Source organism: Cucurbita pepo, chromosome 8, assembly GCF_057944985.1.
Source record: "Cucurbita pepo subsp. pepo isolate OVF chromosome 8, ASM5794498v1, whole genome shotgun sequence".
Classification (NCBI taxonomy): domain Eukaryota; kingdom Viridiplantae; phylum Streptophyta; class Magnoliopsida; order Cucurbitales; family Cucurbitaceae; genus Cucurbita; species Cucurbita pepo.
Window position 1 is genome coordinate 8,958,222 of NC_141805.1, and position 121,896 is coordinate 9,080,117.

Genomic DNA, 121,896 nt, shown 5'->3' on the forward strand with positions numbered 1-121,896 from the left:
TTAGGATCTGTGTAACTCAACTCAATTAGTTTGCTTTGCGGGCAATGAACGACTGGTGTCCTGAGTTGGACGCTATCACTAAGATCTAGACAAGAAAATAGGTTTTGCAGCGATGACTGATGTTTGGAGATGAGATGCTAGCTCAAGCATACTCTCACAATCAGGTAACGACAACATGGTGAGTGCTTGCCTACTTGTCATCCATGGGAGGTAGCTGGTGAACCCGATCTGGAAAAGGAAATGTACAACGAAATTAGTATATAAAATATACTCACTAAATAACTTACTTGTAACCTCTCATCGTATCTTTGACCTAGCAAGTGATCACAGGCTATCACTAAGATCTACGCATGTCGTTCTTGTTGTGCACAGTTTTAAGTATCTCGTTAGATTTCATAGCGATGACTAATGTCTAGAGATAAGGTGCTAGCGCAAGAACACTTTCATAATTAGGTGGGGACAACATGGTGAGTGCTTGTCTACTCGTCATGCATGAGAGATAGTTGGCGAACCCATCCCATAGGCCATGAAGTCACTGAAGGTCGGAGGCGTTACCCCTTGTACTTGCTAGCTTGCGAACTACCCACTTGATCAATGCCTCCCACAGGTTGGATCCTCCACATAGGGTAACCTAGCTAAAATCTCTCACTCAGGTTGCACAAACCCTAACTAGCCTCCCCCTGGCTCAAGGGTACCAAAATGAAGCGGAAATAGTTGTTAAAGCTTCTCGAATGTCGCACCATCTACTACCAGCCTACATAGTACCTTTATTTTACTCCGGGGTCACCAACCATACCCCCTCCAAATGGTAAGTGGGTGTCCATTGACTTTGACCCTTTTTTCAATTTTTTTTTTTTTTTTTTAAGGTCTCTCGAGGCATCCCGAGCATTTTTCTAGTTTGCACGAGTTAAACAATCACTCTCCAAGACCCCTAATAAATTCCTAGAAGCTCAGAATTTAAAAGTACGATTAAGGAACAATTACATACCTATTAAGCTCGGGTGTTACACCCTAATAGGTAATCTAATGTCATTATAATTTGAGAGGGAGTGACCATCGTGTCTGCCAAGCTAATGCACTCATGTGAACCCTTACCCCCACGGACAAGTTCACAACCAACAAATAGTTGAAGATCCCTTTATCATTCTCATATAAGTTTTGTTTGTGACACATAACTATTCTTAGGACACGAATCCTAGCTAATCCATTTTGTAATAAATTACTAAGATTAGATGTACACTCCATCACTATGAAAAGGTTCATTGATAAGAGCTATTGGTTCTTTTCAAGGCTAATTATACACGATTCCTTCACGATGTCTTCATTGGTTCTTTTCCATAAATCGACATACGTCTTTGATATTTCTCAACTGGACGGGCAATTAATTTGTCTTAACGAACCCTTAAACCTAACTGAGTTAATGCTCCAAGATGTTGTGTGCCCATAGTTCCATCAGCGCCATCGGCCCATGCAGATAGCTAGAATAAGTGCATGGATCATTTATTGCACCAATCTACATTAAAATATCAACTAGCTTTGCATTCTACTTCATTTCTAAAAACAATAGAAATTGCTCAAAATCTAACATCTATGTGAGAGTTATTACTTGGTCCTCACAGTTAGAGAGTCAAACGTTCGATATCGGTAGAATGGATTCGAACTTCTGACATTTTTATTAATGATATGTTTTTAAAGTTTTTATTCATAACGTAAATGGATGTCTAATTGTCGCAATAGTTGGATAAGTTATGAGTATTATATCAAATGTGGAAGAACAATTTGGTCGATAATCCACCCTATATAGGTTATATTCTTAATTAATGGTACATCTTTTATTCTTGTCCACATCTCCATGTTTGTTTATTCTTCATTTACCTTTCTTTTGAAGTTACACTTTTAAAAAATGCAAAAAAGAAATCATTTTCAACTTTTAAATTATATAATTGTATTATACGAACTCTAGACTTACCTAAATAGTCAAATTAAATAACTCCTAGAAAATAACTCATCAACCCACAACTAATAAATAGCTCATACTTCAACCAACAATCTCTATTAACTTTAGCTCGTCAAACCCAAATGATAGAAGCTTTTCCTTTCGTCGAGCTTCGAGCTTGTGGTCCTCTTTTTAGGTGGGTTCAATTGGATAAATTTGTCAAATTATGGCCAACGTACATAGCAGTAAAGATGATGCATCGCCTATTTTTCGTTCTTGCTTGGGAGGCAAAACGAGATTATCTAACGTTCTTACTTTCAAGTTAAATATTGTGGGTTTATTATGGCTCGAGCTCCCTATACCCCTTTCTTCTATGATACCCACGAAATAAAAAATGGATGAGTACCAATGAATTGTCACCATGACACTTATGCAACCAAACAAATGGAATCCTTTAGGCAGGATAGCACCTAGGTAGTTACTTTTCAATATAGGACTCGCTCCAAACGAGATAGGCTGGGAAGAACTTTACCTGTGGCATGAACAGGAACCGGATAAGGAATATATTCAAAAAAGTGTTGAATAGTGTTGAATAAATCCTTAAACTTTAATTTTGTGTCCAATGAATATTTCAAATCTTTTATTTTTTTTTCTTATAGGTCACTAACCCTTTCGATATTATACAATTCATAGACGTACTAGACACAAAAAAATCTCCAATACACATAAAATCCAATGTTATATATAGCACCGAGTTCATTTTTAAGTAGTTTGAATACATAAGCGACCTAATAAACATAAAATTAAAAGTTTCATAAATATATTGGACATTTTTACCCTTTGAAAACTTATTACACACAAAATCGACTTCTTTTTTAAAAATCAATGTCCAAATAAACACAAACCTAGACTGAACTTATAATTTGAATTAGAGAAATAAATAATGTCATATAATATCACGGTCGATAAAGTATGCTTTAATCGATTGAGTTACAATTACTTGACACGAGTCTTAAACCGTATAATTACTGAATTCAGGGGATAGAATATTTAATTTTGAGTTGGCATGATTGAGTCCATTATATCCTAATCCTCTCTTTCAAGTTATAAATCATTTGAAATGAAAATTGAGGAAGATGAAAAATTCCATTTTTAGACTAACAAAGCATTTGAAATTATATTCTAAATAACCCGTTTTAATAGTGTTTCTTCTTCATGTTTCCACCTCCACCTCACGTGAGGTTCGAATATTATTTCATTGGCCTTTGCCTCTTCCTTTTTAGAACAACAGGCTATTTCAGTCACTTCACCAACTAATAATTAAAAATTTGATCTTTCTCAATCATTTTCGACCCTATAAAAAACCCCTTTCCTCACTTCATTGATTGCCCCAAACAAACACCTTTTCAAAACTTTCTTCTAAAGCCATGAACAATAATGTCTTCTCTCAGTCACAGTCCAAACCAACTCTTCCAGATGCTTGGGACTACAAAGGCCGACCCGCCGACCGCTCCAAAACCGGTGGCTGGACCGCAGCTGCGATGATTCTCGGTCGGTCTCTTTCTCTTCTTGTTCATACTATTTTTTTTTTCGTTGTTGTAGTGGTTCTTATAAATTTGGTTGTTTTCAGGAGGGGAGGCTGTAGAGAGGCTAACAACACTAGGAATTGCAGTGAATTTGGTAACGTATATGACAGGAACCATGCATTTGGGGAATGCCACTTCGGCTAACACTGTCACCAATTTCCTTGGCACTTCCTTCATGCTTTGTCTCCTTGGCGGCTTCATTGCTGATACGTTTCTTGGCAGGTTCTATTTAAAAAAAAAAGCATACCTTTTTGGATTTTGATCTTACTTTTCTTTGTTTAAGGTTGTCTTTTTGTTCATGATTTTAGGTACCTCACAATCGTCATCTTTGCAGCCGTTCAAGCAACTGTAAAAAAAAAAAAAAAAAACTATTTTTCCCATTTCTAATTTCAATTTATACAATTTTTTTTTCATTTGGGTTTTTTGAAAATTGAATGAAAAATATGTTTTTTTTTTTTTTTTTTTTTGGTTAATAGGGTGTTATAATCTTAACAATTTCTACCATAATCCCTTCGCTCCGGCCGCCGAGATGCACGGCATCGTCGCCATTGAATTGCACTCCGGCGACCGAGTTTCAGCTGACATTCCTCTATATCGGTCTCTACACGATTGCCCTCGGCACCGGCGGCCTGAAATCCAGCGTCTCCGGGTTCGGTTCCGATCAATTTGATGAAACAAACAAGGAGGAGAGGTCTCAAATGACCAATTTCTTTAACTGGTTCTTCTTCTTCATAAGTATTGGCTCGCTCGCCGCCGTGACGGTTCTCGTCTACATTCAGGACAACTTGGGACGGCAATGGGGGTACGGCGTTTGTGCCTGCGCCATTGTCACTACTTTAATCGTGTTCGTCTCCGGTACTAGAAAATATCGCTTCAAGAAGCTGGTGGGTAGCCCGTTGACACAATTCGCTACCGTTTTCGTCGCTGCTTGGAGGAAACGACGTATCGATTTGCCATCGGACTCGTCGTTTCTATTCGACATTGATGAGGTTGGAGATGAAGGAGATGGGAAGATGAAGAAACAAAAGCTTCCCCATTCCAAACAATTCAGGTTAGCCATTTCAGCCCATCTCTACCTTATTGTGTTTATTAACTAATAAAAATACCAAACCAAACAAATTGTGAATCCAAATTATTTTCATATGAAACAAAAAGATCAAAGAACAAACCAATTGACGGGACACCGAACACTTCATGTCCATACAATATGTTATCGTCTACTTTTGAAGTGAATTATTTTCAAATATCTATCAATTATGAGAGATACTTTATTCTATACTTAAAAATTAAGATATTTTTTTAAATTTTAGGATTAAAGTGATTGGTCCAAGTCATTTTCTCTATAATATTTAAATATTTTGTTTTAATATTTAACTTATAATAATACCAAACACAATTAATTAATTTTTTTTTTTTTTAGCCCTCACAAAATATGGACCAATAATAGAAAGATATTTTAACACGTCATTTTAAATGAATTAATTTAGAGTGATAGTTAAGTAAAATTGAAGTTTTAGCATTAGAAGGATTGTGATGATAAAAGAATCAATCTATCAATAATAGAATATGAAAACTATTTCAAACCAAATTACTCAAATTTATGTTTAAATTTTCAATTCCAATTTATTTTGCTTTAACTTTTTGGAATAACAATAAATTAAGTCATTCCCTTTATTAATGAAATTCTCCTTTTTTTAAAAAAAAAAAAAAGACAATTTTTTTGCGTTTGTGATTAGGGTTTGAGTGTTTTTGTTGTACCCGAGCTTAGTTCTTTCTGGGTCAGATGTGTATTTTTAAGTCGTTAAACTATGCTCGAGCTCAATAAAAAACTAAATTTAAATCAACTGATGAAGTCTAGTTGATTTGAAAGTTTTCAATCGAGATTCAAACTTTTGGTACCCACTTGCACCTAATTTAAATTCTCCTTTTTAAAAAAAAAAAAAATACATTTTTTTTCCTCATTCCTTATCTATTTGATTTTGTGGTTAGGGTTTGAGTATTTTTGTGGTGCCCGAGCTTAATTCTTTCTGAAAGATTCATACCACTGATTTCAGGGTCAGACGTGTATTTTTAAGTCCTTAAACTATGCTCGAGCTTGGTAAAAAAAAACTAAATTTCTTTCCTTGTTTTGGTCTTTTACTCACCTGTAATAACTCAATTGATGAAGTCTAACTCATTTGAAAGTTTTCAATCGAGATTCAAACTTCTACACCCACTTGCACCTAATTTAAATTCTCTTTTTTAAAAAAAAAAAATTGACAATTTTTTTACTCCCTCCTTATCTATTTGATTTTATGGTTAGGGTTTGAGTATTTTTGTGGTGCCAAACTCATTTATTTATGAAAGATTCAATCTACTAATTTTAAGATCAAACGGGTACGTTTTAAGCCATTAAACTATGGTCGAGCTTGGTAAAAAACTAAATTTCTTTACTCACCCGTGTAATAACTCAACTGATGAAGTCTAACTGATTTGAAAGTTTTCAATCGAGATTCAAACCTCCCTAACCGATGTATCTTTCGCACGAGGAAAAACAAAAGAAAAAACACGAGAAGAAAAAAAAAAAGGACATAGAGATAGGTTTCAGCTTGATTTTGTAAGAACTAGTGGGAAAGAAATGGACAATAATTTCATGGAAGAAATCAAAAAGAGTCACGAGAACAATTGTTTAGGACAGACTGTCTTCAAAATCAGTGTACTCATGCTTCTTGTCTGTTTTTGCTGAGAAAATCCAAATTTCAACCTTCCCCAATTAACACCTTCTTCCAAATTATTTCAATTTCTTCTAAAGTTTTGATTTTTTTTACAGATTTTTGGACAAAGCAGCAATCAAAGAACCAGAAAAAGGAGGTGATATTACATTGATGAACAAATGGAACATATCAACCTTAACTGATGTTGAAGAAGTGAAAATGGTGATAAGAATGCTACCCATTTGGGCCACAAACATCATGTTTTGGACAGTCTATGCTCAAATGACAACCTTTTCTGTCTCACAAGCCACAACCATGGAACGCCGCCTTGGAAACTCATTCCAAATTCCGGCTGCCTCCCTCACTGTCTTCTTTGTAGGTAGCATTCTCATAACCATCCCTGTTTACGATCGACTCATCGCTCCGATCGCTCGAAAGTTACTAAAAAACCCTCAAGGTCTGACCCCATTACAACGAATTGGCATCGGTTTAGTCTTGTCGATTCTCGCAATGGTGGCTGCAGCTCTCATTGAGCTAAAGCGACTTGGCGTTGCGAGTTTACATGGTCTTATGAATTCGACAAGCGACGTACCATTGAGCGTGTTTTGGTTGATACCACAGTTCTTTTTGGTAGGGGCAGGTGAGGCATTTACTTACATTGGGCAGCTAGACTTCTTCTTAAGGGAGTGTCCAAAAGGGATGAAAACAATGAGCACAGGGCTGTTTCTAAGCACACTATCATTAGGGTTTTTCTTGAGCTCTTTCTTGGTGACAATTGTGCACAAAATAACAGGCAACAAGCCATGGTTGGCTGATAACCTCAACCAAGGGAAGCTTTACAATTTCTATTGGCTTTTGGGCATTTTGAGTGCTTTGAATTTTGGGGTTTATTTGGTTTGTGCCAAATGGTATGTGTACAAGGATAAGAGGCTGGCTGAAGAGGGAATTGTATTGGAGGAATCAGAAATGGTTTGCCATGCTTGAAAGGGAAGTGCTTTTAGAGCCCTTTTTAACTTTTTAGTATACATACTTGGCCAATGTCATATCTCCCTTTTCCCTTTTGGAAGAGCATAAAGTTTGTAATATCTCTATCATAGAATGAAAAGGGAATAGAAAAGGAGGAAATTTCAACTTTTGAGTGTGGTTTGACTCAATTGTCATGATTATGAATCAATCAATACAAGAAATAATAAGTACTTGATGATCGTATAAAATTATGTATATACGATGCTTTTGTTTGCGATATTTGTATAAAATAGTTTAGACTTAACTCCAAATAATTTAAACTACCTAAAAGGTAGTCATACTAATTTAAACGCTTCTAAAGAGTTGTTTAGATTAGTAGGAAAGAGTTCGAGCGTATTAGACCCAAGCTAGATCACCCAAAATGTTGGCTTAAAGCCGTCACAAAATGTATTCGAGCGTAGTTTAGACTTAACTCCAAATAATTTAAACTACCTAAAAGGTAGTCATACTAATTTAAACGCTTCTAAAGAGTTGTTTAGATTAGTAGGAAAGAGTTCGAGCATATTAGACTCAAGCTAGATCACCCAAAATGTTGGCTTAAAGCCGTCACAAAATGTATTCGAGCGTATTGACCCAAGCTAGATCACCCCAAAATGCTGGCCTAGAGCCGTTAGAAAACATATTCTCTGACTAGCTTCGAACCGTAAGAAAACATATTCTCTAACTAGCTTCAAACGGCTTTAAGTGAGATGAAAGGAAACAATGACCTCTTTTTTTTATAGTGGGGCCTAGCTCTCCACTTTTCAACCCAATTACGTGAAACCTAACTATTATTATCCAACTTTTAAAAAGTTTTATAACATATAATTCTCTTCGATAAAGAAAAATGACTCTTAAAATGTTACGGTATAAATTTCACTCATACATCACCAAAAAGTTACAAAAATTTCTCATACTGCTCATGCAAAAAAAAAAAAAAAAAATATATATATATATATATATATGACGAAAGTGTTTATTAAGCTGAACATTACATAATGGAATTGAGAGGAAAAATTACAAACTCCTCCCTCGCCGACCCCAACTCCCAATCCAAACCTCATAAAACTAAACAATAGCTAAAAAAGAAGTAAGGTAGAGAGAGAGAGGGATGACAATGAAGATAGGCATAAGATTTTGACCTAAGCCACCGTGTAATTGAACGAAGAATTCTCTACCTAAGCGCTCAAAGAACCACCAGTTCTTCTCAAACACCAGTTCTTATCAACCTTTGAGAAGAAGTATACTGAAAAGAATGGAGCTGAAGAAGAAAGGCAGCCTACTGGTATTCGTCGCTGTTTCTACAACGTTTTCGAGCTACTGCTGGCATTATCTGGCAAATTCCAAGACCATGGAAGGAAGAAGCAACCCATATTTTTGTAGATAATAGAGAAGATTTAGAATGAAAGAAATAGATCCATTAAAATTGGGAAATCCATCCAAACTGAGATAGAGAGCCTTATATTGACTTCTTTCACTTATGATGAATCTCAAATAATTTGATTCAACTAAGTTAACACGAGATTTACTACTTTCTAAACCAATGGATCATGTGGATATAAGTTGAAGATTATACAATAGAAAATAACACACAAAATAAGGTAGGATTTATACAAACTCATTGATAGACATATTTAAAAGTATATCTTCTGTATTAAATGATATTTGGAATATTGGCCATCTTAGGATATTCAGAAAGCAACTTTACAGTTGAAGGAAATTGAAGAAGACTTAAGGAGCAATATAATATGCACAAACTTAGATTGGTCTTTCATTGACAGGGCAAAATTCTATGGATATGCAAAGAAAATCGACGACTCACCTGACTAAAATCATGATCCCGATTCACCGACCAAGTTCTCGCTCAATTCGCCAAAAACATCTAGGCAACAATCCCACTTTCTTTCTTTTCGTGCTTCCCAGTAGCCACCCATGTATTTGTATGGCTCGTCTGTGTCTTCACCCTCTCTATGGAACCATCTGGGCTTCCAACCATTGTCTTGCAACTTCCTTGACTGTGTATACAGAAACAATGAATGATAGAAGAAATAAGGCAAAAGGAAAAAGAATCAAAATTATAACTAACCGTATCTGCATATGATCTATATCCAAAAGGGACGGGGCGCTGGCCTTCTAGAGGCTTATTGTAACGGCCCAAGTCCACCGCTAGCAGATACTATTCTCTTTGGGGTTTTTTTTAGGGATTCTCCTTAAGGTTTTTAAAACGCGTCTGCTAGAAAGAGGTCTCCACACCCTTATAAAGGGCGTTTCGTTCTCCTCCCCAACCGACGTGGGCTCTCACACTTATAAATCTAACCCATTAAGAATGCTACAATCTCATTTTACTTCATCGCTTCCTTTGGACTTGTTTTACGCATTGCAGTAAATGCAAAAGGATCCTACACTTATTTTATTAACTGAAAGCCTACAACTAAATGTAGCATCTTGAACATACAATTCGTTGCCGTCTCTCCAAGCGTTGTTTCTCTGCATTTGCCTTTTCGTATTCGCCGTTTTCTAAATGTCGCTGGTCTGGTCTAAGTCTTGAATCCGTGGGTGGAAGCCTTTCCTTAAACCGTGATCAAACACCAAGGAACAGATAAGATTAAGGGCATTGTAAATACACTTGACAAGAATGCAATATAGAGTTAATACATCATATGTACCTTCAGATCCGCTGTTAGTTCGTTAAGAGTGATGGCAAATGAAGTTAAATTGTAACGAGTGAGATTAGGAGGAGGTTTTTCGCTTTTCCACAGCATTGAGCCATCACTTGAACTGCTGCGATTCGGGTTTCCATTGCTTTCACCTGCGACGTAATACATACCTTCATCCCATTTGCCAAATAATGTGGCAACCTTCCGACCATTACCATCTTCAACAAATCCATGAACCTAGTGATTTCGTATAAAATGGAAAAGTAATAAGGTTAGTTTTATCCTCGTGATTATTCGAGCTAGATTGAGTGCACCTCGGTAATTCTCAGACACAACTATTTGGTCCTACTACATTTAGTTGTCAAGGTAACTCGTGAATATTAAATCCTACGTAGGTGGTCACCATGACCTGAACGCATTCCTCTAAGCTCTTTACTATTTACATCAACCCAAGGGGATTAAAGACATATACCATATATAGTGAAATTGAGAATTCAGTCAGGAAAAACATTGAAAAAGCTCAATATAACAGTTTGCAAACAAATTGAAGGTAATGACCAGTTTAAACAATCAAATTAACTAACCTGGTGAGGATTTCGATCAAGAATTGAAGGCTCTTTGAACTTAAGTGTGCAAGAATATTCTCTATTACCACGTATGTGCATCGTACCATGGTGGTCACAATATACTTTTCCAAGAATGAGATTATAAATATTTGTTGTCACCTGAAAATTATAAATGCACTTGAGAATACATAGAATAAAACCAGGAACAGAAAGCACTTCTTTTTCTCTGTTTTCATCAGAATACAAACCATCATCCATTCTCACCTTGCTCCACTGAAATCTTTCTCCATCATCAAACTCCAGGTTCAAAACTCCAACAGGGTCGAGCTGAATCGAACGACCCCAAAATTTTGACCGGAGGTTACTCTCCCCCCAGAATTTCCATCCTCTACCTACACAGTGGCACGCAATGACGGTTGGGTGGTGACTGACCTGAAGTTCAAACATCATTCATTGTAAAGAAGGTAGCCTTTTATTATGATTAATGAGTTTCCTATGTTTACGTAAAGCTAGAGCATCAACTAATTGGTAAGAGATGTACAGTCTTGTTACAACTCCAAATAATAAACATTTTACATCAGACCATAATCATAATTATACTACTTGTTCTACACATCCCTATATACCGACCTTCTCCGAAAAGAAGCGAATCCCTTTCTCTGGGAAGTCAGCTTCATAAGTTTCCCCTAGCAAAGGGTTGAATGGCTTACAATGTCGTCCTTCAGAAGAAGCATAACCAGAAACAGCAAATGCAGCAACCTTGAGGACTCGGAGGAGATTGTTCCCCTGCTAATAAATTTCAAAGATTAGGCACAAAAACAGTAGCATCTTGAAATAAACTGCATATTTTCTCACCTGTATTCCATGTTCATATGCTTGGTCTACAAGATGAGAATATTCCATATCCTCGCAACATTTCTGAAGGGATGATATGGGCTCATTGAAATAAACTGGGAGACAAACTCGTGCAAGATCCTTTCCAACATTGTCTTTTATCATAGACCAAAGACTGACTCGTTTCTCTTTCTCCACGGGATCTGGAAGCTTTTTTCTTCTCTGAACATTAGAATGAACAAAATTTTCAATCTGTTCGTCGTGCATCTTCTCTGCATTGTCCTGTCGACTATCACGAACCTTAAGCGTATCGGAGGAATCAGAAGCCCCTTTTACTGATCCACGGCCAAGAGTGACTTCTGTAAAAGATTCGTTTGTGTCATAAAAGAAACTTTCATCCACATCAGATCCATCGTCAAGATCTTGTTTCTCAACATCATCCGAAGACTCAGTAGTAGCACATTCTGTAAAATTAAAAAAACCAACAGTTTCTTAACAATAATGGTAAAGGTGGTAGAACGAGATTCACTTGATCATCATATTATCATTTCCCTTGTACCACTCACTGATTAATCGTTTAATGAGATATTCAATACCTAACCGATATAAAACATAAATTGAATCAGCAAAGTATTCAAAGCCATGGATGCCTAAAATAACTTTTCGATCGAATTAAAAGCTTGATCCAAGCAAATATTTTCTTGCATAGAAGATACATCTCAACTTTTCTTTTTAGACATAAGGGCAAAATGATTATCAGCAAAGAGTAAAACAATAAACCAGAATAGTTCATACAACAAGCTTACCACTGTATTTTCCACTGCATTCGGTGGAAAAATCATGTTTCATCAACTGGCACTCACCATTGTGAATTCCATTAGCTTCAATTTCTATATTAGCTGCCTGCCACCACGTTGAATTCAAATGCTTAAAATGAATATTAACCACCGGAGCCTAACATTAAAGAACTAAAAACAAAAATGTGAAATGACAATGGTCCCATAAAAAAAGTGAAATTTAGAGTATTTTTCAAGAATAGTTCACACAAAATGACACCCTAGCTCCTAAGGTTCTTCAATTTTTACAGAGATCGCAATTGATCAATGAACAAATAACTAAGAAGTTACCTCAAATTCCCTCAAGGTATCAATTAAAGAAGATCTTTGTTCCAAAAGTACTTTCAGCTGTCCCTGCATTTCTGAGAACTCGGAGAGGATGATTTGTTCGCAGTCCTTAACAACTGCATCACTGATTCCCTCTTCAAGTAAACGCTTCTCGAGTTTCTGAGTGGAAACGGATAAATCATTTGGTACAAAGGGAAGGTTATCATTCAAAATTCTCAACGGAAATAAGCTTCTGGAAGAGGCTAAAGCTTGAATCCAAATCACCCTGTCTTTCTTTGATTCAGTTCTCAGATGAAGTGTCTTTGTTGAAGTGAATATATAAAACCGTCGGTCATCTGATTTGCTTTCTCGGAACGATGAGACCTGCGCATAGGATACGCAACATCAATTACCTGAAGGATGGATCTTGGCATCCCAAAATGTCTTTCGACCAAACTTTTAATGTTTTTGACACCCATTTGGGCATAATTCAATACGCTAAAATATTAAAATTTTGACACAAATTGAACTAAAAGGAAAGAGCCACCAAGAACAGTCAGAGATGGATAAAACATCAAAAAAGCTTACCCAAAGAAGAACCCAATTAAATGAATCAAAGTGGAAAACACCCTTCAAATTCAAAAAAACCATACAAAAGGGGCTCAAGTTCTTTCCTTAAACAAACCAAAAACAGCTTCTTGAATGCTTCTCATGAAAATGCACACAATCAAAATCCGACTCCATTTCCTTAATCACTAGCAGAAGCCTAGGGAACATCCAAAATCAAGTAGCAAAATTCCAGATCTAACAAAGATAAACCTCTATTTTTCTCTGGCTATTTTTCTCTGGCTATTTTTCTCTCACTCTCTCTCTCTCTCTCTCTCCTACGCTTATAAAGTTCAGGAAGAAATCTTGTTTTAGAAATGGAGGATAGTGGTGTCCCACCAATGTTTCTTGTCCCCACCTGTTTTCGTTTGTTTCCTTTTTAAAGCTAAGCTCAAAATAACAGTAAAAATTGGGGGGCAGCAAATGCCATTGGAAGTGGAAGCTATAGAAGCCAAACAAAACCATCCAAAATAAAAGAATTTGTTTTCCAATGCAACTACGTCACCCTTTTCCTTAAATAATACTTAACCCACCATCAGATCTTTACGTTCATACGTTTCCTCAAACCCCAAAATAAATAAAAACCAAATTCATCTGACAGTATAAACTCAACCCCATCTCAGATTTCAAAACCAAAACCAAAACCTTAATTACAAGAAGAACAAAAATAATATTCAACACTGTTTACCGCTAATCACAATATTATGTAATTATGAGGAAGAACATTTGAAAAAGAAAAGAAAAAGAAACAGCAATGTCAATGGATCACTGTAATAGCCAGAAGATAAATGAGAAGAACGTGGTCAGAAATCAAAAGCGATTAGAGTTTTTCACAGAACAGTCTAAAAACACCTGCTGATGTGACTGACCCACTAAAAATCCCACAAACAATCAGTTAAAAGAAAACTGTAATAAAAAAACACCAGGCGAAATCAAAGATCACGAATCCCAACAACAAAACAGAATCAAATTTCAAATTGAGATCGAAACAAACAAATTCATCAATTCGTTACCAAAAACCCCCAAAATTCACAATCCAGAAACCATAATTTCACCTTCAAATGAACGATTCCCCCACTTTTCTGTCGCTTCCTTCTCGAAAGCCGATTCGTCGAAATCTTTCCGATCAATTGAACATCGTCATTAGGCTGCGATAGAAGGCTGATTTTGGAGTACGACAACACACCATCTCGCAACACAAACCATCTCGATCTCCATCCCTTACCGTAATTAGTCCATTTGTAAAGAACTCCAGCCACTCTATCAACAGATCTAGAAATCTGCTGAGTGTTAGCATTCGAAAATGCCGGAAAGCTCACCGGCAAGCTTCTACTCCGGGACAATGACGAGGCTTCCTCCGGCGACTGGTCGCCGATTCCGCCGCTGAAATTCTCCAGAGAGATACAGCAGAGAGGATGCATCTCCTTGACCCGCATTTGAGCTGTTTATTGTATTTCTTCAATTGTAGAACATTAATACAGTGTATCTATCGGCCCTGTTCGCCATTGAAACGCTGCATCATCATCATCAAAGAAAGAAAAAGAGAGGTTGTGAGCAATGAAACGAAAGAAGAGAAATGGATTTGAAAGTGAATGGTGATATAAAAGAGAGAGGAAATGAGGTTTTCACCATTGACGGAGCTACGCGGAGCTCTGAAACTGAGAGGAATCCGCCATGGGAGAGGGAAAGAGAGACGAAGAAATGAAGAACGAGTGAAAGTGTAGTATTTTGCTTAAGAAGGCAACGCATTATTTAAGATATTAGATTTTATTTAATTATTTATTTAATAAAATAAAATAAAGATCGTTGTAGTGGTGGTACTTGTTGAAGCAATTAAAGCTGGGGGCAGAAATGTAATTTCCACGTGACTTTTTTGTTTATTATTTCAATTATTTTCATATTCATTTTATAATTTATTATAAAATAATTATTTAAAAGTTTATGAAACGAATTGTTATAAAAAAAAAAAAAAAAAAAAATTGAATCAATCAAATTGTCATTAATTGATGTGAAATTTTGTGTATAATAAATATTAATTTATGGAATTCTTTTTATAATTTAGTAATTTATTATCGAAAAACAATCCAATCAAATGACAAAATCCACCAAATTTATTCATTTATAATTATTTTTTAATGGTTATTTGAACATAGCTAATTTGAGTTTATAAAATGTCCTAACCGACTCATAAACACTTCTAATGCTGAACAATATCGTGACATTAAAATCTATCATACATGCGGTAGCTTGGGGTTATAATTTAACATTGTCTATTGAAAACCGTTTCGGTATTATTATAAAAATCATTATTACATTTAATAACACTAAACCATTTAGGTATATACATATATGGGACGGATGATGCATTTTTCTCCAAGCATGACTATAAATGAATCTAAAATCTAGAGTTTTGGGACCAACGGTAACAACGGTTATTTTATACTTAACGCTACTGAAACAAGGATAAGTGCTGGTCGAGGACGTTGCATCTAAATATTGACCGAGCATTTTTTTAGCTACGAAAATGTTTGGATTTGGAGTATAAAAATTATATATTTTAGCCAAAAATAATAATAATAATAATAAGAGGTGTGATTATTATGAGATAAAAGAGGATAAAAATTGGCGCTAAAAAAAGTAAAAAGTAAAAAAAAAAAAAAAAAAAAAAAAGGTGGGGAATGCCAAGTGGGAGGAATGACAGTACGGTAAAATTGAAAGAAGGCAATGAGTGTGGGCGGTTAAATAAACTAACCTTTGCCCTTTTACTTTTTTGGTTTGAAATTTTAAATTTTTTGGTTGGAGAATGTGACCTTCATGAGTGCGAGGAGGTTGAGGTTAAAATACAAAAAGTTTTTATCTTTTTATCCTTTGACTTTTTTTTTTATTTTTTTCTCATCTTTAATTCAAAAATAATCAATACCCATATTAAAGTCTATCAATTATATAAAATGATTTTGATATGACTAAAGTTTCTATCAATTGAATTTCGGTCAATTTGCAGGTTGATATTCTTTTGGTTGGGTAACTTGGACGACTCAACCATATCCTACTCTTAAGATTATTGTGAAATTAATAATATTTAACATTTATAACTGATATTAGTGATATAGTCTGACTTGCGAATATTTAATATTTAAGTTTTATGAGATTTTAGTTATTAATATAATATGTACTACGAATAAATACGAATTTTTTAAAATAATTTTTTTTTTTAAAAAAAAAAAAAAAACAACCCAACAATCCAACCTAAGTTAAGTTGTGAACTCTATTTACGTTTGTTGTGGTTACCAACCCAACCAACACAAAATTTTGAGTTGGTTCAAAAGATTTCTCCAATCCAACCCAACCATCAATAATTCTTTCATCTCGATTAAGCATGAGTTTATCAAGTTAAAAGTAGAGCGTTAGAGCTAGGATGATTTCACGTTAACCTAGGTCAGAATATTTCTAGTAGGTTGAACACCCTAGGATCGTGAGTGGTGAACTCTAGTGCTCCCAGAAACTTAGATTAGTTTCAAGGAGCTTGTTTAGAGTGTCCTAGAAATGAGAGTTCAAGATTTAAACCACAAAGACGTACTAAGAACCTAGTAAACCTCCGTGACATCCAATAATGACTAAGAAAGTTTAATAGACCTATTAGCAATGAGAACAGTGACACTAGAGATTCCGCCTCCTATCTTTTTTTTGGTATGCCATTAGCAATATCGGCAACTAGTTCAAACCTTCTAGTGTCTTGCCATGCAATAGAAGTAGAGGACCAATACTATCGAGCTTGACTTATGCTAGATAGTATAACGTATTGAGGCGTCTAGGTGCCTTTATCCGGTAGAAATGACCAAAGATCTTTTGAGCAGTACACCCATCTAGATCACACATGTAACTTGATAACTGGTAAGCAAACTAGGCCGCTCTCCCAAGTGTGTCTTTATTGTCTTGTTAAAGGGTATGCTAGTTAATCTTTCACAAATGATATTTAAATAAGCAAACGTCATACTATCCTATCGTATTTTAAGAGGTAGTACCTGAACTTAGGATATTTTTCACTCATGGGAAATGCAAGTTGACTAATTCTAAAGAATAGAAAAATTAGTTCACCCCAAAGTTATGTTGTCATGTAGATTTAAGACGTTAGACTGTCATATTGTCTTATTATATTTTATGAGGTAGCACCTCAACCTAGGATATTTGTCATTCACAAAAATGCAAGCTGACTAATTCTGAAGAACATATCGCCCCAAAGTTCAAATATGTTGTCTTGTAGATCTAAGATGCTAGACTCTAGTGAACAACTTTCAGATCCCGATTGAGTTTGTGATTGACAAGAGAATTGCTTAATCAAGGCCTTCTCAAAAGCTTAGATAGATATAAAACACAGGACCAAACTTCCTAAAACTTAGATAAAATAGGTTGCTTACCGAGTATTTTTATACACATTCTAGTTGAGGTGGAAGAATATTCATGTAACGACCCTAAATTTTCTACTAAATCTAGTTCAATACGAAAAATACTTCATTTAAATTTTTTCATAAAACATAACTTCGTCTTAAAACACAACCATGGACTTACGTGTTTGAAAACATCTTTAAAACGACACAACAATAAACTAAATGAAATAAATAAACCTTTAATTTTAAAATATCCTATTCTAACCCGGGATGATAAAATAAATGCGACTAGCCTATGCATGTGTCATGGTCTCGAGTTGCGATGTAGTCGTCATCCATATAGGGAAGACTTGTCTTTACCTGAAATAGAAGTAGCACATGATTAAATATTTTAAGAAATAATTAGTAAGTGACCATATTATTGGGATTAAATGCAAACCCATATAATTTCATGAATGAGACCTATCATAACAATTTATTTTCGTACGGCGGCCATCCTAATGGACGATTGGGATGTGTACTTAATTTTCCTACACACGGTCCACACGTGCGAGTATGGACCCACCAGCTTTTTCACACACCTCCTGGTCCCCTTTTTGGTCCAGCGAGCATTCTCTAGTAGTTGTTGATGCCTGACATCCGTTAGGAATATCAATTGTCACGGCAGCATTATGATAACATAATAATCATTCTCCTGCTTCGTAGCGTATATGTTTGTACTATCGTGAAAGATAAGGGGTATTCCCCAATGCATGTGCACACAATCATGAATGAGGTCCCAAAATTTTTCAATTTTCATTATCAATTAATACAACCGCGCTAACGTCTTCCTCCATATCATATCATTTGTCATATCATTTATCATATCATTTGTTGTATCATTTATCATCTGTTTCATGCATATGTCGGGGTTGTATTTCATGCTAGTTCATCGTTTTGCATGCCAATCACATCATCTCAATCATATTACATACATAGGCCATATCATAGCATTTCATATACCCATACATAAAAATTCTCATCATATACATATCATACCATAACGTATCGTATCACAATATATCATAACATAAATATATCAATTTATCACATATATCGTACCATAATATATATCATATCATTTTCATATCGTATCACAATATATATATGTCATTCACATGTCATATAATAATCATATCATTTCGTAAACACTTCGTAGTCATATCGTTTCCCAAACATATCCTAACCATATCGTTTTACCAATCTATCATAAACATATTATTTTCTATATACATAATCTATCCATATCATTTTGTCAATCTATCATAACCATATCATTATATCAATCATATCTTAGTCATATCATTACATTACGTTCATCGCATCCTTCTCGTAGCCTATCTCACACATATCATTAAACACATCCCACGATACGTGGAGCAACTTTGAGAAAACAAAATCCAAACATATTCAAGTGCAGGAAGAACGTCAGCTAAGACCAACCAAATTTATAGTCTCAACCTTGTAGTTGAGTTTGGGCTATAGATTATTACAATATACTAATTTAAGTACCGTTTTAGAAAACATCACATTCAAAGAATTTGGTATTTTTCTTGAAAGCATCAAGGCTCAATTTGAGGCATGTAGAGCTAAAAAGCATGTGCCCTTCCCTCGAACTCGACATTTCGAATGGTGTTCATCTTTCGGATCTAAAGATTTTTTTTTCCTTGAACTAAGAAGATTAATGCCTCTTATTTATATGCTTTAGTTTTAGTTTAGCTCTTATCTTTACAAACTTGATCTTTGTTCTTGTCTATATTGTTAGTTATGAGAGTAGTAAAAGCCTAAATTGATAAGTTAAACTAAGTCATTGAAAATTAATAATAAGATATCTAATAAAGCTTCTATCAAAGTAGTGTAAATTTAACTCTTATAAATAACATAAGAATAACGATGTATGTCTAAGATTCGAAATTTGAATTCAGTACTTGATGGTTCTGACATTTTCTTGTATCATCTACAACATGGTCATATTACTTACTCTTACTTTTTATTAGCGAAGACTATCCGCACAGACGAATACGAGTTATTTCCATATGTTTTACTTCCACTCACATGTATCCTAAAAAAATTCGTTAAAGGTATAGAAAGATAAGTAAATTAAACAATGTGTTGTTCTTGGGTGTTGTATGAACAATTGAAAGTGACCAAACAATGGGATGAAAACACAAGTTCTTATGTGAAAAGGAACAACTTTGGGAATAGAAAAATGGAAAAAGGTTTAATTTTCTTGGAGAATTCGGAGAGAATTTTGTAAAATTGTTGGGGTGGCAAAACCTATGTTGGACACGTGCAGCTCCTAGTGTCAGTCCATTCAAATATATAAACACACTTTTTATTTACAAAAAAAATAAATAAATTCAATTCAATTTTCAATAAATGTGTTCAAACAAATCGTGGAGGTTGATGACCTCCCGAGACTTGAGATGAAATCACAATACGTGGACTGTTGTAACAGCCCAAACCCAGAAAACCAATAGATATTATCTGTTTTGACAGCCATTAATCTCACAGTTTTAAAAATGCGTCTATTAGAGAAAAGTTTTCACGCTCTTATAAAAAATTATCTGTTCCCCTTTCCAATAATATGGGATGTCACAACTATATTCCTGAGAATCACGATAACGAGATGAAATACGACATTGCATTTGAAAGATTTTACCTTAGAGTAGATGCAAGATTGAACTGAGTCATAAGCAAGTGAACATGTAAACATGAACGGTGTGTATGGCCAAACAAGCTTAGATCTTATAAATTTGAAAACGAAATGGGATTAGCAAAAGCTTTTAAGCTAAGAATTTAATGTGTCACTTTCTAAAAACTAAGCATTGCTTTATAAATGGCATTAATTTCTTCATTACAACCTCCAACTTACCAAAAGTATTGATAATTAAAAGTATTAAAGCTTCACCTAATACAAAACTCTATGGTTGCATCATCACAAATTTCATATACAATAATTTAAAGTGCAACCAATTAATGTTCACATACATGGTAGTGGGAGCTACATGAGTTGAAAAATATTGCAATACACCAAAAACAAATCATTTTAAACCATAATTATTGTCCATCCATTTGTGGTTAATCAATTAATATGTATAATTTGTTGTAATATGCGTTACATGTTCGATTATGTGTTGAAGATCAATTTTCATACGCTTGGATATAATCGAATAATCATAGAATTGGTACAACTCAGTCAAATGAGTTAATTGTCCATTTTGTCTAATGAAATGACATAACTAGACAATATTTATTTATGTTCTAAAGTTACACGTTACATGTTCTTATTGTGTGGATGTCTTTTTTGGCCCTTATTAGGGTTACCGAACATTTTTAATACTTAACTTTTTCCAAAAAAAAAAAAAAATTCAAGTAATGACAATGACATTGTGGAGTCATGGGGTTCGTGTCGACATCCTTATCCATTTGTTTTTAGGTTTAAATATTCTTAATTTTTTGAGGTTATATTTTAGATAATCTGTACTTTATAGTTCATAGTTCAAAAGATTTAAATTCAAAGTTGATAAGTTACGAACATCTATTATTCAAGATCGATGTGGATCAACTCGTTTACGTAAAGCAAGTAAATAGCAACTTGGGAGAAAATTTGATATACATTTGTAAGCTAAGCATCCAATTTTAGCACTTTATTAGCACAAAAATGCTGCCGACCCACCCTCTTGGCAGCCCTACCTGCCTCCTCTAACTGTGTTTTGCTATCATTTTCATTCTTTTAAGGCGACATTTTGCAACGTCGATAAAAAATATTTTTACTATTTATTTCTTTGATAAAAATGTATCAGAGATAGTATCTGATTTAATCTCCATACAATACAATATTTTAACGTTATGATAAGATAATATACGTGCTTTAAACGTATCGTTAAATAACTCGGACAATTTAGTTTAATTAAATTTATATTTATATTGTTTAAGTATATATTGTAATGATTAATATGTACAATAAAATATTTGAATTTATCCATTTGATCCGACACAATCTGCATTATAAATTAACATATTGATTATATTGATAGTTCATAATCTTTGTTTTTGTTTGATTAATTAGGTGTTTCAGTCAGTTCTTAGTTATAATCTCTTCCTTTTTCAATAATTTGGAATCAAAGATTTCTTCACTTATAATAAACATCAAACAATGTTGAACTTAAAGATCTTCTTGAGGAAAAGAATAGCAAATCAAAATTACCCACTAAACTAATACTTGAGTAACTATTAAATATTCGAGTTGATAGCGACCGTATAAGCAATATATCATTACTAAACACAAAGGCTAACATGCCACGTTATTATTCGAAACTACAATAAATTTTTAATCCCATATGTGATAAAAACATTTAGGGATTAAGTCTATTGATTCGTATGGATTCGTGAAGTTGTTAAAATTTTTAAATTTATGTCTAACCAATACTAACGTCATTAACATTTTTAAACTTAATTGATCTATTAGATATAAATTTAAATTTTACTTTTGAATAGAATCTCAAAATGTAACCTTTTAACTTTTTTTTTTTTTTTATAGAATTTATAAATTTAAAAGTTCAAGAATCAAATCGGCACAAACGTTTGGACTCACAAACACGAATTGTAACCGTCTAAGCCCACTGCTAGCAGATATTGCCAACTTTAACTTGTTAGTATCATCGTTTAATAGAATCCTAAAATTTTATTGGTAATTTTCTTTTATTGAATTTATAGATTTAAAAGTTCAAGAATCAATCCAACAAAAACTTTGAACTCACAAGCATGAACTCTAACTGCCCAACCCCATGGCTAGAAAATATTGTCCGTTTCAGTCCATTACATATCGTCGTTAGCTTCACGATTATAAAACGTGTCTGTTAGGGAGAGGTTTCCACACTTTTGTAAAGAATGTTTTGTTTCCCTCTCCAATCGATGTGGAATCTCACAATCCGCCCCCAAGGCATGTTACATATCATCCTCAGCCTCACGGTTTTCAAATGCGTCTATTAGGGAGATGTTTCCACAATCTTGTAAAGATTGTTTCATTTCTTTCTCCAACAGACGTGAGATCTCATAATCTACCCTCTTAGGGGCCAGAGACTTCGCTGGCACACCGCCCGGTGTTTGGGCAGGTACTTTTCGCTTTAACCCGTTATGTATCGCCGTTAGACTCACATTTTTAAAACACGTCTGTTAGGGAGACGTTTCCACACCCTTATAAGCAATGTTCCATTCTTCTCTCCCACCGATATGGGATCTCACACGAACGCTATACCAATCAATAGATTACGTATTAATGGGGGGTTAAAAGCAAAATGAAATAAAGAACACAAACCCTAAAGATAACGTTGTCATCACTTTGAGAGACCAAAGGTATATGGTGCAAAAGCATAATATTGATATCTCAATCTAAACCCATGTGTTTGTGTTTAAGTGTGTAGTACTAATTTTCTCACCCACAATTGCTTAAGTTTTAGCTAATCACATTCAGAAGTCTCTTCCAAGTGTCACTTAAAAGTTAAACAATATAATAAAATGTAGACTTCACAGCCACTAATTCAAAGTCAATATAAAGGCAATTGAATTAAAAAGAACAAATAATTCCACTTTTGTTTTGTTAAAATGTCTTTTTCTCCATCCTGTTTGAGAGGTGCCTGCATTAATTGGAATGCCCACAATGTTTGTTATAATACCATCTTTAAGATATTCTCTGGATTTGTAGAAAAAGATCTGTGGGGTTGTGATTTGGAGGGTCAGGATTCAATGCCATTTGTGATTCATTCTAAATTAGATAATATTGTAAGGTTTGGAAGTTTATACAATTATGTTTGAGGAACATCTAAATATTTTCTCTTTAGTATCTTATAAAAGAACATTCAACCTAGGATTTTGTTTAAAGTGTTGTCAAACTCTAAGAAAAACATTTTAGAGAATAAAATATATTAAAACATTCTGTTAGCGGTCGAGTTGGACCGTTACAATATCTGCTAGTGGTGGGTTTGGGCCGTTACATATGATATCAGAGTTAGATATCGGGTGATGTGTCAGCGAGGAGGTTGAACTCCGAAGGGGGGTGGACATGAGGCGATGTGCCAGCAAAGACGTTGGGCCACAAAGGGGGTGAATTTGGTGGGGGTCCTACATCGATTGAAAAAATGAACAGTGATAGGGAGAACGCTGACCCCAAAGGGGGTGGATTGTGAGATCCCACATCGGTTGGGGGAGGAGAGCGAAATACCCTTTATAAGTGTGTGGAAACCATTCCCTAACAGGTGTGTTTTAAAAACCTTAAGGGGAATCTCGAAATGGAAAGCCCGAAGAGGACAATATCTACTAGCGATGGGCTTGAGTTGTTACACTCACGATCGAAATATGCCGAAAAAAATATTTGAAGCAGAAAAAACAACTTGAGTGAAGAGTATACATCTAACGAGTAATTATAATGGAGAAAGCTCTAATTAGTTTCCTAAACTTTCTTCTCTAGTTAAAAGTCACTAACAAATCACTAAACTTGGTCCACAATTTAGTGTAAGCTTGACTTTGTTCGAGAAAACTTTCCACTTGTTACGGCCTTGGTGAGAATATTCGTACGATGATCTCTAGTGCATATGAACTCCACAACGATTTCTCTCTTCTCGACACACTCACGGATGAAGTGGAAGTGAGTTGTATCAATGTGTTTCCTGCCTCAGTGAGATATCAGATTCTTCATCAGTGCAATCGCAGATTTGTTGTCCACGTAGAGAGTTACATACTTTAGCTCCCTTTTGGTCACTTCGCTCAACAAATTTCTCAACCATAATGCTTGGCACGATGCCACAATTGTTGCCATGAACTCGGCCTCACAGGAAGATAGTGTCACGGTTCGTTACTTCTGAGATTGCCAAGAGATCAAATTTTCATTGAGATAAAACGTCGTTCTTGCGGTGCTTTGTCTAAGGTCTCTCCAGCTAAATCACTATTGATAGAACCAACTAGTTCTTCAAGACCTCGCCCTCTTTGATACTTCAACCCATAGCTTGTGGTTCCCTTCACATAGCGGAGAATGTGCTTAACACCTTGATGATGCATCGTAATAGGCTATTCCATGTACCTACTCACCATTCCAACAACATATGAAAGGTCCGAACGAGTATGAGTTAAATACCTCAACCTTTCGATGATGTGCCTATACTCAATGAAATTCACCACGCTTCCTTCAACGTCTTTCTCGAGTTGTAACTTTGTTTCCATGGGATACTTGGTAGGGTTGCACTTTGCCATATTAAATTGCTACAACGCCTTCTTAGTATAGATCAATTGCCGATGCAATCTTTCATTTGGTACACTTCAATACCGAGGTAGTATTTGAGTAACTCAAGATCAGTCATCTCAAATTCTTTCATAATCATATCATTCCATATGCATATCCTAGTCATATTGTTTCCTAAATTTTCATAATCTTATCGTTCTTATACATATTATAGTCATATCGTTTCAGGAACATATCTTAGTCATATCATTTCCCAAACGTATCCTAGCCATGTCGTTTCGTGAACATATCCTACTAATATCGTTTTATGAACGTAACCTAGCTATATCGTTGCATGAACGTATCCTAATCACATCACTTTATCAACCTATCATAATCATATCGTTCTCTATATCTAACTTAACCATATTGTCTCATGAACATATCTTAGTCATGTCGTTACATTATGTTTATCGCATCCTTCTCGTATCCTATCTCAAACATATCATCAAATCATCAAACCATATGAGTTATCATCCATTTACATATCATAACATATACATATCATATTATAATCATATCATTTCCTAAATAATTCACACATATCAAATGTATGACACAGGCAGAACCACGGGGCACATGTCAACACAAATCATTAAATTATAATCATGTCGATAGTAAGGTCACTTATCTGATTAGCTTAAACTATTGTCACTAATTTGTCCTTAATAATGAAAGTTCGATTTTATCCTTTGAAATCGAAGTCAACCAATTTGAGTCCATGAGATGAATTTTAAATTCAAACTTCTACAAAATTATTTTTCTAATTTATAATGGTTCATGTCATGCGAACAGCAAAGCCTTTATTTATATTCTTAATTTTTTTTTTTTCTTTTTCCAATTGGGCTCTCCATTTGTTTTCGCTAATTAAAATCTAAATAATTGGATAATGAAATTTAGAGTAACAAAACAAAATCTCTCCACCTAAGTGGGTAACTTGTGAATCTGCTATCTGTTCTTTTGGAGGTAGGGAGGGTTTGCAAAGATGGGTTGAGATATCACAATAGATGAGAACAATTTTCTCTCTTTTTTTTTATTAATTAATTAACCAACTTTGTTTTATTCGTCATTTTTATTAAATTTTTTTAGCCGTTGTTACAGATCATGCATGAGTGGTTCGTAATCATAGTCGGATCAAAGTTTATTTTCTCCTATAACTACACTTGATATCTTAGGTATCACTGATTCTAAAAAGAATAAGTTTTTAATGATTCATTCCTAAACTAAATCTCTCTTCTGTACCATTAAAGTGACAACCAAAAACTAAATTTTGCTCCCATCTCAAAAGGCTAATAAACAAAAAAAATTATTGAGAATTAAACGAAAAATAATGAAAGATATTTTGAAAAAGAGAGATATTTCCATTTCCTTCTCCCCATCTCTTTATTACATATTGTTCATAATCAAAGTTGGTATTAGAATTATTTAGACAACTCTAAGCTAAGTTACTTGGCCTTCAATTTTGAGAGTACTCAATAATAGATACCATTTATTGTGATCTTTGGATTGGGTATTATTTTGACCCCAATGTCCTCCCAAGAACACAAATAAACATATCAAGTAAAAAAAGAAATCCATCATTTCAACCACTTTTTGAGCTTATAAATAATTGATCCTTCACGCGTGCAATATGTTTCTCTCTTTCCAAAGGGATCTGAGTTGTAAAATGGCATTGTCCCATCTCTTGGTGTCCATATGCCTTGGCTAATATTTCATTAAACTATTACCATATGGTCACTTTTTGCATGGTGGGAGGCAGAGAATGTGAGAGAATCATAGCATATCCAAGTAATATATAGAACAATATCCCATTTCTAGCATTTTTTTTTTGTAACATCTTCTTTATACATTTCATATACAATGATGCTTGTAAGTGATGGAAAACGAAATAGTATATAGTAGATCTATTTGTGTTCGTGATGTTGTGATGAACTCGTTGATACCTATTGAATGAGTGACGTGATTTTGTATTGTATAATGCATCGATCGAACGGTTTCGAGGAAGTTGATACTCCAAGATGTAAAAAAAGTTTGAATTATCCAAGAAATGTTTTATTATAGTTCTTATATCTCTCAATATTGTTATGATCATTACTTGATCTAGTCCTTTTATTTAATTAGTTTGAATATAATAGAAAAAAAATTATGGGGTTTTGAAAATTAGGGTTTCTAAACATGTGGAACCATGAGAGCTCCTCCTTTCTACACAAACTTCTTGTTTCTATAATATTTTTATACCAAACTCTTTATATTAAAGATCTAATTTATAATATGTGAGATCTTACATCGGTTGGAGAGGGTGTGGAAATCTCTACTTAATATGTAACGGGTCGAAGCGGACAATATCTACTAGTAGTGGGTTGAACTGTTACAAATGGTATCAAAGCCAGACACTGGGCAGTGTGCTGTCACAACTTTGGGCCTCCAAAGGGAGTGGATTGTGAGATCCAACATCGGTTAGAGAGGGGAATGAAGCATTCCTTATAAGGGTGTGAAAACCTCTCCCACAGTGAGGCTGATGATAATATGTAACAAGTCAAAACGAACAATATCTACTAGGGGTGAGCTTGAGCGGTTACACAATATCTCACTCAAACGTTTCAACAAATTTAACCAAACTATATGAATTACGAAAACTCTTTAAATTATAATAATCGAGTTGAATCAAGCGCACGAAGGTTAGAATGGTAATTAAAAGCATACTCGTAGACAAAAAGAAATGTGAAAATGTTAAGACATTCATAGGGTAGGGCACCCTAATGGTAGGGTAACCCTCCCCCCTAAAGTCCTAACCTTTCAACTTTGATTATTGTAGCAATGATGGAAAGTTCTGAAACACTAAGGAGAGGAATAATTAAGCATTGTTGAAAGTGGGAAAGATAAGAACAATAGAGTATCAAATCCATGCTTCTAAAGTACTTAACAATGACCAAATTTTGGTCCATAAGAACATTGGTTAGTGGGGAGCTCATTTCTTTTTCAACCATTAATTCTACAAGTCCCCACCTCTCCATGGTCCTTAAATTCCTCCATATACATATCAATATCATATTCCATGTTCTCTTCACATGTTAACCACTGACACTCCAGCAATGGTAGGTTCATCTTAAAGCAAATCAAGTGTTGGAGTGTTTCTTTGTCCCCAACTTCCATTGTTTATTTTTAAATTGCTTCCCCACACTTTGAGGTACACAACTTTTTAGGAGATTTGATTATCAATATGAACTCTAGAAGGTACTACTATCAAATTCTAATCTCTTTCTTTCTTTCCTTAATTTGACTTTATATTCCATACCCCTTTTGATGTGTAGTTTTGTAATTGGTAAGAGTTCATGTTTGAGATAATATGTATTAAGATGAGACTTCAAATTAATTCACGTACTTACCTCAACAAATATAGGGGTTGAACGTCTTGATTATTAAGTCATACTCGAATTGATTAAAATTTTTTAAGCTATTCATACCGACTCTTTCAACATATTTTGTTCTTACTTACACAAGAGTACTGTTTGAGAGTAAAAAAAGCGAATGGCATAAAAAAAAAAAAAAGACACCGACTAAGATAAAAGCAGAGAAACAAAGTGATTGATGAATGAGGCCCACATGTTGTCTCTCTGTCAGTGGTTATCACATGATTTTTTTTAACTTCAAAATTTTGGGATAAAAACATTGAAAAAAAACAATAGTTAAACGATGAAAAATCTCTCCTTTTTTGAAGTTTCTCCCCAAATTTCATCTATTTCTTGTTGTTTGGCTTTTGAATCTATTCAATGATGACATGTTGTTGGTCTTGAGGACATGTAGGTGGTAATACCAGCAGTAGAAGATGATGAACAAAAATGAAGAATTTTCAATGTTCCTTAAAGGGTTTCAATATCTTCACAATTATAAGCATTCTATGCATAAATTGACTTAATAACTATATGTCATAATGTGAAGAAAAAAAACGCTTGAATCTACGAAGAAGCACGAACAACTTTATTTAGATGAATGGTAGTCTGGATTTAGCATCTATGTGCCCCGACATCCCCTTGCGACATGGTTACATTACCTCTTTCTCACTTTTAAGAGTGAAAACTATTCCCACACACTAACACATATTCTTTTGGCATGTTTTGTTTTTACTCCTCACGTGCTTTCAAAGAACATTTTAAGAAAGTCACCCAACTTAGAATTGCTCCAAATAAATCACACTTAATTTTGAAGTTTTTATGATGAAGTCACTGAAAAGAAAGGTGCATCTTGCCGATATATGTGAGATTCCACATTGGTTGGAGAGACGCGTTTTAAGGGTGTGGAAATTTCTCCCTAGTAAACGCGTTTTAAAACCTTGAGGCTGATGGTGATACATAATGAGCCAAAGCGGACATTATCTGCTGGTGGTGGGCTTGGACGGTTACAAATGATGTCAGAGCCAGACACTCGGTAGTTTGTGCAATCAAGGATGTTAGGCTCTCAAAGGTGGTGGACTGTGAGATCCAAAATTGGTTGGAGAGAGAAACGAAACATTCGTTATAAGAGTGTAGAAACTTCTCCCTAGTAGACGCGCGTGAAGTTGATGACGATACGTAACGGGCCAAAACGAACAATATCTACTAGCGGTGAGCTTGAGCTACTACAATATAGGTAATAACTTACCATTCTTTAAAACCTTTATTACTCATCCTATCTTCAAATCACTCTCATCCGGATGTGGTCTTGGTTCATTCAGATATCCTCCATAGTCCGAACACAATGCCTAATGCCTAAGAAGAAAGAGGAGCAAAATGCCTAAGAAGCTACAAAGAATGGCTTGGCATGACGAAGAAGAAATGAGGCAACAATGCAAAGCACAGTTATTACAAATTGTGTGTTCAAAAGAGTGTAAGTGCCATTCAATGTGTAAAGAACATAAAATATCACAAACAGCCAAAGCATGAGTGACCCATATCATGTTTGCTACACAAACACAATATGAAGGGGCCTCTTCTACCTCTCTTGTATACACAAGTAAACCCTTTTAGTACCCTTTATTGAAAGAAGGGGTAGCCATTTGGGCCAAAACAACAACTACCGTTACTCAGTCCTGTAGTTAAAAGAGGCAAGTTGCAAAATTCAGATGTCCTTGGCTGAGTTAAACTATACTGACTACTTGCTGAAGATTCCCTGCAGTCCAAAGAGGTAGCCTGCAACTTCAAATGTCCTTTGAACCTATGTTCTTTGATATCAATGGCTGTAGTTGTTGAATTCAATGACTATCTCAAAGTGTATAAATTCACTTAAACATTCGCCACCGATAAGAAAAAAGGGGTTACACTTTTTCTCTTTGTTATGACCTAATTTTTCGAGGCTTTGAATAATCAATTTTGATGTAGAGTGACAAACCGATAATAAAAAGTAATATAAATTTTGGGTGAATTTAAATTCGATACAACATTTAAAAGATGAAAAAAAGCATTTATTAAGTCAAAAGTGTTGGTCAAAAGTTTATTACAAAACTGGGGACCAAGGTACGGGATAAAAAAAGCAATCAACAACAAAAAGTACAAAAAGGACTAATCCCGCAAGACGATCTTCCTTTGTGACCGTACAGTTCCCGAATGCTTCCCATCTCGACCAGTAATTAAATAATCATTTGAAAAATAAATACTCAGTAACCTACGATTTAGAAAGGTTTGTTCTAAGTTTGCAAGCTATCTATAATTTTGGAAAGCAAGTTCTTGAACCAGTTCTCATGTACATCACAAGTCCAATCAGAAATTGGAAGTTGTTCACCCATTATGACGTCACACAATCTCTTGAACGACGTATTTGAGTTATGTGGTGAACCAACTTTTTTTTTTGTTCTCCTTTTCTAACTAGCTTACATTGTTAGGATACATAGTAACTTAAGTTTGTTGTCTTCTGATAGATTATAACTCCAACAAGAGAAGAGGGACTTACATCGGGTCTAGACCTAAGAGGGGTGAGAAGGATCGATGATGGAATTGCTATCTAAGTACTTGAGGCGAAGCATCGTCCACTCCAGGACGAGGCTAGAGAGTTGCCTCCTAACTCTAACAAGGACATGTCGCAAGCGTGAGCACCTAGTGAAGGAGGACCGTGACCCGAGATCCCCTAGGAGTAGCTCCACGGGCACCAGTACCAATAGAGGTACCACTAGCACCGCCACCAATCCCTAAAGTACTACCCGTAGAGTCGTTAGGGACCATTACCTTAGAGATTCTACAAATTTTCATGAAATCTACCCTTAAGACACACTCTAGTGGTCAACCAGTCGTTTGCAAGAAGCCTCCAACGTAACTAGAGTATGACAATTGAGTCCTGTTACCTACCGTAAAAACTAAAGATCAAATGAGTATCAAACAAGACCATAATTCCTACCCTGAAAAAAAATGATAAGAATTAACCGAAAGTTAGTTCATAAACAATATTTCGCCTCTAATTAATTTACGAATCTACAAGAAACTTCAACTAATCTCAATACAAAAATCACATGTCAATCACATAATAGATTAAAATTTGGTAAACCAACCAAATTTTCATAACCCAAAACAAAACAAATTGAAAACGTTGGAAAAACAAAAACATAGTTTACCGTTAAGACAATTTTTGTTTTTGTTTTTTTTTTTTTTTTCCTTTTCTTAAGGTAGTTGAGTACTGTGAATAACAATATTTTCAGAGGCATCAGACATTAAATAAGAATATAGCCTAAAGAAGAAGAAGAAGAGAAGAAGAAGAAGAAGAGAAGAAGAAAGCAATGGCAGTGGCAGTAGAGATAGATAAAGCACTTATAATACCTGCTAACAGAATGACTAAGAAAAGATGATGTTAAGGGACATAGCCAAAAGCAAAGGGGGGCCACAAACAAAGATAAAGGAAGCTGCAGCTGCGATCTTAAAAACCTGAAAAAGCTCCAACTGAATCATGTTTGTGTTACAGTATTTTGCAGTGTTTTTTGCAGAATGGAGAGGGCGCAGTACAACCCGTGTGCCATATAATTCAACTAAAACCAACCCCACTTTCTAACATGGCTTGCCCTATATTCTCCACTCACACACAAAAAAAAATAAAAATATCCAACACATAGGTTTCATACGCTCTAAACCAGGTGCACATGTTCATCGTCCTAGCATCACCTATTGCTTCTGCATAAATTAAGGAAGTTTTGGGCAATCTCAAGTCCTAGATCTCATCCTTAGAACCTGCAATGAAGTGGTCCATCTTTATCATCTCTGTACCGGCCAACTCTGATGCAAACGTTGCCAATCCATTGGACACTAAATCGTACTCCTTGATCGATCGTCTTCACAACCTATTTTGGTTCTGAAGGCTACCTAATTCTTGAGCCTGACTACTACTAGGTAGTACTTAATTAGATAGATACCTCGTCACTAATCCTACTTCAATGTCGAGTATCTTCAAGGTGCTCTTCCACTATAGTGTATCATGCCTCTCAACATGTACATGGCACAATCAACTACATATCATATATTTGAAAGACCTTCTCTATAATCTCTAACTACAGTTTTGTTGCGCCTTTGATCCCGTAACTTGATACCACGTGACCGAAGAAGGTCACTACCAGAAACCATACTCGTCATTTCAAGAATTTGGCGTACAATAGGTGTGCTCATAACACCATCACAACTCCCCTCCGGTGTTCCTTGTGAACTAACTCCATCTTGGTGTACATTGATATATAGTAAAAGACGACTATGTACACTTCGAGAATTTGACGTCCAAATGTGTCATAGACCCTTTAAAGGTCTAGAAGATGATCCCTGGGTTCTAGCATTGCAGATCTTCTGGATGACAAATCTCTATCTCAAGGTGAACCAACTTTTTGTTCTCATGCTTAATACGCGCCCCATCAATGAACATCACGTATCCTTGTTCGAGGCACGACCTCATCACATCTCATAGTGGCATTTCGGTTGAACACATCTATGTGAGGTTAACTGGTGACCCTTCCACGAGAAAAATCATACAACCAACATCTAGGGGAGCAACTCCGAGCGTCCATCTGCTACTCAGTTTACCCATGTGGTCCCCCACCCATCTTAAGGCAGTTCTATAGTACAACAAACCTGTTCAAGGGACCCTTGACTATTTCCACACACGATAGTAGCACCTAATTGCCTCGACAAGCTACACCATCCGACTTAAGCTTGACTTGACGATACCTATACTACTACTACTGGGTAGGGCATTGCTAGCACTAAGGGTGTACAGGAGGAGATAAGGAGGTAGAGTCTCTATAAATTCCATCATTACATTACTGGGTCTGTTAAGCTTTCTTATTGATCTTTGTCGTGGAAGTCCATTAGGTTCTTAGGGGCTTCTAAATAGCTTAATTCCGGTCTCAAATGAGGATGCTTAAGACTAACTTCTCAAGCTAATCCCTTCTCTGGGTGTACATGTACCGACCTAGGCCAACATGTAAACCACTCTCCCTATAACACCCTAATCTTAACTTGGTTCTGTAGTGCATGCTTGTTAGGGAGATATTCCTATCGATCACCTAAAGCACATAACACATAATTTAAACATCACTTTAATCATATTTGGGAGCAGAGGAGATCTATTGGATTCATAGGGTGGCTAGACGGCTTAACATGGACTTCTGGCTCTAGAGTACTTTGTTTTGACTCTTTTAGTCTTTCTTAGTCTGAGAGTATTAGGGTTTACACTCTTTGACCGTCGTTGATGATCCTAAGGTGCTCAATCTACTGGAGGCATCTTGACCTAGGTTATCGTCTAGTCAACCTAACTCGAACGCCTTAGCCCTATGCAAATAAACACACTCTATAGGGAGAACACACAATCAAACACTTGAGCTAAAATATACTAAATCATGTAGACATCAAGCAAACAAGCTCAATGGTGAGATAACATCCGTCAATCAATTGGAGTATAGGTCACAATAGTTCATCTTTCTTTCTTACACAATGGAAAACATATAAAACATTCATCACAAATCTCATCATAATCATAGGTTATTTTGGTAATTTCTTACATCTTACATAGTTTACCAACTCGTATTCTAGTCATGCATATTGTCTTTCTAGTTTTGCATAAAATATAAAACAATATGCTTCTCAGAAATCTCAACTTAAGGGCGATGATTATTCCACAGTACATATTCATCCAAAGACGTCCTTCCAAAATCTTTAACATACATTTTCTAACCACCTAAAGTAAGGAATGCTCGCATGCTAGCACCAAGTATAACTTGCCTAAAGTTCGTATGGCTACTTATTTGGATAATGCATGTCTTCCCTAACTAACTTTTCAGCATATAAAGAGCTCCAAAATTTCTAAATTTTTTCTAGTGGGTCATAATTCAAACTAAATTAGGGTTAATATCAAAATTAGAATGAAAAAAATAGTCTAACGGAGGTGAAACGAGTTGAAAAACACCTCTCACGCATGGTCACACGTCTACTCGCGCTAGATCCTGTTGCGTTTTTCCTCCCATTGATCGACACGTGTCTTCTCACAACAAGTCGTGTTCCTCGTCTCGTCCCTTTTAGAATATTCTTGTAGGGTTTCTACCAACATTAAAGTATTGAATATAGGATCGGTGTGTATGAAATTGATATTACTTACATATAAAATCAATGTGTATCTAAGGATGCTCACAAATTATGAAGTTGGTATGAGCCTTGTAGATTCTATGTACAAAGGTGGTACACATGGAATTATGTGTTTAAAATTGATACACATCTCAAGCATGAAATTATGAAATTGATGCACATCCCAAATATCTAAAAGAACTAGAATTCAAAGTCACGACTTTAAGTCCCACTATTAATGAAATGCATGTTTACATATCTATGCAGTCGGCTAGAGTCGCAGATAATTAAACATGCACGCATGAGTGACGTGTGTGGTTAAATAAGCTTAGATTTCACACGAGTTGTGTTCAGTTAGTGAAGGCGAATCTTGCCTAAGGTTTAAAGATGCCACAAAGTCGGGGAAAAAATGTGAATGAGGCTTAAGTTCCCCTTAAAGTATGTCATGAGTGTGTCGAGATCATAACTCCGCATAGTTGAAGATGTACAATTGTAACACATGACATACCATGTTGAGGTATTATGCATCACAAGACATAGAATTCACAATAAAAACGATAACACAACAACAAAAATATCTCATAGTATAACTTTGCAATATAACATATACATGTCAAATAATCATAAAATACACCACATAGAGGGCCACAGGGCACGTGTCGTTTATACTTCATTCAATTCATTCAACTAAGCCAATAATGAAGCCATTAAGCTGAGCTTGTGCACGTGTCTAGAGACGAATGGGTCTCGGGTTGTGCGAGGGTTGCTAGTGTATCATGGGCCTGTCCTCCATTGGGCCATGGAGGGCCTATGTCTGCAAGACCTATGCGCACGTTGGAAGCAAGTCTCTGCCCACGGGTTGGAGTGGACTGGGTCGTACATTGGGTTGGTTGTGGATTTGGGTTGGCTGCGTGTGGGTGCTAGACGCAGGCCTAAGATATGTATGGGTCATGGAAACTTTTTGACTCCAATTCTGCCATTTGGGCAACCCATCCGTCGAGGCTGAGGTTCGGATTCTGAACCTAATGTTTGGGTCCAAAGCTACTATAGATTTTTGGAAAAGGTAAGTTATAATCAGTTTTCTTTTTTTTTTTTTTTTTTTTTTTTTTTTTTTTTTTTTTTTTTTTTTACAGAATTTAAATCAAAACAAGTACCATATGTTTAGACTTATAGCTTGATTTAATAATTTCAACGGGCAATTGCATGAAGGACATTATCAAATATTGACACGGGATACATATGTTCTTTTCTAGTGTAACATCAGAGACAACCAATAGTGTTCAGTTAGATTTGTTGGTGACAACAGAGAAATTTAGTAGAATTCTTTAGGAGAAGAGAACTTTGTATAACTATGAAGGAATGATTAATTGATTTTCTACTATTTCTACCAATGTCAACATAAGTGTGTATATATATATATATATATATATAGGTAATTTGGGACATTCCACGATACTATTCATTATCCAAAACACATGTATCTATTCATAATTAGGAACTAATGAACCTACTTGTATTTATACATATACAAGTGATCCTTCAACACATGTATCTATCTATTCATACATGTATCTACTAATTCTGCCGAAATCAGTTTAGGACTTCACTTTATCTTCTTGAACTACATCTTGGATTCTGCACATCCTCATCTTTCTTCTAAGTTTCTCAAATAAGGGTTGTTTCAAGGGCTTTGTGAATAGGTCTGCGATTTGTTCATCACTTCGACAAAAATTGAGTTCAATAGTGTCTTCTTTACACAAATCACGTAAGAAATGAAATCGAACATCAATGTGCTTACTCCTTCCATGCAACATAGGATTTTTAGACAACTTAATAGTTGACATATTATCACAATATATAACCGTCGTACTTGGTTGCTTCTGATTAAGAATTTTAAGCATCTTTTTTAACCAAATTGCTTGGCACGAGCATGTTGCTGCCGCCACAAACTATGCTTTTGTAGTTGAGAGTGTTACAATAGGTTGCTTCTTTGAAGACCAGCAAATAGCTCCTGAACTCATCATGAAAATGCTTCCTCAAGTACTTTTACGATCATCTATATCACCTGCATAGTCGCTATCTATATGGCCAACCACCTTCGAATCATCTCCTTTCTTGTAGAATACCCAAAATCAAAAGTTCCTCTCACATAACGAAGTATCCTTCTTGCTGCATTGAGATGTTTTTCCATTAGATGCTTCATGTAGCGACTTATCATACTAACCGCATACATGATGTCTAGTCTTGTTGAAGTTAAGTACATCAAACTTCCCACAATTTGCTTGAAGTACCTATTATCAATATCCTTGGGCAACTTCAAACCCAATTCTGAGGGAGTTTCAAATGTGCACTCATCCATTTTAAATCTTTCAAGTAACTCTTGAACATATTTCTTTTCTAACAGATAAAGTTACCGGCGGCAGTTTGAGTAACTTCTACTCCAAGAAAATATCTCATCAAACCAAGATCTGTCATTTCAAATTCTTTCATCATGCTCTTCTTAAAAAATTCAAACATTGCTTCATTATTGCCAGTAATATTAATTCATTATTGCCAGTAATATTAAATCATCAACATATAAGCAAATAATGAGAATGTTACCTCCCTTTTCAGTTTTCACATAGTATGTTCATATGGGCATTTAGTGAATCTCATCTTTTCAAAATGAGAATCAGTGCAACTGTACCATGCTCTCGGAGCTTGCTTCAAACCGTACAGAGCTTTCTTCAACCTATACACTTTTTCCCCTTTACCTTTTTTAACAAAACCTTCTAGTTGCTTGACATATACCTCTTCTTGAAGCTCTCCATGTAAGAAGGCCGATTTCACATCAAGTTGATAAATAGACCATGATTTCTGTGCTGCAATAGAAATTATAGGCCTTATAGTATCTTGACGTGCTACAGGTGCAATTACCTCCTTATAATCAACTTCATACTTCTGCTTGTATCCTTTCGCAACTAGACGTGCCTTGTACTTGCCAATCTCATCATTTTCATTCAACTTGGTTTTGAAAACCCATTTTACTCCAATTGTTTTCTGCACTTTAGGAAGATAAGTGAGCTCTCAAGTCTTATTCTTCTCTATGAATTTGATTTCACTGTCCATGGTTCTCTCCATTTCTTCTCCTTTACAGCTTCTTCATAAACAATTGGATCACTATCCATAAAGAATGCAAAATAAGCACTATCACTTGAGTCGTAATCCATTTCATAATCAATCATACAAGTTGGTCTCCTTCTTGTTCTTGGATTTCTTTGAATGTGATCATGATCTTCCTCTTCTACTAGATTTTCTTGTTGAGCTTGTGATGAGCTCTCTCCAGGCTCATAGTGAGGCTGAATATGGGCTTCAGCTTGTTCTTCTTCAAGATCTACAGAAATTTGCTGATTTACCGTGATCTTTTCTTCCCATGTCCAAGTCTTCTTTTCGTCAAAGATTACATCGCCGCTTACCACCACCTTTTTTGTCAAAGGATCATAGAGCTTGTACGCCTTAGAAGTCTTGCTTACTTCAAGGAACACACATTTCAAACTCTTGTTCTCAAGTTTCTTCCTTGTCTCGTCAGGAACATGTGCATATGCTATGCACCCAAAGATTCTAAAGTGGTCTACTGCAGGCTTCCTTCCGCTCCATGCTTCTTGTGGAGTCATATCTCTAACAGAAAAAGTAGGACTCCGGTTGAGAATGTGAATGGACCACACAACAGCTTCTGGCCAGAATTCCTTCGAAACTTCTCCTTTATTTAGCAAACTTCGAACCATGTTGAGAATGGTCCTGTTCTTCCTTTCGGCCACACCATTTTGTTGTGGTGTATATGCTGTTGTCAACTGCCTCCTTATGCCTTTTTCTTCACAATACTTAATAAACTTGTCGAGCAGAACTCTCCACCTCTATCAGTTCTTAAAGCCTTAACTCTTCTTCCGTTGTTCGTCTTCATCATAGAACAAAAATTCTTGAAGCAATCAAAGGCTTCTGATTTGGCGTGCAAGAAATATGTTCATGTTTTTCTACTAAAATCATCGATGAGGGTCATGAAATATTTCTTGTTACCATTTGATGTTGGAGAGATCGGACCACATATGTCTGAATGAATCAACTCCAAAATTGCTCGAGCTCTTCTTGATTTTTCGAATGGAAAAGAATTTCTTTTATGCTTTGCTACTACACAGCTCTCGCAAATTTCTGTTGGAGGAGTGATGTCTAGCAACCCAGTCACCATCTTCTTTGAAGACAACGTCTTTAACCCTTTAAAGTGTAGATGACCATACCTAAAATGACAAAGCCAGTTGGTATCTTCTTTCTTCACCATCAAACTTCTGGCTACGATGTTTAACGTTAATGGATATAAGCGGTTGGTGGTCATCTGCATCTTAGCAATCGATCCTCTTCTCGAGTCATAAGTCTCACATTCATTATTTTAGAATGTGATCACATACCCCTTTTCTTGTAATTGACCGATACTATGCAAGTTGGCCTTCATATTGGGAATGTAAAACATATAGAAATCGACTCTACGAAGCCATTTCTAGTCTTGATATCTACAGTGCTTTTCCTCATCACTTGGACGGTTGCATTTTTGCCAAGACAAACAGTAGTACGAAAATTTTCATTCAGAGTTGAGAAGAATTCCTTACAACCTGTCATATGGTTGCTGCATCCAGAGTCTACGGCCCACACACCTTGATCTGCAACCTTCATAGCATGGAATGACATTAACAATGTTTCTTCTTCTCTTTTCTACACAAAGTTGGATTGATCTCTTTTCTCCTTTTGGAACCTGGTATAACATTCATTCTTGTAATGTCCGAGGCGTCCACATCTGCGGCATTCCACCTTAAACTTGTCAAAATGTCTCTTGCCTTTGTTATCATAATTGTCTCTTACTAGATCTGCTGACCAATCTCCACTTCTTTCTCGACCGCCTCTTCCACGACCTTTGCCTCTTCTTTGCCCTCTACCTCTAGAGCTTGAAGTTTCACCTGGTGTGGATATCTTTATGGCTGTCATCTCCTCTATTGCACTCATGCAATTAAGCTTCTGCTCATGGACTAGCAAGGAGCTTTGAAGTTCATCTATTTACATCTCTTCGACATTGTTTTCTTCTTCAATAGAACATACAATGTAATCAAACTTTGGAGTTAAAGATCACAAAATCTTTTCTACAACCGCAACATCCATGATTGAATCACCATGCATCCTCATTTTACTTGCAAGACTCATAACCTTGCCAATATAATCATTCACTGTTTCTCCTTTTTGCATTTGGAAAATTTCAAAGTATCTTCTAATTGCTTGAAGTTGAGCACGCTTTACTCTCGTTGAGCCTTGATACTTCCTCCTCATTGAATCCCAAATCTCCTTGGACGTCTTCTTCTGAAGCATTGTTTCAAAGATAGTCCGATCAATGGACTGGAATAAGTAGTTCTTGACCTTTAGGTCCTTCAACTTCGATGCTACCAACCATTGCTATTGAACAGCTGAGAGTACCTCACCTTCATTTGGCTCTACATAACCCGTCTCCACCATATCAAAGAACTCCTTTGATCTGAGAAAATTTTCCATCAACATCGGTAGAATTTTTTTTGGGGAGAAGAGAACTTTGTATAACTATAAGGAATGCTTAATTGATTTTCTACTACTTCCACCATTGCCAACATACATACATATATATATACAGGTAATTTGGGACATTCCCCAGTATCATTCATTATCCAAAAGTCATGCACCTAATTAATTAAGAACTAATGAACCTACATGTATCTATTCATACATGTCCTTATACATGTATCTATACATGTACAATTGACCCTTCAACACATGTATCTATTCATACATGTATCTACAGTTACCAACTCAAATATTTTTAATATTGATAATATAGGTTAAAATGGGTTGTAACCCTATTTTTGGGAGTCATATTGACCCAACCCAAAAAATGTCAACTCTAACATACCCAAATTTGTTGTTTTCCAAAAATCAATCCAATCCAAATCGAGAAAAAAAAAAAGAAAAAAAAACTTGAATGTTGAGATGGCTAATTCACAGTTCATATCTATCATATCTATCTTTTTTTTTTTATATATATTTAATGTGTTATGAAATATCATTCTATGTACGTGAATTTTAAATTTAGTCGAGAGTAAATTATATTTAAAAAAATTTGAGAAAAAAAGTTATACCTTGTATAGTAATGAACAAGAAATATAATAAAATTTATATAACGGAAAATAAATGTTATTAAAAGTGCATTATAACATAAGATCTAAGCTATAAATATTATAATACAGCATTAAAAAAAATGTTATTATAGGTTAAAGATAGTACAATATTTTAGTTATATTAATCATATTATAGTTTTAATACAATGCTATAAAATGTTTTCCTAGCAACATATATAAGCTATAATTTTATATTCTATTATAGCATCCATTTTAGCTATAAAAAAAACATTATAAAAAGTTTTAGACTTTTAATAATATGGGCTGTCACAGCATACGAAAAATGCTATAAAAAGTCTATAATAGCTTTTTTTCGTAAGTTTTCGTATCCATTATTTCTTGTAGCGTGTGCATGAGATTGCTATGTGAATTCAATGATTATTATGCATTATGTAAATGTATTAGGTAGAACTTGACTACGAGTCCCATACCTGCTTTAAATGAAATTATGGCAATTATATGAAGATTAATTGTACCACAGGCACATGTTAGTTATCTCTTGTATTGATTCTTAGTTATAGGCTAGTTGGCCAGAGTTTTAGTTTTCAGGACCACAACCAAGGTGGCTATAGTACTAGTCGATCATGCAAACTCGAGATATTTGCTTATGGATCAGCTTTTAGTTTCTTAACAAATTTAGATGGATCGTCGTACCCGATACAAATCTTATTTACTGGAGTTTGTAACTTATTGTTTTTTTCATTTTTCTGCTTTGGAAATGATGTCAAGATGCCTTTGATAATGATCCATATCGAATTTGGGTCGTAGAAAGTAGGTTGTTGCGACAGTATAGTTACCATATATATATATATATTAATTTATATTTTTCAATTAAAAAAAACATGTTTTTAAATTTGTCTTTTATGTTTTAAAAGTAGCTACTTAATTTTTAAATATAAAAGTTCTTAAAGAAAAGGCGAAAAAAAAAAAAAAGTAACTTTTTTTCTTTTGGATTCCATTGGGCAATAGGTATAAGAGACAATGAGGATTCCAAGAAAGAGCATACTATATAAAACTCTCGCCCCTCAAACCACGTGAAATTAAAATTAAATAAAATTTTTTTTAAAAAAAGTCGATAAAAATTCAATAACACTAATTAAATTCGATCTATTACGTTATGGATTGAGTTGATTCATGAACTAATTTTAATTTATTTATCGTTAATTTTTTAATTTTTAAAATCACATTTTTTGTTTAAGTACAATTATATATACAAATATTATTTTATTTTTATTTAATTTTATAATCATTTTTTATTATTTATTAGGAAAAGCTTTAAGGTGTTTTCGAATTATTTATTATTTATTTATTATTATTTATTTTTTATCTTCTCTAACAAACTAAGACAGAGAAATTCTCGTCTTTTAAATTGTAGTGCAGAGAGAACTGCCATCGCTCGCGCTCTCTCTCTCTCTTCACTTCCATAGTCCTTTTCTCTCTCATCCATCACTGTCACCTTTTTCCTCTCTTCCAGTATATATTTCTCTTGCAGTTCGTCCTCCAAAGCGCACACACACATACACAGATTTCGGTTCTTTAGGCTTCTGAGACCACAGCAATGTCGGCCATTAAAGACGAAGATCCTCGCATCAATGGAATCCGGACTAACATCCGCGTCGTTCCGGATTTTCCGAAGCCAGGTTTAATTTCTTCTACTTTTTGTTTGTTTTTCCTCTTCTTCGCTCGATTTTTGAGGTTTTTGATCAGCTATTTATTACCGATTTAGGTATCATGTTCCAGGATATTACCACTCTGTTGCTTGAACCGAAGGTCTTCAAGGATGCGATTGACATGTTCGTGGAGCGATACAAGGGGAAAAATATCACCGTCGTTGCAGGTAACGAAAATAAACACAGATTCTCTCTTCCTACTCGTTTTTGCTGCAATTTCTTTTCGCGATTAGGAGTTTAGGATTTAGAAGCGGTGCTCGTCATAATCCGTGCCGATTGTTTGAGTTTTTTTTTTTTTTTTTTTTTTTTCGTATTTGAACGGTTGAGGAGGAATCGAGAGGAAATCGTGATTCTGTCAGTGTGTGTGTGAGATCCGATTTGCATGGATATGATTGTGGCCCCTTGATGGAGGTCTGGATAGGGCCGCCAGTGCCTTGTTCTGTTCGTCGCGACTACAAATGTGGATTTCTACGCCTTGCGATTCTATGCCTCGTCTATTTCTCTTTGTTTGTCATCTTCTTTGAATTGCTAGTTGTGTCCAATGATGAAGATGTTGATTTTGTGAACGATTTTGCATTTTCTCTCCATTGTAACGATGGAATTTAATTGAGATATATTCAAATTTGAAAAGCTAATAAAAAGAATTTTAAAATAATAATAAATAAACAAACAAAACAGAAAAAGCTGCAATAAATTTTTTCTTTTCTTTTCTTTTTTTATATATTTTTTAAGTTTTCTATTAGATTAACTCTTTTAAAAGTTTTCCTTTCCTATTGTTTTTAAATCTATAAAAATTGTTTGGATGGATTCTTTTTGTTACTGTGAATTCAATTATTTTCTTACCTGTTAATTTAAAATTAATAATTGCTGCACATTTAATTGAGAAAATATCACCCCAAAAAATTGACAAATTCTTTTTTCATTTAGGAACTTGTTTGTTTTGTTTATATAATATTATGGAATGGGCCAAGAATCAGCTTATTATTTACATATGCAAACTCTAATTTTGTATTTTTTTTTTTTTTAATATGGGATTTTATATGATCTTGAAAATGAATTTATCACGATTTAAAATTTTAATTTTAAGAAATAAAAATAATTAGTTTCCATTTTTCAGTGGCTTCAAGCTTTTAACATTATCACACTTATTTCTCCAACATGTTACCAAAATGATTGAAATCAACTTCTCCTTTATCATTTATCACCATCGCTTCAAAGTTCTTACATTTTCATGCTATTCCAGTTTTTCCATTAATATCTCAGACAAAGCTTGTGTATTATTAACATAATTGGCTCGTTGGTCTTTTTCTTCAGCTTTTATCATTAGTTCTTCTCTCTCTCTCTCTCTCTCTCTCTCTCTCTCTCTCTCTCTCTCTCAAGATGTTGAAAATATAGACTTACCTAATTAAAAACAACCACAAGCTTTTCAATTTAGTTCCATTATTTCCCCCATCATAATACATGAACATTGCATCTGTTCAACAAAGCTGTTGAATAATAGTGATCCATTATAAGACTCAAGTTCATATTTATTAAAGCCGAAGCAAGTTCGTTATGTGGCTATCTTCCTTTCTTCCCCACCCTTATTATTTCCACTTCACCAACCACAGGACCATATTTCTTTTCATGGGTTATTAGGATTTCCACTTCCTCTTTCTGGTCCAAAGTGGTTGAGTTTTTTAATATTGATATTGTTAAAGTTCTCATTTACTCAGCTTGGTGATTTTAAATGGCATTGAATGTGAAGACGTGTGTGTGTGTACGGACACCTATAGTTTTGTTTCCTCTTAAGTTAATATAAGTGTTGATATAATTCAATACATCATAACCCATCAATTTAAACGACCAAAATTTTAACTCACCACAGCTTTTGAAGTGAAAAGGTCGAGATCTTTAGTTTTTCTTGTGTTTCACTTGTGTGTTAATTGACTTGAGTTTGTGTTAAAAAATTAGGCTGCTCTTGACTGTAATCATGTGGAATCTGGTTTTAGCATATGTATTGAATTACCTAGTCTTGAATCTACTTAGAATGCTGGAGTCTTAAATGGGATATGACTGTTCTATAGTTGAAGTCAAAGTTCATGTATGATTTAGATTGAACAGCTTATTTTGTTGACTAAAAACTATTGGTAAGATTTAATCAAAATTTCGGCATGGTCCTGTAATAAAAGAAGACTTGAAAGTCAAAATAATTGTTTTCTTCCCTTTTTTGTCCGATGTGTGTTTTTTTTTTTTTTTTTTTTTCTTAAATAGTGTACTCAGTCAAGCTTTTCTTTCACATCGATGGTGATGGGAATCTGTTTGATTTACATTTGCAGGAATTGAAGCGCGTGGGTTTATTTTTGGTCCTCCAATTGCGTTGGCTATCGGAGCAAAGTTTGTGCCTCTGAGAAAACCAAAGAAATTGCCTGGTATTGCCTTCAGTTCTTTAAAATTAATGTTAAAAAACACATCACAAGAAACAACAACATTACCAAACAATATTGTGTGATCAATTGAGCTGCTTGCCGTCTAAATCTCAGACACTCCATTTCCAAGAAGCAAAAAGAAAGATTACAACCCAAGTGGAAGATCACATTGGTTGCCTTTCTAACTTAGTAGAGGCAGATCATGTGAAATAATGTAAGCTATATTTGCAGGTGGAGTTATGTCCGAAGCGTACATCTTGGAATATGGAAGGGATTGCCTAGAAATGCATGTTGGTGCTGTCGAGGCCAATGAACGTGCCTTGGTTGTTGATGACTTGGTTGCCACTGGTGGCACTCTCTGTGCAGCCATCAATTTACTTGGTATTTTTCTCCAACCCCTTCACTTTGTTCGCCTACTTTGTCTTTTTAAATCATGTTCTTGCCTTAAAATTATGGATCCCATTTCTAGCATGGTCTGTTTTTCTTGATAGATGTCAATTCGTGCAACAATTATTAGAGACATGCAACAAATGGAGCCAAATCCATTTGGAACATTGCACACTATAATAAAAGTAAGAAAGTTAGAGGTAGTGGGCCATTGGGCCATACGTTAGGAATCACGATTCTCCACCATAGTATGATATTGTCCACTCTGAGCATAAGCTCTCATGGGTTTGATTTGGGCTCCCCAAAAGGAATGGAAATGTATTCCTTACTTATAAACTCATGATCATTTTCTAAATTAGACAATGTAACGTGAGACTCTCTTCCAACAATTCTCAACACCATAGTTTAACTTCCATAGAAATTAATATTTAGTGTTATTTTTTTAGAAGGCCTTAGGTTGTGCTTTAAAATCAAAATTAGTTAGTGAATTTCCGTTTAGATAACTGATTGAGTAAGAAATAAGAAAAAGAAGCTGATAACCAATATTTTGGTTCGTAGAACGAGCTGGAGCAGAAGTGGTTGAATGTGCATGCGTGATTGAAATACCAGAATTAAAGGTAAGAATATTCTTCTAGAATCGCCAATAAAATTCGTTTCATTCACATTAAAAAAATTCATATATTGCCATATATACTGTTTACATTTGGAGTGAACTTTTCCAAAGTTATTTTGAATCTTTTGTATCAAAAAATTATATGATTTTTTCCATCTTGCACTCACCTAAATTCAATCTGACTATGTTATGTGTATTATGCCGGTAATGAAATTCAAATAATTATATCCATATTTTAAATTTCCATATAAATATATGTTTATAAATATATTTTGTTACAATATATGTTTTTTTTATTTTTTTTAAGAAAAAAGAAGCATGAAACATAAGAACCTGGAAACCCTAAGAGTAAAAAGGGACATTGAACGAACTTTTTTGCAGGGTCGAGAGAGACTAAAAGGGAAACCACTGTACACTTTAGTGGAGTACCGATGAATGCGGCGGCGTCAGATGGTTGAATCGCTGCCGGTGACGACCCAAAAACAAGTGTGCCGCCGTCATCAGAGTGCAGCTACTTCTTGCCGGAATCATTTTGATCTCTCATATCTCAATGTCTGTTTCTGTTCTTAGTTCTTGTTCGTGTTCCTGCCCCTTTCTTTTGTTTTCTATTTAATCAATGAATCTTATGCTTTGAAACTTGTGAGTTTTTCAGGGAAAGAAGCCCTTATGATTTCTTTCCACCCTCATCTTTCTCCAATTTACTTGGAGCCTTTTTTTTATTCGCTTTAGAGAGTTCAATTTTGAATTGTGTATGAGAAAGTAGAACGTTTATTTTATTTGTATGTGATTGGTATGTAAGCATTTTCGAGTCCTAATCGTTTGAATGAGAAGTATATGTTAATTATTATTTTTGTGTCTTTAGTAAAGATGTGTTTATCTGATGCTAAAAAAACGTGAAAGAATTCATTCAATTTGTATTTGGGTAACATTGAGTTTTGATTAGGTTGGATTGATTTGAGTTGAATTAAATGAGTGCTTATATATTTTTTTAAAAATAGTTTTCGTTCAATGGAATTCACTCAAATTTATTTTTAATTTTTAAAAATAATATTTTGCTTATTGGAATAATATTTTATTTAAATTAAGTTGATTCTTTTAATAGATATAGTAAATTAAATAATAATTTTAAATTCTTTACAATCAAGTTTAATCATTTTTACTTTTTAAATTTATTTTTATTAGATTCTTAAATTTTAAAAAGTGACGAAATATTTATTAAATACAAAGTAAAAAATATATTTATTAAATACAAAGTAAAAACTTTGAAGATATGAAATATAAAAGTAAAAGTTACGCATATCTATAAGATATCTGGATCAAATATGAAATAATACTGTTCTACCACGTCGAGAAGAATAGTTTTTAAATATTTACGAGAGAGTTTTTGTAAAAACATTACAACTTTTTTGATGGGTGGCATGTTTGATCCATTCTTGAAGTTGGTGTTCGATTTGAATTATACTACAGACTCGATGTGAACTGGTAGTGGATATTATACTTTGAAATCTTGTCCACTCATCATATTTTTAAAATAATCATAATTCAACCAATCATCAACCAATCCGTATTCTTCTCCAATTGCAAAATTTCCCACATGTTGGCTCGCCTCAATTTCTCCCCCCACCCCCCACCTCAACCATCCGCGATGCAACACGCCTCCAATTCCCAATCCCAGCCTCTAACGTCCCGCCGCGTTGCCGTCATAGGGGCCGGCGCCGGTGGCCTCGTCAGCGCCCGCGAGCTCGGCCGCGAGGGTCACAGTGTCGTCGTATTCGAACGGAGCAGTCAAATCGGAGGAACCTGGGTTTACTCTTCGGAAATTGAATCGGACCCACTTGGAGTTGACCCAAATCGGACTCGAATCCATAGCAGCCTCTACAAATCTCTACGCACAAATCTCCCCAGAGAACTCATGGGGGTTCGCGATTACCCGTTTGTGCCCCGAGAAGGGGAAGGTCGGGACCCGAGGCGATTTCCGAGTCATCTAGAGGTTTTGAAGTATTTGGAAGATTTCGCGAATGAATTTGGGATTTGTGAATTGGTGAGGTTTGGAACTGAGGTGGTTTCTGCTGGGTTGGTGGAGGTTGGGAAATGGAGGGTTCGATTTAGATGTGAAGGTGGGGATGTTGATGATGAGATGTTTGATGCTGTGGTTGTTTGTGTTGGGAATTATTCACAGCCTCGAGTGGCAGAGATTCCTGGTAATATAAAATGTTCTTCACTTCAATGTATATGTTTAATGGTATCTTGCTCGTTTTGTGTTTAGTTTTTTATGGTGTTGTGTGTGTGTGTGTGTGTATGTATAGGAACAGTTCATGTAATGACAAGCTTGTGACAGGAGTTTTTTTTCTTTTTGTCTCTCCAGGAACAAGGGATTGAATTGTGCATTCTCTTATAATGATGTAACATTCTTTTCAGGGATTGATGAATGGCCTGGGGAGCAAATTCATAGTCATAATTATCGTGATCCCGAACCATTTCGGGGTAAGGTACATTCAGATTGCTACACGTTCTATCGATGCTGATATTGTAGGTGTTGGGGAGAGACATCTTTTCTAATTGTAATAGCCCAAGACTTGTTATGTATCGTCGTTAGCCTTACAGTTTTAAAATGTGTATGCTAGGAGAGGTTTCCACACCCTTATAAAAAATGTTTCATTCTTCTCTCCAACCGATATGGGATCTCACAATCCACTCCCCTTTGGGGTCCAGCGTTTTTGCTGGCACTCGTTCCCTTCTCCAATCGATGTGGGATCCCCCACTCAATCCATCCCCCTTTAGGGCCCAACGTCCTTGCTAGCACACCGCCTGATGTCTAGTTTTGTACCAGCCCACCGCTAGCAAATATTGTCCTCTTTGGGCTTTCTTTTTCGAGTTTCCCCTCAAGATTTTTAAAACGTGTCTATTAGGGACAGGTTTCCACACCCCTATAAAGAAAGTTTCACAGTCTTGAATGCACGGTCTCCTAGAAGTATCCCGTTCTAGGTTTGAAAGGAAGCCTGAAAGGGAAAGTCCAAAGAGGACGATATTTGCTAACAGTGGGTTTGGGCTATTACACTGATTCTGGCTCAGGTGTACACATTTTCATGTTTTTTATTCAAGTTATTCCATTAGTGCGAAAAAACGACCATGATTGGTTCGGACGATGGAAGAGCAGATGACTTGTAACTCATGTCTTTGAAATCTTGTATGTGTGTAATCTTTTTGATGTCAATATAAACTGAATATGGTTTACTTCTTTTCGTTTTGGGACAGGTTGTTATCTTGATAGGTTTCTCTTCAAGTGGCACGGACATATCTCAGGAGCTCCTTGTGGTTGCCAAAGAAGTTCATATTGCATGCAGATCAGCTAAAACAGGGTTTTTGCTTGCAGAATCAGTTATTAGTAAAGTGTCATTCCACCCAATGGTATAATTGAGCATTGGAGGGGTCTGTTTCTTAATGAGGTCTTTAAGGCCCTAATATTTACTTCAAAAATGCAGATCAAAAGTGCCCGTAAAGACGGGACGGTGGTTTTTGAAGACGGGTGCATCGTCTCGGCTGATGTTATTCTGCACTGCACTGGGTATGCTCTCTTGTAGATTGTTTTGAGCTTGTAATGTAGGACATTAGATAACATCTAGTTTAAAGTCTTGTTACAAGGAGAACGAACAACAGAGCTTAAGTCCATTGCTAGTAGATATTATCCTCTTTAGGCTTTTCCTTCCGGGATTCCCTTTAAGGTTTTTAAAACGCTTCTTTTAGGGAGAGATTTCCACATCCTTACAAAGAATGTTTCGTTCTCCTCCCCAACCGAGGTGGGATCTCACATCTAATCACTAAAAAACTGTTAAACGCGTCTACGTAGGATTCCTTTTGTATAAGTTTCGAAACTAAGTTCGCACAAATGTCTAATAAATGAGAGTTTCGATAATTAATCGACTTCTCTCGAAAGGGGGGAAGGAAAATTGTCATAATGTTAACTTGGAGGCTGAAAAACTGGAACCTGACTGAAATATTGGTTTGGGCACTGATCTTTACCTCTGAGTTTGTATTGAAAATCTGAAAAATAGTTAAACAACATTGCTATGCATTTTCTTGTTCAAGGTACAAGTATCATTTCCCTTTTCTTGAAACAAATGGCATTGTTACTGTGGACGACAACCGTGTCGGGCCTCTATACAAGCATGTCTTCCCACCAGCCTTGGCCCCGGGACTTTCGTTTGTCGGGTTACCATTTAAGGTAAGTATCAATTGCAGTCAGAAGTTTGAAGTTGGTTGATGGTCAGCATGAACCCTTGTGTTTTAATTCATACCGCAGGTTGTTCCTTTGCCCATGTTTGAGCTTCAAAGCAATTGGGTTGCTGGTGTTTTATCAAAAAGGATTGCACTTCCATCGAAAGAGGAGATGTTGGCAGATGTTAAGGCTTTTTATGAAGATCTTGAAGCTAATGGCAAGCCTAAGCATCGGACCCATGAGATGAGTGATTGTATGGTATGTTTTATGCATTAGTCACAAGCCTAAACGATTGTTTTTGTGAAGCTCTCATCAGCATTTACATCACAAACGTGCTCTTGAAAACTCGAAACTTGTTAATTAGCAATGCTAGTATCCTAGGTTCGAACTTTAAAGTTGCCACCTATCGAGTTTCCAAGTATTATAGAGTTAGATCGTTGTTGTGTGAGATTAGCTAAGATCAACCACGTGTTGGAGCAGGCTAGCTTCTTTGCAGCTTTTGGGGTATTTGACCTGAGGTGAGGAGGCTTACCTCCTTGTGGGCATTCGTTTCGTAATTATGAACTTGGTTTTGTTCGTTTAAATTGGAATCCATTTTTGTAGTTAGTTTTGGATACTCATTTCTTTTGGACATGTTCTTTTGTTTGCCTTTGTATTCTTTCGTTACCAAACAAGACCTCAATAACTTAAAACCTTTATAGTCATCCCGATAGCCTTTTGGGGATGGTGGAGCCTCCCTAAAGATCCCGAGTTAGGCCATGAACCTAAAACAAGGAAACGAGTATCCAAAAGTGGAAGAGTTCTTTGGATTCAGTCAAGTAGAAATGGTTTTGGGGGAAACTACAATTTGTCATGATGCATAAATCTGTTTGTAGCAAGAGAGAAAGTTTTGGTAATATTTGTTGGGATGTTATAATGCACACAGGTTGAGTACTTTAACTGGCTTGCTGCAACATGTGGCTGTCCAGCCTATGAAGAATGGAGAAAGGGAATGTACGATTACACTCACGTTAACAAAAGGGCTAATCTCGGGTCGTACCGTGATGATTGGCATGACGACGAGTTGATTCATCAAGCTTACGAGGAGTTTAGGAAGTATACTACAAATGGAAGAAGTGAAGACCCAGCACATTTGAATGTTTGATGAGATTGGTTCTTCTTCTACAAGAGTATGGTTACATATTTAAGTGCTGTCAATCCAACTGTTGGGTCTTAAAAATGATATCAGCTTATAGCACATCATTGAATTGTATATTTTTGTTGTCTGTAATAAATGTCTTATTTGCTATGTAATAAATGTGTTATTTACCGAGTATTGTTAAAATGTTTATGAAATGTCAATCGTTATTTATTTATTTTGGTCCTAATGGTTTGATCAGGTTGAAGAGGATTCATGTGCAATATTAATTGTGCAACTTTGTTGTCTTATAATAGTTTAATAGGCAGATCAACTTCTAGTTTTAACTCCTTTACAACTCGACTTATCCACGAGACCTTACATACACCATTATTCATGGTTCTATACTCGACTTTTGTATGGCTTTAAGCCACAACACTTTTTTCCACTAGAGTTCCTTCCTCCATATCACCAAGCTTTTTGTAAGATTATGAATGAGGCAACAAGTCATATGATCATTCGACATTCAATTTTTACCGGATAAAAAGATTTTATTTATAAAGTTTGATCTATACATGTGTTACCTTTTGAAATCTCAACTCTGGTAAAACTCTTGAGTCAAAAGTTGGATCTTCCATCTAGGTAATGCGTAGATGAATTGCACATCTTAAAAAGAAAACTCCGAACATATTGACTTCAATGTAGGTTTGACCGCTCTAAATACAAAAATGATAATAAGGCATCATGATTGACATGTCAGTTTTACAACAAAAAAAAAAAAAAAAAAAAAAAAAAAAAAAAAAAAAAAAAGATGATGTCGACCGAATTGTGTCATCCGCACCAGTCAATCGACATTGGTTTGATTGGTTAGTACGGTTTTTCGATGTTTACTTGTAAATGTTCGTAGATTTGATGTTGGTTCTAATATAACCTAATCAAACACTACACTACACTATCAAGAAATTAGGGTAACAGAGTTAGACTTACACACTACACTACACCTTCAATCAATGATAACTTAACTCCTTGTTGCCTTAAGAATTGGATTGATAAGATAGGGAACACATTATTTTAGATGTGCTTTCCAACTTTTGTCTTCAACCGAAGAAACTATGCCAATTCTACATATGGAACTTATCAACCTACTCGAACCTACGTGTACAGAAACATACGTCTCGATCAGAATGTAAAGTATTATCTAACCAAAATGGTATATCCCTTCCTAAAGTAAAGATATGAACAACAGTAGCCCTACTTTCATCAACCCTTCTCTTTGGGGTTAAAGTAATAACTTCTCTTTGGGGTTAAAGTAATAACTTCTCTTTGGGGTTAAAGTAATAACTTCAGATAGGACTAGCTAGTACCCAAAAACTAATTTGGTGTTTGTATGGACAACCATTTCTTTCTCCCTATAGTGAAGGCTTTCTTTCTCCCAACAAAAGAAGTTGCATCAAAGTTGTTTGGCTGGTTCCCTTCCATCGCAGTTGCACGCTTTGTCTGTTCAGCATATCTTGTTGTCTTCTTCCCAAGTTAGAAAAACTGTGGCACAAAGTTCATTCACGTTTCTTCCTCATGGCCTATGGATGAGAACCCGCATGGATTGGGGAAGACATTCCTTATAAAAATGTGGAAATCTTTTCCTAGAGGCATTTTAAAACCCTAAGGAGAAACCCAAAAGAGAAAATTCAAAAAGGACAATATTTACTAACGGTGCGGTGGGCTTGAGTTGTTACAAATAGTATCTGAGTTAGACATCGGACAATGTGCTAGCGAGGACGCAGGCCCCTGGTCCCTAAGGTGGGTGGATTGTGAGATCCCATATCGGTTGAAGAGGGGAATGAAACATTTTTATAAAAGTGTAGAAACCTCTCTAACAGGGACATTTTAAAACTTGAGAGGAAGCCTGAAAGAAAAAGTCCAAAAATGACAATATCGGCCGATAGTGAGCTTGGGATCTTGCTGCCCTTCATCTCCACACAGTTCTGCTCAAAATTCTCTTATTCACCAAGCATGCAAGGCAAAAAATTAATAGATAATTACATAAATTAAGCCAAAAAAGGACGTGAAGACACCTCTATAGCAACAAATAACATTAAACCAACATCTATTTGTTACTCTAAATTCAATTCTTGCACTCTCATACCAATCTTCTGCAGTGTTCCTTCAATGGCTATATCAACTGCATCTTTCTTTGTTCTTAAACCTAATGAACTTCCATGCTTTCTATACATCACTTTAGGAATCAACTCGATCACCTTCTCCCTCATCCTTCTGATCCTCGCTCTAGGAATCCCCATCAACACATCCAAAATCTTCACCCCTTTGAACACCACATCTTCTTTGGGTATTGTCACTGTGGATTCCTCAAACTCTTTGTCTGGTAAGTGCCATTTGTATTGGGATTTCGCCGAGAGATCCTCAAAGAACACCGGTATGCACCCAGCAAGGATCCCGTCGAAAGTCGACCTCCGTGTCGGGGTATCTCCCGGTGGCTGCAAGCAGAAGGTTGCCTGCAACATTGGCCTCAAGTACCTAACAGGGTCATGCTCACATATTCCATTAGAGCAATCCACAACTTCACACAAGTTGGAATATGGACTGCCATCCCTATTGCGGCCATTGCCAGAGTTGCTAGTGTAGTCGCCATCGGTGCTGTTTTTGCATTCGTCCCGGATGCTCCGACGGATATTAGGAGTCGTCGAGATGCCGCCCCCACCAGCAAACAGCATCAAAGTAGTGCGTTTAGATCGCTTAACTCTCTGCAACCAAGACTCCAAGAATGCGAGATTGGGCGGATGGAATGAAGTGGGATAAGGAATTGCTTGCTCCTGCCACGGCCAAGCTCTGCCCTCGAGTGTTAACGCAGTGACATTAAAAAACTCAGGCAATTCCAAGAACGAAGTGCCCCAAATCGGGGGATCGTTCTCCAATGGCTGAGAGAAATCCCAGGCCGGCCTCGCCATAACCAAGAAATGGTCATGGCCTCCACGGCGGTTCCAAATTTCCGGTTGGTTATGATGAAGGAGGTCAAAAAGTTCGAGACCGTGCTCGGCACTGGAGTTAACTTCAGGGCCGTAGAGGTACTTGAGGGCATCAATGGAGGCATAATAGGGAAGATAAATAGCATTAGCAGAATCGGGATCGGAGGTTAAACATGGATATTCAAGCATTCGGCGATGAAAAATCAATTCAAGCATTGAAGGATCTGTCCTATACCAACTATGAGATCGATTGTGAGTCTTCTGACCGAGGCCGTGATTTGCCAAATAAGGGCAAAAATCATCGAAAATAGGGTATTCAGAACAATTGGAAAGGAGATCGAGATTGAACCGAGAAGGGAGGTTTCTGATGTGAATCCAACGACCATTACAGTCTTTCGGAACAATTTCAGTACGCGAAATCTGCTGGGCGAATCTCAATTCGATGAAAATGGTAAACAGAAAGAAAAAGAAGAAATTGGGATTTGATTTGCAGGCCATGATTATATATCAAAAGAATTTATGAAGAAAAATGAGTATATTAGCCTCTGTATGATGTACTCGAATAGAAAGACACGGTTTACCTCGGAATTTTGTTGAGAGGGTAGGGATGAAGCCGATCCGCCATTGTCGGTGGTGAATCTCTCTCTGTTTCACCCAATCAGCCGCACTGCCTTCTCCCTCCTTGGCCGATTTTGTGCCCATGGTAACATTATATTTTACATTTTTATTTATATTTTTTAAATCAAAATTGTATCGTAAAATGATTATTACCCATTAAAAAATTTATTTGAATGATCTAATTTTCTTACAAAAATAAAATTAAATTAATCATAATATAATAGCAAACATTTTTTTAAATAAATAATATATTCATTAAACTTTTGAAAAATAAAAAATTCAATTTACTTTCTGGGTTGACATTGTTTTTATCGGGTCAATCTGAAAATAGGGTTACAACCAACTCAGTCTAACTCTACCATACATTTAAACCCGTGTATAGTCTTAATATCTACCCTTACACATTTGATTGTTTGGGTTAGCATACCTATTATTGCGTGTAATTTATACCCTTTATTATTGGTTAAATAATTGAGTTGACCATTTAATATTGGACTATAAAATTGTGATACCCAAAGGTCACATCTTGAATACTCACATGATGGGCGAGGGGCAAGTGGCCTCAAATGATCGAGGGAGATTGTCTCATACATTAATTGAAAAATATTTTCCTCCAAACAAAAAATTAGGGAACAATATGTAATATATTAAAAATGTCGCCAAGTTGTCATGTCAATTCTTTTAGTTATTATGACTATCATTTAAAGAAAAAATTAATTTAAATTGGTTGAATTAAAATATTTTAATAAATTTGATAAGGAAAAATAAATTTAACTTTCGACATATTTTCTAAAAAATTTAATTTCAATATTGCAATTAAAGATGTCAGTTTTACGATGTGCGGTGAGGATTTACCTTGAATGGAGAGGAGATTTTCCATTTAAACCGAGAATGAGGAAGAGAGTTGGAACATGCTTTCTCCGGTAGATAAATGGGGCCGAGAACGGAATTATATTTTTCTTACCCCTTCCGCCTCTTATAATATAAATATATTTTCTAACGCCTATATATTAATTAATTTTAAAACTCTAATTATAATAGTTTAAAGTACATGATGTAATATTAAAATTTTAAATTTTAAAAAAATTATGTGTATATATATATATTCTTATGAAATATATTAATTTAATATGATTTTTTTTTTTACCAATTTTTAATAAATATTACATTGAAAAATGAAAACTTTAATATAATCATTCTTTTTAAAATAATACATGGATAAAAATTACTCGTTGGGAATCTTTGCTTCGATCCCGGCAAAAATAAATGAAGAATTTCGCAGTGATATAAAATTAAATAGGTGGCGGAAATAAAGACGAGGAAGACTCTATTTCCCGTCCCACCCCATGGACATCTCTAATTGTAACATAGTTTTCAACTTAAAAATATATTTACTAACCTCTGTATTCATCCCTCCGTTTCATGTTTCTCTATTTTTTTGTTTAAATAGGATTTTTTTTTTTTTTTTTTTTGTCGAATTAACTTAAACTCGAAATTTCATAAACATCTCTATGGAATTGGCTTTTGAAATAGGTTTTGACAAATTCGTAGGCAAGTGGGAAATATTGTAACCATATTTCAAGAACATCGCTTTCAAACATATTCTTTATTATAGAAGCGGACAAAAACTTCTTTTAATGTAATCTTTGCTTTTTTTTACGTTTGAAAATTCACTTCAACGACAAACAAAAGTCAAATGATATAGCTGTCAACCTTATATTGGATTATTACTTCTTCCTATAAAACCTTCGATTTTAATTATACTAAATAAATTTTAAAAAAAAAAACATTAAATTGCATTTATTTTTATTGGATTCCTCATTTTTATATTGATAATTAAAAATATTATTTTAAATATTTTTTTTAGACCGACCATCTGTGTCCCCATTCTATGTTTCTTAGAAAAATTATAAAGTGATTACTTAACATAGAGTTAGAGTTACTCCTATGATTGAGACATTGAAACGAAGATACACATTATTAGTATATGCATATTCTCTTTTTTTAGCTTTCTTTTAGATTTTTTTTAAAACGTGTTTGCTACGAAGAGGTTTCCACATCCTTATAAAGGATGTTTTGTTCATCGATATAGGACCTCACAGTTTGCCCATTACTTGTTAATTGACTTTGTCAAATAGCCTTGGACTAATTTGTAAGCAAGTCGGAAAACTTCAATAATTCAAAGGATTGTTTCTTTAATTATAAATTTTCGTCGATTCCTTTGCATTGTTAACATTTCAAAAGATATCATAACTTAGATATGTTACATATTTGATGTAAACTAAAGTAAACGAGTTGTTTTTGTAGACTAAATTTATAAACAAATTGGGAAACATTGTACCTTGAATATGTTGGCACACTCTTCGGTCTGTAATGACCCAGATCCACCGCTAGCAAATATTGTCCTCTTTAAGCTTTTCCTTTCGGGCTTCCCCTCAAAGCTTTGAAACGCGTCTACTAGAGGAAGTTTTCCACACCCTTATAAATGGTGGTTTATTCTCCTCCCCAACCAATGTGGGATATCATAATCCACCCCCTTCGGGGCCCAGCGTCCTCGCTAGCACTCTTTCCTTCCTCCAATCGATGTGGGACCCCCCCCCCCCCCCAAATCCATCCCCTTTGAGGCCCAGCGTTGTTACTGGCACACCACCTCGTGTCTACCCCCCTTCAGGCCCAGCGTCGTTACTGGCACACCATGTTAGGAATCACGACTCTCTACAATAGTATGATAATGTCCACTTTGAGCATAAGCTCTCGTGGCTTTGCTTTGGGCTTCCCCAAAATGCCTCATAACAATGCGGATAGTATTCTTCACTTATAAACCCATGATCATTCTCTAAACGAGCCAATGTGAGACTCACTCCTAATAATCCTCAACATCGCCATCTTAATTTGGTTATATCTTTTAGATACGATAACATTTTAACAATTAATCCGTCTAAATAATCCTCTTACTTCTTAACCATATATGGACGAGTAATAATTTGTTTAAATAAAATGAAATACAAAATTAAAAAATAATTAAAGAAAAAAACATTATATTCTTTTTGTTTTTATAGTAAGCTCATAATTATAATGGGTGACGGTTATTTTTATTATTATTTTAATAATATTTTAAAAGAAGGAGCCAATCTCTCAAAAAAGAAAAACTAACCTTTTCTCTTTTTTCAAGAAAAGAAAAAAAAAAAAAAAACTCAGGTGCCAGCTGTCCAAGAAGCGAGTGGCGCGCCACATCCGTCCAAGGTTCTATTGCTGGACCCCACATGACACGTGGCCACGTCATGCATTCTCCTTCATAGGTGTCATCCACTCGGATTTTACGATACTTTCCCGTACACGTGTAGGCTTTCTCTTCCCTTTCCCCATCACTGGGTCCCACATTATATTAAAAAAAAAAAAATTCAAAATACAACATTAACGCATTATTTTAACACCTTTCTTTTATTACAAATAAATACATAATTTCGAAAATAATTTTTGATTTATATTTTTTCAAAATATATGTAAGAAAGAAATAATTGACATAAAAAGTTAAAAAAAAAAAGAAGAAAAATGGTATAATTAATTTTGTTTGTGATGGTAGTTTTCTGTGTGCGGGGATAAAATCTTGGAAGCTGTATTTTGTTTCCCAACTCAACAACCAAAAAGGGAGAGAGGGTTTTTGAGTTACCTTGTTCAACACGGAATCCGAACGCTATAAATACTCCTCAATTTCTTCCCTTCATTTCCTTTCCTTTTTGCTCCTTCTGTTAACCTTTTTCCCCCTCCGCCCCCTCTCTCTCTCTCTCTCTCTCTCTCTCTCTCTCTCTCAACAAATTTTTCCTTCTCTTTCTGTTTGGCTCTAGATTTCATCGTCTCTATCATCGCGCTCCGCCCAAGGTTTGCCCTCTCCCTCTCTCTTCTTCCTTATATTTTCCTCTCCATTCTCAGATTTTCCTTCTTTTCATCTGATTCTCTCCTGTGTTGTTTCTTTATTCTTGTTTCTATTCTGTTTTTGATCTTCAATCCAGCGCCGTTTTTTGTTTGCCTTATAGGGAAAAGGAACAAGGAACAAGGAAGAAGAAGAAGAAGTATTGGTTACGTTTCTAATTTCTTCAAGTCAGGTACGCCGTCTCGTCTTCCGATTGTTTTTTTTTTTGTTTTTTTTTTTTTTTAATTTTCTCTTCTTATTTTTTTGTTATTAATCAAATGCTGTCAGAAATTCTGTTCTAAGGAACCTTTTCGAGATTTTTCTCTTCCTTCGAGAACCATTTCCTTTTTCTCTCTGTTTCTCTGTCGCCATTTTCGATTTTCGATCATTTTTTTCTACTTTCATTAATCACGGTTTAATGATTTTGAAGTCGGATTATGGCACTGTGCGCGAGTTTCTGATTGTTACTTTATGTAATGTTGTCTCTGGGTAACTCTGGGTAACTTTTTTCTAAAGTGAATCAAGTCGCTTTTATTATTTCCTAAGTTTAGCACATAGGATGCTTGTTAAAAAGGTGGCTTCCTGAGCCGATTGATACGACAGCTCCTTTCCCCCCCCCCCCCCCCCCCCCTCCCCCCACTCTTTTGCATTAAACGTCTGTGATAATTCACCGCAAATGTCTATTTTGTCGGTTGCTGGGAACTGTGAACACCGCTGTGGTTGAAAATTTCACGTGCTTTTGTTGATGTAACTAACTGGGAGAGAGAAGAACGCCTTCTTGTCTTGACTTTTTCCTTACGAATCTCGCTTTGCAGTTGGTCAATAAATAATATTTACATCCTTTTCCTCTTGCCTCTTCTTAATTTTCTAATCAAACAATTTACTTTAATAATACTTCCCATCACTTTTTGTTTTACGTCTGCATATAAAAACCCTTTAATCAAATAATAGACACTAAGCTACTTTCTACATTTTTCTTAGCATTATAAGCTTAATCCTTTCAAAATAAAAAGACGGGGGGAAGGGGTGGGGTGCTCAATCCTTCCTTACAGAGTGTAAGCATAAGAAGAATTAAACGGTCACAATCTTCAAGAGCCAAATATGGGGAGAAGAACACTTTTTGTAGATTCGATTTAGTTTTTATTTTAGATTGATATTTTCACGGCCAACATTGGTATCCATAGCCTTTTTTTCTTCCCCGCTCTAATAATCAAAAGGTTAATGTTTTCTTAGTAGTGTCAACATTTCTGGGAGCACAAAGCTCTACTGAAATGGATTAGGGTAATTACTAGCATGTGTGGTCTCGTCTTTTTAGCGGCAGGTCCTACTAGTTACAGAACTTGGCTTTTTTATACAACTGTCTTCAGACATGACTTTGTGGTCCATAGGCAGGGCCTTGGTTTGCAAACATTTATTTTTTGTTTCTTTTACATGTAGTAATTATGAACGAAAATCATCAACAAATTTTGATTTTGAAGTATGTGGGAGTGTATTTTTCATCATGGAAGGATGTCTATGGCTTCTTTCAGTCTACAGTGTTAAGTTATGAACACTATTCCATTTCTATTAGTTCTTCAAAATTGAAAACGATCTATACATCTGATCCACTGATGACCCAGAAAACTTGGTGGGAGCTTCGGCCCTTTTTGTCCTTTTGCAATCATCGCTCCTCCCTTTCTCTCCAACACAAGCCGAATTTCCATGCTTTTTACTGTTCTCTATTACCATCCAAAGCTTATAGAGAGAGCCATGAATATGTCCCCTTTTTGTCTTTTTTAATTGGGTTATCAACAACATTTGATATTTTTCTCATAATGCAATTGGTTTCTATTTACCGAATTACTCTCACAGAACCTGTAATTTGAAGACTCAACTTTTTTTTTTACGACTTCTTTTGCACCTCATCTGGTGATGTCGAGCAAAATATTCACCAATGGGTTTGATTCTGGAGGTAAACGACCCCATATGCGTATATTGCGCATGATCCCCTAGATATGGCTGCAATATTTCTTTGTCGTCCCAGAATAGTTTTCTTTATGTAGAAGTAATATTGTAATGGAAAATGCAAGATTCGTTGCACAAAAACATGTATGGATAAGGCTTGAAGCATTCTTATACTCGGTTCAATGTGAAAGGACACTAATTCCAAAACGAGGTGGGCTGTCGAATGAATAAATATGTTTTACTAAGATGTTCACATCCTAAAGATTTATATAAAAAATTTAAAAATATTAGATTTGTATCTGTTCGACGTCACATCTTCCTAGTTTTTCATTATCCATCCTTCCTTTTTCTAATACAATTTTAGGTACCCCACTAGCTATCTGGAGCTTGTAGACAAAATGCCAGGTTTTAAAAGAGATTTTTTAATTTCAAATTTATTTGGTATTTTACATTGATGTGTGTTTTAATAATCAATTATTTTGTGCAATTAGCCAATATAAAATTAGCTGCTTGATGAACATTTAGACAAGTTGTGTTCGTTAAATCACCCATCAACCCAAAAGTTTAAGTTGGCTGATGAGTTATGGTTAATTTAATTATATCAACACTACAATACTTCCCTCACTTGTGGGTTTAGAAGGTCCGACACAGTGGAAATGAATATTAATTAACTGGGGAGAAAACAACATTACAAGTTCTCTGTTAACATGTTAAGTCATCAACCAGTCCAAAAACTTCAGTAGTAGGTTATAGTGAACTTAATTACATGAACCCTTAAACAGTGTTTTATTCTGACAGTGTTTTATTATGGTATCTGACGGTCATTAATGTCTCTTCTAAATATGCTGTATGAAAGCCTGGGGACTTCTTTAGTATTTTACAGTTCTATGTACGGAATCAACGTACTAGTCATTCATTGTCTCGTGCATAACATTAGAACCCTTTAGGTGCAAGTAGCAATTGGTCTCTCTTGACCTCCCTTAAGAGCTCGTAATTTAAATATAATTCCAATTAATGTCATTACTCTATTGCATTAGTTTCTTGTCAGGAAAATTATTTGGCATACACCTTCCCCGTATCGTTCCACTATAAATTATGTTCACAGGCTGAGAACTATATAATATCTGAAATCAGAATAATATGCATGTGAGAACTGTTGCATAAAAAAGGTGTAAACATTTCAAGACCTGAACTTGTTACATGACTAATATATAATTATTATGTCCATCTTGGGGAGATGAATCATCAGATTTTGACCATATTTGGTTCATTTGGAAAATTTTATTCCAAAAATTAGAGAGCTTATCCGGTTTATGGTTAAGATATTTATTCCTTAAAATTACCTGTCAGGTCTAAGTATTGGTACTGTTAGCTTTAAATTTTCATGTACTTTTTGTTGGTTTTCCCGTTTCCTACTTCTAGTAGCTATAGTTGATTAGCTGCTGTCATTTTGGGGTAGACAATTCTCTATTACTTGGATCGTTTGAGCATTCACTTGTTGAGCTGTTGTCGCTACCTACCTTTATGCACCTTTTCTTTCTGTGCAGCATAGAGGATTATCGCGTATTTGAAACACATTTTTCCTTCCTCAAAGGTCGGATAGCAAATAATGTTGGGCGAAATTTTATAAATGCTGTGCTGCTTTGACAATGAAAAGGTACCACAGTTTCACAATTGTATTTCCCTGTTTGCATCTTGGATTTTCTTCATATAATAATCTAATTTTTTAATATATATATGTTACCAACAGTTTTCAGGAAGACTGCGCTTGATGGACTGCTCAGCAAACAGTAGCGACAAAAAAACATTGAAGCGTTGGTTTTTCATTGATAAAAGAGTTGGGTAAATTATTTTTGACAAGGGAACATAAATTTCGATTTGATCCAGCATCTCTCTCATCACTCTACTATATAACAATATCTTTTTCTCATATTAAGTTGCTGTATGGACTTGACATCAAATCACGCTTCTCCTGTTCTCACTGAACCTGCCCCAATGAATAAATCTAGACTAGGAATCCATTCTGCTATTTTACCTTATTCTCAACCGGCTGGTTCCTTTTCCCCAAGTAAATATATCACTATTCCAAGGAAAAAGTCTGGAAAGTTTGATGATGTATGGTCCAATGGTTGGTTGGATGCAATGAAATCCTCTTCTCCTCCTCGGAAGAAGCTAATTAAGGATTTTGATGTTGAGTTTGCTTCAGACGATGATACTGATGTTGCTTACAGCTCCTGGATGGTAATGTTAGATGCTTGTAAATTTATATACATCCTCGTCTGATTCTTCACTTCATATACTCATTTTTCTTTCTGGTTCTGCAGCTAAAATATCCTTCAGCACTTGCCTCTCTCGAGCAAATTACCAGTTATGCAAAAAATAAGAAGATAGCTGTTTTTTTGGACTATGATGGAACCCTTTCTCCCATAGTAAATGATCCAGATTGTGCTGTTATGTCTAATGCTGTACGTCTAGAGTTCGAATGGCAACGTCCTTTTCCTTTGTTTTCTACATGTATCTTCTTTAACCATCTTAGGTTTTTCCAGATGCGTTCTGCTGTAAGAAATGTTGCCAAATATTTTCCAACTGCAGTTATTAGTGGAAGAAGGAGAGAAAAGGTAAGTGGAGAATCCTTTCGAAATTCTCTGTTTTCTGGCTTTTGTCAAGAACTTAATTTCTTTAGGAACTGAAGCTGTGTGTATTGTTTTTTTAGGTTTTTGACTTGGTAGGACTAACTGAACTCTATTATGCTGGTAGTCATGGGATGGACATCCTTGGCCCCGTGAGTCAAACAGTGCTGAATTCCCATCCCAACTGTATTAAATCTACTGACCAACAGGTGAGTGATGGAATAAGATCGATCTTTGAATTGTAATATTATATCTTAGTATTTCTTCTTTTTTATTCTCAAAATGGCAGAAGATGATCCTTAAATTGTAATAATATATCTTAGTACCTTCTCTTTTTTCATCCTTAACATTCTTGTCACAAGTTAATGATTTGAGATTTCATTCATTTAAACTCTCATGATCTCTGTTTCAAAAAACAGGGTAAAGAGGTTAATCTGTTCCAGCCCGCAAGGGAGTTCTTACCCATGATAGACGAGGTGCACATTTCTTTTTTCTTATTTACCTCGTCAAGGCATAGTATAACGTTTCAAATTAATAATGTATTAAAAGTATAATTTTTTCTTGTAGGTTTTTGGAACCCTCGTTGAGAAGACAAAAGATATTAAAGGCGCAAAAGTTGAACACCACAAGTTTTGTGCCGCTGTACATTACCGCAATGTAGATGAGAAAGTAGGATTCCTGGCTCTTCTATCAAGTCTACATTTTTTTCTGTGTTAGATCATCTGAACCATTTCCTCCCTTTGTTCTTCTTCAGAACTGGCCCACAATAGCACAATGTGTTCATGATGTACTAAAAGACCACCCACGTTTACAATTAACACATGGGCGGAAAGTATGATTGTTTTTCTGTAAAAGTTCCTTGTATGTGAATGCTTCCATTATTTCGAGTTTTTATAGCTGTGTTCTGACTACTGATTTGATACTGCAATAGGTTTTAGAGATCCGTCCAGTAATTGATTGGAACAAGGGAAAAGCAGTTGAATTTCTGCTTGAATCTCTCGGTAATTGTCATTTTTTTTTTTCTGTATTTCCTTTTTAGATGAACGAAGAGAGTTTTCTTGCGTATCCTCATCCAGAATCCAAAATTTTGCAGGATTAAACACACGTGAAGATGTGCTCCCTATATTTATTGGTGATGACAGCACTGATGAAGATGCTTTCAAGGTAAAAGTCTTCATATGCTAATGCTTGTTTTTATATTGCTTTCAAGTTCTAATATTGTTCACATTGTCTTTCTTGCACAGATGTTGCGGGAGAGAAATCAGGGGTACGGCATCTTGGTGTCTTCTGTGCCAAAAGAGACCTACGCATTCTACTCCCTCAGGGATCCCTCAGAGGTTAGTGGTTCGTTTATTTCCTCATCATTTCTTTGTACGTATAGATCGATCTGCAATGAGATTGTAGGAAGGATCTTGGGAAGGAAAAATGAGGAAAAGTTGATAGTAAAGTAGAGTATGAACTGATGTGTGGGTGCAGGTAATGGAATTCCTGAGAGGATTGGTGAGAAGCCGTAAGAAGGTGTGGGGCCATGAAGCCGGAAGAAATAATTGTTGATTAGGTAAAAAAAAAAAAAAACAAAAAAAGAAGAATAATAGCCGTAGTTTAGAGTAGGGGATGATTGAGGTTGAAAAGTTTGTATGTTTTTTTTGGTAATAAATCCAAGGAGTCTGTTTTATTTAGGTTGCGGGGGTTTGGATGACTACTACTGCTACTTTGTGGGTGGGTCTACTACTGTTAAGCCATTTCAGAAATGTGTCCACATGTTTACCCTTATTTATTTCATTATTTCAACTTGTCCTCTCTCTCTCTGTATGTATGTATGTTGCCTTCCTTGGTAGTGGAATGAATGTATGAGGCTACGACTACTACTACTACTTGTGCGTGCAATTATTTTTTGGTTGATAATATCATTCACCAGTTTATATTAGGAGTTTGTATAATGAGAGTATGAAATGAGTTTAGGTCGAAGTTAAACAGAACTCAAATCCCAAAGGGTTAAGTCCATTGAAGTCCCATGCTCACGTTCATGGCATCACTTGTTTGCCTCCATGTTTAGGCTTCATTCTCCTCCAATTCGTGGCATCACTCGCTTGCCTCAAATTCACGCTTTTCCCCCAAATGCAGGTTGCCTCTACTTGACTCATATTTCAATTTTCTTATTTGATGTTCAAAGTTGGCCCGTTCCTCGCATCATATGCTTCATGTTCAAGATCGATTGTTCCTTCTTTTAAGTTCAAGTTTTAGATTTCACCTTCTTTAACTTTACGTTCAACTGTTGCTCACTTTAAGTTTAAGTTCGAGCGCCATTGGTTGCTTCAAGATCAAAGCATCCCTCATTCCATATCTTAGGACTTTGTTTGCTGGTTCCTGGTTTGACATTTCACCTTCCAAGTTGATGTTCAAGTTTAGGAGTTTTATTTGGTGGAAGTTTGGAGTTTTTAATATTTGGTTTCGCTGGGGGTTTGGCATTTCCCTCTATCGCCAAGTATAGAGGCTTCATTGCACTTTATTTTCAAGTTTTGAGGCTTGGTTCATGCTCCTTCTTCATCAATCAATTACAAAAGCTTTATCGTTGCTCCATCATCGAGCTCGGAAGCTTCGTTGTCACTCCATCGTCAAGCTTAGAGGCTTGTTGTGACTGATCTCCATGTCCTGTGGCTTTGTCCTTGCTCCATCTTGACGTGCTCTCCAAGTTCAGAGGTCGAAGCCTCACACGTTTCAACTCAACGTCACTACAGTTTTGCTTCGCTTCAAGCCTTCAAACTCAAGCTTCACTCTACCCTAAAGAGGATGAGTCCCCAATTTAGATGTTGGCCTTAAAACATCTTTGACAAATATCACTGCGTCTTTGCTCTCCATGGACGACATCGACGACACCTTTGCTTGGACGAAGGCCATCAAATGTTGACAAGCAACGAATCCCTATGCAAACACTTTCATCTACATCTTTTTTCTTGATAGAACAAGATCAACATCCCACACCTTTATCCCAAATATGAATTTGATAAAATCCAAATTCATGTCAACGACCTAAATTCCATCCAGACTAAATGACAAGCCATTGATCAATCTTATCACAAATCAAAATTTGGTCATAATCATAATTTTATCGTTAGTTGACTAGAGATAAAAGAAAGGATGATGAATTGATAGAGTAAGTAATGTTTCGTTTCCTTGGGAGAATTAGGTGATAGGGTAGAGAGTTGAATACAATACAATTGATAATAGAAAAGAGGTTAGAAAGTTGAGAGAATGAGAGAGAGAGAGAGAGAGAGAGAGAGAGATTCTGTCTTAAAAAAAACAAGATTGAAAGCTGAAGGGAAAAGGGGAAACTCCCATGTTGGTGGAACCCAAAAATGGAGCATCTTTCAACATAAAACCTTCTTCCTCCTACACCAACACCACAAGTCATGAAAAGCATGAAGAAACAAAGAGGAGGACACCTGGTGAAGAAGCAAGCTAGGGTGTGTTGTTGTTGTTGTTGTTGTTGTTGGGAGGAGGAACACCAAAATTATGTATGTGAGGGAAGTGAGCCCACTGCTTCACCCATCAAAACAACAAATCAATCTCTTAAAATCAACAAACGAACGAATGAATGAATGAATGAATTCACATACATTCTTAGCTGCAGCGCTGAAGGCTTCTCTATGAGAGATGTCTGGATTGGCAGCCTTGATGCGTTGGATCTCCTCCCTGCAATGCAATATATATATATATATATATATGTATATATACACACATACATCACCCCTCACTTTCTCAACACCAAACCACAGACAAAAAAAAGAAAAGAAACATGAAACAATGGTGTACTCACTTGATGAATCGGTTGTATGCAGAGGGTACTCTCTGTTTCTTTTCTGCAGCTGTGTCTCATCAACACACACACACAATTTACATTAATCCTCTTTTTAACCTCACTTCCAAACCCTAATCCCACTTCAATTCACAAACCAAACAAACACGAACGGAGAATAAAATAAACATAATCGTTCTAAGTTGAAAGTAAAGATCGTTGAGGATTGTTGGGGTGGAGTCCCATATTAACTAATTAAGGAGTTGATTATGAATTTATAAGTAAAGAACCGAGCGTATGTTCAAAATGGATTGTTTTGTAGTTTGAAAGTTGTATAGGCGGCAGACCTAAACAAGAGAAAAGCAACTAGGGCTGCAGATTCAAACACATGGAAGCAAGAGAATAGTTAATGATCTTGGAATCCATCCAATATATCAACCAAACAATGTGACAACATAATTCAAATTTCTGTACAACATTTTGTTTCTATGTTCTCCTCTTACCTTAATTTTGTTCTCAATGTCATCTTAGCTGCTCAACAACTTACAACACTTCACATGCCTCCTCCCAATACTACAAGAATTCCCTAAAATATAATCTTAATCATTTTGGATCTTCTTATGTTTTTTTCTATTTTTACTTGAACATAGCGTCATTTAAGGTCACAAATTTTCAAAATATGGGAGTGTTTAAAGGGTTTGTTCATCCTAAGAATCAATTCCCCTAAAAAAAAAAAACGAAGGATTTCATTGACACCCATTTTAGACCTATCAAGAATTCCAAGTTCGTATGAAAAAATCACACAAAAAAACAGAACAAAATTTCAGGCGGGAATACTCACTATTGATACTATAACGACATTGTTGTAAAAACATAACAAAATTTAAGAAATGAATTCAATTATCTCACGTTTATTTATGCTTGGGGGTGGCCTTGGAACATTGTTTCCTACACGAGTTGCCATCGCCAAATCAATTCCATCGGTTTGGTTCATCACAAAATTTGGATTTGGATTTGAGATCTCTTCCTGAAAACAACCCCCAAAACTAAAAAGCATAAGTTCTACCGATCCCTTTAGGGTTAGCAATGAAATTAATAGGTTGAGTTCGATAACGATTTCGTTTTCATTTCAAAATGAATGACCTAAATTTTGAAACGAACCCCGAAAATATAAACGATACTAAATAGGGTTTAGTGTACCAGAAAATTGTGAGCATTGGGAGAGAAGAAAGCAGTATGATGAAAGTGATTGGGAGAAGGGAGAAGCATGCCACCACGCATGTTGACCGGTAGAAGATTGGCGCAGTGGCCGCAACGGACGGTCACCGTTTTGAACAAACTAGCACAAGGAACACTCACCTAAATAAAAACACAAACTTCAATCATATATATAAAAAAGAACATAAGAAGAAACCTTAATAGTCGAAACAAAATGGGAACGTACCGCCAAAACCGTGTCGCAAATGTTGCAATGGACATAGAAAAGGTGGTCGGAGGAAGGAGGAGGAGGGGTGGTGGGAAGGGAAAAAGACGACATATTTAACAAATTCTGGGTTTCCTTTTTGTTTTGTTTTTTATGGTTATTACAATTCCCCTCCTTTTCATTCACGTATTTGATTTGATTGGATTGGATTGGATTGGATTGGATTGATGGCTTAACTAAAAAAAACCCTCTTTCGAGATCTATGTATGTATGTATTGATGTATGGGCATTGGGGTTCCCAATGCATAGAGGGGGTGGGGAGAGGAGAGAGAAAAGGACGTATGCATGGGAGGTGAGAAAGTGAGGTGTAGTTTTCAGAAGTAAAGAGGGGTGTTGTTGTGTTGTGTTGTTGTGTTGTGTTGTTGTGTTGTTGTGTTGTGTTTGATTTCCTCAATTTCCGAACCTTTCTTGTTTATATCTGTTGGATTGAAGGTGTGTCCTTTGGCAGTGAAACCCTATGCCCTTCTTTTTCTATTGCTTTGTTTTCTTCTCCCTCGCTGTCAACAATAATGGCATAATGATGACACTATCATTTTGTTATTTGGGCGTATAACCTTACCTTCCCATATCTCACTCACCAACCTACCTTTTTTTTTTTTTTGCTATAACATTGCTTTAATCATGACTTTCCTCCGCTCTAAACTTTTTCAAATTAACTTAACTGGTGGGATCCGGTTATGTGGGGATATGTCCTTAATAGGATGGAGATTCTCTGTTTAGTTGGAAAATGTAAGAAGTTGTGAGAGATTTATCTTTGTTAGATAAATAGAGCCGAGAGCGAGAATTATATTCCCTATTGATTCTGAGATCTCGTATCGGTTGTGGAGAGGAACGAGTGCTAGCGAGAACGTTGGGCTCCAAAGGGGGTGACTTGTGAGATCACACATCGTTTGGAGAAGGGAACGAGTGACAGCGAGGAGGTTGGCCCCGAAAGGGGGTGGATTGTGAGATCTCATATTGGTTAGAGAGGAGAATGAAACATTCTTTATAAAAGTGTGAAAACCCACCTCGATTGGAGAGGGGGACGAGTGTCAACGAGGACTCTGGTCTCGAAAGGGAGTAGATTGTGAGATCTCATATCAGTTAGAGATGTGGACGAAACATTCTTTATAAAATTGTGGAAACCCAGGTCAATTGGAGAGGGGAACGAGTGTTAGCAAGGACATGGTCCTCAAAGGGGTGGATTGTGAGATCTCATATGGGTTGGGGAGGAGAATAAAACATTTTGTATAAGAGGGTGGAAACCTCTTCCAGCAGACGCATTTTAAACTTTGAGGGGAGGCTCGGAAAGAAAAACCCAAAGTGGACAATATATGTTAGCGATGGGTTTGAGCTGTTACATAATTTGTTTAGTACTATTATAGCTAAAAATGACTTTATCAACAAATAATAATTTACAACAAGATAATTCAACTCCAATTTCTAATAATACGAGTGAAATCAACACCAATTAATAGTTTATATGAAAAAAATAAAAATTACACATTAAAAAAGTTCTTTAAAATAATTGTTTTCTAATAAATACACGTTCCCGCGAATTTCCTAGAAAGAATCCCCGCCCCAAACCCCACAAAAATATATAGAATTTTTTTAGGATAAAAAATGAAATAAGTGGCACAAACGAAAATGAGGAAAGTTTCTTCGTTCTCACCCGCTCCATGAACATTTATACTAATAAGTACATAAACTCTAAATTTTGTATCTAATAAATTATTATTAACATACCAAGCTGAAGAAATTATTAAATATTTTTAAAAATTTAGAAATTTATTCAACCTATTTTTAAAATCTTAAAAACTTAATTAAATATTACCCACAAAATTGGGGTCCAAGTTAAATTAGATAACATATTTCCCGGTAGTTAAATAGTGACATGACACATTCAATGGATAATATTTGTTTGATTTGACATGAGCTGGTAGACAACAGTGAAAAAAAAAATTAATATATTTTTTTTAAATAAGAGGGCACGTGGTAAATGTTACTTCTTATGTTGTCTAGTCATCCATTTACTTTGGTTTTGGATATGACATGTCATTATTAATTATTATTTTTCTTTTATTAAATTAAATTACCATAAGTAGATTATAAATCCGAGTAAAAAATGTAATTAATTTTTTTTAATTGGAGAAGTAAATAAATAGAATTGAGTAATATATATGTGTATAATTTATTTATTTATTTTATTTAATAGAATTATTTTATTAATTAGTCGGTGGAGTTCTCATTTAATTTATATTTTAAAAATAGAAATGAAACATGGTTGATAACTACCTTAACATAAATTGGACCACTATGCATTAATATCATTTATTGTAATCGGTACAATGTAACTAAATTATTTATAACCAATCATGTTATCTTCTTTATATTTCTTCTATTTTCCATTTCCTTTGTATACATTAAAAATTAAATTTTTCTTTAAATAATTTATTAGAATCTCTTGATCTCGAGCACGAGACCTTGTCGCTCATGCTCTTATGTCTAAGCTAACTATAATTTGAAATAAGTGTAAGAATGAATTAAGGTTTTTAAAAAGGTGTGATGTTATTATACTGGTTTAGGACCAACCTAGTTAATCTGACTCGGACGGTTTAAAGCCCTAGATTGGGCCTTTGAGCACGATGAGCTTGTGGGTCCGCTCGACTTGTGGAGTTAAATTCAACCACAATATTGGTCCCCACTCTCAAGCTAGCTCTTGGCTTGGGGAAGACTTTTCGAGACCATCCCCATGTTCAATCACATGGACCTGATTTGTTGCAACAATTTTAGTCCGTTGAGACATCTAGTAGATCGATAACACTTAAAATGTCTATCCCAAACCCATAAGACTAGGTTTAGCCTTTTGTGCTTTGATAAGTGTTGCAAAAACACGTGTTTGAACGCCTTTACTTACAACATTAATTGTACTAACACGATAAAAGCGAGCTAATTTAGAATTATGTTTAGGTTATGTTTTAAACAAGTGAAATTTTTAAAATAAAAAATAATCCACGTGGACACAAAACCTGAATATAGTTTGATCAGACATTATAAAGCATCAAAAAGTTTGACCTCGATGATACTTTTAATTGTTGGATGAGATCCCTTGTCTATACATACCCAGCATTCGGGTCAACATTTGCAAGGCATAATCCAAACCATAATAGAAAATAGTAGATTTGTGATCTATGCTCGAGGGGATTGTTGGACATTACCACCCCTTTGAGTTTGCTTGAGGGTTTAGATAATGTATTCAGTGCTTTAGGTGATGGATAGAATTATCTCACTAATAAAGCATGCATAAGTTTACTATGTTAAGATTAGGGAACTTGAGATAGAGCGGTTCTATGTTGACCTAAGTCAGTATGTTTCCAATAGACCGAACACCATAGGATCGTGAGTGGCAATCAGTGGTTAAGACCATAGTGCTTCCAAAAGTTGGATTAGCTACAAGGAGCTAGTCCCAAGCGTCCTAAAAATGTGAGTTGAGACTTATACCGCATAAATGTCCTTAGAGCCTAGTAAACCTCCATGACACATAAGAGAGCTTAAGAAAGCTTAGAAGCCTGCTAGTAGCAAGAACGATGTTATTAGAGCTTGACGGCCTCCTCTTCCCTCTAATACTTCAGTAGCACTATTCATTAACCTAGGTCAGACTCAATATTGCCCTTACCAAGTGAATCCATATGATCAAGCTTGACTAAGGTTAAATAGGAGGGCCATTGTAGTGACTAGATGAGAGCCTAGGCCATGATTTCGTAAACTCATTCTAAAAAGGGACGAGAGACTATATAAGTAGTTCAGCGCATGATTAGTGTCAATATCATGTGTGAAAATGGTTAGGGGCTCCCTGAACAGTCTCGCTATACTATAACCTGCCCTAAGAGGGGGCAAGAGACCACATGGGTAAACTTAGTAGCTAACTGGTACGCATGGTCGCTCCCCCAAGACTTGACTATATAGTAATTTTTGTGGAAGGGCGGCCAATTAATCTTACACAGAAGTGTATTTTGAATGATGATTTAGATTTAAAAGAAAATTAGGGAGAGAAAAGGAGAGTGGGTGTTGGATGGGATGGGAGTGAGCGTACAAAAGTGGCATGATACATGTAGGGTTAGGAGCATGGGAGGGGACATAAATGAAAGCATTAAAATGCATGCCTCTCTGCATGTACTGTATGACATATTCAATGTATAAAGCCTGCAAACTCTACAAATCGGCATTGGGTGGGTGATGGATGAGTGGAGGAGGTATCAATCAATTCCCATCAATTCCTTACCTTTTTTGTTTATGTGGTTGAGGTATACACTATTTTTTACCCAAATATTATCATATAACGAGTTCGAAAGTCTTTTATGTATGGATAAGTTATTTAGCATCCAACCTTCCATGGGGAATAGAAACGGCATACAAAAGTGTACAAATGATAACCCATGAAAACACAAACTACATTGATGTCCCGGGTCGATACCCCTCTGTGACAGTGCGGGCTTCCAAGTACTCTCTCACCTCGACTAGTACGTGCATTCACCTGAAAAAAAGAATGGGTAAATGGGTGAATACAAAAATATTCCGTAATAAACCTATCTGTAAGCTATCATCACATCCAATTCTTAGTAAATTTCCACAAATTTTTATTTAGGCTCAAAAGTTTAGGTCTATTCAACTATCTGAGCTTCTTTGTAGGTCTGAAGTTGTAGTAACAACTCTAATCAATCAAATATTTATGTAGCCTAAGTCCCTTATTATAATCTATTTACGGAATCACGATCCAACATTTGACTTGTTTCTGCATGCAATAGTATCTCTCACCTTTAGTTATCTACTTGTGTAGACTCACGTCTCTCTCCAAGATCGGTTCATAGAATCACGACCACAAGATTTGACCGTTCTACCCACAAGAATAATCATTCACGTACCACCCACACTAAACCCTACCTTAATACCTATAGAATTGAGACAAAAATGTTCAAACTGATCCTGGTCAACTGAACCTAAACGACGTTTTTGGGTTTGATATAGAGAAGGGGTATGATTTCAAAGTTTGTAGAGATATCTAAGTATGTTTAATTTGTAGCAAATAGAAGTACATGAACATGGGTAGCATAAGCACATGTGAAAACAAGAAGACATATCAATGATGTGTTCTCACATGGGACGTTCTCTTGAAGTTAAACAAAGTTGATGATGCTATCTATCTTACTTCCAAAGATAGCCTCAAATTAAAAGGATAAAAAGCCCACATCATATATACAATCATGCAATGTTCTTTCCTTCTCTCAAACCACATTCAAGTATTGCCTCTCTTTTTAACTATTTCAAATAATTGCTTTTATTTCTCATAAATTATCCCTTCATCACCAAGGAAGCTGTGAGCCTCTATTGCTTTCATGATAGTATCTAGTGTGATTAGCACCAATCGTATTTGTAATAGTCTAAGCCCACCGCTAGTAGGTATTGTCTACTTTAGTCCGTTGTTACACATCGCCTTCAACCTCACGGTTTTAAAATGTGTCTACTAGGTTTCTACACCCTTAGAAGGAATGCTCCCAAGCCACCGCTATCAGATATTGTCCGCTTTAGCCAATTACATATTGTCATCGGTCTCACGGCTTTAAAACGCGCTTACTAGGGAGATGTTTCCACACCCTTATAAGGAATGTTTCGTTCCCCTCTTCAACCAATGTGGGATCTCACAATCCACCCTGCTTGGGGGCCAGCGTCTTTGCTAGCACACTACTCAATGTCTGACTCTGATACCATTTGTAACAGCTCAAACCCACCACTAGCATATATTATCTACTTTGGTCCATTGCATATCGTTGTCAAGCCTCACGTTTTTTAAACGCGTCTACTAGAGAGAGGTCTCCACACCTTTATAAAAAATGTTCCATTCCCCTCTCCAACCAAAGTAGAATCTCACAGTGTTCGCATCACGAAACTTACACTTACTCACATCAACTCATCCAATTATACTTCGGGTCTTTTGCCCTCTAACGTCAAAGGCAACCGACAATTCGTCAAACGCCCTATGTTGATGTGAGGTAGTAGTAGCACAAGTGAGTCTTTGCCTTGTAGCTCCAATATATCCTTATCTAGTTATGTCCCCTCCCATACATATATCTATCTCTGTCTCTCTACCAAATTGGAGCACGCCCAATGATTATGTCTTAGTGTGGTTGTAAGGAGTTTTGATGCTTGACTTCAACTCAAGTAAAAACATGCATGCTATGCTATCTACCTTTTGTCTTTGAAGCCTTAAGAGCAACACCATATAAAACATATACCACATATATAGAGACACATAAACAGAGATTGGCCTTTATTTCTTCATTTTCATATACCACATAGGCCGTAGCTTTCCCAATACAAGGCTGGTTTTGATGATGTTCCAGCCATTTCTCCATTTCCAACAAAACCTCCGACCAACTAAGAATCACCAAGAACTTGCCTCCAAATTAAAGGTAAATTCCATTTGTATACATTCATTCATTTGTTTTATACACTCGTTTCACTCCAAGAGCTTGTTTGTTTACTCGAAGATCCATCAACTCTCTTGTTTCATTTCTTTTTATCGCATCAATTTCTCGATCCATTACAATCTTCCCGTTTTCGTTTTGAACTTTCTCTTCAAAATTTATAGCATCAACGCATGCAAAATTTCTTCGTTACTAGCCAAAGATGATATAGCTACCTAAATCTCTGCGTGCTCTAAATCTTGAGAACCTTTATTTGTGTGTCCGTCCATGTTAACATGAAATTTACTTTAAGCTTCGCAAGCTACGTTCCAAAATTCCTCTTCATCCCGACTAAATAATATTTTTTTTTACACGGAATTATATAATCGATAAGCTTTACAATTCTCACTCTAACCCGCTATAATACGACAAACCCTTAAGCAAAACTATCATTCAACAAGAGTTAAAGAAGTAAACTTGGTCATGTAAATTTACAACTTTAATTTAATCATGCAACAATTTTGAGTACATATGGATATGTTTATTTTAAATATAATATGAACTTCTTAAGTAACATAAATATATAGGTTTTTTAGTATATCAAACATTTATTCAGCTCCTATAGAGAGCCAGCTCTTGTTCATTCACTTGAATATTTGGTGGGATGAGAGTAATTGGCTTCATCTCTTCCATGATGATCATCTCGATCCGTGCTGAGCTGAGACGCGACATATCGATCCATGGCTTGCCAATCCATCAGCTTATTATCTACACCATGAAAGAATATTTGAGACGAGGAGGGAGCGTTTGATCGAGGATCGTAGCTGCACGACGACATGTCGGAGTTAAGCTCAAGGTGTCGAGGGAGCTGAGGGAAAGCATCGTCGAACACGGCGAAGTGAAGATGATCAATCTCATGCTTGCAAGGTTGAGAGATTTGGTTTGGAGAATCAATTTGTGGCATGAAGGAGATTTGATCATCTTGCCAATAAGGTGATTCATAATCTCCCATCTTTTGGGCTGTCGTCATTTTCTTCTTGAAAACCTTACACACCACCCATCCTTCTTCCTGGTACAAAGGATTGATCATAACAATCTACACTTAAAAAATGAAAATAATTGTAATTCAATTGTAAACTTGCCTGAGGAGCACCATTTTCGCTCGTCTCGAGTCTGTACTCATGCATGATCCAATCAGACTTTTGTCCATTCGGAGCTCGACCTCGATAGAACACTAGGGTTTTTCTCATTCCAATTAAACCATGCCCGTACCTCGAGTAAATAGCCTTGTCCCTTCCTGTTGCCTTCCAAAACCCTTCTTTCGTAGCTCGATTAGTTCGAGTACTCGTTGGATACTTCTTATCTTTATGGCTGAAAAAGTACCAATCCTCTTGATCTTGACCTCCCATTCTACACAATTCTATGTACAAATACACATCATTTAAAAAGGGTTTTCTTCAAAACATTAGAATCAAAATTGTGTACTCTCTTTTCATTACCTTGAAGATCCCATGGCTCAATTTTGTAGAGATCAACATCTTTGATGACATCAACATCAATCCTTTTTGAACCAACTTTTTTCCTCAAATAATAATCTATGAGTTCTTCATCTGTTGGATGAAATCTAAACCCCGGAGGAACATGCAAAATTGTATTCATTTCTCGATCTATCTGCACAAATGTTTTCTCATTCTCTCGTTACTCAAACCCTAATTTTATTCGTTTATTGATATTGAATCAATTCGAACTCTCGATATACAAAAAACAAAATCAATATATTGTTTCGAAATAGTTTAACATAATCTTTCTAATGGGTTAGTTACGAACAAGCACGAAAATACACAAACCCTAACTTAAAAGGATTTCTTCAAAACAACAATCCAAGAATTCTCATCAACAAAAGGTATAGTTTTATACAAATTTACATAATGATTAGTGAATTGTAAACAAAAAGAAGCACAAAATGATTATCATTAACAAAACCCTAATCTTTAGCTTAGCTCAAAAGTCTCATACCATTAATTATCATCAAGCTTCAAACCCTAACAAATCAAATAAAGCTTCAAACTAAAAATTATCTTGAATGTCATCAAAATTCAAACTTAGTACCTGTTTGGATCCGCCCTTCGAAACCCGAAACTTCTTTTCTCCAAATCTTCTACAACAACACGCCTCTTCGTCTCTTCGTCTCACTGAACCAAACAAATAATACACGAACAGAGAAAGGAGAAAATTAATCGTCTCTTCGTCTCTTCGTCTCTTCTTCTTCTTGTCTTGATTGTAGAGAGAGAGAGAGAGAGAGAGAGAGAGAGAGAGAGAGAGAGAGCAAAAAAGGAAAGAAAAAAAAAATCTTTGCGCCAAAGGAAAGGTGGCGAAGAAATGTATTTAGAGAGAGAAACATGGCCACCAGCAACTGATGGAGACCAGAGAAAATAATAAATAAATAAAAAAAAAGAGGAATTGTTTGCTTTTTTGATGTTCAAGAGAGAGGTGTTGCATATGAGAGGATGATAGGATGATGGATGGTTGGGATTAAAAGCTGGGTGCTCAAGAACTGTTGATCAAGTACTATACAACTTATATTATTTTTTACTTTACATATGAATATGATAGCACATTATCATTATGATATATACCAAATTGCATTCACAATAATTGCAAACCGCAGGTGCACAATATCAAATTTTAATGAACTGATAACAGATTACATCTCCCTATTATCAGGAATTTGTCCAACTAAGAACTGGAAAAGGGAAATTAAATTAATTGTAACTCACTTAAGCATCATAGTTTTGATTATTCATTTTTAATTAACACAATTATTATGAGCAATAAAATAAGATGATGTTGTAATATCTAAGTTTGACCGGTACGAATTCTCCCACTTTTACTTTTTAATTCTATATTGAAGAATTTTATTCCTCAAATCGACCACTAGTAGAGGAGAACGAAGGGGGCGGATTGTGAGTTCCCACATCGATTGGGGAGGAGAACGAAACACCCATCATAAGGGTGTGGAAACGTCTCTCTATTAGACGCGTTTTAAAAACCTTGAGGGGAAGTCCGAAAGGGAAAATCCAAAGAGGAAAATATCTGCTAGCGGTTGGCTTGGGCCGTTACACTTGTTGAGGCACAAATGGGGGCTTGACCATGACTGCGCCACTTGCCTGCACATGAGCTATTTTTCACTTTGGTTTCGGTATTAAAACGTATTACAACTTGAATTAGGTTCAACCAAAGAAATTTTCAAGACTTTGGAGCACCTAGCAAGTTGAAAACGAGCACGGGGAGGCATGCAAGACCATATAAATAGTCGTTCAAATTTTCTTTGAACAGTATTTTTAGGGATCGGTAGGATGTTTGCCATGCGAGCATAACCTACTATAGGTAATTAGATTAAGCATAATTAGGGCAAAAGATGAGAGTTTAGTTAAATATGTTATGTATGTTGTAGCGAAGGACTAAAATGCTAAGATTTATAAAATGCATGTTGTATGAGATATTTTTGTTGTTCTAGAATCTCAAATCTCGATTGAGATGTTGTGATCGATGGATGTTATCTCCCAAGTTACAAATAAGACACTAGAGTTAGAACAGTTTTATGTTGACCTCGGTAAAAAAAACAGTATATCCATCACCCTAGGGTCAAGATCCTCATGCTCCCAAGTAGTTGCCAAACCAAGTCGTAGGTATTACGGAATACATACCGTTGAGCTTGACTCATATCGGTCAAATAGAGTAATATAACGAAGCTACTTAATGAATTACTATCGTGTGTAGAAATAGTTCAAGGGTCGAGGCTACGACTCCATGAGCTATCTTAAGAGGGGACTAAGGACTACATAATTAGTTTAGCTCATGATGAGTGTCATTAGCGTGTGTGGAAATTGTCATGAACCTTCTGAACAAGATTACTTCGTTGTAAATTCATTTGAGATAGACGAGGGACCTCACAGATAAACATAGTAGTTGGCTAGCACATAGGGTCCTTCTCCAAAATTTAGTGCTAACCTTATAGTTTTGTAGTAAGGGTTGCCAACTTATCTTACACAAATGTTGTTTAGATGAGTAGATATCATACTATCCTATGAGATATGATGAGGTAGTGCCTCAACCCAGGATACTAGTCATTCAATGCTATGGCAATGCAAGCTGACTAAGTAAGAGAACCGCTCATTCAGTAGATAAGTTACCTCATTCAATAGATTCGTGGCGCTAGAAAAGAGTGAACAACCTCCAAAATCAAAGTGAATTTGTGACAAGTAACAGAACCGCTCAAAACTTCGAGGATTTCCCATAATCTCAAATAGTTGTAGGCCTTAGCTTGAGCCTACACGTAGGTTCCTTAATGAGCATTTTTTTTTTACATTTATCAGATTCTATTTTTCTTTTTCAAGTGATCGTTTACTACTGGTTGAGGTGGGGCACGCACGGGAGTAGGCGGTCATAGAGGGGGTCGTCTCAGAGTATTAGTCGTTTGTGCATTTTGAGGTTAATTGTTTGAGTTTTTATGGGGTTCCCTGGTTCCCGTTTTGTTAAGATAAGATGATAGTAATTTGAGGTGTAAATGTTATGGGTTATTTGGTTGTGTAGTGTACAATATTTGTGGGTAATTGAAGAGACTTGGGGAAGAAGGTAAAGCTACGTAAACAACTGGAAATTATATCTTGTTTCCTAATAAAACCACACACCCACCCAAATTGCTTTCATCATCAAACCTCAATTTTAAGAATGCACAAATTTGGCTAAAAGCAACCCCCAACTGTCTTGTTGTCTTTTGGGTTATTTCTGTTGGCAAAATCAGTAACTGAGATTCATAGCAGATGCCAATCCTATTTCTCGACCGGGCTCATTTGCTGCCGAGCTTGGCGGTTACAATTGGCAAAACTTTTTACAAGACGACCACATTTCAAGAGGTCAATAGGATATTCTTTGTAGCATTGAAAGCAAGCTTCGCTTTCAGCCAAGCACGGCATAGGCTTCTGGTAAGGGAGCTTGAACTCCTTCTCATGGAGGTCTTTAGCCCTTTGACTGACTTCCTGCCGCAAGTTATCCTCCTGCTTCTGCAACTTCTCCACTACCTTTTCGCTCTCTTGCAGCACGGATTGGATTGCATCTATCTCTGCGTTTGCAGGATGCACGGGAGGGAAGAGCGGAGGAGGTCGGTGTGGCCATCCATCACTTCTGCGTCCTCCTTTCAGCATTCCAGAATCATCAGATGTATGTTTCTGATCAACCTTTATTTGGGGTTTTTTACTCTCTTGTGGCGCCTTGGTTCTATTTCTTCTTGGTGTTCGTTTTGGTTTTTCAGTATCAACAATTAGCATATCAACAAGGTTTGAACTAATCTGAATGGAAAAGTCACCCATTATGCTCCCTAAGCACACTACCTGAAAATCATGATAGAAATTATGTTTTAATCAAGTTACAAACATGTAGAAAGCAAAAGAAGTTGCATAACAACACACTAAGGATATCCAATTATCCATCATGCAATACATTATGTCCTGACAGAGGAGGGATATAACGGTTCCAGGCTGATTGTCTCTGCAGTGACATAATAATCTCAAAATCAAATAGAAGCACATATATGAGATCCCACATCGGTTCGGAGGAGAACGAAGCATTGTTTATAAGGGTGTGGAAACCTCTCCCTAGCATATACATTTTAAAAATGTTGAAGGGAAGTCCGAAAGAGAAAGCTCAAAAAGGACAATATTTGCTAGCGATGAGCTTGGGTCGTTACCAATGGTATCAGAGCCAGACACCGGACGATGTGTCAACGAAGAGGTTGAGTCCCAAAGGGGGTGGACACAAGGCAGTGCGCCAGCAAAGACGCAGGGCCCCGAATGAAGGTGGATTAGGCATCCCACATCGATTGGAGAAGGGAATAAGGGTGGATTGTGAGATTCCACATCGGTTGAGGAGAAGAACAAAACATTCTTTATAAGGGTGTGGAAACCTCCCCCAGCAGACGCGTTTTAAAAACCTCAAGGGGAAGTTCGAAAGGGAAAGTCCAAAAAAGACAATATCGGTTAGTAATAGGCTTAGGCTGTTAAACATAAATGATTTCTCTCTAAAGAACTCAGCTAATTTGCTATAAGTTCTACAGTTCCGTCCAATTTTCAAGGGAGAAAAAGGGAGAAAAAGGTTGACACACCTGCTAATAGAGCCTGACTAACACAATTTCTGCAAGAGTCCAATCCAGCAAGATATCCATATACATTACAAGAACATATGCAAATACAGAACCATGGCGTTCCTTCAAACCCAAGTGTATAATGTACCCATGTTCAACATCCATCAAACACTCTGACATTTGAAATATTAGTAAAAAACAATACATGTCAAATGCATTTTTTTCTTATGTTTATTTGATACCCGTGAGCGCCTGGGACAACTTGCGTGTACTTCAACTAATTTCACAGGACACTAACCTAATTCTACTATTGTCAAGGAAACTTATAGGCGTGTCAAATACTTATTAAGCATTTAGGTGTGTTGTGGACACTTATTGAACATATTGAAGATACGTTCAGCATTTGCAAATGTATTAGACACCAAACACAGGGAAACATTCGCCAAACAAATTTCTGTTCTAATTTCTTAGAAATTAATGTGTCATTGAGCCCATCATGAAGGCTGATCATGTCCCATGTAAAGAAATGGTAGACATTTTGGAGGTCCTAAGAGATCTTACGGAATAGCTGGCGACTGGAATGGACATAAATATCTTCTGGTATTCACTCTGAACAGTCCCGTCGTTTCTCATTTTGAATCACAAGGATCCAACATAATCAACAGTACGGTGATTAACCAATAGAGTGAAAACAATTCATCGCGGACAGAGACGGAAAACAAAAGCAGATAGTTTCATCGACACATTCTTCAAACCCACTACAGAAAATTCAGATTCGCCTAATAAATATATATAGCACTGACAAACGCACAAAACAAAACCCTCCGCCAATCGGGAAAAAGGCAGTCTTAAAATGCAATGGAGAAAGCACAGATAGATTTGAGCAATACACAAAATCGTCAAAATGTATCCTCCAAGAAAATATGGCATAGACGCTAGGGCAACCAACGGAAGAAGACCTAGAAATTCAATTTCTTGAAAATGGGGAAAGAAAGGGCGATCGATTATCAGATTAAAGGAAAAAACGTAAGAACAATGAATGCATACCGGAGGGAAGCACGGCCCCGTCTGCAGCAAATTGGAGTTTGAATGTGGAAAAGGAAGGCCAATCTTCTTTGGGACTCGGGGATTAGGACCAACACAGAATCGATTCTAGGAACTGCAGCGAATAAGCAAGCTCCTTTATTTTATTTTGATAATTAATTTATTTTATTTTTATATTTATCTTGTTTTTATAAGGCATGTTTTATGTTTTCTATTCAAATATGAGGATTTTTTTTTATAAATATTATTAGTAAAATATAACATTTTTTAAAAATATTTATAAAAATATTATAGTTTAAACTAGAGCAACAAAGTTCACCCAATTGATTTAAAAAATTAAAAAAAAAATTAAAAAAAAAAAAAAAAAAAAAAAAAAAAAACTAAATGACTGTATCGATCTCATTATAAGAAGTAATATTTATGTGTAGTAAATCATATCGAGCAAATTATTTAATGAGATGATCAAATTATTTAATCTCTTTATAAATTTATTAATTGATAAAATTAATATTTTATAGGATGATATTTTAATCCAATTCATATTTTGGAGGTATGCATGAGTGAGAATGCCATTTTTTAAAAATTCAACAAGTCTAACATTTTAGGGACTTGATCAATCAATCCTAATTTTTGCCCCGTGCTGTCGAAACTGCAGAGCAGCATGAGTTATTTAAGCATATGCGTTCCAAGCCTAATATGCAGTCTTTCTTGAGTCCACAATTGGAGATATCAGACTGCTAACAGGGAAGTAGAAGCTTGACAAGTCAGTTCATGATGAAGGTATTCCAGATATTGGCTTGGGGGGGTGTGATGGTTTGATAATCATTTTCATGTTATTACATGACTAATATGATTATGAACCATGAGCACCTAAAACAAAGAAGAAAGAACATTCTGCAGTCATATTATTTGAACAAAAAAAGTGAAACAAGCAGAAGCACCAAAACATCATATGTCAATTCTTCCGTCATAATGCCATTTGTGAGGGAGTGTAGCATATTATGCTGCGGTTGCTATTTGAACATGATCGAGCATTGCAGTGTCAACTACGTTCTCAAATTTAATTCATGGTTGAAACATGGTGTATCCAATGTACTGTGCAAGGGGAAGGGCTGCTTCTTCAAGCAATTGTGCGAAAGGGGATCTCAAAACCAATAACAAGCTAAAATTTAGCAAGAAAATTATTTCAACTTAAACACGGGTATCTATTGTCAATGATTCATCAAAACGATACACACCCAAACTGCACTTTTAAGATTTTAAGAAATCTTTCTAACCAGTGGTAGTATTTGGATTGATTTGTTCATCTCATTTGAACGATTCCTGCGCTAATCAGCTTTTGCAACTTGTTCATCACCATTGGATTCTTGGTGTGTCCTTGAGCCGCCTTTGGATTTTCCTGGAAATCAGTCAATACCTACAAAAAAAAAAAAAAAAAAAAAAAAAAAGCAGATACATGAATCAAATTCTTGGTGGCTAATGCGTGCACATCAGTCGTCCATGAATTACGCATATGCTAACTAAGAACCAAACATACCTGTCTCATAACAGGATCGGTGAGTATATTTTGAATTTCTGGGTCCTGCATTGCTTTGGCCTAGAACATGAAGATCTTATCAGACCAATTCAAGAAACACTAGACTAACTAAAAGCTCACTTCAAGCTCTTGGAAATCATGATATACCTGTCTTTCCTTCAATTCTTCAGGGGTCAAGTCCCCACGGCTTGCCTTGTTAACCTGTTCTACACATCTGCAAATCAAGTTTTCAACTTTCCGTTAAAGAGAATTTTTGTAAGATCTGGAGAACATAGCATTCTTTATAAGGGTGTTGAAACCTCTCCCTAGCAGACGCGTTTTAGAAACCTTGAGGGGAAGCCCCAAACGGAAAGTCCAAAGAGACAATATCGGCAAGCAGTGAGCTTGCTAATACCAATTCAAAATACAACCAAATAGACTATGCATACCTTCTCATACCATCCAGCAATTCTTGGTTTTTAGGATCATGTTTTAATCCCTCCTGGTAGGTTTCCAAAGCCTTTTCATATTCTTTCATGAAAAACTGAACTGCACCTTTCCTTGTATATCCCTTTACAAATGTAGGATCAAGCTCAATGCACTTCTCTGCATCCTTCAAACCCTCAGGCAATGCCCCCAACTTAGTATAGCAAGCAGCACGGTTACTATATGCCTGAAAAGAAATAATACATCAGATTACAACTCGCCTTAAGAACTAACTCAATCTCTTCAAAGACACCACTAATGCTCCGACCTTTGCATCCTCGGGGTTTCTTCTCAAGGATTCGGTGTAATGTTTCACGGCCTCGGGATATTGTTGCTGCTTAAAACACTCATTCCCTGCAAAGAAATTATTAGACATAAAAAATCAAATGTACATAACAGTGGTTGAAATATGAGAAATCAACAACAGAAAAAACTCACAAAATCGAGTGTCAGTTGATTGAAGGAAGTTAAAAAGAAAAACACAACCCAAGATTAAAAATATAGCAGCTTATGGATTAACGAGGTAGATTTTTTTGTTTAAAAAAAAAAAAAAATTGGCTACAATTTGCCAATTAGCCAATTGCTTTAATCAAGTAATATCAAATACTCAAAATCTTACAGACTCCATCAGTTCATTTATATTTCTTCTAAAAGAACAGAAATAAGGAACAAAAGCTAGGGGAAGGGCGTACCTTTTTCCCGTTCCTCATCAGCTATCTTAGGATCAAAATACTCTTGTTGCTCCAAATCCTTCTTTGCTTTCTCAGCATCATTGAGTTTCTTCAGGGTGTCAGGATTTCTATGCTCAGTAAGAGCCTTCTGGAAAGTTTCAATAGCAATATCATAATCCTTTGAACATTTTGCCAGTTTCACATAAGCTGTTCCTTTCCTGGTCAAAGCCCTTGCAATCATCTTAAAGTCAGACCTGAGCTCCCTACCCCTCTCAACAGCCTTATCACAATCTTTGATACAATCTTCGTACTACAGAGAAAGAACAAGCATATCTTAAGGTTTCACACTTCAAAATGCCTTCAAGGAGTTAATGCGAGGTGGGAAACCCATTTGGCACAGAATAAAAACATGATAAAAGATTCTATAAGGCCCTCTCCTCCTAAATAATTTGCATTCAAAATTTTCATTCGCCTAAAGTTCAAGGCCATCACTCAGTAACAGACAGACAGTGGACAGACACTTCCAAAACTTGCCTCACAACACATTATATAGGAATGGAAATAAATCAAGAAAGCCATCGACAGTAAACAACATGTAAAACCCATCACCTTTCCCGTCTCCAAATAGACAGCAGCTCGATTTGTTAAGAAAGAGATGTCCTCATCGTTCAACTCAAATGCCTTGGTGTAATGATTAATTGCCTTTTCGAAATCCTTCTTCTTGTACGCCGCATTGCCCGCCTCCTTCTCCTTCTGTGCCTGCAGCTTCTTCTCCTTGGCCTCCTTCTCCTCTTCGACAGCTTCCATAGGCTCTGGCTCTGGCTCTGGCTCCTTCACCAGCTCGGCCTCAGCAGATCTTTTCCGTTCCGCCGGCGAAGAGGACGCCTCAGGAACATCAGCCTTCTCCTCCCCCGGATTATGCAACTTCAAGTTCAGCAAAACCCCTAACGCAGCCATCACTCTCTGATCCTTCAAATGCATATTGATGCTATTAGGGTTTCTCTGAATATCCTGCATTATATTCAAAAAATCTGGCTGCTGCAGAAAAGCCCTAGTAGTCGGATCAGCGGTCAGTTTAGCCCACATCTCAGGTCCAGAGAAAACATTTCCGAATGGATTCGGTGGAGGCACCGGCCGCGACCTGGAAGCCGCAGACTGAGCATCAGCCAGTCCAGATTTCAAAGCTTCATTGCTAGGATCAATCTCCAACCCCTTCTTATAAGCCGTTACAGCCGCCTCATGTTCTCCGAGACCGAGATGAGCAGCGCCGAGCCGGCCGTAACCCTTAGGCCAGTCCGGCTTCAACTCTACGGTCTTCTCAGCGTCAACCAAGGCCTCGGAATATTGATGGAGAGAAGCATAGGACGCAGATCGATTGGAATAGAGAACATGATTGGTAGGAGCAAGTTGTATGGCATCGGAAAAATGGCGGACGGCGGCGGAGAAGTCGCCGGCTGAGAACGCCGCATTGCCCTTAGCTTTGGCTTCGTCGGCCATAGAAAATTGTTCCGTCGGACGACAGAAATTGTGAGAAATCGGACAGAATCCGGCGGAAAAGTTGCAGAGACTAAGGAAGAGGAAAGAAATTTTTATCGGAAAAGAATTTGAGAGAGAGAAGATGGACGAAGAGAACAGAGTGTCCTCGTAGGTTTCTTTTTTTTGGATTTTTGAAGGAGTTCTGGAATGTTCGATTGTCCTGGAAATTTTGGCTGTTTGGTAACGCCGCTAGCTTATCATCTATTGGAATAATAAATCATCTGTTTGGTTGTGCTAACAAATTGAGTCAATAATAGTCAATTGTCTTAATCATATATTTACATTATAGTTTTTCTATATATTAAAAAAAAAAAAAAAAAATTAAATAAAAAATACCCATAAACTTTCTTATTTTCGAGCTTCGTTTGACAGGGAGAGGTTTCCACACCCTTATAAACAATGTTTTGTTCTCCTCTCATACTGATATGAGATCTCACAATCCACCCTTTTTTGGGGCCAGTGTCCTCGATGGCACACTGCTCGGTGTCCACCCTTTCGGGACTCAGCGTTCTCGCTGGCACACCGTCACCACTTCTATTAGATAATGTGCTCTTTGGGTTTTACCTTTCAGACTTCCCTTCAAGGTTTTTCAAATATTTTTGTTAAGAGGTTTCTACACTCATATAAATAATGTTTCTTCTCCTTTCCAACTGATATGGGATCTCACACACATCTAGGATGTGATGAATGATGCTTTTGCCTCCAGTAGCTTACGTGCTGCTTTCTCGCACTACGTACAGCAACTGCGAAGCTACCACTACTATCACTACCTCTCCCTCGTTGACCTTCCCCTTTCGATGAGGAAAGCTGCACTTGCACTCTGAGCGTTTAATGTCGAAACATCCCGAGCTATGGATGTTGCTACTGATCCATTGTTCTTTCCATTTATTACTATTTCTATATTCCTATAATTTATTTGATTATAAACAGAAAAATTTGACACATCATTTAAGTCTGGTAGATTATGCAAACATTCTCAACAAGCCCTTTCGTCAGTGATTTCTAATAACAAAGTTAGTAAGTAAAGGCTTAAAAGATTTGTCAAAGTTCAGAGAGTCCAGGAACTATTGATGAGCTAGAGAAATATACTAGATCAACACTACTCTACATGACCCTTCAAGCGGGTGGCATTAGGTCCACAATAGCTGATCACGCATCATCTCAACACCATTTTTCTTATATTTCTTTTAAAATCATCTAAATTGTTACCGATCGAAATTTATAGATCAAATAAGAAAACGGAAAAAAAAAAAACTTTTTCAAAATAAATTATCGGTCAAATCGATATATATCAAAATTGTCAATATTATACTAACATTATTGAATTTATCAATAATTTTGAATTTTCTACAAAGAAATAAAGTTTTGTAATACCTTATCAACTATATAGTATATAAAATAATGTAAATAAGTGAACTATAAAATATGTTTTCGAATAAATATCTGCTACGTAACAAATTAAAAAGGATATTTTTAACGCGCTTGGTAATAGGTATTTTTGAAATTAAAAAAAAAAAAAAAGGTAATATTAATTTTTTTAATGTTAAAAATATATTTTTTAACGTTTTTAAAAGATAAAATGTTTTTTTTTTGTTGGAAATTTTTAAAGTTTGAAATTTATGGATTTCTTTTATAACTTAGCCTAACTAGTATAATCAATTTTAGCCTTTTTCTCTCAAATAAATTTTATTTATTTATAATTATATACATTTAGCTAAATATAATCTAATTTATTGTTTCATCTCGAATTTTATTCTAAAAATAATAATAATACTGTAACAGACAAATTATTATTATATATATATTTTAAAAAAAGGCCCAACACTTTTGACCGGTAGTTGTGGCCAGATTCAATTCATAATGATCAGATTAATTTGGATGCTTTTTTTTTTTTTTTTTTTTTTCTTTCATAGGTTAATTATTTCATAAATAAATTTATTTATACTACTGAGTTAAATTCGAAAAAAAATTTATACAAAATTTCTCGAGTTGATTGAGTTGATGACCTTGTTCTAATCGAGTTCCTAACCCAACCTTTTATTTTCGAGTTAGATTGAGTTTCAGGTTATTCTATTTTTTTAATTATTTTAAAAAAAACATATTTATCATCGATATATGTTGCATTGATAACTAAAATTTCAAATATTGAACTTTATAAGTCACGACGCATTCTATTATACGATATATGTAATCTTATTATCGTGTTGGACAAGTTGACTCAACAAAAATAATGTCAACCCAGACAGATAAGAAATTTAAAATATTTATGATTTGGATTAAATAGTCTAAATTGATCGGATTATTAGATGATATTAATTTATTTTATTCCAAAATTAAGAACATAAAAAACAAAATTTGGATAATTATAATTATTATATTTAAGGAGGAAAAAAAAAAAAAAAGCAATAGCCGAAGCCAATTTGACCACTTCTTTTCAGTCACTGCCAGTGATCTTTAAACTCTGAACACACTCTACTTTCCCCAGAGACGGCGCCGGCAGCCGCCAGTCCGCCGCCTGGATCGACTGTGCTCGGCCGCAGCAATGCAATTCCTAACCTCCTCAAACTCGGAGACCCCAACCGGAATCACGATCCGACCAGGATAATCAAACCCATAAATCCTCTCGGCCGCCTGCAGCAATTTCCCAAACATGGGATGGTTGAAGTAAATGACGGGGACAAGATGGGTCTCCGTTTGATCCTCGGGTCCGCCGACGTGGACGGCGAGATAGCCTTTGGGCGGTGGAGGCGGAGGGGAGCGACGGCGTTCCAAGCGGCCGTAGCCGAGGCGGCGAGAAAAGGAAGCGGTGGCGAGGGAGAAGAGGTTGGAGAAGGAATTGGAGGATGGGGGAAGGTTGAAGTTGAAATTGGGTGTGGATTTGAAGATGTTGAGGAGCTTGATTTTCAATTTGAAACCTCTGGTTCTTCGCATGATTGGGGAAATGGGTTCTTTCTCTAACTTTGATGTTAATGGTGAGAGATTTTGTGAACAAAACAGGGGTTTTATAAGAGGAAGAAGAAGAAGAAGAAAACAGGGGATTTATTTTTCAATTATGGAATTCTTTTTTCTTGCTTTTTGGGTTTTCTTCTTTTAGTCTCTATCTTATTTACATCTTTTTAAATAATTAAATTTCTTTTTCAATTTTATTTTAAAATTTGGTCCCCAAATGTTTTAATAAATTTTTTTTTTTAGTTCAACTAGTTTAAGCCTTCAACTTTGAAGAACACCAGAAGTTAAAGGGTGTTCAAAAAATTCCATGACTCGAAAAACTCCATCAACTTAATCCAACTCAATCTAACCGGTATGTTTTTGGGTTGAATTATAAATTTATTTGGATAGAGTTCAAATAAATAAAAAACTATTGATTTAATTGATTAATAACAAAATTAGGTGATGTGATTCACTTTAAATTAAAAAAAATATATTTATATATACATATATTTATTTAATTTTATAATTAGTTTATATATTTATTTAATTTTATAATTATTTTTAAACTATAGTCACGTAATTATATATATTCAAATTAATTATAAATGTCAATTAAATATTTAAAAATAAATAAATAGATGTTTTACTAATTATATTAAAAACAACTATTTTAATGGTGAAATTAATTCAATCTAAAAAATTCATGATCGGGTTGTGTTAAATTATATTAATAAAAAAAAATTTACAATTTTAATTAAAAAAAACATATATATATATATATATATATATATATATATATATATATATATATATATATATATATTTGTCTAATAGTTTAGTTTTGTTTATATCACATTAACATGTTTTTATTAATTAATTAAATTGGGGTTAGAATTAATTTAATGAGGTAATAAATTCCTAACACAATTTAATTTCTAAATTTTATGTTATTGTCCAAATTTATATTTAATATTTTATATTTTAAATTTAAGTTCTTATTTATTGATGTTTTAATTTTTTTCTTTTTTTTTTTCTAAATAGGAAGAGATGAGGTGGAAGTTTTAATTTTTTTAATTGAAGGGAGGTTATAAGAATTATGCTTTAATTATTTTATTTATGATAATAACATATTAAAAAAAAAATATTTTACATAATTTTGCTGTTTTTGGCCCATTTCTTAAAATTAGTTCATTTATTTTCATTCAATTTAAAAGAAATTAATAATTGATTAGCTTTTTTTTCCCATGACTATTTATGGTCATTTTTATTAGGTCAATTTTTTACAAAAAAAATTTAGTTATTATATTTTGATTGAGTCTTTAAATCGCATAAATTAATTCAGGGGTTATTTTGTATTAAAAAACAGGAAAAAAAAGAGAGTATAAATATAAAATATGCGACCAAAATGGGTAAATAAACATGAGAAATTAAAATTAAAATTATAATTATAATGTATGATGTCAACTCAGCGGAGCAGAAGTCCACGTTCTCCCCATCATGGGTTAGGCATAGATTTTGCAATGCAAACTACAAACTCAGCCACACACGTGTCCCCTCCACGTGTTTTTCTCTTCCTTGCGTTTAGGGTTTCCTAAGCCTTCTACCTTGTTCCATACTGATCCTATCTCGTTATCTCGTTTAGAATGTTGTCTTAACCAAATTCCTTTCTTTGATCTTGATCGGATAGTAACTCGTTTTGAATATTGTCTCCGACACATTCCCTTCTTTGTTGTTCTTGATCTGATGGCAACCTGACAATATGTTTATCTTGACTATTCTATTATTCAACTCCCTGTAAACAATGTACAAACGCATTAATCTATCATTCTTCTTACCAAATAGCACTTGTATGCACCAAGTGAATACGTCGAGACGGATGAAACCCTTGTCCAACAAATCTTGCAATTGTACCTTGAGTTCTTTCAATTCTCCTAACGTCATGTGATACAAGACCTTGGAGATAGGACAGATACGCTTGAAGCATCCTAAAGCCATGTCATGATGTTTTTATAAAATGATAGGTCCCACCATACAGTACTTGGTTGCATTTTCCGACCCAACAATGAGGTTACTTTATGAGTATTTCTTAAAATACTCAAGTCACGTGTTACTCTTATTTTTCAAGTAAGGGTAAGGTACCCCGGTATGAATGGCGACATTACAATGAAGGTCATGAAAGCAGAACTAAGGTAGTCTCATTTATTTCTGTTTAGTAGCCCTTAGATTAGATCCACCGTTTGTTTTGTCAATGAGAATGTTGTTTTAAAGAATTTCTTATGAAAGTTAAGTATATGGCACCTTTTATGAAACCTTTTCATAGATCTTATGCACATACTAGATATGTCATGCATGTAGTGACGTTTTTATTTTATTGAGAAAATAGGGTCGTTATAGCGTACCTCATGGCTCCTACACGTGTCATAATTATGATTGTGATGTTATGCTATGCTATGTTGTGCTATAACTATGTTATTATTAGATTATGTCTGATGTAGAATCACGCTTATGATATTGATAACCTATGATGCACAAACCTCCATCACCACATCATGTAAGCTATGCTAAGTACAAAACATTTGGCAGAAATAATGTATGCATGATTTATAGGCTCGTTATATTGTTAATGAATGAAGGTTTGACTTATATCATAAACTGATGTCAGGGAGTATGTATACGAGCCCACCTAGGAGGTCCATATGCACATGCATGGACCGTGTGTAAGGAAGTACTACACATCCAACCATGCTCGGACTTGAAAGCAGCCTAAGGCCATGTCATGATGTTTTTATAAAAGGATAGGTCCCTCCATATTACATGTGTTTGCATTTTTCAACCCCAACAGTAAGATTACCTGTGAAATATTTCTTGAAATATTTCTTAAAATACTAAAGCCACATGTTACTCTTATTTCTCAGATAAAGATAGTGCACTTTTGTATGGATGACAACATCACGATGAAGGTCATGGAACTAGAATTATGATAATCACATTCATGTCTATTTGGTAATCCGATTTTATTTTATTTAAATTTATGTTATTTATGTTATGCCTTCTTATTTTATAACAATGTTGTTTTAAAGAATATATTATTTACGTTACTTTTAATAAATATTTTTTTATGTACATATTAATCAGGTCGTGCATGTAGTAGTGACTTGTTTTTAATAGAAAACCATCGAAGGTAATAAAAGGAGGGTAAAGAAAATCGAACTCTTTTTAATGATATTAAAAAAAAGAAAGCAGGCTAGAATTAACCAAAATTAGAAGAAGTTAATTAACGTGGTAACGAAAGAAATACCAAACCTTCAATAAATTACAAACCACTCACTTTATATTTTCCACTTTATTTGTTGGAAGAAAGCAACCCAAATTTTTAAAAAGCTAGGGTTGCTAAATTCCAAAAACATAAATTGTACAACAAAACAAAAAAATCTCTATCATATTGGACATAAGTAATTCAGACAGATTGTTCGAAGTTTTCATATCCTTATAAGTAATTCGGACAGATATGGAGTTGAAATAACTCACTCGAAAGACCCTATACGTGTACACAATTGGTACAATTCGAATAAATCCTATAAGGAGAGATTATTCAAGAAAGTTAGTTGTAGCGATCAATCAACTTCTCAGACATAACTATAACTATAGGTTATCAATACTACTACCATGTAGAAACTTGAGTAAAGAAAAAAGTCAAAAACCCTAAAGTTGCTGGCTATAAACATTGAGCAAGTTCGGCTCCTCTCACAACCTCTAGTTGCATGTCGCCCGACTGAATTAGGCTCTAGTTTCATCATCGACGTCCACAAAAGCATCAACAGCTCGTCTTGCTGTTCACAATTGTGTCCAGCTCATGGTTGAGACTCCAGCTTCATGTCCAACTCCACGAAAAGGATTACATTATGCTAACCATTCATGTCTCGGAACATCTTCATCGACAATTCAGCTTTGTCTATGAGCATTCGACTTTCCGTTATTCATTGTATAAGTTTTTTTTCATAATCATAATTCAACTAGTTAAAATATATCCCTCAAGTTAAGCCATATGTGTTGGATTTTGTTTTTGTTTTTTTTTTTTGGAATAAATATTATATATAATGTTTAAGCCCAATGGTAGAAAATACCACAAAGGTAGTTGTTAATTAACTTATAGCCACTAACCAAACTGGTCAAGGAGGATTGCTTTCTTCTGGAGAAGAGATGTTATGGAGACTTGAAAGCCTCCTCCATGACAGCCTACACAGTTATAAAACAAAGGCATACACCCTGCATCGGGCACGAGCCTGCCACAAACCGAGGTGCAGTATCGTTACAACTTAGAAACTACCAAACCACAAAGAAACAGATGTTTAAGAAGTTAACTGGTTAATCTTGTATATCACATCTACAGTTATGAGCCATCTAATTATATCATGGATCACAAATATTAAGATATGAAATATACGTTAGGAACCACAAACCTCCACAACGGTATGATATCATCCATTTTGAATATAAGTCTCAAGGTTTTGCTTTTGGTTTCTCCAAAAGACCTCGTACCAATGGAGATATATTCCTTGCTTATAAATTCATGATTATCCCCTTAATTAGCCAATGGGGGACTCCCTCCCAACCATCCTCAACAATAGACACCATACGAACTCCCAATAGGCTTGAAATTTTCGGTATGCCAAGTAAAGTAGCGTACTTGCTCATGGGAAACATGGATCAAAATTATTCAGAAACTGAATTTCCATCCTCGAGTTCAGAAGAATATCAATTACAAAACTAAAATAAGAAAAACTACAAAATCATTACGAGAAACACTAACATTGAGCATTATGTTTCTGTGATAAACTTGGAACAATTCCATGTCTAATCTAGAACAACCACATAATGGAAGTACCTTATAACGAATGGAGTAGCTGAAAACATCTAATTGCCTATTCGTGCGGCAGTGGACAGAATTAGGCGACAAGTGTGCTAGCAGTAGTTGACTCGCTGAAACAAGGAGAAAAAAACCAGTTAATCAATCAACGGGGAAGAAGGATGATAGTAATTAATATATAAGAACTAAGTTTCAAATAGCAAAGCTAGAGAAAGGTTTCATTATCCTTCAACATCCAACCATAACTGGAAGTTGATTATAATGTGTTATTATCCCAGAATCCCTTTTAGGGGAAGAGAATAGTGTGACCCACAAAGCAAAACGAAATGATACTTTGCATAAGGAGGGGAAATTTAACTCCATTCTAACGATTAGTAATTAGAGTGCTTAATATTGAGGATGGTCGGGAGAGGAGTCCTACGTCGGCTAATTAAGAGGTTGATCATGGGTTTATAAGTAAGGAATACATCTCCATTGGTGTGGGGCCTTTTAGAGAAACCAAAAGCAAAACCATGAGAGCTTATGCTCAAAGTGGACAATATCATACTATTGTGGAGGTCCATGATTCCTGACATGATATCAAAGCTAGGCGAGATTCACCACAATCGGTGAAGAGGGAAAGTTCAGCTCTCATGGTTTTGCCTTTTGGGGAACCAAAAGGCCAACCAAATGGCCGCATATCAATAGAGAGATGTATTCCTTACTTATAATCTCATGATCAACCCCTTAATTAGCCGATTTGGGACTCCTCTCCCAACAATCCTCAACAATCCTTTCCTCGAACAAAGTACATCATAGAGCCTCCCCTAAAGCCTATGGAGTCCTTGAACAGCGATGTGAGACTCCTCACCCAACAATTCTCAAACACTTAAAACAACGATCCATATTTAAGTTCTAATACAGATAAAAAAAACAAAATAAACTACAGAGATTCAGATCATTGAGCACTTACTATTTCCATACAGGTGGGAGCTTCTTGGTCTTCTTGTAGTAGCGGGCTAGCCGATGAATCCTGCTCTCGACAAGAATCAACCTGAACTTCGAGTCCTTGTCCTTCCTGTTCCTTTCCAAATGCTTTCTGATCGAGACAGCCTTCTTAATCAAATGGTAAAGATCCTCAGGAATCTCCGGAGCAAGCCCTTTTGATAACATTGCAAATCACAGCCATCAAAATACACGCTAAATTACCACTACACCAAAAAGCTTAAACCAATAGACTAAGATACATTTAATCTTCTAATCTATCAAACATCAGTAAGGGGATTCAATGTCACCAAACACAAATTGGCGAATGAGCATCAGATATAGTTTTAACTGTTAAGGTTAAAGAAAACATATGATTTTCAATTGAGAAACAACAGAAGCAAATACCATGAGCTTTAAGAATGCGCAAGATCTTGCTGCCAGTTACGCTCCTGACCTGAGCAATACCATGAGAATCACGAAGAATTACACCGATTTGAGACGGAGTCAAACCCTTCTTCGCAAACTTGCAGATGTTTTCCTCAACCTAATCACCACACACACAACATGGATTCAATAACTGCTCGTTTCAATCGAAGTATGCTGCAACTCAAACATTATAGATAATGGCACTTACATCTTGAGAAGAAATCTTGAGCCAAGTCGGTGGAGTCCTCTTGTACGGCAATGCTGACGCCGAAATACCTTTTCTGCAACCACAAATGAGAGGAAGAATTGAGTCATTGAATCGGAGGGATTGGAAGATGAGAAATAGAATGAGAATGAAAAGAGAGAAGAAGAGGAACTGACCCTCTGCTGTGCATACGACCCATTGTTGACGACTATGGTGAGCACGCAAAAGCTCTCTATCGTTGCCACTCGACCAGACACGAAACCCTAGCTCTTATCAGATGGGCCTTCGTTTTATAGTTTTATGGTTCTCCTAAACTATATAATTATCTCTAAAAAGAAATTCTCTTGTCTAAATTTTTTTAATGAAAAATCATAAACGAAGCATTCTTTATAATAAGTTATAAGTGTGTGGAAACCAGTGAATGCGTTTTAGAAACCTTGAGGGTAAGCACAAAAGAAAAAAAATTCAAAGAGGACAATATTGGGCCGATACAAATGACATCATAACCAGACACCAGGTGTTGTACCAGCAAGGACGCTGAGCTTCGAATGGGGTGGACGTGAGGCGGTGTGTCAGCGAGTACACCGGACCCTAAAGGGGGTGGACACGAGGCGGTGTGCCAGCGAGAACGATGGGCCCGAAAAGAGGTGGATTATGAGATCCCACACAAGTTGGAGAGAATAACAAAGCATCTTTTTAAGCGTGGACATATCATCATAAACCTATTTGCTAAGTTCTCAAAATTTAAAACTTACGTTACACGAGTCACTCTCACCAATGCAAATCAAAGAACAATCACTTACATACAGCGAGTTTATAACTCCCTAAAATCATTAAATATTTTGTGGTTAATCTTACAAACTCGGTATGGTACTTTATTTACATATTTATACGTGAACACGATTTAAATTAAATTATTTGTAATAATTATAAAATTAATCGTATCAATTTTCTTATTCGGACAAGACACTCAATCTTATCCATATACTATAGACTCATTTAGGTTATTTCTGGAACAGGATCTTGGTGCATATTAATTATAAAATAATAAAAATAATAATTAATTACGAGGCTGACATATTTTTTTTCACAAACAAGTTTAATTCACTAATTTTCTTTTTTCGGTTATATTTCCATTTTCCCGTTCCATAAAACAAGAACAAAAATACGTCACCTCCCACTCTCTGGCGAGCGTCAAAGGGAAAGGAAAACAGAGAGAAAAAAGAAAATTCAGAGCTCTGTGAAGATTCAAACCTAAATCGAGACCAGAGATGGGCAAAGATCTGAGCAATGATCAGAAATCCTCCATGAGAGAGGCCTTCACCCTCTTCGACACCGACGGCGATGGCCGGATCGCCCCATCGGAGCTCGGGATCCTAATGCGTTCTCTCGGCGGCAACCCCACTCAAGCCCAACTCAAAGCCATTATCGCCGAGGAGAATCTTACTGCTCCCTTTGATTTCAATCGCTTCCTCGAGATCATGTCCAAACACATGAAGCCCGAGTCCTTCGATCGCCAGCTTCGCGACGCCTTTAAGGTTCTCGACAAGGACAACACCGGCTACGTCCTGGTGTCCGAGCTCCGACACATTTTGACTAGTATAGGTGAGAAGCTGGAGCCGTCGGAGTTCGATGAGTGGATTCGAGAAGTGGAGGTTGGACCGGATGGTAAAATTCGGTATGAGGATTTCATTGCTCGAATGGTGGCCAAATGAGGAGGGAAGTTATGGAAAATTGGTTTTGTGTGCTTTACTCGACTGCTTTCTGAAGTAATTTGTGGCGATCTTTGTTGTTTCTCTTTTTTCCCTTTTCTTTCCAATTTCTGTTGATTGGTTTCAGATTACAAAACTTGCTTGGATTTTGGTGGGATGGATGCGGGTGATGTTCGCATACTTCCCCAAGTAATGCTAATATTATTTGGAAAGATTTAGGATTATAATGGGATGAATATGTGTGGATGGATTCGAGGTGTATTGAAAACTGTGGTTTTCTGGGTATCTTAGGATCTGTTGATTTGTACGTGTTTCATAGCTTAAATTGCTAAAAATGGTTAGCTTCTTCCGCAATTTACTGTTCCGATGATTGATTTTTCTGCCGGCCCTTTAAGTTAGTGAGACTGAGTTAGTGCCTTCATGTTCACCATGCCATGTTTTAGTTTGTAAGATCTGAAAGATTAATTAATCTTCTATTCTTTCATTTGGCTTAGCCTCCTGAGATATGCATATGTTTTATCTTCAAATCCTCCTGATATATTTTTGGTGTTCTAGGATTAATTATAGTTTATGTCTGAAATGTGTGAAGGATCTGTTGCTCAACGTAAGAGTTTCTAATGCAGTGAATTGAGTCAAAAAAAAGCGGCCGAGGTTGGTTCTAGCCTCCATTTTTATTCTATGTACTTTTTTTCAACTAGATTCCTCTCTATTTCAACAAGAGATCATTGATGCATGAGTGGGATGCACAGATTCTTTTAAAACTTGCATCTTTCTGTGTATTTGAGATTCTATATCTTCTGTCGGGTTCTGAGACGATAGAGTAAAGTCTTTAGTCGTTCGGCTGTGGAGGTACAGGAAATCAGTTCCGGACCTATAGTGTTCTTTTTTACCATATAGCTTTATAACATTCTTTTTGCCAAGAGTTATGTGGAAACATTATAGTTTATACCTCAGGATCATAGTTTTGCTCTCTGTTGGAATTCTGTGCATTTATTGGATTTAGAATGAATAAGATTTTGAAGGTTCTAAGTTATCTTCATTGGATACTGGGGTGAGGTTTGTGGTGCAGTTTAACATGGAGTTGTTTGGAATGTTACCTTCCTAGTATGATTACTTCATATCCCAACTAATGAGAGTCTGCCTTGTGCCTTGAAAAAAACACGGGCTTTGGAAGTTCATAGCCGAGTTTTGTGAGAAAATTCATGGATCTTTTAAGAAGATCGGAGGAATAGAAAATTCAATGGAGTCTTTGCTTTAAACAATTTTGTAGGTCTTGTACTTAAGGAATTAGTATGGAACTTATAACTAGTAGGATTAAGACCTCCCCAAACATGGGGGATGCATTTTTTAGTTATTATGTAAAGCTTTATGAAGATCTGGTAAAACGTTAACTGCATTTTATGGATACCAAGAAACAGAGCAGGTCTGTGGATCATGTCAATGACTCTGGTTGATGAATATACTCCGGTCAGGTATAAAGCTTCAGTTTGTGTTGAGACCAACTGGAGACCTCTAGTTCTTATTTAGTGATCACTTTTTTACCTGGATCAAAGTTGGATATAGAGGGTGGATTCTTGATTATTCGAGGACTTCCTTGTGCGAGTTGGGGACTTGCAGCTTCTTAGCAGCTATCCCATACTTCATAACAATCTTGTAACGGCCCAAGCCCACCGCTAGCAAACATTGTCCTCTTTGGGCTTTTCTTTTCAGACCTCCTCTCAAGGTTTTTAAAACGTGTCTGCTAGGAAGAGGTTTCCACACCTTTATAAAGAATGTTTTGTTCTCCTCCCCAACCGATGTGGGATCTCACAAATCTGATCAGGGATATTTGGACGAGAAACCACCCCCGACCACACACGCGTGCTCACACACACAGATTTAAAGGACTTTTTTGTGGTTTCCTGATCTTGAAGATATTAATGTTGAATTCAAAGTATGAATCCACTCATTTTTCTCTCTTCTCATCATTGTGTTCAGAAGTTTTACAGTGTAATATTAGCAGAGCTATACCCTCGAATTGGAATGTGCTTTTGTAACCTTCCTTTGGGTCTGTGAAATTTCTTTCCTCAGTTGTTTAACATGCATATATTTTGATCATGGAAGAAGATGAAGAAGTTGCTTGTGATTGAGTTTATTTTCATTTTGTGTGAATTTTTTCCTCATTACTTTGGGATCCTGATGGACAGCAGGTCTTCAACCCTACGCATATCTGCTGCATATTGCTTTGACCAGTTTAGCTGGTTACCTTATGTGTAGTCCTTTATATTCTTTTATATGCATCTTCTAGATAAACCATAGGCCAAAATTACATTTCATACATCCTTAGTGTTCGGTACTCCGACATGCTGATTATGCTTCTCTTTCTCTTACAATATTGCATTCGTCGCAATAAATAAAGAACGGAGATTCGAACCTATGCCTGATAAAGTGAGACATTAGATGTCTAACAAATTGAACCATATGTTAGTTGAGATATGTAGAAGGTGTTGCTGTTTTGGCTTAAAACTCATTTATACTGTTGATGCTGCCATATTAAGGGCATATTGTTTCTCGTTACTCTTCTAATCTGAGCAGTTTTCGTGAGATTTTACGTCAGTTGGAGACGGAAATGAAACATTCTTTATAAGAGTGGGGAAACTTCTCTCCAGCAGATGCATTTTAAAACCTTGACGAAAACTCAAAAGATAAAGTCAAAAGAGGACAATATCTGCTAGCATTTGGCTTAAGCCATTACAATCGAAGGTATATAGATTTTCGATTGCACCATTATTTTGAATTGAGTATGTTTGAATTGTACTGTCATTAAAGCATGCATCTGACCAAAGCTGCTTTTTGTTTTAGGGAAAAGTCATATGAAATATGTATATCTTTCTTGAAAATAAAGCCCTTTGGCTCTCTTAAAGAGATTTTTCTCTTTATTTTCTTTTCTTATGGCTGATCATGTTCCTTCAGGAGAGACATAAGCAGGTTCGTTCGAGTTCGATTCCAAATCGGTATTGGTTAAATTACTACTTTTAAGTCCTTGAAGTTTTAAGTTTGTGTTTAAAGGTATTTCGAACTTTAGACATTAAAAATTTTAATTTTTTTTTTTTTATCGTATTTGTTTCCAGTCCTCCGGGAACAAAAAATGTTGTATTGTTTTATTATTATTTATTTATTTATTTATTTATGAAAGACAGATTTTTATAAAGAAAAATAATTTTAACTGTTTCATTTAAATAAATAATTAAAAAAAAAAACTAATTTTCCATGTAATTTTTTTATTTCTTTATTTGAAATTTGTGAGAAATAAATTAGAAATGGATACCAAATGTATTATTATTTCTTTCTCAAATAGAAATTATAAATAATTACTAAAAAATGATTTCAAGCTTTAAAAAAAATTGACATTAAGTTTGATTTTTTTTTCTTTTGCAAAAAACGATAAATAAACAGAAAGGGAAAAGTAATATTTATAAGATAATTTTTTAAAAGAACATGAAGAACAATGTTGTGTAATTAAATGTGTTTATAAATCCATTTAAACCCTAAAGTATATTAATTAAAACTCATAAGACTTCTTTAAATGCAACTATTAACATAATGTTAAACGAATCCGATTTCATTTCCTAAGAAGGATTACTTTATAATTTTTTATGCTATTTTAGTAGAATTTTGGGAAATAATAATTAAGCGATTATAAATGAAATTATGTGAAATTAATTCACCTATAAAAAAATCATTATTAAAAAAAAAATAATAAAGAAATAAATAATTGGGTAAGTCAAGCTTGAAAATTTAGGAAATTAATTATAAATTGTAGACCTTTATTTTCCACTCTCAATCAATTATCGCAAATGGTGGTAAGGTAACCTTTGAAATTTCAACCACAAAATATCACCTTTTCCACGTTACCAATTCCCCATTTTCTCCTTCTTTAACCTTTCATAACCCTACGATTAGGGTTTAGGGGATCGTACATCAACACGAGTTCTTTCACTACACTTCGTCTGTACGTACTCATATGCATATTGGAAAAAATTTGATCTTGTTCGTATAGATAGTAACTATAAATTATTTTAAACATTTTTTAATTATCATATCTTCAAGAAGATCACTATCATTCAGATGTGGTATCGATTCATTTATACATCATCTTTTACTCGAGTATCACATTGTTATTGTTTCTTGATCTTGTGACCATGATGAATAACTATTGATACAATCTAATAATCAAACAAAAATTAATATGATAAAGCATATTAGTGTTCATCCAAACAATTATATAGTAACAAGGACATGATGCAATATTAATTAATTAAGTAATAGTATCATCAAACTATAGAAAAGTCAATGTCATAAATGATCTCAACATTCAACATTCCATCAAAATTCAAAATTCAAAATTTAAAATTATATATATTTTTACTCATTTCTCTCTCAAATAATTTTGATATCATACTCTCCCATTCTCTCTCAAAGGTTGTTCCAAAAATGGAAATAAAATAAAATAAAAAATAAAAAATAAAAAATAAAAAGGCAAATGTTGATAAAAGTGAGAGAATGAAAATGATGGGCATATTAGTAGTGTAATGTTCAATCTATAAGTCACAACACATCACTAAAATTAGATCGGTTATGAACTGTTAAATATTATTGATATATTTTAAAATATGGGTTGTGGTCGGGCTGATTGGATCAAGAAAATGTCAACCCGCAAATCGAACGAAATTTTTTTAATTTTTTTTTTTTAAATCAACTGAACCCAAACCGAAAAAAATCTTATTGAATAGTTTAGGTTAGTCAGATCATATGAATATACTTAATTTAGGATCTTATTAGACATAAAAAAATTATTTTTATATTTAATAAATGAGTTAATTATTAAAATATATATATGTTTAACAATTAAAAAAAAAAATTAAAAATTCCAAAATTGCCCCTGAATGAGGGTTACATTTGAAAGAGGGTTTTTTTTTTAAAAAAGAGTTTGGCGGTAGAGTTAGTTGAAAAGTAATCTTTTTTCCGTAGCTTTGTGCTTTTTACTTTATTTTCTCCTTTTAACTGATTTTTAATCATTTCATTTATTCAAATTCAATTTTTTTTTTCTTTTTTATATTTTAATCAAAAGGAATATCTCTTTTTGGTATTTATTTAATGTTTTCAGTTTTTAAATTTGGCATTATCCTTATAATATTAAAATATAAACATTTTCAACAATATTATTAAATTTGTAATTTTAATACGTCAATTTTCTACAACAACGGGCAGTTTTGGACCATCGATTACTCAACCGTTCTTTCACTATCTTACTTGGAGTTCAATTAGGTCTTTTCAGTGTTAACGAAACATGCATGAGTATATCTTGCTTGTCGGGACATAAATCAGAACCTTGAGTATGATCGTTGTTGTTTTTTTCATCTCATCATTTAAATTTAAGATTAAATACGACGCTGGAATAAATGAGAAGTACATGAATGAATCAAGACTACATTTCCTGAGAATAGGATAACAAACAAACAAAAAAAAAATAATAAATTGAAAGTTATACTTATACTAACAATGTGCACATTTTTTTTTAGTATGAAGTATGTTTTGATTGAAGCAATCAGAATCATAAATCAAACGATTATGCATGTGAGATCCCACGTCAATTGAAAAAAGGAACGAATGGCAGCAAGGACGCTAGGCCCCAAAGGGAGGTGGACTGTGAGATCCCACATCGATCAGGGAATGAATACTAACAAGGATGACTCTGAAGGTGGTGGATTGTGAGATATCACATCGGTTGGAGAAGGGAACGAAACATTCTTTATAAGGGTGTGAAAAATCTGTCTCTAGCAGACGAGTTTTAAGAGGACAATAGGAAAGCACATGGAGGACAGTAGAGAAAACCCAAAGAAGACAATATCTACTAGCAGTGGTTTCGGCTCTTATCGTGCATATGTATTAAAAAAAAATATTTGGGAGTAAGTAAGAAAGCTGGAGTCCAAAAGAAGGGTCCTTGGTTTAATAAATGGGACATAGAAATGTCAACACCATGTGGAAACCCATACTATATACTAAAAATTAAATGTTAGGTCATTTTCCAATATATTTATTTATATATATATTTTAAAAAAAATTAAATTAAATGTTAGGTTCCCTAACTTGTTGACCTAAAGACTACCCCAAGAATGTCAGCAGCCCTAGAAGACTCTACGCTGTCATTTTATATTATTTTATTACCTTTTTAACCTTTCTAGTTTTTTTTTTTTTTTTTCAAGATGATTTAATTTTGGTTTCATAAAAAAAAAAAAAAAAAAAGCAGAAAAAGAAATTGGTAATTAAAGTCAATATTATTTATTACATCATAAATGACTAGCCTTGAAGTCACGACATCAAATAGTTCCAAACGGCAGTTACCCAATCAACACGAAGACAACATCTTTGTCTCTTGCCACGTCACAATGTAAATGCTAAATCAACGACTAGAAATTCACTAAAAAAATCACAGCAGTCACAGCCCGTAATTTTAGCATTTCCCTTCCCTTTCAAATCTAAAACCCGAATCCTTATGTGAATGTGTCAGCAACTCCCACGACTAAAAAACCCCAATTCCAATTTACCAAATTGCCCCTCTTTTTGAATTCCCTCTCTACGTACTCTGTTTCTCTCTCACTCCTCCCCTTCTTCTTCTTCTTCTTCTTCTTCCTCCAATTCGTTCTGAAAGTTCAGAAGATGAGACCCATTGAAAAATAAGAAGAAATTCGAAGTGAAAACTCAGAAAATTTGAGGGATTTTGAGAGATTTGTAGAAAAACGAAATGGGTTCTTCATAAATGACGAAACAGAGGAGTTTGAATCTCATAAAAAGAAATCCAAGAACAATCATGGGGTTTCTTAATTCCACCATTTTGATGTTCTTCGTAGCTTCCTTTTCGTGTTCTCAACTTGTTTATGGAAATTCCGAAGTGAAAGCGCTGATGCAGTTGAAGGCGTCTCTAGACCCAGAAAACAGAGTATTGAAGTCATGGACGATCGACGGCGACCATTGCAGCGGTGCGTTCGACGGCGTGGCTTGCAACGAGCACCGGAAAGTTGCCAACATATCATTACAAGGACGAGGACTCTCCGGTACAGTGTCGCCGGCGGTAGCGGAGCTGAAATGTCTTTCTGGACTGTTCTTGCATTACAACAATTTGTCTGGAGAGATTCCCAGAGAGATTTCGAGCTTAACTGAACTTGCTGATCTTTACCTCGATGTTAACAGCTTCACCGGAAACATCCCTGAAGAGATCGGAAACATGTCTAATCTGCAAGGTTTGTTTTGTTCTCTGTTCATTTGAAACCAGCTTCGCCGGCGACAACCCTGAAAAGATTCGATCTTTGTTTGTTTGTTTGTTTTGTGCAGTGTTACAGATTTGTTGCAACAAATTGAGTGGAAAAATCCCACCAAAGATGGGATCATTGAAGAAGCTAACAGTTCTTGCTTTACAACACAACAGATTAAGCGGCGAAATCCCTAAATCCATTGGAAGCTTAGAAATGCTTAAAAGACTTTATTTAAGCTTCAATAACTTCACCGGCACAATTCCGTTCAACATATCAACAATTCCCCAGCTGGAAGTTCTTGATGTCAAGAACAACTCCCTCTCCGGCCACGTCCCTGCCGGTAATATCCCTTTCTCTTCCTCTGTTTCCTCTGTTTCCTCCTCTGTTTCTTCTTTTTTTTTTTTTTTATGTGGTTTTTGATTCAATTCCTTGAATGAAAATGAAGGTTTGAGAAGATTAAACGAAGGGTTTCAAGGAGAAAACAATCGTGGATTATGTGGAAATGGGTTTATTACGGTGAGAAATTGTACAGTTTTTGACAATGAAAACATCAAAGGAGAAGGGTTTCCGCCATTTTTATCAGAACCAAACGCTACTGCTCAAAGGGACATCCCTGAATCTGCCGACTTCTCCAATGCCAAATGCAATCAATTTCATTGCTCAAAAAGTCCCAGAAGAGTTCCAAAAATTGTTGTTGTTTCTGTTGTTCTTATCATCTCTGTGATCTTCTTAGTGTCTGTCATCCTCTCTCTGTTTTGGTACCGTCGTCGTAAACAAAAGATCGGTAACTCATCGATTTCGTACGACGATCGGCTCAGCACGGATCAGGCTCGAGAGCTCTACTCGAAGAGTGCTTCGCCGTTGGTGTGTCTTGAGTATTCTCATGGATGGGATTCACTGGCTGATGGGATCAAAGGATTGGGATTGTCTCAGTATCTTAGCAAGTTTATTTTCAATATTGAAGAGGTTGAATCTGCAACTCAATACTTTTCTGAGGCTAATTTGGTTGGTAGATCCAGTTTTTCAATGGTTTATAAAGGGGTTTTGAAGGATGGTTCATCGGTAGCCATTACGAGTATTAGTATGACTAGTTGCAAGTCCGATGAAGCCGAGTTTCTTCGCGGATTGAACTTGTTGAGCTCCCTACGACACGAAAATCTCGTTAGTTTGCGAGGCTTTTGTTGTTCGAGGGGTCGAGGTGAGTTCTTCCTCGTATACGATTTTGCCTCGAGGGGGAGCTTGTCTCGGTATTTGGACGTCGAAGATGGTAGCAGCCATGTTCTTGATTGGTCTAAGAGAGTTTCTATCATCAATGGCATTGCAAAAGGTTTGATACTCTACTTTCATTCCCCAGACAATAACCGATACTCAAATGATTTGTTCTAAGGTCGTTTCTTGTTTTCGTGTCAGGCATTGCATATTTACATCACCAAGAAGTAGACAAACCGGCCATGGTACACAAAAACATATCCGTTGAGAAGATTCTCATCGATCATCAGTTCAATGCGTTGATCTCGAACACTGGCATCTCTGGACTCCTAGCTGATGACATTATCTTTTCGTCTCTCAAAACAAGTGCAGCCATGGGATATCTCGCACCTGAATACATTACGATCGGTCGTTTTACAGAGAAGAGTGACATATACGCATTTGGAGTCGTTATATTTCAAATTCTTTCTGGGACACGAAAACTTTCAGGGTCTCTTCTATTGGAAGCCGAAGTTTGCAAATTCGAGGATTTTATCGATAAGAACCTGAAGGGAAACTTCTGTGTAGCCGAAGCTACCAAGCTAGCCAATCTTGCACTATCATGTACCAATGAGCTGCCCCTCAACAGGCCAACCATTGAAGATTTGATAAAGGAGCTAACCAAAACTTAGTTACCTTTATTCTGGCTCTCTCTCTCTCGGGCCGACGATGATCGAACCGAGCCTCCATTGTTGGAAGCTTTAATCTTCTTCTGCAAATTGAGATGCATATTGATAATGAAGAAGAACATGTAAATGTGGAAAATCTTATGTATAATAACATCAGTTGGCTATACCTTCCATTTAGAACTGCAATTTCTTTTTCTATAAAATTTGGACTTGACCAACTCCATTTGTCTCATTAGTCATACGAAACTAGGTCGAAATTCGTTTGAGAATTTGATTATGAAAGACGTACGTGTGAGAATTTCACCTAGGTTTCAAGATATAAGAATTGGGTTTAGATTTGAATACCCAAAATACAATTCAAAATCTCGTTTGAGCTTTCACTTGGGCTTCCTTTAAATAGGAATGTTTTGTTCTCCTCTTCAATCTACGGGATCGCGATGTCTACTCCCTTCGAGGCCCAGGATCCCTGCTAATACACTGCCTGATGTTTAGCTCTGATACTATTTGTAACAGCCCAAACTCACTGCTAATAGATATGGTCCTCTTTAGGCTCTATTTCGAAGATGAGTTGTCGGAGCAAAATCCATGACGAATTCTGTATCTATGAACGAGGGATTAGGCAAACTGGAAAGTGGGTCTTTTATCAAATCATCATATCATCTTCCACTTTACTGTCTATAATATGTATAATTAATTATTAGATGAATATACTAATTATTTACCATTAATTATTTAATTTAATTTTATTAAAATTATTTATTTGATTTAGAAAACTAAAAAGAATTTAAAATTTAAGATACATTATTTGTTAAAATTATTTTAATAATTTAATTTAATAAAAAGCAAATTAACCAACAAAAAAAAAAAATATTAATTATGTAAAGTTAACTAATTTCGTAAGGATAAAACAAGTATATTATTTATTTATATGAAGTTACTGTTATCTGATTTGCAGACATTTTAATTTTAATATGAGATCCTATGTCTACTGTCCCCAAACTACAGAGTGTGAGATTATCAGTTGAAAAGAGAAACGAAACGTTGTTTTATAAGAATATAGAAATCTCCACAAATAGAATGTTTCAAAATAATATACATTAGTTGGAGAGGGGAAATAATTTATTTTTTATTTTTTTATAAGAATATAGAAACGTGTAGGACTATTGAAAATGACATCCTCTTACTAAATTTGGATTATAATTTGATAGAAGTTTGTGGTAAAAAAAAAAGATTAAAAAGATTGAATTTTTACCCCCCAAAAAAATTACATTTCCCTGTAAAAAAAAAAAAGAAAAAACTTTGAATCTCTTAAGCTTCGAGTTTCTTTCTGCACAGAGGACATGAGTTGTTCCTTTGAAGCCAAGTGAGAACACAAGATTTATGATACACGTGTCCGCAGGGGATTCTGCTCACTTCTTCCCCGCCGTCCTTCATCTCATCATAACACACACTGCAATTCCCCAAATCTTCTCCCCCAAACCCATCGAATTTCTCCTTCTTCAGCCTCTCTATCGCCGTCTCCGGCGCCCCTCTCCTCCCCGAAAAGTCATAAAAAATCTCCGTCTCCTCCTCCTCCTCCTCCTCTTCCTCCTCCTCCTCCTCCTCCTCCTCCTCCTCCTCATCCTCCTCCTCTGCAGTCGCACTGTCGTCCATCCAAAACATTTGGATGTAATCGATCTCCGCAACGATGTAAAACGTCATCTCGTAGTTTCCGCACGCCATTTGAACGACGAACGAGGCAATCCTCCGAGCAATGGCGTTTTTTATTGTGGCATCAAGGTTGTAAGAACTCAGAAATTCCTCGATGTAAGCTTGGCAGAACAACGGATCTTCGAGCTCTCGCAGAGGAAGGGGGAACTGAGCATCCGCCATTGTAGTAGGGAGAGTTTCATAGACGATATTGAAAGGATGTCCGGAGAATGGCGATCCGGTGAGAAGACGTGTTGAATGCCCTATTCGGATTTGGAGAAGCTGATCGGGACCGTCGTAGCGGTGGAGATTGCAGTGGAATGTGGCCATATCTGCTAAAGACATGGTTGATTATTGAGAGGAAGAAACTTAGGATTTTGATTATTGAGAGGAAGAAACTTGTGATTATTTATACTGATCCAGGAAGAAGATAAAAAAGATTCAAAATTGAATTTTGATAAACTAATTCTCAAATTTTAAATTCTTTTTTGGTTCAAAATTGAATTCAAATAGATTAAATTCATTATATATATTATATATTTAATTTTTATTTAATTTTTCTTAAGATTCAATTTTAACTGAATTACCAGATTTAATTAAAGATTTGAAGATAAATAAATATTTGTATTTGATAATACTTGTTTAGTGTGTTATTTTTATGATTTTGGTATATTATATTATTTTATGTTGTAATTATGAGATATACTAAATTATGGAATATTTTGTTGATACATTGTGTTGTATGAAATTATGCTATATTATACAGAGTGTTATACTATATTATGCACTACATTACGAGAGGAAGTAAATGATTAAGTTAGGTATGAAATGAACAATGGTATAACTTGCATCATAAATACATGTTATGATTTTAGACTATAGGCATCTTATGTATATTGTCTACCTCATTCGGGGCTCAGTGTCCTCACTGGTACACACTGTTGTTGTTAGTTTGAATACTTTGAATACTTTCAATCATATCTCAACACTCCCCTAATTCAAAAAATCTATTAACAATCCCCTAAAATCTTGGTAGTTTGAATACTTTGAATCATATCTCAACACTCCCCCTTGATTCAAAGTTGCAGATGCCAAGTACAGAGGTTTCTTTTGACAAAGCCTTCGTAAGTATGTCTGCTTTAACCCGTACAATGTCCGTCTCAGCTTGTATACCTTTGTTTCTTTGTCTTCCTTTATGAATCCCCCTGGCGATGTTACACAAACCTCTTCTTGTAAATCTCCATCAAACTGATAAACAGGCCACCGCAATGGGCTGCATGTCTCGTGTAAATCTCCATAGAACTTTTCGTTTGGCAATTAACCAAAACCCATGTTCCATTTTTCTCAATGGACTGCATCTCTACTGCCATGACTTTCTTCTCGTCTTCTTTTTCAGTTGCTCCTTCATAATTCATAGGGTCTGAAAGAGTAAGAGCAAATTGACATGATACATATATGTCAGCTAAAGATTTATACTTCCTTGGAGGTGTCTCATCCGAAAGTTCTTCAAGAGAAGAATTGCTGTTTAGTGATGCTGAAGATGATGAATTTGACACATTTTGTGTTGCAGTGGATGCACTAAGAGGTGTACTGGAGTTGACCCTTGTCTCTTCAATTGGGGAAACTTCAACTATATATATTTATGCACTGAGAGGTGACATAAATATATATTTACTCTAATAATATTTAAAATATTATAAATTAAAAAGGTAAAAACCCTAAATCTATTAACATTTCTCCACAAATAGAGTGTTTCAAAATAATATGTAACAAACCAAAACATTGATAGAAGAAGGGAATCAAATATTTTTTTTTATAAGAATATAGAAATCTCCAAACATACTATTTTAAAACAACCCGTCAAAGTAGACTTAAGCCCAAATTATTTCAAGAATGACATCGAGACTTAATTTCGATTATAATTTCTTAAAATAAAAGTTTGTGGGTAAAAAAATATACAAAAATTGAATTTTTACCCCCAAAAAATTACATTACCCTAACAAAAAAAAAAAAAAAAAAAAAAAATCTCTTAAGCTTCTAGTTTCTTTCGGCACAAAGGACATGAGTTATTCCTTCGAAGCCAAGTGAGAACACAAGACTTATGATACACGTGTCCGCAGGGGATTCTGCTCACTTCTTCCCCGCCGTCCTTCATCTCATCATAACACACACTGCAATTCCCCAAATCTTCTCCCCCAAACCCATCGAATTTCTCCTTCTTCAACCTCTCCATCGCCGTCTCCGGCGCCCCTCTCCTCCCCGAAAAGTTGTCAAAAATCACCTCCTCCTCCTCCTCCTCCTCATCCTCCTCCTCCTCATCTTCTTCCTCCTCCTCCTCCTCCTCCTCTGCTGCAATCGCACTCTGGTCCAACCAAAACATCTGGATGTAATCGATTTCCGCAACGATGTAGAACGTCATCTCGTAGTTTCCGCACGCCATTTGAACGACAAACGAGGTAATCCTCCGAGCAATGGCGTTGTTGATTGTGGCATCAAGGTTGTAAGAACTTAGAAATTCTTCGATGTAAGCTCGGCAGAACAACGGATCTTCGAGCTCTCGCAAAGGGAGGGGGAACTGAGCATCCGCCATTCTAGTAGTGAGAGTTTCATAGACGATATTGAAAGGATATCCAGGGAACGGCGATCCGATGAGCAGACGAGTTGAATGACCTATTCGGATTTGGAGAAGCTGATCAGGACCGTCGTAGCCATGGAGATTGCAGCTGAATGTGACTGAATCTGCGAAAGACATTGTCGATTATTGAGAGTAAAAAGCTTAGAATTATGATTATTTATACTGATAGATAAAAAAATTCAATTCAAGAGATTGAATCATGAACTGAATCTCAAATCTTAAATCTTATTTCACATTTATCAAAATTAGTTGTAAATTTCACCTTTTCTCCGTATATATATTATAATTGAATTATCTTTTCCTTCCTAAATATAATTGAAAATTACTCAATTAAATGATATTTTCTTAAATAATATCAAGATATATCAATTTTTTAACAATTTAAAAAATTGAATTAGATTAAATTCAAATAAATAAAAATTTTATAAATTGAATTGGTTCCTAAAACTATTTTGAATGGATTATCCATCTAAATTTATTTTTGTTAATGTTAAAATTTATATTTTTACTTCGTACAATTATATATATATATATATTTTTTTTTTTGTTTTCCAATCCTTTTAAAAATAATTTTTACAAGTAGGTGTAAATTGAATTACAAACTAAAAATTGAAGATAAATAAATTATGTTATTGCTATGAGAAGGGTATATTATGGCGTGAATTCGATGTGTTATATTATTATTATGAGATATATTATGTTATAAAATATTTTGTTGACACGTTACATCATATAAAATTATGCTACTTTATCGGAGGTGTTATGCCATATTATGCATTGAATTACAATATGATAGGAAATGATTAAGTTATGTATGAAATGAATAATATTATAACTTGTATTATAAATACATGACATGATTTTAAACTATGGAGATTTCATGCCTATTATGTATTCATGTGCATCGAGATATTTTCTCGCTATGATTAGTACGAGTGTGTACACTATGATGTTATCATACATTATTATGTACATCATGACACTATTATTATGTACATCATGACACTATGATATTATGTACACTATGATGGTATATCGGCTGCGTGAGTGTATGTTAGTTAAAAGCTAGGTTTAGAGCTACTTATACGAGCTCGTCTGAGAGTCCATGTGTGCATAGGTGGGTCATGTATAAAGAAGTATTACATTCAGTTCTGTCCAGACCGGAAGTAGAGATCAGTACCATGTTATGATGTTTTTATTAAATGTTAGGTTCCAAACATGACTGCATGTGATTATATTTTCAAACCTAGAAGTGGAGTTAATTACTGATATTGTTTGAAATACTCAAACTACACTTATTTCTCTTATTTTTTTCCTGTAATAAGACATCTTTACATGAATGAGGAAGAGTCAGTGACGACCATGAAATTGAAGTTAGGGTACATGCATTCATGTTGTTTGTAGCCCGTTAGATTAGGTCATTATTTTATTTATTTTTTCATATCTTATTTAAACCTCACATTATTTATTTTTTGCTAAGTTGTTTTAAAGATTTTACTATTAAGGTGAGTCCAAAACATGGTTCTTTAAATTTTCTTAAAGGAATGTTTTTACATGTAACATTTTCTTACCGACTTTATTTTAGTAACTTAATCCAAAAAATTTATGGTCGGGTTGAGTTCATTATTTAATTATTTGAATGGAACATTTGACATCCAACTTGTATTCGTGTTATTGTATATATTATTTTATATATTTAAATAACCGTATATTTTTTATACCTTAAATATAATATAAGGGTTAACAAATAAAAAAATGTTTTCAAAATTAGAAATACTAAAAATAAATATTATAAAAGTAATAAAAAAAATCGGATTAATCGAAAAACACATTATATCTTATCCAAACTAAAGTTTTGGGCTTTCATCATATTCATTTTTTAGACTGTTAGGCCCAAATTAACAAACCAATTATTTCATTGTATACCAATACGTACTTGACACGTGTCCACGCCTTCCCTATCTGGAAGCTTCTATTTCAAGAACGAATCGTCCAAACCTTTCGTCTATTTCTGTGTTCTTTTGCAGCGGTGAAATTCCGGAATTCCTTCCTTTCCCTGCTAAATTCTGAAATTTCTTTGAAACGATCATAGGATTCTGTCAATTTCTCCTACGCTTAAGGTACGGCGTCCCTCTCTAACAGGAACGGATCAGCTAGGGTTTGTGTTATGTTTCAAGAATTTGGATGATGTTTATTTTTTCGTCTGTATTTTTTTGGGCTTTGTTTCTTGAAGTATATCACTGTGTTATGCCGTCGTTTTTTTTTTTTAATTTTTTATGTGGAACTTGATTTCTGGCATTGCTCATGCTAGTTTGGTTGCATGTTATGTAAATGGTGGATTTTATAATTTCTTTGTTATTTTGAATCTTTGATTATACCTTGTTATGGATTTCTGGCTTCTTGCATTACTGTTCTTGATATTATCTTTGGTGATTTTTGTATTCTTTTTCTGTTGATGTTCGATTAGTGAAAATCATGAAATAGTTTTCCTCGTGTTTGAGTTACTTGATTATGAAGTTTCAGTTTGCGTGATCAAGCGGATCATGCTGAATTTTATTTGTTGGCATTGTGTAAGTTTTTCATTGACGTGTCTTGTCTTTTTTCCAGAGCATATTTTTTGAACTGTAACGATGCATAGAAGGAGCAGAGGTGGTGGGGATGCTTTTTTTGATTTTGACGATCCCTTTGCTGGGTTTGGAGGCTTTCCGGGTCAAAGAAGCTTAATTTCTGATTTTTTTGGTGGAAGGGATCCATTTGATGATCCTTTCTTCAGAAGTCCATTTGGAAGCATGTTTGAATCAAGCTTCTTTGGTGGTTCTGGAATTCCTTTTGCTAACATGCATGCGTCTGGATTCCTTGATCATCAGCCCCCTGAGGCTAAAAGACCAAGGGGTCTAATTATTGAGGAAATAAATTCAGATGATGAAAAAGAAGCAGAAAAAGAAAGTAAAAATACAAAGAGTTCTTCCAAAGAGCCTATTGTTGAAGGCCCTGATGATGAAGGTAAGAGTCAACTTGTCCGCAATGTTATGTTTGTATTCTTGCTTTTATGCATATTCAGTGCAATCTGTGTTGCAGTATCAAAGGGTGTTTCCTTCTTTGTTGTTTCAGAGAAGCGGAACCAACATTTGCAGCTCGTGGATCATCATAGTAGACCAAATCAGAGGCATGTTCGACCCCAAGCTAATAGCTTCACATTTCAGAGTTCCTCTGTAACTTATGGAAGTTCAAATGGGACATATTATACTTCATCAAGAACGAGGAGGGCTGGAAGTGATGGTGTAAGTGAACTTAAATGCCTCCAAGAAGTTGATTCTCTTAAGAATACTTCTTTCCTCATTTATGTATCTTCTGTAAATAGGTGGTTTTCGAAGAAAGCAAGGAAGCTGATACCGCAACCAGACAAGCAACCCATAAAGTTTCAAGAGGACTTCATAATAAGGTATGGACAAAGAAAATTTGATCCCTTGAGATTCATAATGCCTTTCTGTAGTTGTATCTATTAATTACTTATTCATGTTGAAAATCTTGTTTGATATTACTTTTAGGGCCATTCATTTACAAGGAAACTAAATCCTGATGGTAAGGTGGATACCATGCAAACTTTGCATAATCTTAATGGAGGTATGTAACTATTCATACCGAACTGTTTTTTGTGTTTGCCTGTAAGCTGGATGCCTACGATGTCAAACATTTTTGTTCTAAATATGCAGATGAGCTTGAAAGTTTTGAAAATGCTTGGGCAAGGAATTCAAGAAGTTTGCCTGGTTGGCCTGGTAGTTCAAATGGCTTTGATAATATTGGTAGTTATTATAATCATTCTTTATTATTTTTACTTTACTATTTAATTAAACTTTACTTCTATGATCTGATTCTTTTGTCTGCCTCCTCCCACAGTCCGACCTTTATTTTTATTTTGGAAACTTGAATACTAAATGTGAGATCGCACATCGGTTGGAGAGGGGAACGAAACATGGGAACCTCTCTCTTGTTGACGCATTTTAAAACCCTGAGGGAAAGCTCAAAGAGGACAATATTTGCTAATAGTGGGCATAAGGTGTACACTAGAACTCGCGTTAGTGGCCAAATTATCACTTGGATAATTTGTTTAAAGTTTAGCCTAGGGAATTCTTAAGAAGCTAATGTTCAAAACTATTACTATCGAACTCCAGATTGCTACTATTAAAATTTTATGGATACTATGAAGTGTCTGCTAACTTAATATCCCGTCGACAGCAGGTGGCATGGGTCTAAATGGCCAAACTAACCAAGGTGGGTTGGCAGTTCTCTCCGCTCAGCATCCTCAAGTGGCTGGAAGGACAGCCGGGGAAGGCAGCAGTAACCCGAGATCCTCCCGCGCGCAGCAAGTGAACAGAAGCAGGAAAGATGCAAGGTACAGGAGTGCCTAAACTTGTGGAGTCGGAAGTACAGGCCTGATATGGAAGGTGGTCTTTGCTGCATCTTTTGTTGAATCCATTTTACTAATAGTTTCGAAACTGAGTAGTTGTGTTAGAAAAATGGCATTCTTAGAAATTGAATGAAGATGATACTGTCTATATATTCAGTGCGAATTCTTCACAGCCACCAAATTCAAAATGTATATTAAATTGTAGTGAAAGTCGGTTATTTGAAAGGGAAATGAAGCGAGGAAGATACAAAGTGCACGTGAATTTTAATAAAGGACAAAAAAAAAAAAGACAATTTTAGATGCCATTGGTCAGCGGTAATACCAAATGGCCTTTGCAGTTTGCAGCGCACAAAAGTCCACTCCTCCATTCGAGTAGTTTTGAGAAATAGCCTTCCAATGTTTTCTTTTTGGAAAAATTTGGAGGTGGGTCCGAAATTGAAATCCCAAACTTCACGTTTGTGAGATCAACCCGATTCTCCCCAATGGAATGATATTGTCCACTTTGAGCTTAAGCTCTCCTTGGTTTCCCTAAAAGGCCTCGTTCTAATGGAGATGTGTTTTTTTTATTTATAAATCCGACTTCTTGTTTGGTTAGCGAATTCTTGTTTCTCGATTTCATTTCTTTCTCATAGAATGAGGGACGTAAATTGCCTAAAGCCTCCATATATGGAGAAGTCTTTACCTGAAAAATGTTAAATATATGATTATTATTTAAAAATATCATAATTGATAAGGCCTAATTTTCATGGCTTTGAGCTCTACTTTCTTTTTTGAATATGGTTATATGCATAGTACTTATCGACGTACAATTCATGCACATGAGCATGAACCCACTAAGCTCGTGGGCTAGCGAACGCTCGCCGTGCTAAAAATCAATGAAAAAGAAAGGAGCATAATAAGAACATGATGTACATGTTCGTATGTAACATATTAGAGAAGTGATCCATGCTCATATGACAAGCAACATCATGAGGTTTTGTACTAAAAATCACGTTTCAATGAGATGATACATATAATACTTTCATACTTATCTTGACATAACTAGAACCATGAGTTATTATTGTTCCGGCATCAATCAAGTCATCCAACCTATCTCATAGGCGTGCCAATAGTGAACTCACTTAAAGTTTTTATGTCGATCTCCCTAAATTTTCTTTAGTTGGTTGTAGTCTAATTCTACTTGACATAGTTTAATTTCGCCTTTACTTATCAAAACAATAGCTATACTAATCTTAATTACATAAAAAAAATAACTCCAAAACAATCCAAAAAGATAATAACAGAATAAAGTTCCGAGACTTAATACTTACTAGACATAATGATTGAATTAGTACATGACATGATGATTGAATTAATGAATAAGATTTGCGACAACAAGAATTGGTGTTAAATTTTCCAACGCATGATTTGTTACATTCATCAGCCTAGAAGGAACCTTAGTGTTTTGCACATGTTCGGGGGCCATTATTTCCTTGTTGTTTTTCTCTTGTTCGACACTTTCAAGTACTCCATTGTCATATTCATCCGACTCATTATCTCTTTCACTTCAATCATGAACTCCGACTTGGCCCGCAGCAGTACCTTGACTAACCTCAAGTCCAATAGAAGCAAGTCCAACGGCCAATCCAGCAGCAATAACAGAAGCGGCAGAAAATCAGTCTTACAAAATGATACCACACATGGTCCACATCGTCTCTTCAATTATATGCTACCACATTATTAAACATTAGAATAACTGACGGTGGCTGACTAGAATATGTTAACGTAGAGAGAATATATGGAAAAGATGTGGAGAAAATACGTTTCTCTTCATTATATGAGAAGGACGTGGATGTGGATGTCGATGAAATTCCTTGGCCTATATTATATGGGAAGAACGTGGCTGTGGATGGATATGGATGCATATATGAAAATTCTGGACTCTTGCAACTTAATATCGTAATATACAAAATGAGATATGGTCGAATATCTCTCAACAAGATATGTGATTTGAAATAAAGTGTCATAATCATGTTAGAAAACGTCGTAACAAAATTCCATGTTTAAATTTATTCAATTTCAGAGTATTATTTTTAAGGTTTTAAGTTACAATTAATTAGTAGATGGATGGACATAAGAGTTACAACCTTTCAATTGATCATAATTTTTTAACGTTTATTTTTAAGGTTATAAACATTAACCGTCCAAAAAAAGGGGTCATTTCTTCAAAACCGAAACTTTTGGGGTCAAAATTTGAAATTACCCTCTCCTTACATCACAATCATTTCTTGTATTTGTATTTATGGGTCACTCTTCTCCTTCACCGTCTCATTGTCTCATTTATTATCTTCACATGTCATGCCAGACTGTTCGAGAGCAATAGAGAAGGAGAAGATCTCATGGTAATTCTATAATATATTTTGTTCGAGGAGATAACTACCGAAGATAGTTGGAGATTGAGACATATATGTACGAGAAATAAATAGGGTTGGTGAGTTGCTATCAAAGTCATAAATATTGGCCACAAAACTATATTTTTTTTTAAAATTTATGTTACTAAAATTCAGTAAAATAATCTTTTCACCCATTTTTTTCTTATTTTATTTTATTTAATAAATAATCATAATTCACGAGTCACAACACATCACTATCATCCATTAAGGATATACATAAATTGGATCGAGTAAGAAAAATCTTTTGGACAGACCCAAAAATTTTAGTTGGTCGGGTTGAATGCACTAAAAAAAAATTCAACCCGCAAAACCAAATCAAAATTGTTCAGTTCTCCAAAAATCCAACATAACCCAATATTTACAATTAGATTCGGTAGTCTACGTTGTTTTCATTAAACATGTAAGAGTTCACGGGGGTTCTCTTTTGACTTTCTCCTTTAAGATTCTTTCTAAAACTCTTTTTCTATTCGGAGGTTTCCACACCCTAAAAATGTTTCATTTCCTCCCCCAACCCATTTGAGATCTCACAATCTATCTTTTGTAGGGTCCATCATTTCTGTTGACATGACACTCTTCCTCTCTAATCATGGTGGGATCTCACAAAAAAATAAGTGGATGCTTATCCATAAATATGATGTATTAAAGTTTCAATTTCATCGAATTAAACCAACTTTCACTTTTTTTTTTTTTGGGTAACATTAAAAGTTTGATGTTATTTTAATATAATAAAATTTGAAACAAAAATGTTGATGGTAGCTAAGACCTCAACCAATTGAGTAAAATAAAGTGAGAAGAAGCTGAAAATGAAAAAGTCAAAATGCAATTATAAACATATTTGAATAAATTCAAAACCCTAAACCAAAAAAGACAAAAATAAATTGCATAAAAAATGATAGCATTTCTTTACATTCTTTCTTTTGACCAACTTTCTCTTTTTCCTTCCCCCACAAATTTATTTTTTTTCTAATTAATTATTAAATTTTTTAAATAAATAAAACAAATTAAATTACATATTCTTTAAATTGTGTTTATTTAGTCTCTTTATTTCAAAAATTAATCATATCCTTAAATTTTGAATTATATTTTAAAATAATTTTTATCATTAACAAAAAAAAAAACTCTAAAATACAGAATATACTTCTCTTTTTTATGTTATAAAAAAAAACTGAATATACTCATAAAAAAGAGAATATAAGTATAAAAGGGAACACAAATAATAAATAATTCAATTGCTTTTTTTTTTAAAGACCAAAATATAATTTCATTTTGGACTTTTTGAGAAGACTTTTAAATTTTCAATAAATAATCATTTTGATCATTTTCTTATGTTAAATAATACTTAGATTATTACTTTATTGACTTTATTGACTTCATTCATTTTTATAAAATATATTTAATTTTTAATTTTCAATAAAAAATTCATAAACTTATTAAATTTAGAAATCTATTAAATATTTTAAACATAATTCTAAAATTAACAAAAATTAAAAATTTAAAAATTTTGGGAAAAAAATAAGATTTTCATTTATTATAAATATGAAAATTCACAAAATTTTATTTTATTTTATGGGTTATGGACGTTTCCCCATTTTATTGAATATATAATATTAAGAGTAAGAAAAAATGTCTAAAATAATTAAAAAAAAAATTAAAAAAAATTAAAATAAAATAAACAGATTCGAACTCTAGATGTATATAAGACCCAAGTTCAGAAAAATAAAAAGAAAAAAAAAACTAAAAAGAAAATATGAAAAATATCGCTCCTTCTCCCTCACCTCTCCACCATTGCCGGTCTTCAGCTCTCTCCTCTGTAAATCTCTCTGTTTTGATTTAACCTTAAATTCATTTTCATTTCTTCTTCAAATCTTTGAGGATGACAAACCAAATTGAGTGATAATCTCTGTGATTTTTGTTTCTCTGTTTGTTTTGCAGATCACTCACAACAGTGAGAGAACAGAGGAAGAAGATGAGTTCAACAGAGCCACTCCAAGAAGTCGTCCGGCCTCCCAGACGCCGCTCCACCACTATTCTCTCGGCGGTTGTGGTGGCGACGGGATTCTTCCCAAACGCAGCACCAAGAAACGGCAGGAGTTGGCGGCTTCCGTCAACGGCGGTGGTCCGGTGTCGTGTACCAAGTGCCGGCCACATGTTCGAGAAAAGTTCTCTGTGGTTCCGTTGGATAGTAATGGTGTCGCCAAGCAAATTTTCTCAATGGCGAGCCCTAGTGGAATGTTGAAATCGATTGTGACATCGTTGACAAGAAAAAGCCCTAAATCTATTAAGGAAGAAACGGATTGGGCGGCGAGAGAAGAGCAGTGGAAGATTGCGTTAGGGGAAATTTCGCATAGACTGATTCATGCGACGAGGAGAAGAGATGAAGCGATTCTTGAAGCTTCGAGGTTGAAAAATTCCATGGCGGAATTGGAGAAGAAACTCAATAAACTCGAAATTTATTGCCATACCTTGAAATCCGGACTCGATGAATGCGCTCCAAATCCGCGAACACCTAAACAAGAATTTTCAAAAAACAGCGATCCGATTCCAGATAAACTAATTGCGAATTTCTTATCGTCAGTTTCCGAATCGCGATCGTCAATGCGGCAGTTAAGTCGATCACTGGCAATGCAACTCCGTCACGTCGGAGGAAAAACCTACGAGAGGATCCAAATTCTCCTCAAATCGAAAAGCCCTAGAACCTCACTTTTGTTCCATCTCGAAGCGATTATAAACAGAGCATTCTTCGAGGACTTTGAATCGATAGGGTTTCAGAAGAACTCACCGAATCAGATTCTAAACCCTTCGAATCGGACTGAATCGAACATCGCGTCGTTCAATCGGCTCCACCGGCTGAGTTGGGAGGAGGTTCTGAGCAAAGGAACGAGGCATTTCAGTGAGGAGTTCAGTAGATTCTGCGATCGAAAGATGAGCGACATTGTTGCAATACTCGAGTGGAACAGAGCCTGGCCGGAGCCCCTGCTACAGGCGTTCTTCGCGGCGGCGAAGAGCGTTTGGCTTGTTCATCTTATCGCCACCGCCGTTCATCCGAGCTTGCCAATCTTCAGAGTGGAGACCGGCGTGAAATTCGACAGCGTTTACATGGAGGACATCGCCGGAGATAAAACCAGAGAAGTAGCTCCGGCAACGGTGAGAATCATGGTGTCGCCGGGATTTTATGTGTTCGATAATTTGATTAAGTGCAAGGTTCTGTGTAGGTACCACGCTAATCTTGATAATTAGTCTTCAAAATGAATTTATTTATTTTCTAATTTTTCTCTTTTTTGTTTTTTTTGTTTTTTTTTTTTTTTCATTTTTCTCTCTACTTTTATTTAATTTTTAATTTCATTTTCTTCTATAGTTTAATAATTAGAATCTTCAATTTAGATTTTCTAATCTTATAAAAAATTAATACTTTGAATTTTATTTATAATATAATATCTCAATAATTATATATTTAATTTCATAATCTTTATTGTATACTATCAACCATAATTATCAAATTACCAATGTGCAGAGTAATTTTACTAGTCATGCTTCGGTTGACTTCTAGTTGCTCGAATGGGTTGGGGAGATGATCTCCTTCTTGATTACGCCCATCATGTAGCCCTTCTAGTTTAAGTATCTTGTAGATACGATAGTTTTGACAACCTCTAGCTCTTCAGGTCGGCCGAGGTATTGGTCGACCTCGTTTTTTATTACTATGACATGCAATTTTTCTAGTTCAAGCTGCCTTGCAGCTAAGGTAGTATGGTCGTCTCAACCACCAATTGCGAAATGACTTCTTTTTAGTTTTCGAATCCTGATTTGAAGGTAATGATAAACTCGTAGAATATCTTTATATTGTGTACTTTGTTAATTAGTACATGATGTATGGCGTTTTTGAGCACTTGAAACATTGAAAAGTTTTTATGATCCGTTGGTTCGAAGTTATAGCATTAAAGATAGAGGAAGAAAAGGAACGTCTTTATGAATAAAAGTTCTCTTTTTTAAGTCAAATCTAACTTTCTTTTAGCCTTTTACAGCTTTCGAGCTTAAAGAACCATCCATTATTGTTCACTTAAAAGAAGAACTAGAATAGACAAATATCTACCGATCCCTGTTACCACTTCAATTTTATGTATTGTGAACAGTAACATCCGAGTCCATCAACTATGAAATTTTCTTAACTTTTCACTTTATTTATAAAACTTTCGAAATTTTATTGAGAATTTTAGAGGATAAATTTCAAAAAAAAAAGGTAGAAGAAAAAGTGCTCGAGATGCCTTAGAGACCTAACAAAACTAAAATAAAAATGTCAACAAAATTGGAAATTTTAGCTCCGTTCGAGATACACTTTCGTCATCTACCATTGAAAAAGGTTCGTCGTTGCACATTCATAGTCAGATCCTCG

General features: G+C 35.4%; 16 protein-coding genes and 1 pseudogene across 29 annotated transcripts; 9 read left to right on the forward strand and 8 right to left on the reverse strand.

Annotated features, from left to right (window-relative positions):
* The first annotated feature begins 3,305 nt into the window (after nt 1-3,305).
* Nucleotides 3,306-7,346, forward strand: LOC111799781 (protein NRT1/ PTR FAMILY 6.3). Its single transcript, XM_023683260.2, has 5 exons — nt 3,306-3,487; nt 3,567-3,744; nt 3,831-3,870; nt 3,999-4,573; nt 6,332-7,346. The coding sequence occupies exons 1-5, from the start codon at nt 3,364-3,366 to the stop codon at nt 7,197-7,199; spliced, it is 1,785 nt and encodes a 594-aa protein (XP_023539028.2). The 5' UTR covers nt 3,306-3,363; the 3' UTR covers nt 7,200-7,346.
* Nucleotides 7,347-8,168: 822 nt separating this feature from the next.
* On the reverse strand, nt 8,169-14,760 carry LOC111800403 (oxysterol-binding protein-related protein 2A). 5 transcript variants are annotated; one of them, XM_087126326.1, is made up of 12 exons: nt 14,616-14,759; nt 14,042-14,499; nt 12,405-12,764; nt 12,084-12,231; nt 11,299-11,741; nt 11,074-11,229; nt 10,708-10,875; nt 10,462-10,602; nt 9,887-10,114; nt 9,676-9,789; nt 9,043-9,235; nt 8,169-8,553 (listed from the first exon to the last, which is right to left on the reverse strand). In XM_087126326.1, exons 2-11 carry the CDS (start codon nt 14,420-14,422, stop codon nt 9,053-9,055), a joined length of 2,322 nt encoding a protein of 773 aa, XP_086982452.1. In that variant the 5' UTR covers nt 14,423-14,499; nt 14,616-14,759; the 3' UTR covers nt 8,169-8,553; nt 9,043-9,052. The 5 variants fall into 5 exon arrangements, 4 of the variants coding, with proteins under 4 accessions (XP_086982452.1, XP_023539848.2, XP_086982451.1 ...); XM_023684080.2 differs by lacking the exon at nt 8,169-8,553 and having other exon boundaries at nt 8,852-9,235; nt 12,084-12,180; XM_087126325.1 differs by lacking the exon at nt 8,169-8,553 and having other exon boundaries at nt 8,852-9,235.
* Nucleotides 14,761-41,845: 27,085 nt separating this feature from the next.
* LOC111799920 (adenine phosphoribosyltransferase 3) lies at nt 41,846-46,389 on the forward strand. Its single transcript, XM_023683440.2, has 6 exons — nt 41,846-42,104; nt 42,191-42,301; nt 44,453-44,545; nt 44,774-44,923; nt 45,488-45,546; nt 45,924-46,389. The coding sequence occupies exons 1-6, from the start codon at nt 42,023-42,025 to the stop codon at nt 45,975-45,977; spliced, it is 549 nt and encodes a 182-aa protein (XP_023539208.1). The 5' UTR covers nt 41,846-42,022; the 3' UTR covers nt 45,978-46,389.
* A 698-nt stretch (nt 46,390-47,087) lies between these two features.
* On the forward strand, nt 47,088-51,113 carry LOC111799918 (flavin-containing monooxygenase FMO GS-OX-like 3). Its single transcript, XM_023683438.2, has 7 exons — nt 47,088-47,743; nt 47,961-48,031; nt 48,798-48,950; nt 49,025-49,107; nt 49,629-49,764; nt 49,843-50,016; nt 50,684-51,113. The coding sequence occupies exons 1-7, from the start codon at nt 47,137-47,139 to the stop codon at nt 50,900-50,902; spliced, it is 1,443 nt and encodes a 480-aa protein (XP_023539206.2). The 5' UTR covers nt 47,088-47,136; the 3' UTR covers nt 50,903-51,113.
* Nucleotides 51,114-52,855: 1,742 nt separating this feature from the next.
* On the reverse strand, nt 52,856-54,444 carry LOC111799919 (Exostosin family protein). Its single transcript, XM_023683439.2, has one exon. The coding sequence runs from the start codon at nt 54,352-54,354 to the stop codon at nt 52,987-52,989; it is 1,368 nt and encodes a 455-aa protein (XP_023539207.2). The 5' UTR covers nt 54,355-54,444; the 3' UTR covers nt 52,856-52,986.
* A 3,784-nt stretch (nt 54,445-58,228) lies between these two features.
* Nucleotides 58,229-64,758, forward strand: LOC111800977 (putative trehalose-phosphate phosphatase F). 4 transcript variants are annotated; one of them, XM_087126161.1, is made up of 14 exons: nt 58,230-58,353; nt 58,509-58,577; nt 61,876-61,985; nt 62,079-62,569; nt 62,653-62,793; nt 62,875-62,946; nt 63,042-63,167; nt 63,378-63,434; nt 63,526-63,627; nt 63,713-63,790; nt 63,890-63,959; nt 64,052-64,122; nt 64,203-64,295; nt 64,435-64,758. In XM_087126161.1, exons 4-14 carry the CDS (start codon nt 62,273-62,275, stop codon nt 64,510-64,512), a joined length of 1,185 nt encoding a protein of 394 aa, XP_086982287.1. In that variant the 5' UTR covers nt 58,230-58,353; nt 58,509-58,577; nt 61,876-61,985; nt 62,079-62,272; the 3' UTR covers nt 64,513-64,758. The 4 variants fall into 4 exon arrangements, 3 of the variants coding, with proteins under 3 accessions (XP_086982288.1, XP_086982287.1, XP_023540686.2); XR_015422186.1 differs by lacking the exon at nt 64,435-64,758 and having other exon boundaries at nt 58,229-58,353; nt 64,035-64,122; nt 64,203-64,281; XM_087126162.1 differs by lacking the exon at nt 63,713-63,790 and having other exon boundaries at nt 58,229-58,353.
* A 1,327-nt stretch (nt 64,759-66,085) lies between these two features.
* LOC111799892 (protein YABBY 4) lies at nt 66,086-68,408 on the reverse strand. Of its 4 annotated transcripts, none has more exons than XM_023683389.2 (7): nt 68,199-68,408; nt 67,955-68,113; nt 67,664-67,781; nt 66,776-66,824; nt 66,576-66,651; nt 66,402-66,498; nt 66,086-66,348 (listed from the first exon to the last, which is right to left on the reverse strand). In XM_023683389.2, the coding sequence occupies exons 1-6, from the start codon at nt 68,289-68,291 to the stop codon at nt 66,418-66,420; spliced, it is 576 nt and encodes a 191-aa protein (XP_023539157.2). In that variant the 5' UTR covers nt 68,292-68,408; the 3' UTR covers nt 66,086-66,348; nt 66,402-66,417. The 4 variants fall into 4 exon arrangements, with proteins under 4 accessions (XP_023539157.2, XP_086982289.1, XP_023539156.2 ...); XM_087126163.1 differs by having other exon boundaries at nt 66,402-66,495; nt 68,199-68,403; XM_023683388.2 differs by having other exon boundaries at nt 66,086-66,498; nt 68,199-68,407.
* Nucleotides 68,409-75,167: 6,759 nt separating this feature from the next.
* Nucleotides 75,168-76,918, reverse strand: LOC111800713 (NAC domain-containing protein 26). Its single transcript, XM_023684525.2, has 4 exons — nt 76,787-76,918; nt 76,177-76,348; nt 75,820-76,097; nt 75,168-75,746 (listed from the first exon to the last, which is right to left on the reverse strand). Exons 2-4 carry the CDS (start codon nt 76,334-76,336, stop codon nt 75,318-75,320), a joined length of 867 nt encoding a protein of 288 aa, XP_023540293.2. The 5' UTR covers nt 76,337-76,348; nt 76,787-76,918; the 3' UTR covers nt 75,168-75,317.
* A 2,401-nt stretch (nt 76,919-79,319) lies between these two features.
* LOC111800275 (uncharacterized) lies at nt 79,320-82,016 on the reverse strand. Of its 2 annotated transcripts, none has more exons than XM_023683890.2 (2): nt 81,864-82,016; nt 79,320-80,067 (listed from the first exon to the last, which is right to left on the reverse strand). In XM_023683890.2, exon 2 carries the CDS (start codon nt 80,044-80,046, stop codon nt 79,510-79,512), a length of 537 nt encoding a protein of 178 aa, XP_023539658.2. In that variant the 5' UTR covers nt 80,047-80,067; nt 81,864-82,016; the 3' UTR covers nt 79,320-79,509. The 2 variants fall into 2 exon arrangements, with proteins under 2 accessions (XP_023539658.2, XP_086982150.1); XM_087126024.1 differs by lacking the exon at nt 81,864-82,016 and adding an exon at nt 80,424-80,610.
* A 987-nt stretch (nt 82,017-83,003) lies between these two features.
* On the reverse strand, nt 83,004-86,190 carry LOC111800277 (hsp70-Hsp90 organizing protein 1). The gene is made up of 7 exons (XM_023683892.2): nt 85,143-86,190; nt 84,555-84,843; nt 84,131-84,216; nt 83,826-84,049; nt 83,545-83,611; nt 83,398-83,457; nt 83,004-83,277 (listed from the first exon to the last, which is right to left on the reverse strand). The coding sequence occupies exons 1-7, from the start codon at nt 86,028-86,030 to the stop codon at nt 83,164-83,166; spliced, it is 1,728 nt and encodes a 575-aa protein (XP_023539660.2). The 5' UTR covers nt 86,031-86,190; the 3' UTR covers nt 83,004-83,163.
* Nucleotides 86,191-86,752: 562 nt separating this feature from the next.
* LOC111800117 (uncharacterized) lies at nt 86,753-87,270 on the forward strand (annotated as a pseudogene).
* Nucleotides 87,271-88,466: 1,196 nt separating this feature from the next.
* LOC111801054 (uncharacterized) lies at nt 88,467-89,132 on the reverse strand. The gene has a single exon (XM_023685020.2). It carries the CDS (start codon nt 88,998-89,000, stop codon nt 88,542-88,544), a length of 459 nt encoding a protein of 152 aa, XP_023540788.2. The 5' UTR covers nt 89,001-89,132; the 3' UTR covers nt 88,467-88,541.
* Nucleotides 89,133-93,703: 4,571 nt separating this feature from the next.
* LOC111799766 (small ribosomal subunit protein uS15) lies at nt 93,704-95,763 on the reverse strand. Its single transcript, XM_023683239.2, has 5 exons — nt 95,641-95,763; nt 95,468-95,540; nt 95,239-95,377; nt 94,820-95,006; nt 93,704-93,980 (listed from the first exon to the last, which is right to left on the reverse strand). Exons 1-5 carry the CDS (start codon nt 95,661-95,663, stop codon nt 93,947-93,949), a joined length of 456 nt encoding a protein of 151 aa, XP_023539007.2. The 5' UTR covers nt 95,664-95,763; the 3' UTR covers nt 93,704-93,946.
* Nucleotides 95,764-96,609: 846 nt separating this feature from the next.
* Nucleotides 96,610-97,461, forward strand: LOC111801136 (putative calcium-binding protein CML13). Its single transcript, XM_023685123.2, has one exon. It carries the CDS (start codon nt 96,736-96,738, stop codon nt 97,177-97,179), a length of 444 nt encoding a protein of 147 aa, XP_023540891.1. The 5' UTR covers nt 96,610-96,735; the 3' UTR covers nt 97,180-97,461.
* A 6,346-nt stretch (nt 97,462-103,807) lies between these two features.
* Nucleotides 103,808-106,511, forward strand: LOC111799798 (uncharacterized). The gene is made up of 4 exons (XM_023683278.2): nt 103,808-104,456; nt 104,548-104,808; nt 104,914-105,795; nt 105,879-106,511. The coding sequence occupies exons 1-4, from the start codon at nt 103,976-103,978 to the stop codon at nt 106,346-106,348; spliced, it is 2,094 nt and encodes a 697-aa protein (XP_023539046.2). The 5' UTR covers nt 103,808-103,975; the 3' UTR covers nt 106,349-106,511.
* A 6,166-nt stretch (nt 106,512-112,677) lies between these two features.
* On the forward strand, nt 112,678-115,240 carry LOC111801213 (uncharacterized). 3 transcript variants are annotated; one of them, XM_023685235.2, is made up of 7 exons: nt 112,678-112,789; nt 113,277-113,672; nt 113,781-113,950; nt 114,031-114,111; nt 114,218-114,293; nt 114,383-114,472; nt 114,906-115,240. In XM_023685235.2, the coding sequence occupies exons 2-7, from the start codon at nt 113,300-113,302 to the stop codon at nt 115,076-115,078; spliced, it is 963 nt and encodes a 320-aa protein (XP_023541003.2). In that variant the 5' UTR covers nt 112,678-112,789; nt 113,277-113,299; the 3' UTR covers nt 115,079-115,240. The 3 variants fall into 3 exon arrangements, with proteins under 3 accessions (XP_023541003.2, XP_023541004.2, XP_086982418.1); XM_023685236.2 differs by having other exon boundaries at nt 114,909-115,240; XM_087126292.1 differs by having other exon boundaries at nt 112,682-112,827.
* Nucleotides 115,241-119,191: 3,951 nt separating this feature from the next.
* On the forward strand, nt 119,192-120,775 carry LOC111799785 (IRK-interacting protein-like). The gene is made up of 2 exons (XM_023683264.2): nt 119,192-119,319; nt 119,442-120,775. Exons 1-2 carry the CDS (start codon nt 119,257-119,259, stop codon nt 120,744-120,746), a joined length of 1,368 nt encoding a protein of 455 aa, XP_023539032.2. The 5' UTR covers nt 119,192-119,256; the 3' UTR covers nt 120,747-120,775.
* The last annotated feature ends 1,121 nt before the right edge of the window (nt 120,776-121,896 follow it).

What these genes read in the sequence shown, in the direction of transcription:
- LOC111799781 (XM_023683260.2), top strand. Translation starts at nt 3,364, where the DNA reads ATGAACAATAATGTCTTCTCTCAGTCACAGTCCAAACCAACTCTTCCA. An exon ending in CGCAGCTGCGATGATTCTCG is followed by an intron (nt 3,488 to 3,566) that starts GTCGGTCTCTTT and finishes GGTTGTTTTCAG; the next exon opens with GAGGGGAGGCTGTAGAGAGG. An exon ending in CCCCATTCCAAACAATTCAG is followed by an intron (nt 4,574 to 6,331) that starts GTTAGCCATTTC and finishes TTTTTTTTACAG; the next exon opens with ATTTTTGGACAAAGCAGCAA.
- LOC111800403 (XM_087126326.1), bottom strand. Translation starts at nt 14,422, where the DNA reads ATGCGGGTCAAGGAGATGCATCCTCTCTGCTGTATCTCTCTGGAGAAT. An exon ending in AACTAACAGCGGATCTGAAG is followed by an intron (nt 9,790 to 9,886) that starts GTACATATGATG and finishes TCACGGTTTAAG; the next exon opens with GAAAGGCTTCCACCCACGGA. An exon ending in TGGAGAGACGGCAACGAATT is followed by an intron (nt 9,236 to 9,675) that starts GTATGTTCAAGA and finishes CTGTATACACAG; the next exon opens with TCAAGGAAGTTGCAAGACAA.
- LOC111799920 (XM_023683440.2), top strand. Translation starts at nt 42,023, where the DNA reads ATGTCGGCCATTAAAGACGAAGATCCTCGCATCAATGGAATCCGGACT. An exon ending in TCCGGATTTTCCGAAGCCAG is followed by an intron (nt 42,105 to 42,190) that starts GTTTAATTTCTT and finishes TTACCGATTTAG; the next exon opens with GTATCATGTTCCAGGATATT. An exon ending in AAATATCACCGTCGTTGCAG is followed by an intron (nt 42,302 to 44,452) that starts GTAACGAAAATA and finishes TTACATTTGCAG; the next exon opens with GAATTGAAGCGCGTGGGTTT.
- LOC111799918 (XM_023683438.2), top strand. Translation starts at nt 47,137, where the DNA reads ATGTTGGCTCGCCTCAATTTCTCCCCCCACCCCCCACCTCAACCATCC. An exon ending in TTGTCGGGTTACCATTTAAG is followed by an intron (nt 49,765 to 49,842) that starts GTAAGTATCAAT and finishes TTCATACCGCAG; the next exon opens with GTTGTTCCTTTGCCCATGTT. An exon ending in ATGAGATGAGTGATTGTATG is followed by an intron (nt 50,017 to 50,683) that starts GTATGTTTTATG and finishes TAATGCACACAG; the next exon opens with GTTGAGTACTTTAACTGGCT.
- LOC111799919 (XM_023683439.2), bottom strand. Translation starts at nt 54,354, where the DNA reads ATGGCCTGCAAATCAAATCCCAATTTCTTCTTTTTCTTTCTGTTTACC.
- LOC111800977 (XM_087126161.1), top strand. Translation starts at nt 62,273, where the DNA reads ATGGACTTGACATCAAATCACGCTTCTCCTGTTCTCACTGAACCTGCC. An exon ending in TTGCTTACAGCTCCTGGATG is followed by an intron (nt 62,570 to 62,652) that starts GTAATGTTAGAT and finishes CTGGTTCTGCAG; the next exon opens with CTAAAATATCCTTCAGCACT. An exon ending in ATTTCTGCTTGAATCTCTCG is followed by an intron (nt 63,960 to 64,051) that starts GTAATTGTCATT and finishes AAAATTTTGCAG; the next exon opens with GATTAAACACACGTGAAGAT.
- LOC111799892 (XM_023683389.2), bottom strand. Translation starts at nt 68,291, where the DNA reads ATGTCGTCTTTTTCCCTTCCCACCACCCCTCCTCCTCCTTCCTCCGAC. An exon ending in TTTGCGACACGGTTTTGGCG is followed by an intron (nt 68,114 to 68,198) that starts GTACGTTCCCAT and finishes GTTTTTATTTAG; the next exon opens with GTGAGTGTTCCTTGTGCTAG. An exon ending in GCATACAACCGATTCATCAA is followed by an intron (nt 66,652 to 66,775) that starts GTGAGTACACCA and finishes ATTGCATTGCAG; the next exon opens with GGAGGAGATCCAACGCATCA.
- LOC111800713 (XM_023684525.2), bottom strand. Translation starts at nt 76,336, where the DNA reads ATGAATACAATTTTGCATGTTCCTCCGGGGTTTAGATTTCATCCAACA. An exon ending in TGAGCCATGGGATCTTCAAG is followed by an intron (nt 76,098 to 76,176) that starts GTAATGAAAAGA and finishes ATTTGTACATAG; the next exon opens with AATTGTGTAGAATGGGAGGT. An exon ending in GCGAAAATGGTGCTCCTCAG is followed by an intron (nt 75,747 to 75,819) that starts GCAAGTTTACAA and finishes CCTTTGTACCAG; the next exon opens with GAAGAAGGATGGGTGGTGTG.
- LOC111800275 (XM_023683890.2), bottom strand. Translation starts at nt 80,046, where the DNA reads ATGGGTGACTTTTCCATTCAGATTAGTTCAAACCTTGTTGATATGCTA.
- LOC111800277 (XM_023683892.2), bottom strand. Translation starts at nt 86,030, where the DNA reads ATGGCCGACGAAGCCAAAGCTAAGGGCAATGCGGCGTTCTCAGCCGGC. An exon ending in TGATGAGGAACGGGAAAAAG is followed by an intron (nt 84,217 to 84,554) that starts GTACGCCCTTCC and finishes ATTTCTTTGCAG; the next exon opens with GGAATGAGTGTTTTAAGCAG. An exon ending in CCGATCCTGTTATGAGACAG is followed by an intron (nt 83,278 to 83,397) that starts GTATGTTTGGTT and finishes TTTTTTTTGTAG; the next exon opens with GTATTGACTGATTTCCAGGA.
- LOC111801054 (XM_023685020.2), bottom strand. Translation starts at nt 89,000, where the DNA reads ATGCGAAGAACCAGAGGTTTCAAATTGAAAATCAAGCTCCTCAACATC.
- LOC111799766 (XM_023683239.2), bottom strand. Translation starts at nt 95,663, where the DNA reads ATGGGTCGTATGCACAGCAGAGG. An exon ending in GGTCGTATGCACAGCAGAGG is followed by an intron (nt 95,541 to 95,640) that starts GTCAGTTCCTCT and finishes TTGTGGTTGCAG; the next exon opens with AAAAGGTATTTCGGCGTCAG. An exon ending in TCAAGATTTCTTCTCAAGAT is followed by an intron (nt 95,378 to 95,467) that starts GTAAGTGCCATT and finishes TGTGGTGATTAG; the next exon opens with GTTGAGGAAAACATCTGCAA.
- LOC111801136 (XM_023685123.2), top strand. Translation starts at nt 96,736, where the DNA reads ATGGGCAAAGATCTGAGCAATGATCAGAAATCCTCCATGAGAGAGGCC.
- LOC111799798 (XM_023683278.2), top strand. Translation starts at nt 103,976, where the DNA reads ATGACGAAACAGAGGAGTTTGAATCTCATAAAAAGAAATCCAAGAACA. An exon ending in AAACATGTCTAATCTGCAAG is followed by an intron (nt 104,457 to 104,547) that starts GTTTGTTTTGTT and finishes TGTTTTGTGCAG; the next exon opens with TGTTACAGATTTGTTGCAAC. An exon ending in CTCCGGCCACGTCCCTGCCG is followed by an intron (nt 104,809 to 104,913) that starts GTAATATCCCTT and finishes ATGAAAATGAAG; the next exon opens with GTTTGAGAAGATTAAACGAA.
- LOC111801213 (XM_023685235.2), top strand. Translation starts at nt 113,300, where the DNA reads ATGCATAGAAGGAGCAGAGGTGGTGGGGATGCTTTTTTTGATTTTGAC. An exon ending in TGAAGGCCCTGATGATGAAG is followed by an intron (nt 113,673 to 113,780) that starts GTAAGAGTCAAC and finishes TTGTTGTTTCAG; the next exon opens with AGAAGCGGAACCAACATTTG. An exon ending in AAATGGCTTTGATAATATTG is followed by an intron (nt 114,473 to 114,905) that starts GTAGTTATTATA and finishes TCCCGTCGACAG; the next exon opens with CAGGTGGCATGGGTCTAAAT.
- LOC111799785 (XM_023683264.2), top strand. Translation starts at nt 119,257, where the DNA reads ATGAAAAATATCGCTCCTTCTCCCTCACCTCTCCACCATTGCCGGTCT. An exon ending in GGTCTTCAGCTCTCTCCTCT is followed by an intron (nt 119,320 to 119,441) that starts GTAAATCTCTCT and finishes TTTGTTTTGCAG; the next exon opens with ATCACTCACAACAGTGAGAG.